This window comes from Pelodiscus sinensis, chromosome 13 (assembly GCF_052426305.1).
Source record: "Pelodiscus sinensis isolate ZL-2025 chromosome 13, ASM5242630v1, whole genome shotgun sequence".
Taxonomy (NCBI): Eukaryota; Metazoa; Chordata; order Testudines; family Trionychidae; genus Pelodiscus; species Pelodiscus sinensis.
Window position 1 is genome coordinate 5,085,630 of NC_143064.1, and position 121,896 is coordinate 5,207,525.

The window sequence follows — 121,896 nt, forward strand, 5'->3', positions numbered from 1 at the left end:
TATACCTAGACTTCAGTAAGGCGTTTGATACGGTCTTGCATGACCTTCTTATCAATAAACTGGGGAAATACAACCTAGATGGAGCTATTATAAAGTGGGTGCATAACTGGATGGATAACTGTTCTCAGAGAGTTGTTATTAATGGTTCACAGTCATGCTGGAAGGGCATAACAAGTGAGGTTGTGAAGGGCCGCAGAGACAGGCCTATTGTGGAGCTGTGGGATCAGATCAGGATACACACTGCCCCAAAGTCTGGGAATGGCTGTAGCAATGGTTCTCATGCCTGCCCATCACTAAGTTTCACAGCTCCATGTATTGGGATGCCAAATAGATAAATACACAACTTAAAAAGGAGAAGCTCCCATTAGCTAAGGTACCGACAAATCCCTACAGATATTTTTGCTATTTATCCAAGTCCATCATTCTAACCTCAAAGTAATTAATCTCTAATAATGAACTGTATGAAACCTTCAATAGGAAAACATTTAAGGCGTATGCAATATTTTTAATTGGTGAAGCTGCTAATTAAAGCTGAAGACCTGATATAAATCTAATCTAATCTAATCTATCTAGTATTTTGAGATCTTCATACTAATTTTACATCTTCATCCTCTTTATGGAGTGAAATGTGACAGTTATTTACAGGATAGGTTCTGGCTTGGACCTTTTGTGCTGTGGGAGTCGGGACTTCTGGCACACGGAAACCAGTTGGGAGGCAGGACTTCCTTTATTCCTGCAAAGCTTTTGTCTTCTGGGGTCAATTGCATGGGTCAGTAACAGCAGGAGGGTCAAATTGCTGATAGTAGCTGAATCACTTAATAACGCCTGTCACCACTTATCTAACACCGGTCATAAAACGCTATACAACTGTTCCTGGTCTTTCCATGTGTCTTTGGAGGTATAAGCCTGGCCTAGCCCAGCTGGGATGGGGTAATTTATTCTTCCTTCAAGGGTACATCTAGACTACAGGCTTCAAAGACTACAAAGCCTCTGTCGAAAAAGAGTGTCTAGCCTACAACCCGTTCTGTCAAAAAAGGAAGCCGCTTTTTTTGACAGAGAGTGTAGCCGCTGTCTTTTGAAAAAGCACAGTGGGGATACAATAACGCCTTTTTTCAACAGAACTCTGTCAAAAAAAGGCGTTATTCCTCCTAAAACGAGGTTTTCCGCCATCAACAAAACTTCCGTGTTCTGTCACCTTACTGTCGACAGAACGTGGCGGTAGTGTAGACACAGGTATAGTTTTGTGGACAAAAATGCACTTTTGTCGACAAAACCCTGTAGTCTAGACACACCCCAAGAGCCCTTGTGGCACCACGGAAGGCATGGTGTGGACAGAAAACTCTTGCCCTGTTTGTAGGTGGTACACGTGCTTCCCTGGCTGAATGCTGCCCAAGTGAATTCCTTGAGATGAAGGAGGACTGGCCTCGCTTGGTTCCCCAGCACTGAATCACTCCAGCGGTGACCTCCCCCCCTTACATCCTTCCACAAATCTTCTCTACTGACTCTAGGACTCATGAAACCACACAGGCTATTAGAAGACGTGGTCCAGGAATTCAGTTCTGCGCTGGTAGTGAGGGTTCACATTCAATGGCATTATTTAAATGTCACTGCCATAAGGCTTTGAGTGGGGGGCTACGGGAGGAATCCGAGGCATGTTTGTCTTTTAAGGAGCGAGGGAAGATGCTGGATGCTGGCACTGACACTGAGGCTAGGTCTACACTACAGAATTTTTGCAGCAAAATGGCCGTTTTTCCACAAAAACTTGAGAAGCATCCACACCGCAAGCGCGTTTTTGCACAAGAAAAATCGAAAGAGCAGAGGGATTTTTGCGCAATAGGTCTTCCTCTTTCTATGAGGAATAACTCCTTTTTGCGCAAGAGCTCTTGCACAAGAAGGTGTGTGTGGACAGGGAATAGGGGTTTTTTTGCGCAAAAAGAGGCCATCGGAAAAAGCCCAGGTGCCCTGGTGGCTATTCTGTGACTAGCAATCAGTTTTCTTTCGAGAGAGCATCCGTGCAGTCTGTACGCTCTCTTTTGCAAAAACGCGTCGCTTTTTCGATGTGCTTTTGCAGTGTGGATGCGCTCTTGCACAAGACATTTTTGCAGAAGATCTCTTCTGCAAAAAGCTTCTTGCACAAGAAGCCAGCAGTGTAGACATAGCCTGAGATGTGTCATGTAGGGCACTTGCATGAAGGGAATGCTTTGATTCGATACTCGGAAAATACATTTTGAATGAAACTAACCAAAGAGGAGCTTAAAAGACTGGAAAACGGGTGCCACGTGTTTTACTCTCAGAATTGGACTTGGAATTTTGTGCTGCAAGTCAGGTTATATTCGTAAATATTGCCAAACCTCAGTTTCACTGTGTACTCAGAGTCTCAAAAATGTTTCCATTGACAGTAACAGAAATTTACAGCTAGGCTGTGTAAGAAAAATGCTGCTTGAGAACTTATTAGAATTTGATTTAATTTGCTTAGCATTTGATTTAAGATTCTTTACTTTGTACATTTTGACGTGTGATGTCAACAACTGTTATAATGGTTGCAAGCCTTTAACGTTTTAAATCTCAGCAGCTACTGTAATGAAATAAGTATTGTATGAACATCCTTCCCTAATTTCCCACAACTGCAAAAATATAACTAGATAACAATGGGTATCACTTAAACCCCATCTGTTCACACGACCATGAAAATGGATTTAAATAAAAAAGCTTGAAAATCATCATCAATATTATCCATCAAAATTATGAAAAATAAATAAATGAATGCGTTCTGCCAAGCCTCATTATAAGCTCTAAAAACTTGCTTATATAACTCAGTTATAAAACCTCTATTTCTATTCCTAAAGGCTTATGTGGTCTATACAGTATTGAATTACGCATTTAAATTTAATCCACTGAGGCAGACCACTGAGATGCCACTTCTTATTTAGTAACTGCGCTGAGGGCTTTGTGCTTCATTTAGGGACAGCGAGGAGCAGGCGTTGAGCTTGACACAGACGCAGGACTGTCCTGACTATTGCAGGGGATTTAAAATAGCCATTCCTCTGCTTTTCTCCCTCTTAAGTCTCCAGTAAGCGTCTACTCCTGGCTCTTGTGACATTCACGAGGCTTGGCTGAAATTAACAAAATCTAACCAAGTCTTGTCAAATACTTGTAGGGGAGATTACTGGATTTTCTGACGAGATCAGGAGCATCTGCTTTTGACGACTGCTGTGGCGGGACCGTGGGAACATGAATTTATGAACAGAGACACTTACAGGAATCAAGATTTTTATATCCAAAGCAATAGAACAAGTTTTCAAAGCCCTTTGTCTCTGCCGTGATCAGCTTCTTGTTTCTCCATCCCCTTCATTGGGGTTCATTACCAGGGGTACATCTACACAGCAGGGCTGAAGTTGAATTAAGCTACGCGACATCAGCTATGTCAATTGTGTAGCTGAAGTCAAAATAGCTTAATTTGGCTTTTGGCGCTGTCTGCACAGCAGGAGGTCGAAGAAAGAACACTCTTCCTTCGACTTCCCTTACTCCTCGGCTACGTCTACACTGGCATGATTTTCCGGAAATGCTTTTAACGGAAAAGTTTTCTGTTAAAAGCATTTTCGGAAAAGCGTGGCTAGATTGGCACAGACGCTTTTCCGCAAAAGCACTTTTTGTGGAAAAGCGTCCGTGGCCAATCTAGACATGCTTTTCCGCAAAAAAGCCCTGATTGCCATTTTCGTGATCGGGGCTTTTTTGCGGAAAACAAATCTCTGCTGTCAACACTGGCCCTTTTGCGCAAAAGTTTTTCAGAAAAAGACTTTTGCCCGAACGGGAGAGCATAGTATTTCTGCAAAAGCACTGACAATCTTACATGAGATCGTCAGTGCTTTTGCAGAAATTCAAGCGGCCAGTGTAGACAGCTGGCAAGCTTTTCCGCAAAAGCAGATGATTTTGCGGAAAAACTTGCCAGTCTAGACACAGCCCTCATGAAATGAGAGTTACCAGGAGTTGGAGTAAGAAGTCCTCCAGCTCGACATTACTTTGAAATAAAGGCTTGTAATGTAAACGCGCGTTATTTCAGAATAATGCTGCTATGTAGATATATCCTTAGGTGTTTACCCAAGACAAAGCTTTGGGTAATCTCGGTTCCTTTCCTCTGAATTCTTCCAAGTGCAAAAGTGTCTGTAAAGTGGCATTGTGGGACTCCATGCTGATTGTCTTCAGTGGAGTTAAAACACCTTTCTATCAAGGAACTCTGGTACTGAGACGATGGGAATATGATTTCATTCCCCCATGGTGCTCTTTCACTTTCTGTTTCCCTTTCTCTGTATTTACATGCCCCACCACCCCTCCATTGCATGGGTGCATCTCCTGAATAATTAAGAACATCAGAGCGGCCAGACTGCGTCAGACCAAAGGTCCATCTAGCCCAGTGTCCTGTCTCCCGACAGTGGCCAATATCAGGTGCCCCAGAGGGAGTGAACAGAAACATTGAATCATCACGTGATCCCTCCTCTGTCATCCATTCCCAGCCTCTGACAAACAGAGACTAGAGACACCATTCCTACCCATCCTGGCTAATAGCCATTGATGGACTTAACCTCCATGAATTTATCTAAATTTTTTTTGAACGCTGTTAAAGTTCGGGCCTTCACAACATCCTCTGATTTCTAATTAAAAATAGAAATGACATAATCTCTCTCTCTTGCTGTCCTCCACCCCAACCTATAGGGGAACCTGTTTGATTGGGCATGTTCATTTTCTCGTGTGTACGTGTAGAAATGACGGGAGCAAAGCTAAGTTCTGAAAGTGGTATATTCTCGGGTAGTGTTTATCTCCTGTGAGACACAGTGCTATCCTCTCCATCCAGCGAGTGGGACAGTTCAGTCTCCTCTGCTTGTGAGCCTCGTAGCTCCAATGCAACGTAGTTATGGGAAGTGATGCTTGTGTAGGGAGATATAATCTCTTTCCAGTCACAGGGACCTTCCTTACTGAGGGCTTTTAATACAGAATAGAGATTCTAAATCTGTGTCCTATTTTCCATGAGAAGCCAGTGCACAGACATCAGCACCTCTGTAGGTAATTTAAATTGTTTGTATGCCTGGGTATATCACTTCCTCCATTTAAAATTGTCTCAATGTAATCAGATCCACTACATACTGAAATTACTAAACTGCAATGAGCCTTTCTAGAAAAAAAAAGTGATTAAACTCCAAGGGAATGTAAACAACAACACTGCTTTACGGATACCAGTCTGGTTTCATTTGTGCTTTGATTTTTGTTCTTTTATTTCCCTATAAATGTACATTTTAATTTGTGAAAATCTACTCGTTGCATAACTCATGAGTTATGAAACCTATATTTTTGTCCTCTGCATTCTGAACATCTGTGGCTATATCCAATTACAGTTTTCATCTTCAATTTGAAGAAATGATGTTTAGCCTGAAGTCTAAAGCGATCTGTATAGTGAAATCAGCTTAGTAATGTGGTTAAGTGTCAATTGCTTCGAGAATTCACACGTGTGCTAGGTTATGAAATTCCATTTGTTTTAATAAATAGGTTAAATACAGTTCAGAATAGTCCCGTAGTTTTAACGCATTGTGGGAAAAGAAATAACACAGACTGATTTATAGTGGACAAGGAATTGGAGCATAGGAGTAGGGTTACATTGTGTGATGGGTTTTTAAGCAGAAAGCCTCACCCATTTTAGTGGGAAGTAGTACCGCTTAATTATTGATGGCATGATAAATGGGCAGGAAATAGCAAAATAAGCTTTGACCTGGAAAAAAAAATGCAACCTAATTCTGCTGGGGAAAATAGTCCTAGGAGGAGAGATATTTGTGAAGTAATAATGCTTAAAAAAGCCCATCGAATGATGGCAGATAGCAAGTGTCACATGAGCCTGCAATGCAATATAAAGCCAAAAAAGGAGGTGGAAGGGGAGAAGAAACGGAGAGTTTCTATGAATGAGGAGTACCAATGAGATGATACTGGAAACGTCACACAGTTCCAGGATCAATGGTGAGACAAGATCAGCACACTGGCGGGACTTCACAAGATAGAGACAAAAATAATGGAGGGTCTGGAGAAAAAAGAATTGTTTATAGAGAAAAAAGAATGAAATGCAGAAAACTGGCTAACTGATGCCTATGCTGTGACAGGGGATAATAACAGTTTACAGAAATGCTCCATTATGGCTTTTCATACCTACAAGCTCATCTGAAGAAGTGGGTTGTGCCCATGAAAGCTCACAGTGCTATATATACAGACCTCACGGGGCTAGTCTCTAAGGTGCTGCAGAGTTGCTCATTCTCATACCTACACTTCGGCTGTGTCTAGCCTGGCCAGTTTTTCCGGAAAATCAGCAGCTTTTCCGGAAACACTTGCCAGCTGTCTACACTGGCCGCTTGAATTTCCGCAATAGCACTGACTTCCTACTGCAAGAAATCAGTGCTTTTTGCGGAAATACTATGCTGCTCCCGTTCGGGCAAAAGTCCCTTTTGCGCAAAACTTTTGCACAAAAGGGCCAGTGTAGACAGCTGAGATTTGTTTTCCGCAAAAAAGCCCCGATCGCGAAAATGGCCATCGGGGCTTTTTTGTGCAAAAGCGCGGATTGGCACAGACGCTTTTCCACAAAAAGTGCTTTTGCGGAAAAGCATCCATGTCAATCTAGACGCGCTTTTCTGAAAATGCTTTTAACGGAAAACTTTTCCGTTAAAAGCATTTCCGGAAAATCATGCCAGTCTAGACGTATCCTTCTTGTTTCCAGGAAACAATGAGAGACCTGAAAGGGCTTAATGGAAAGCAAAACTCAAATAGAGAAAAAGAAAACGCTCACGCTTTCCCAAATTCCACCTGCAAACCAATCACCGGCCTGAGACACCAAAAAGAGTTTCCACATACAGAAAGGCTGTGTCTAGACTGGCAAGTTTTTCCGCAAAAGCAGCTGCTTTTGCAGAAAAACTTGCCAGCTGTCTACACTGGCCACTTGAATTTCCGCAAGAACACTGACGATCTCATGTAAGAAATCAGTGCCTCTTGCGGAAATACTATGCTGCTCCCATTCGCAAAAGCTTTTGCGCAAAAGGGCCAGTGTAGACAGCTCAGATTTGTTTTGCGCAAAAAAGCCCCAATCGTGAAAATGGCGATCGGGGCTTTTTTGCGAAAAAGCGTCCGTGCCAATCTAGACGCGTTTTTGCACAAATGCTTTTAACGGAAAACTTTTCCGTTAAAAGCATTTGCGGAAAATCATGCCAGTCTAGATGTAGCCAAAATGTATATATAATTCTAACCTGATTTATTCAATTGTTCAAGAGCTTCCAATGCTGGACACTGAAATTACCGTTAATACACTTCAACCGTGTTGCCTAGTCGCTGAATCGACCATTGGCTTGCAGCAGAATCACCTGATTGGCCAGACCAGCCAATTGGCTGGAGGAACCAACAGTAGCATAAGACTGACACCTCGCTGCCCAATATTCAAACCTGCAGCATCAGTCACTCCTGGTCCTACCTTGTTCCCAGCCATGCTCAGTTCCTGACCCTTGGCTCTGTCGCCTGCTCCTTGCCTGCAACCACTACCAATCAGTGGGTGAGTGCATTTCCTCACCACCGTTGCTTATCGTTGAGAGAGAAACTTCCTGCCATGCATCACCACACCTCCTTTCTGGGTCTGGCATCCCTGAGGCTGCTGCAACCTGCTCGCCCTCCACTTTTGGAGAGGAAGAAGGCTCCAAATTAGAACTGGTGTCTAACAGTAGCACTTGCCCCTCTGTCTATAATGGTCTGAACCAAAACCACAACGCTCCCGAATGCTGAAGGCTTGAAATTCAACTCTGCCTTTCGTGACTCAGAAACATCTCACCTAGCACAGTAATCAAGGAGATTAATGGGCGTGTGGGAGAGTGGTATATTGGTCAGAAGGACTTTGCTTCTTCTTCAACTTTTAGGGAGCAAATACACGATCTCAGTGCCCTTCCACGCCAATCTACATCCGGCCTCTCATTGACCATGTCTATATTAACACATTAGCACACACCCTTTTTCTACTCTCCTGGACTACGTCTACGCTGGCGTGATCTTGCACAAAAGCTCTTTAGCACAAGAGAGCATCGACACGGGCATGTGCTTTTGCGCAAGAGCATCCTTGTCAGTGTAGACATTCTCCTGTGCAAGAAAGCTCTGATGGCCATTTTAACCAGAGGGCTTTCTTGCGCAAGAAATTCATCTTGCCTGTCTACACTGACCTCTTGTGCAAGAACAGTTGCGCAAAAGGGCTTATTCCTAAGCGGGAGTGTCAGAGTTCTGGCGCAAGAAGCCCTGATTTTGTACATTAGGACGTTAGTTTACTCGCGCAAGAACACGTGGCCAGTGTAGACAGACAGCAAGTTTTTGCGCAAGAGCGGCCGCTTTTGTGCGAGATCGCACCAGTGTAGACACAGCCCCCCCGGGTGAAAACATGGCAAGTTGTAGTTTTAACATGTTAGCCTCGCGATTACCTTAGCCAGTTGTGTGCTGAAACTTGCTTTGGCTACACTAAGGTGTTAACGCATTAGCTAACGCAGATAAAATACATCTTTGTGCCGAGTGAAGACAAGACTTTTCTCCCATCCTCCAATTCATGCCTTCATGCCACCACAATCGAAGAGACTAGATGGCCTTTCCTCTTCACGGGATGTGGGGGAACTGAGTGGGCTTGTCTTACTCAGGATGTTACACGTCTTTCAGCCTACAGCGACACTATAGCCCAGATCGATGTGCTGAGATAACTCCATCGGTAGTTGATTTAGCAGATCTAGTGAAGACCTGACACAGCAACTGCAGATCGCTCTCTTGGTGACCCTGTTACTCTACCCCAGACAAGTAAGGAAGGGCTGTCACTAGAAGAGTTTCTCCTGTCGATCCCTGCCCCGCAGTGCATACTGTACAGTAACTTGATTTAAGGTCTGTCGATTCCAGGAATGTTATTAAGGCTGCTGGCGTAACATAGCTTACGACAACTTTTTGATGTAGTGTAGATGTAACCGCATTCAGCTGAACGAGTATCACAGTGAACGGCATTGAAAGTGGAACGAGTTTTGCTTAGCACGGATGGGTGACTCCTACGGCAGAGTGGTGCCTCTGTGGCCCATCAGTCAAAATGAGACCTATGCTGGCTGGAAGGCCCACTGATGTGGGTGGGGGCCAAGAGGGCAGATGCCCTGGGGCCTGGCCATTCAAAAGAGCCCCGAGTTCCTGGCTGTCATTGGAGCAGCGGCGGCAGCCAGAGCCCCAGGGCCCTTGAAATTGCTGCCCGAGGGCCTTGCCGCACGCTCTGGGTGGCTCTCAGGCTGCCTGGGGGGTGGGGAGGAGCCAGCATAGCACATTCTGCCATGGCAGCCTGGTCCCGTTCCGTCTTCCTAAGGCCCCGCCCTGTCTTCCTAAAGCTCCGCCTCATCTTCCTAAGGCCCCACCCCTTCTAGGAGGGAGGAGTCAGCTCTCTCCCCTCCCCCTTGCCCAAGGGTGAGGCACACCTGTTGCCCCCCTGTGGCCGGAGGATCTCTCCAGTCGGAATCCATTTGCCCCCTGCCTGCGGGGCAGTAGTGAGGCGGATAGGGGAATTCTCAGCACTGTTCCCAGTGCCATCAGGGATGGAAGGGGTGAGGGGGTCAGTTAAACTGCATCACTCAAGGGGCTGGCGTTTTCACACCCCGGAGCCATGTAGTTATAGCGACCTAAGATCGGAGCAGAGACCAGGCCGAAGTTTCGTCCTTGGGGTAGAGAATGTAAGGCCTGGGGGCTGAATGCGGCCCCTGGCTTACTTGGATCTGGCCCCCAAGGCTTGAGGCTCCCCCTCAGCATTGGGGAACCCGTGCTGACACGCCAGCCCCCCTTCAGTCTCCCTGGGGGGGCTGGAGCACACAAAATCCACTAGCCTGGGCCCCTCTAGGCTCTGGTGTGTGAGGGGAATGTGGGGCGTGTCTGTTCTCCTCAGTCGGGGGCCACTCAGTCAGCGAGGGTTTGGGTTTGGTTGGTTGGTTTTTGCTTCTCACTTGTGTGACACCCCCGACTGATTTTTCTGTGGGTCAGTAGGCCCCAACCCAAAAAAGGTTCCTCGCCTCTGCTCTGCCCTCCGTTTGGCTCTGTGGATTAACCAAGGAAGGGATAGGAAGGATTTTCCAGACTACAGATGCAATTGAACTTGTCTGCGTGTGGTTGCCAGTGCTCCCCCCCCCCCCCGCCGTTTCTTCCCCCTCCAAAAGAACACGTGAAGACCTCAGTCGTGTACGTTCCAAAATAGAAAGGCTATTTAAAAGAGAATGTACTAGTTGTGCCGAAGACATTAGACTACTCCCCTACATTGCAACACGTTGTTCCCCAGCGTTTTAGATGACTATCAGAGACGGCAAGGCAAAGGCAGCCCCGCACTATCGGGTGAACCTGTTTCAGAACATTGGCGCGGCCACAAAGCAAGCAATTAGCCAGCTGAATGCAGCCTTTAAGCCTACGCCTTATCATTTATGTAACTAACCTTTGGGTTTTGGACATCCCGGCGTGCTGCTGCGAAGCCCACACACTGTTCCTTTTATGGCTGTGCCCTGAGCAAATAGGGACCGTGGCCCCTGCCACGTGCTTTTCTCATGCGCAGCGCTTTTCCGGGGTCTCATGGAGAGAGCGTGTACGGCAAAAAAAGTTCCTCTTTCAACCCCTTAGCGGTAAGGGGCGGTGAAGCCAAACGCGCATGCACCTTGCTATGGGAGACGCTGCCCCGAAAGGTGCCTTCCAGCCTGCCCTGAGGTGCCCGCCATGCCTGGCCTCTCTGGAGAAGAGAGAAACACGGGGCTGGAGAGGGCTCCCTGCATGCTCCTTGCTGGCCGCAGACGCAGCTTGGCAAACATAAAACCAGCATCATCTGGTTGTAAGGGCTGACGAGACGTCCCACCCCCTGACGTCCCCTCTGCCGGTTGCCTCCTTGGCCATCCCACCAAGCACTGGGCGGCAGGAATGCTTGGCGCTCTGGTGACAACATGACGGCTTTGTGGTGCCATCGGGCGTCACTCACCAGAGCCAGGCCTGCGCCACTCCAGTCACCTCAGCCGTGGGGGAATGAGTCATTGGGATCACTAGTTTCCCCCCCCTCTTCTTTTCCCCCCATCGCTTTATAACCACACTCATTTGGAAGCCTTTTAAGACAAACACAATTCCGTCTCAGCAGGAGGGAAATAAAATAGCACACATAACAGGGTTACATAACACGCTGCTACTCATGCCTAGAATGAGGTCATTTTGATTAATGTATTTATCCAGTGTGCGGCTCTAGCAGGAGATGTAATTGTGATAAAAGTGCACCATTTTAGGCTCCTTTCAGCAGAGCCCTCAGCTTTCCCACAATTTTCCGAAACCTGTAGGTTTATTTTGAACACTCTAGGCCTCTCTAAGCTTTCGGAAGCTCTTGGATCTCAAAAAAAAAAAATCCTTTTTCTTTCTTTCTTTCTTTCTTTCTTTCTTTCTTTCTTTCTTTCTTTCTTTCTTTCAGAGGTGCACTCTGTAGCTGCCCATTTTCTAGTATTATATTTTCTTTGTGTTACTGCAGTGACCAATGCCCTCCATCGCATCAGGGCCTCATTTTGCTAGGGACTACGTAAACAAGCGGTCCTGAAAAATGTTAAGACCTACATTAAGCCCAACGAGGCTACAGTAACGTGGGACATCAATGAAGAGCGATTGTTCAGTTTAATAACTTTGTTTTTACTTACGCTATAAATCAGGGGTGGGGAACCTCAGGGGCTGGCCCCTGAGGCTAGGGGCTCCCCGACAGTATTGGGGAGCCCATGATGGTGCCCCCCCAAACATGGAGCTGTAGCACACAAAAATGACTAGCTTCCCCCCCCCAAGACTCTGCTGTATGAGGCTAATGTGTGTATGTGGGGGGGCCATGTCATTGTGTGTATGTGGGGGGGGGTTCTCCTGCTCAGTGGGGGGGCCCACGTCATTGAGAGTTTGTTTGGCGTTGTTTTGCTGCTCACTAGTGTGTGGCCCCTGACTGTGGGTCAGCGGCCCCGGCCCAACTAAGGTTCTCTGGCCCCCGCTATAAATGAAAACAAAATGGCGCGAGCCTTCACCAGTGCGTGCTGCCTGCTGAGGTATTGCTGGTGGGTGGCATGGCAGTAGCACAGGGCAGTTGCAGGGCTGTTGCGTCGCAAAGTGTAACCAGGGGAACGGAGGCATGACAGAAAGCGTGACGCTTCCGGTCGGGAGGGGAGGAAGCAGAAAAATGGGCGCATCAAGCTGGCAGGAGTGGTAGCATGCAGGGGTTTGGATTGAAGTGCATGAGCAAGGAGCCATGTTGTGACAAGCCTTAAAATTAAGGCCAGGCAACGGGGATGGCGAAGGGAGAGCTAGTGGAGCGACTCAAGAGGGCCGGTGACAAAGCTATATCAAGGGGCAGCCCACAGTGTTTTGCGGGACGCCATGCCTGCACCCGTGTAAGAGGCTGCTAGTGCTGGTTGGACTCTCTGGTCCGGCAGGACCACGGATGCTCCTGGACCACAGAGCCTAAGTATAGGGAGATCTCCAGATCGCAGAGCTCCAGCCTGGGAGGGGGGCACGGCCGTGCAGACAGCATGGATCACGTTGGGAAGGACCTCCCCTTGTCTGGAAAATCCCCTTGTCCAGGACCAGCAGGTCCTCAGGGGCTGGATGAGGGCTGTCCAACCTGTGCGCGCTTGAGAAGTGAGCGAGAGAGAGGGATGTCGGCATCTGTGTCTGTTCGTTCCAGGGCCTGGAGTTCCCATTCTTCAAAGTTTTGACACGCCCCCTAGGATCTTTCTCAGGTTTGTCGCTCCTCATGGCCCCTACACTCCATTGCTGCTGTGCAGTAGCTGGCCTTTGGAAACACTGAGGCTACGTCTAGACTGGCATGATTTTCGGGAAATGTTTTTAGCGGAAAAGTTTTCCGTTAAAAGCATTTTTGGAACAGCGCGTCTAGATTGGCACGGACGCTTTTCTGCAAAAGCACTTTTTGAGGAAAAGTGTCCAAGGCCAATCTAGACGCGCTTTTTTGCGCAAAAAAGACCCGATCGCCATTTTCGCCATCGGGGCTTTTTTGTGCAAAACAAATCTGAGCCGTCTACACTGGCCCTTTTGCGCAAAAGTTTTGCGCAAAAGGGACTTTTGCCCGAACGGGAGCAGCATAGTATTTCCACAAAAAGCACTGATTTCTTACAGTAGGAAGTCAGTGCTTTTGCGGAAATTCAACTGGCCAGTGTAGACAGCCGGCAAGTTTTTCCGGAAAAGCGGCTGATTTTTCCAGAAAAACTGGCCAGTCTAGACACAGCCTGAGTGTTTGTTTGTTCTCCTGTTCCTGGCAAAAACCTCATTATTCATTTAGTCTCTCTGACCCTTAGTTACCCTTGTTACATAACTGGCCAGCAGCTTCCCACCATGCACTTCTCTGACCCAGTTGTGCCTCTCTCAAGTGATTTTATGGGTTACGAAAGGTGTGTCTGCTAAGTTGCTACAGAAACATTTACTCTACTGACCCTGATTTTTTTCTGCAGTCAAAATTGACTAGCAAATGAGAGAGAGACGGAGGACAGGAAGTCTGGGGGAAATGTCAGTGACAGGGTCCCTTGAATATAAAAGGAAATACCAATTCAACTGCCTCCAGAACCCGCTCTGAATTCTCTTCCTGCAAACAGTCTAGCGCTTATGCTTCTTATTGGTGCAAATACTCACGCAAACGACACTGATGCATCAGTCGTCCTGCAGCACAAATGTCACATGCACGCTGATTGTTAGTTGTGCGTTTCATGGTGATGGGCCCAGTTAATGGTGTGTAAGTTAATTATACAAGTGACTCTCACACTGGAGAGAAAGACTTGCACGGGACTTGCTGAACTAACCAACAGTGTAAACTGTGTCTATTCACAATTTGTTTGTTTGCAGAGCTAAAAAAATCCCTTGGCAATGATGTCATCATTTTGTGAGCGCTCCACTCATCCCAAAAGCCTTTTAGGGTTAGACAAGAACTGAATTTCTGCTATAGATCCCTCCCTTCTCCCCGCCTCAGAGAAGCATTAGTTATTGCTATCATTGCAGTTTGCTTTTACCAAATGTTCCCAGCTTTCTTTATGCTGCACTGAACAAAATAAGCCTCAGTACCACAAAAAAAGGCAAAAGCTCATTTTTATTTTTATTTTTCAGGTTGCCCTTAAAACACACACACACACACACACACACACACACACACACACACACACACACACACACAGGGCCTGAGGGTCTCCTTTCATTTACAATTATGTAAATCAAGAGTGGTTCCATGGATGCTTAATTATATTATTATTATATTGCACCCTTCGTACCTATATTAACCCTGATTAGCATCAGGTGAGGAATAATCAGACCCCGATGAAAGAGTCCAAATAACCTAGCTAGTGGAGAAAAGCAACATGTCGGGCAGGTACTCCAAATTTCACACCCAAGGGCTGTGTCTAGACTGGCCACTTTTTCCGGAAAAGCAGCTGCTTTTCCAGAAAAACTTGCCAGCTGTCTACACTGGCCGCTTGAATTTCCACAAAAGCACTGATGATCTCATGTAAGATCGTCAGTGCTTTTGCGGAAATATTATGCTGCTCCCATTCGGGCAAAAGTCTTTTTCCGAAAAACTTTTGCGCAAAAGGGCCAGTGTAGACAGCAGAGATTTGTTTTCCGCAAAAAAGCCCCGATCGCAAAAATGGCGATCGGGGCTTTTTTGCGTAAAAGCGCATCTAGATTGGCCACGGATGCTTTTCCACAAAAAGTGCTTTTGCGGAAAAGCGTCCTGCCAATTTAGACGCGCTTTTCCGAAAATGCTTTTAACGGAAAACTTTTCCGTTAAAAGCATTTCCGGAAAATCATGCCAGTGTAGACGTAGCCAAGGTGTAAATGTTGTCATTCCAGAATTCCTGTAATGCAGCAATACAAACGACTGCAGCATTTTGACTCCACAGTTCATGGCATATCACTTACGGTAATGAAAGACACATCACAGCTGAAAGCCAGGGGCACTCAAAGCAGCGGCAGATAGCTGCCAGGAGCAATCATAGGAGGTGGCAGTCAGTGCGCTGAGAAGCCCTGCAGATGGTCCTCATCCAAACTCATTGAAATCACTTGCAACTTGGAGCTCGGGCGCTAGAGCAGGCGATGCTGCAGTATGATTAAGTAGCTGCACTCAGGTTGGCTTGCACATATGGTGTTCATAGAGAAACGTGAACATATTAAAGTATTAGGCTAGATTGCTCATGTACAGTGTCATAAGTCAAGGAGACCACAATCATGATAAACTGAGATGTACTACAGGTTGGACCTCCTTGGTCTGGCACCCTCGGAACATGACCAGTCCTGAAGGAGGGAGTTTTCTGGACCAAGGGAAGTCAGATCCTCTGCTGACAGACTCTGGGCTCTCCTAGGATTGGTCAGCAGATCACCGCTATGGCTCTATGGCCAGCTGCTCCCTGCCAGGGCTCTCTGGTCTAGCAACATCTGTGATCCTGCCAGACCACAGCTGTGGCCAGACCAGAGAGGTTCAATCTACAGCATAATATAAGAGCAACTCATACCTAATGGATTTAGAATCCAGGGCTGAAAGCTGTTGAACAAAGCCGTAAACCCTGTCTGTTATGGAAACCGTTTCACGCCAGGGAGGGCTGGTCCTCCTTTAGCTCCACCCTCTTTCCCCCCCGTTTCACACAGAAAACGATAGAGGTGAAATCGTACTTGCCTCACCGCTTGCAGGCTCTCCTGCATACTCTAAAATGCATAGAGCTCTACGCAGACCAAGCTGGTTCAGGAGCCCGACAAGCCAAGCTTAGGCGGTGCCGTTGGAAATGGGGTCGATTGGGTGGACCTTTCGGCTCAGACAGCACGGAGCCTAGTTCTGGGGTCGGTTGCTAGGACAGAGCCGAAGGCTTTAACTTTTCCTTAGACTTAGCAATGCTTGTGGAGCTGGTCATGCCACTAACGTCTCACTGAGTTGAAAATGGAGGCATGGCCACCGTCCAAGCCTAGCGGTAGAGGTTGCCATGGAAATGGAAGTGCGGTTTTTCAGCTCACATTGAAAAACCAAAACCAAGGTCTTTACTCCAAGCCCTTCAACATCCCCCAGAACTCTTTCTAAGAGGAAAAACAAGGAGTCCTGTGGCACCTTAAAGACTAACAAATTTATTTTAGTATAAGCTTCCAGGGGTTGATGGGGGCCACTTCCTCAGGTGCATGATGTGGAAACTTCAACTTAGCAGGGATATATACAGCTGCAAAGATGGGAGTGTTATTACTATGGAGAGGACCAGTGTGTTCTAGTCAGGAGGAGAGGATGGAAGTATGGGTCAGATCAGAGGAGAAACAATCAAATGAAAAAGAGTCTAACACATCAGGAAATGGCAAACAGATAAATAGACGCTAGAAGTCTAAATAATAAGATGGGTGAACTAGAGTGCCTTGTATTAAAGGAGGATATTGATATACCGACCGCTATGCTTACCTGCATGCCTCCAGTTTCCATCCCAGACACAACACATGATCCATTGTCTACAGCTAAGCACTGAGGTACAACCGCATATGCTCCAACCCCTCAGACAGAGACCTACACCTACAAGATCTTCAACAAGCATTCTGTAAACTACGATACCCACACGAGGAAGTGAGGAGACAGATTGACAGAGCCAGACGTGTACCCAGAAGTCTCCTGCTACGGGACAAGCCCAAGAAAGAAACCAACAGAACACCACTGGCCATCACCTACAGTCCTCAGCTAAAACCTCTCCAACGCATCATTAGTGATCTACAACCCATCCTGGACAATGATCCCTCACTTTCACAGGCCTTGGGAGGCAGTCCAGTCCTTGCCCACAGACAATCCACCAACCTGAAGCATAGTCTCACCAGCAACTACACGCCGCACCATAATAACTCGAACTGAGGAACCAATCCATGCAACAAACCTCGGTGCCAACTCTGCCCACATATATACACCAGCAACACCATCACAGGACCTAACCAGATCAGCCATACTGTCACTGGTTCATTCTTCTGCACATCTACTAACGTAATATTGCCATCATGTACCAACGATGCCCCACTGCTATATACATCGGACAAACAGGACAGTCCCTATGTAAAAGAATCAATGGACACAAATCAGATATTAGGAATGGCAACATACAAAAACCTGTAGGGGAACACTTCAATCTCCCTGGACAGATCTAAAGGTAGCCATCCTGCAGCAAAAAAACTCAGGACCAGACTTCAAAGAGAAACTGCTGAGCTACAGTTCATCTTCAAGTTTGACACAATCAACTCTGGATTAAACAAAGACTGTGAATGGCTTGCTAACTACAAAAGCAGCTTCTCCTCTCTTTCTATTCACACCTCCAGATCAGCTACTAGAAGTGGGCCTCATCCTCCTTGATTGGATCCACCTCGTCATCTCTAGCCTGATTCTGGCCTGCATATTTATACCTGCCTCTGGAAATTTCCACTACATGCATCTGACAAAGTGGGTCTTTGCCCACGAAAGCTTATGCTCTAACACTTCAGTCAGTCTATAAGGTGCCACAGGACTCCTCGCTGCTTTTGATATAATAGGCATCATAAAAACATGGTGGATTGAGGACAATCAATGAGACACAGTCATAATATAGAGTATAAAATATAGCAAAAGGACAGAACAGGTGGTGCTGGTGGGGGAGTGGCACTATACATGAAAGAAAATGTAGAATCAAATGAAGTAAAAATCTTAAATGAACCAAAATGTTCCACAGAAACTCTATGGGTAGTAATTCCATGCTCCAATAATAAGACTATAGCAGTAGGCATATATTAGGGTATGTCTAGACTACATCCCTCTGTTGGCAGAGGGATGTAAATTAGACTTACTGAAATTATTAATGAAGTGGGGATTTAAGTATTCCACGCTTCATTAGAATAAAAATGGCTACCTCTTTTTGCCGACGTGGCAATTTGCTGGCAAAAAGCAGAAGTCTAGACGGGACTCGGTCGGCAAGGAAAGCCTTTTCTGACCGATCCCTTATGCCTCGTGAAACGAGGTTTACAGGATTGGTCGGAAAAGGCTTTCTTTGTCGACGGATCCCCGTCAACAACTGCCGCTTTTTGCCGGCAAATTGCAGCGTTGGCAAAAAGCGGCGGCCATTTTTATTCTAATGAAGCGTGGGATATTTAAACCCCCGCTTCATTAGCAATTTTGGTATGTCTAATTTACATCCCTCTGTTGCCAGAGGGATGTAGCTTAGACATACCTTTACTGACCACCTGACCAGGATAGTGATAATGACCATGAAATGCTACTAGAGATTAGATAGGCTATCAAAATAAAAAACTCAATAGTAGCGGGGGATTTCAACTATCCCCATACTTACTGGGTACACATCACCTCAAGACGGGATGCAGAGATAACATTTCTAGATACCTTAAATTACTGTTTCTTGGAGCAGCTGGTTCTGGAACCCACAAGGGGAGAGACAATTCTTGATTTAGTCCTAACTGGAACGCAGGATCTGGTCCAAGAGGTAAATATAACTGAACTTCTTGGAAATAGTGACCATAATGTAATAACATTTAACATCCCTGTGGTGGGAAAAACACCTCAGTAGCCCAACACTGTGGTATTTAATTTCAGAAAAGGGAATGACACAAAATGAGGAGGTTAGTTAAAACAGAAATTACAAGGTACAGTGCCAAAAATAAAATTCCTTCAAGTTTCATGGAGACTTTTCAAAGACATTATAATAGAGGCCTAACTTAAATGTATACCCCAAATTAAAAAACACAGTAAGAGAACCAAAAAAGTGCCACCGTGGCTTAACAACCAAGTCAAAGAAGCAGTTATGAGATAAAAAGGCATCATTTAAAAAATGGATGTTAAATCTTAGTAAGGAAAATAGGAAGGAGCACAAACTCTGTCAAATTAAGTGTAAAAATATAGTAAGAAAAGCCAAAAAGGGGTTTGAAGAACAGCTAGCCAAAAACTCAAAAAGTAAAAAAAACCCTGGTTTTAAGTACATCAGAAGCAGGAAGCCTGCTAAACAACACGTGGGGTCACTGGACGATCGAGATGCTAAAGGAACACTCAAAGATGTTAAGATCTTTGCGGAGAAACTAAATGAATTCTTTGTTTTGGTCTTCATGGTTGAGGATGTTAGGGAGATTCCTAAACTTGAGCCATTCCTTTTAGGTGACAAATATGAGGAATTGTCCCAGATTGAGGTTTCATTAGAGGAGGTTTTGGAACAAATTGATAAACGTCACAGTAACAAGTCACCGGGACCAGATGGCATTCCCCAAGAGTCCTGAAAACTCAATGTGAAATTTTGAAACTATTTGCTGTAGTTCGTAACCTACCCTTTAACTCAGCTTGGTTATGTCTACATTGGCAAGATTTTGCACAAATACTCTTTAACGCAAGAGTTTTTGCATTAGAGTATTCGCGCAAGAGAGCGTCTACACTGGCATGTGCTTTTGCGCAAGAGAGGTGCTTTTGCGCAAAAGCATCCGTGCCGGTGTAGATGCTCTTTTGCGCAAGAAAGCTCCAATGCTCATTTTAACCATCAGGCTTTCTTGAGCAAGAAATTCATGTTGCCTGTCTACACTGGCCTCTTGCGCAAGAACACTTGCGTAAGAGGGCTTATTCCTGAGCGGGAGTGTCATAGTTCTTGCGCAAGAAGCACTGATTTCTTACATTAGAACATCATTGTTCTTGTGCAAGAACTCGCGGCCAGTGTAGACAGGCAGCAAGTTTTTGCGCAAAATCTTGCCAATGTAGACACAGCCCCGTTCTGTACCTAATGACTGGAAGATAGCGAATGTGACACCAATATTTAAAAAGAGTTTTAGCGGTGATCCTGGCAATTATAGACCAGTAACGTCAGTACTGGGCAAATTAGTTGAAACTATAGTAAAGAATGAAATTGTCAGGCACAGAGATGAACATAATTTGTTGGGGAAAAGTTAACATGGTTTCTGTAAAGGGAATTCATACCTTACTAATCTACTAAAGTTCTTTGAGGGGGTAAACAAACATGTGGACAAGAGAGATCCAGTGGCTATAGTGTACTTAGATTTCCAGAAAGCCTTTGAAAAGGTCCCTCACCAAAGGCTCTTCAGTAAAGTAAGTTGCCATGGGATAAGAGCAAAGGCCCCTTCATGGACTGATAACTGGTTAAAAGACAGGAAACAAAGGGTAGGAAAATGGTCAGTTTTCAGATTAGGGAGTGGTAACTAGTGGTGTCCCCCGAGGGTTTGTCCTGGGACTAATCCTATTCAATTTATTTATAAATGATCTAGAGAAAGGGGTAAACAGCGAGGTGGTAAAATTTGCAGATGATACTAAACTGCTCAAGATAGTGAAGACCAAAGCAAACTGTGAAGATCTTCAAAAAGATCTCACCAAACCAAGTGATTGGTTAACTAAATGGAGAATGAAATTTAATGTTCTAACTTCAGTACCGGGCAAATTAGTCGAAACAATAGTAAAGAATAAAAATGTGAATCATGTAGAAGAACATAATTTGTTGGACAAAAGTCAGCATGGTTTCTGTAAAGGGAAATCCTGTCTTACTAATCTATTAGAGTTCTTTGAAGGGATTAACAAACATGCGGACAAGGGGGATCCAGTAGATATAGTATACTTGGATTTTCAGAAAGCCTTTGACAAGGTCCCTCACCAAAGGCTCTTGTGTAAATTACATGGCCATGGGATAAGAGGGAAGGTCCTTTCTTGGATTGAGAACTGGCTAAAAGACAGGAAACAAAGGGTAGGAATAAATGGTAAATTTTCAGATTGGAGAGGGGTAACTAGTGGTGTACCCCAAGGGTCAGTCCTGGGACCAACCCTTTTCAACTTATTCATAAATGATCTGGAGAAAGGGGTAAGCAGTGACATAGTAAAGTTTGCAGATGATACCAAACTGTTTAGGATAGTCAAGACAGAAGCAGACTGTGAGGGACTCCAAGAAGATCTCACCAAACTGAGTGATTGGGCAACAAAATGGCAAATGAAATTTAATGTGGATAAGTGTAAAGTAATGCACATCGGGAATAATAACCCCAACTATACGTACAGTATGATAGGGGCTAATTTGGCTACGACAAATCAGGAAAGAGATCTTGGAGTTATCATGGACAGTTCTCTGAAAACTTCCACGCAGTGTGCAGCGGCGGTCAAAAAGGCAAATAGGATGCTAGGAATTATTAGGAAAGGGATAGAAAATAAGACCCAGAACATCTTACTGCCCCTGTATAAAACTATGGTACGCCCACATCTTGAATACTGTGTACAGATGTGGTCTCCTCACCTCAAAAAAGATATTTTGGCCTTGGAAAGGGTTCAGAAAAGGGCAACTAAAATGATTAGGGGTTTGGAACGGGTCCCATATGAGGAGAGGCTAAAGAGACTGGTACTTTTCAGTTTAGAAAAGAGGAGACTGAGGGGGGATATGATAGAGGTCTATAAAATCATGAGTGGTGTGGAGAGGGCTGATAAAGAAAAGTTATTTATTAGTTCCCATAATAGAAGAACTAGAGGACACCAAATGAAATTAATGGGTAGCAGGTTTAAAACTAATAAAAGGAAGTTCTTCTTCACACAGCGTGTTGTCAACCTGTGGAACTCCTTGCCAGAGGAGGCGGTGAAGGCTAGGACTATAATAGAGTTTAAAGAGAAGCTGGATAAATTCATGGAGGTTAGGTCCATAAAAGGCAATTAGCCAGGGGATAACATGGTGTCCTTGGCCTCTGTTTGTCAGAGGCTGGAGAGGGATGGCAGGAGACAAATTGCTTGATCATTGTCTTTGGTCCACCCTCTCTGGGGTACCTGGTGCTGGCCACTGTCGGTAGACAGGATACTGGGCTAGATGGACCTTTGGTCTGACCCAGTACGGCCGTTCTTATGTTCTTATGTTGATAAATGTAAAGTAATGCACATTGGAAAAAATAATCCTAACTATACATACAATCTGACAGGGACTAATTTAGCTACAACTACTCGAGAGAGATCTTGGAGTCATTGTGGATAGTTCTCTGAAAACATCCACTAAATGTGCATCAGCTGTCAAAAATGCAAGCAGAATGTTAGGAGTCATTAAAAAAGGGATAGAGAATAAGAGAGAATATCTTATTGCCTCTATCTAAATCCATGGTATGGCCACATCTTGAATTCTGCATACAGATATGGTTACCTCATCTCAAAAAAGCTATACTGGCATTGGAAAAGGTTCAGAAAAGAGCAACGGAAATTATTATGGGTTTGGAACAGGTCCGACATGAAGAGAGATTAAAAAGACTGGGAACTTTTCAGTTTAGAAAAGAGGAGACTAAGGGGGGTTATGATAGAGGTCTATAAAATCATGACTGGTGTGGAAAAAATGAATACGAAAAAGTTATTTACTTGTCCCCATAACATAAGGCCTAGAGGTCACCAAGTGAAATGACTAGGTAGCAGATTTAAAACAAACAAAAGGAAGCTTTTCTTCACGCAGAGCACAGTCAACCTGTGGAACTCCTTGCCAGAGGATGTGGTGAAGACCAGGACTTTAACAGGGTTCAAAAAAAGAACTAGATGAATTCATGGAGGTTAGGTCCATCGATGGCTATTAACCAGGATCGGTTGGAATTGTGTCCCTGGCCTCTGATTGTTAGAGGCTGGAAATGGATGACAGGAGAGGGATCATTGTATTCCCTGTTCCGTTCACTCCCTCTGGGGCATCTGGCATTGGCCACTGTTGTAAGACAGGACACTGGAGTAGATGGACTTTTGGTCTGACCCTGTCTGGCTATTCTGATGTTCTTAAACTTTAACACCCTGCTCGGGAAGTGAAGATTGACAGAGCCAGGCAGGTACCCAGAAGTCCCCTACTATAGAGCAGACCAAAGAAAGAAAGCCACACAACACCACTAGCCATGAGCGATAGAGCCCAGCTAAAACCCGTTCAGCACATCGAGGATCCACAACCTATGCTAAATGAAAATCCCTCACTGACAGACATTAGGAGGCAGGTCAGTCTTCCCTTACAGACAGCCCCCGCAGCCTGAAGCAAATACTCACCCAGTACACACTACCCCAGAGAAACTCTAACTCGAGAGACACAGGTTACCGTGGGCAAGGAAAGGGCTGTGTTTGCCTGAATGGGCGGCAGGTGCAGCTGGGGTTCAGGGAGGCAGGCCCCCGACCCCACCTACAGCCTCGGCCACTCCGCTGAGGCCTGCCCCACCACGGGGAGGGGAGGAGCATGCATGACTTAGCGTTCCTGGTGCAGCAGGGAGGGAAGAGGCCATGTGGCCCCCAGAGCGGCGGGAAGGGAGGCAGCTGTGTGGCCCGAGCCACCCTAGAGCACGGGGAGGGTGGAGGCTGGAGGCAGCAACACTCCGCCCCCCGGTAGGTGTTCTGTGGGCAGGGCCGGGCTGGCGGTTTGGGAAGGCAAAGCCTCCCCCCACCTAGGCTACCAGGCACCCTGATGGCCCACCCTTTAAAAATGGTGAATTAAAAATTCCTCATGGAGCAGATGGTACCGGAGGCTGGGCCCAATGCGTCTGTGGCGGGAGCAGAATATTGGAAGTTCGGTGCATCTGAGTTCCAATTAGTCTTGTTTTACAGCTTCAAAATGAAGTCAGAGAAATGATGGGACTTGCCCGCAGTCCTAGCTTAGAGTGCAAGGGCCACCAGGTCACCTGCTGTATCACAGGCCATAAACCAGCACTCGCACAACTATACCAAAGTATTGGCACACGACAGCACAGGGGAACTGAGGCGCACCAGCACGCACGCCTCCTGGCATGTGCCGGCATCTTTAAACAAGTGATGTTCCATCGGTGTCCCCCCTTTGGGGTCCTATGTTTTACTTTACATATCCATATGTATTGGCTGTGTCTACACTGGCATGAATTTCCGGAAATGCTTAAAACGGAATACTATTCCGTTTTCAGTTTTTCCAGAAAAGGAGCATCTACATTGGCAGGCTGCTTTTCTGGAAAAGCGTCTGTGGCCAATGTAGACGTGCTTTTCCAGAAAAGAGCCCCAATCGCCATTTTCGCGATCGGGGCTTTTTTCCAGAAAAGGCTACTGGGCTGTCTACACTGGCCCTTTTCCAGAACAGTGTTCCAGAATAAGGACTTATGCCTGAGCGGGAGCAGAATAGTTTTTCCGGAATAGCGGCTGATTTTGTACAGTAGAGCATCGTTGCTTTTCTGGAAATTCAAGGGCCAGTGTAGACAGCTCGCAGCTTATTCCAGAAAAGCGGCTGATTTTCCAGAATAAGTGGCCCAGTGTAGACACAGCCATTGTGTTTTTTAAAAAATGTGTAAGCCGCCTTGAATATTTTAAATAGAGAGGTGTGGTAAAAATATTTTTAATACATTAAACTTGCCTACATCCCTGGGCTTCTGTGATCTCAGACAAAGCACTGTGCTCCTTTGCTTTGCCTTTTATTTATAAACGTGGACTGGTAACTACTAAGCATGCCTATCACAGGCCGTCATGTCTAGGCAGTTTGACCATCGTGTGGACTACTATGCATTATTTTTATCAGTTAATGAGTGAGCAATTAAAATTGCTGCTGTCTTATGACAGGGTTTGAGGGTTCTGATTAAAACTTCATTGAACAAATAGCAACCTCAGGGAGCACATGACTTACGCTGAGGGAGTTGGGTTTGTTTACAGAAGAGAAGAGGGACGCGGGATTTGACAGCCTTTAACTACCTGAAGGGAGGTTCCAAAGAGGATGGAGAGAGGCTGTTCTCAGTAGTGACGGATGGCAGAACAAGGAGCAATGGGCTCAAGTTGCAACGGGGGAGGTCTACGTTGGCTATTAGGAAAAATTATTTGCCTAAAAGGGTGAGGAAGCCCTGGGATGGATTCCCTAGAGGTTTGAAGTCCTAGCTTGATAAAACCCTGGCTGGGATGATTTCACTGGGGTTGGTCCTGCTTGGGGCAGGGGGCTGGACTCTGACTCCTGAGGGCTTTTCCAACCCCATGCTTCTAAGTTAAACTGCTTTGAGGCAATAGAATTTACTGAATACATACATAGACTAGGCCAAGTTGTCAGTGGGCTGCTCTTACCGGACCTGCATGAAGAAAAGCTAGTGCCCGTGTATGAAAACCTGGAGCTTGTGCACACAAGCTCGCCTTACTCTCCCCTCCTCTGGAAATGTACAGATGCCACAAATCAACAGCGGTTGCACTCGCATATCTTATGCTAGAACTTGGATATAGTCCTTTGGGGGATGAAGGAGGGAGAACATAATCTGTGTTAAGAAGGTGGTTCTACTACCCTGAATTGGAATGGATTGCAGCACATCAGTGTTCTCCTGAACTGAGGCTGTTGTGTTTGTGTGTCCACTGCCGTCATTGAAAATCTTTCCATTGACTGCGTGGGGAGGGGAGGGGAAGGGAGAAGAAAGGGGAGAGAAGAAGAGACCTAAAATTCAGAAGCACCATGTCCAACAGACTCTATCTGTACAATCAGTACTGCTAGACACACAACAGGCTGACAGGACTATGCAATTATCTTGAACAGGAGAGTGTGAATTGGGGGAAGCCTTATCAAACTTAGAGGTAACGGAATAGCATTGCAGTTCAATGGTAAGTTTAATTTAATTTCGCTTCCCGTTCATTACAGTGCAAGAAAAAAAGGGATGTTTTACAAATGGAACACAGAAGTCCCACCCAAAGAAATGTGTTGCTATTAAAAATGACTTCATATATTTTCTCTTTAGTACAGTACAAGCCAATAGCATCACATTAAGGTGTCTTAAACAGCCTCCTCCCAGCCGCTGTGAGAATGTTTTCTTGCCGGTAGATACATGCAAAACATTGACATAATGTGTCTGCAACAGTGCTGCACTATGAACCCGCATCCTCAATTGTGACAAAGACATTTTAAAAACAGTGTGTGTTGGGGGGACAGAGGATTAGATCAAGAATGGCAACCAGCCACAAAGAATACAGGCACTTCTGTTGAAGGTTAACGTAGACCTTCTGAAAACTCACATATCAGCAAGCACATCACGTGATGCTTGGATGTGTAACTCTGGACTTGTCTACACAGCTGGCAGCGCTGACCACAGGGGTATGCTAACGTATGCTCTGACCTCCGTAGGCTCTGCCCATGTGAACCAAGTAGGTCTTAGCCCTGTTCCAAGCAGAACTACAGCAGTGCTAACTAGCTACCTTTTTAGTTCACACCAAGAGGGTCTACAAAAGGACAGTTAGAACACAAGTTAATATACTCTACAGTTCAGTGTTGTATTGTCACTGCACTGCCATGTCAACAAGACTCTGGTGTAACACAGAAGCTGAATCACCGGCGCTCTGAAATAATTTCATCTTGTATTAAAATAACCCGGTTTCTTAAATATTGTCAGTATGTATTTTGCAAATCTGAAGAGTATTTCATTTACAAAGGAACCTCTGGTCCAATACCACCCATGGTCCAGCCTGATTTTAGTGCGCTGGATGTACACTTATGAGGGTGGCCAAGTTTCCCAGGGTCCCATAAAGTTTGTTTATAGCCACCAATCCTAGCTCTGTGTCCTGCACTGTTTATTAGCTCTAATTTAGCCCAAAAGTCTAAGACGCCCGTGAGCAGTGGAAGGGTTGGTAATGCTGCTAGAAAACGTTGACCTCCTGTGGCTTGGCCAATTCTCTGGTTTAGCACCGGTCAGGTCCCAAAGGTGCCAGACTAGCAAGGCTGAAGCTGTGCTTTTCTGCATTTTTCCTAATTCTGCTGCCTGTGGCTGGATCCAGTGTCTCATGCAATCCATGTAAGTCTATTAACACACTATTGCGTCAGACTCAAAGCATGCAATTCCAACTGAGGCTTCTGCACACACTGCAGAATCATTGGTATGGATATGCAAGACATTTTTCCACAAGTCACTCTCCCCATAACCCCCCAAAACACAAGGCATTGAAAGCGTGTCGTTTGCTCTCATTAACTGCTAACATTTCCATATCAGAGAAACCAGTGAGTGACCATGCTTAAAATAGGTCTATTTGTAATGCTCTGTAACCTGCATTTTTCACTATCACTAATGGATTGATTCACACCCTCAATACAAATCTGTCATTTTTACCAAGATGAAAATATTTTTGGATTAATGAATTATGGCTCACGTGCTGTAAAGGCTAGTAATACTTTTACAGAATAGGGGGAGAGGATAGACCAGTGTCTCAACTTTTTTTAATAAAGCACCCCTTAAAAAAAAAATTAAGTATCCCAGTACCATCAGTTTTCAGACAATTTTTTTTCTACCATTGCAACATGTTTAAACAACTTACTTGTAGCCATGTGGGCAATTACATTTTTGGGTGTAAAAAGTACAAAAATCATAACACCAGTACTCTTACTATTGATTGAGAAACACTGGGATAGGTCCAGCTACTACAGTGAAAAAGCCCAGTTGTCAGCTTAACAGCTAATTAAAAAAAAAAAATAGCACTCAAGGCGAATCCAGTACGACCATGCTGCTAGCTTGGTCTGAGTTCCAGAAGAGGCTGCTGAACCTTTTGCTGGATTCTGTTCTCCCATCAGTTTTACACCTGCGAGACTCCTGATTTACATTTGTCAATAAGCTCCACAGCTCCATTCTTGACCAAAAAAACAACTAAAAATGCATAAGGTGAGCTGGCCAAGAGAAATAGCATATTTTTGTCCTTCATATATTTTCCTCATTGTCTTTGATATGGTTAGATAAGGGGGAAGGTTGCAAGTGAACAACAATGGTATCAAAAAATGTAAAGAAATGAAACTGAAGTGTTGATATGAGGAATCAAAGTATGGTTGATCTTTTTCTCCTCATCTGATTATTTTCTCATTAGGGCTCAAAAAAACCCCTAAACTGAAACTTGTGCTAGTGACTACATAGCTGTTGAATTGAGCTCCACACAAAAAAAAAAGCACACTTTCTGCAACTCCCAAGACAGGGTTAAATGAGAGTAAAATGGTTTTATTCCACAGCATTAAATTTTACCCTATGCTGTTAAAGAACTATATACCCAAGCCTGTATTTGGTGTGCAGACAACTCCCATCAACCAAGATTTCTGGATGCACAGAACTTGTTACTATGTCAGTATGCTTATGGGATCAATGTAGTATATGAAATTGAAGTAAAGGCATGGTTAAAGCTATCCTCAGGTTTCAGAAAAGATGCCACATTTACTGTATCTGAAAAAACACACTACACTGTGGCATAATTAGAAACTAGGAGATATTAGCATCACAGCTAAGTTAGAATCTTGGTGGTCTTAACTGACCTGAGGCTGATGGAAAGGACAATGCCTCATTGTAAAATCCATCAAGCCCCGTGTAAAGAACCCTTCAGTAATGTGAACACAGAAGAGTAGTTCTGACACACAAAAGAAAATTAAAAAGCAGTGAGCCTTCAAATACATTTAAAGGCCAAATCCTGCACACAAGGACCAAAACACTCAGATTTCTGTAGGAACAGGGCTGAGCTTTTAAGCCATTTCTGGGTTAGTAATGTGCAACTTAAGTCAGAACTGCATTTTAAGTGTGACTTCACCTGCAAGAACTCACTCTGCCAAGTGATGCATCTGTTTTCTTCTGTAAGACAGCTGCAACAGACATAAAATGCATGTTGGCTGATGGTTTAAACCAGTGGTACATAATATATCCGTAAGGCTTCTGATTTTCGGATTTAACAGACTAACCATCCCAATAAAAGAGGAATCTGTGTTTCCAGTAAACACTGGAAAATAAAACTACGGAAGTGGTTACTCAAGTCACGTTGACTTCACCCTTTCACAGTACAATTTGTTTATCGCAGGGATATCACTGACTTCTAAGAGCTTGCCACCAAAAAGCAGTAATGAAAATGAGGGGCATGTAATTTCTGAAGTTCACTGGCATTTTACACATTAATTGGTCTGTACAGGGCTGGCTAATTCACAGGAAGCATCCCCTCGTGTCCTTTCATGTAACGGTTTGAAACTGTACTAAGGGCATGTTTTCATGCTGCAAAAGATCACTGCTGCCATGATCAATCTTCTGGAGTTTGATTTAATGGGTCTAGTTAAGACTCACTAAATTGAACTCCGAGGGCTCCCGTGCCATCTGTCCAGTACTCCTGCAAGGTCAAGCCCAAAACATTACGAAGCAACAAAACATGAAGAAAAAGTGAAAGCCAGTTTACACTTAGCCCTTAGCAATGAAGCTGTCCTCAGTCTGACAAGAGAAATGCAGAAATCAGGGAGAGATTTGCGGCTAATGGAAAAGCCTGGAGGTGAAGATGGAATAAATAAGAAATTTATTAAAATACCATTCTTTGTATGCCCTCCGGGAGCCCTACATAGCAAAAAAACCAAATCATATTAATTACAAACACAACAAGAGCTTAACATTGAAAAGGGCTGATAAAGAATTGCTAATAATCAACGTGAAATACCACCCTCAACTGCAGCTCCTTCGTGAAAGGTTGTGTCTCACATCAGTTCCTGCTTTGTGACAGTTGCTAGCTGCAAGCCTCTCATAACACTCCAGAAAAATACATTTCACTGCGAGCTGAGATGGAGTGCTCCTCTTTATAGCTGTGCAAAAAATGAACAGCGAGATCCTAAATTGTCTCTGGGCAAACCCCACTGAGGTTTGCTATCCAAAGCCCCAAGTCAAGAAGACACTTCAACATATGCTTAAGTGCTTTGCTTAACTGGGAGCCAAGTTAAGATCTGAAATTACTATCATTTGCAGGTAGAGCTTGAACCTACAAAGTCGGCATATTCACGGCAGGCTGTATTGGGGAAATCCTTGGAATATAGAAAGAACACTGGAGAGAAGTAGAAAAAACATTCAAAGTACTCAAACACAAATGTGTAGAAAAATGATCGAAGTAGTAGCTTGTGTATTCCTAGTATCTTTTCCCCAATCATTCATACATGGTAAGACACCATAAATAAATAGAGCAGCTTACTTCCTGTGTAGAGAATGTACACATAAATAATTACAATATACATTTGGAAATCAAAAAAGACATTGTAGTGCAAAAATAAGTGATCAAACAGAAGTTGTGGTCATAATACACAATGCTATATAAACCTGAACCATTTGGAATAAAAGTTCATTGAAATAATGCTTTAACACTATTCGTATTTCTGTTTCACATTAAACTGCACAGATTTCATTCATCTATTACTACAAAAAAAAACCAGCTCAAACTTTCAAAAGGTTTATGGCAAACAAGATCACTTTAAGTTTTGTTCTGTTACATAACACCAATCCTAGTCTAGCAGTGCACCGCTGTAGTCTCCTTAAAGTTCAGAGTTCCAATGGATACTACTGAATGCTCTGCTAATAGCCTTGGCTCTTTGTATTTTCTTGGGAAGTTAGACTTCCAACATGTCCTGTTTTGACACGCACGTCCGTAAGACATTATTGCAGTTAGATATAGTCGCAAGAGGAGCTCCACAGTCAAGTATTGCGAGAGGCTTCCCAACTCGTGCTCAGCATCATCGTGACCTTGCACGGGACATGAAGGTAAGGACACGTCTGATGCCATTCAAGCGGTCTTTCAGGGATTTCATGGCAAGAAACGGGAGCTGAGCTCTACTCTCAAGTGGAAGGACAGCAAGGACCCACCAGCACCATGCAGGGCCGTTGGGGTTAGCCTGCAAGAGAGAACACCGCGTACATTAGGATGCAAATGCCCAGATTCTGTTGGCGACTTAAAATCCCGGCAGAATACTAAGACTGCCAATAAAAATGCAACCAACGCCTTCAAATAGTCCCTCCAAATGCCATTTTAGTAACTTCTAGACATTAGCCTGAAGTACAAAGTTTATATCCAGACCCTGAACTTTTCTCCATCATGTGCAGTGTTTGAATTAGACCCATTTTGGCTTCTAATCATCTGTCGTGTGTGTCTTCTGCATTACCTTAATGTTATGTCATAGACCCAAGCCTAAGATGCTGGCCCTACTAAATGTATGGCACCATTTTGGTCAATGTCATGATCAGACTTTAAACATTAATTTCAGTTTTGAAATAGCTGAAGTTTCATGGTGTTGTAACTGTAGAGATCCCAACTCAAAGGAGCTGCCACCCCTCCACCCAAGAAAGGGTTGCAGTACTGCTCCCTTGCTTCCGGGCTACTGCTGGTGGCAGCGTTGCTATCAGACCTGGGCAACTGGAGCCCAGCTCCGAAAGCAGCACTGCTACCAGCAGCAGCACACAAAGGATGGCCTGGTCCTTCTGTGATGGTGGCTGGCCAAGTAGCAGCCCAGCTCTCAAGGATCACAATCCCACAACCCCTCTAAAATAACTTGAGCCCCTTCAACTCCCATTTGGGTCAGGACCCCTGATTTGAGAAACGCTGGTCTTCTAGTATAGCGTAAAAGCACACAAGACCCGATTTTCCTAGGCTGCAATGTGTTTCATAGCCATAATTTTGGTAGGGCCCTGCCTATTGAGTATTTAGCACCCCAAGATCTGTTCTATTCTGTAGTTGGGATTTAGGGTCTCCCACATCTGGAAGAATTGAGCTCTGTAGCACTAGCATCAAGTTTGCCCTGCCATTGGATTGTACAATCTCTATTCCCTGCCTAATTTTGGGAAGTCACCAGGAATTAGTTTGGTCACCAGTTCTCAGGAAGTCAAATGAAATAATCGAACACTAACATCGACTTGCTCAGAATTATTGAAGCAACAGCTTGAGGCAACATACTTGAGCTACTAAACAGTTCCTACAGAATCAGAGAGGATTCATATTTTCTTCAATGAATTGGAACACTTTGGTTTATCCATTTGTAATGGCTAAGCTTTGTAAAACAACGACATCCTCTATCCCTGGATGAATCTAAAGGCAAGTACCTGTGGATCAGGATCCTTAGTTGGCATTGGACCAAAGTGACTGAGAATTCGACTCTTGAGTGCTTGTTTGAGTGAGTTAAACCACGTATAAGCCTGATCATACACAGAGTCATGCAGAACAAGTAATTCAGCAGAGTCCTCTCCTTGCACCTGGAGTTGACACAAGGAGGGAATGAAGCTAGAGTTAGCTGCATTTTCAGTTTCAAAAGACACGACACATTCTGATTTCTTTGGAGAACTCTTGGGCAGATCCTGAATGTTTGTTCTTTAATTATTTTGTCTGAAAAGCATCTCAATCAAGGCTCCTCTTGGGCTCTCTTCACCCACTATGCTCTAAAAAAAGTCCATTTTCAGAACAATCACTTAGACATGGGCCCCCAAGTGATGTTACAATCTTTTAATGTAACTCTTTGGGGCAAGCCCAGTCTTCCTTTAGCTAACTATGGGTTTGCACATACCTACCACATTTTGGATATGTTCTATATTCTCTCCATAATAGTGGACTTCATCTAAATTTAACATCGCTAGTGGGAGCGGGAGCGGGCCCTTTGCGCCCAATAGTTTAACTGGCTAATTGAATAGTCAGTGCAATTTGCATCAACTATTCGATTAGTTGATAAGGGCACCTCCACAGCCTGGGGCTGTTGCTACACTTCAAAGGCCAAAGTGCTGCAGGGAACATGGGTCCAGCAGAAGACCCAAGCAGTCGCCCCCCTGCCCTCCGAGCCCCGTGCTCCTGGTGGCTTTTTAAAGTGGCAGTGCTGCATAGAGACCAAGGTTTGCTGGGGAGTCTCAGTCCTCAGCTAACCCCGGGCTTCATGTGACACTGCTACTTGGAACCACCTCCTCCTCCTGCCCCCCCCTTGCTGCCACTTTGATAGAGGCAGCAAGGGGGGGGGCGCACAACTAGTTGACTAGTGTGTTGACTATCCAATAAGCATTTGCTTATCCGATAGTCGACTAGTCATTCACATCCCTAGCTCCCACTAATTTGGATTTGGTCACTGGCTTTGGCCCTACATCCAGTGAGATCTGATTACCTTGATAAAGCAGATCTAAAATACCCTACCGGGCAGCCTGGCATGATCCCAGCCTGATACACACACTGCCTGTATCAAAACACTCTCTTGGAAAATAGTCTTCTCACCTTCTGATCCTCGATGTACTCAATATCGGCTGTGTTGTATCCATCGCGCTGGCTGTGCTCTATCACCTTAAACCTCCTCCTGCCAATGCTGTCTACAACCGAGCGCCCATCAGCAAAGAATTCAACGTTCCTGATCTCCAGAATGCAGCCATAATCAGCAAACCTATTTCATCAAGACACAAGCAACACAACTGGCTGTATTCTTGCCAGGCTTGGCGCTGTAGCTTGATTGGACAGCTTTAGGACACAGATGTTTGATCAGTGCCGGCTGAGTGCTCCACGGTTCTCTTCAGTGCTCCTGAGCGTTACACACCCCTTTTCAACACTGGACCACGGTGGGGTGACAGGAGCTGGAAGGCCAATACAGGCTCCCCTATACTTGGGGAAGCCCCGAGCCAAGGTTCCCACGCCTGGACTAGAGCTTCTGGAGAGACAAGCCATTCTGGGCTCCCCTCATTTTCCAAAGCGTTTCTAGGTGGGTATTTCTGCGCACAGAACTACAGTTAAAGTTAATTTAACATAAAGCCGGTCACAGTGGTCTCAAATCAATCTGACTCACAGCAGCGTGAGGCACATCAAATCTCTGGGGAGCCACATTAAGACTAGCAGCTAAGGAAATACCTTTTTCCAATGCACATGTAGCACCACAGCCAAGTGCCTAGAGGGTTTCCACACCTGCCATTCCATGATTTCAAGCTTGACTTTTGCAAGTGCTCTACAAGCCAAACGCTTATTCAGATTGCTTTGAAACTTGGTGTGCCTCATGGGAGCACGAGGTAGCATTAATGACCCATATGTGGGGTCATCTGATCAACGGGATCCAAGTTACAGATCTCCAAAAAGAAAAACAAACACCAGTTTCCTTCTGTGGCATTGTTCTGTGAAACAGACATACTAACGTCTTCCATAACATAAGAACTAGGAGCTTCAGGGGGTAGCCGAGTTGTTTTTTTTCCCTGTAACAAACTAGCAAGCAAATGGTCTGGTAGCACTTTATAGACTAACAAAACATGGGGTCACCAAATGAAATGAATAGGCAGCAGGTTTAAAACAAACAAAAGGAAGTTTTTCTTCATGCAGCACACAGCCAACCTGTGGAACTCCTTGCCAGAGGATGTTGTGAAGACCTGGACTTTAACAGGGTTCAAAAGAGAACCAGATGAATTCATGGAGGTTAGTTCCATCAATACTAATTACCAAGAATGGGCAGGCATGGTGTTTCTGGCCTCTGTCAGGGGTTGGAAATGGGTGACAGAAGAGGGATCACTTTATTCCCTGTTCTGTTCACTCCCTCTGGGGCACCTGGCATTGGCCACTATTGGCAGACAGGACACTGGGCTAGATGGACCTTTGGTCTGGCCCACTCTTTCCATTCTTATTTTAAAGGCTAGATCCATCACAGACCTTGCTGAGACTGATGATGGTGAACCCACCTTCAAATAAAACAAGTAAGGGTCAGTTTATCACAAGTCTGACATTAAAAAAAAAGAGTTTGGGAGCGAGCAGCCAGAGGTTGCTGCAATGTGTGTGCCACGGGTGCCAATTCTGTTTGGTGGGAGAATAATCAGAGAAAGAAAACACATTAAGCGTGTGACTGATTCCTGGGAGAAGATGGCTATTAGGAGCCTGAGGAACTGGGTAATAAGGGGCTAGGGTTTTGGGGCTATTCACAGGGATGGGGGCCCAGTTCAAGGCTTGCCTGAGAAAATCTGGTTTTTACTAGTCCCTCGGGGAGGGAGGAGGTCAAGCAGCTACTGGGGCAGATTTTCGTTTCTTTAGAGAGATGGCATGGAGGTTAGGAACTGACCATGTTGCCTGATGTTCGGCCCACCTCTGCATCGTCTAACCAGGGAAGGACAAGCTGTGTCCGTCAGCGAGAGTCACTTGAGTGGAAATAATCTGAGCCATTCCCTGCTGTTCAGCTTGTACGTTGGATCGTATCAGAGGTGTGTCCAGGAGCTGTAGGTGCCAACTCTGTGGCTGCTGCCGGGCTGGAGCACCCATGGGAAAAATTTGTGGGTACTCGGCAACGCTCAGCAAGTAGCCAGCTCCCCCTTTCCCTCAGCACCTCCTGCCCCCTGCAGTCAGCTGTTTTGAGGCATGGGGTGGTGCTGAAGAGGAAGGGGAAAAGCAGGAACTGGACAGGAAGGGATGGGCAGGGTAGGGGATGTGCACACCACCCTTGGGGCCCAGAGGAAACCAGCACCTGTTCCAGGAACCAGGATCCACTTTCCTGTGCTTTTTGTCCTTTAATAGACAGAATCCTGTGTGTTACACTGAAAGGGCTGTAAAAAGGAGACGTGCTAGCGCTGTGGGGTTGGCAAAGAAGAGGTCCATCGTCACAGGGCTTACTGGAGCTTTGCTACAAGACGGCAGGCGGCCCCTGCAATGTTAAATCTGAACTGGGCATTTTCAGAGCTTTGCTCAAAACATTTTGCAAGGGACCACCCAGCAGCCTTAATCCTCTGTTCTAATGACCAGCGGCAATAGACACCGTTTATTATTTGCCACTCTGTCTTAGAATATTGGGACTTTTCTGTACCGTGGAAGATCTCGGATAACAGTGCAACGGTTTAGAAGGGTAACTCGCTTTCTATGTATCTGCATTGCAAGAGAACTCTATGGCCAGTAGGGTTAGTAAGAACCAGGGAAGGTCTGCAAAATCTACAAAGAAACACTTACCAATGATTATAGTAAGTTTTGCTCTAATCTCTGGCTCATACAGACCAGTATGAAGCTGGTGAGAATTCAAAGTGTAGATGATTGCATCATGCTGTCAGCATATCGATGCCAAATACCCACCCAGTGCATATACGGAGTTGACTCTACTTATCCCAACCACTGCAAGGAAGAGGGATAGCTCAGTGGTTTGAGCATTGGCCTGCTAAACCCAGGGTTGTGAGTTCAATCTTTGAGGGGGCTATTTAGGGATCTGGGGCAAATCTGTCAGGGATGGTACTTGGTCCTGCTGTGAGGGCAGGGGTCTAGACTTGACCTCTCAAGGTCACTTTCAGTTCTAGAAGATGGTATATTTCCATATAAAATACATTTAATACCATGCAGATGTCAATATGGAACACGGTTATTTCTTGATCGTAAAATGTATCAGCATTCCAAGCTAGTTGGCAGTAGCAAAGAAAGAAATGTAAAACCAAGGTGACAAACGCCTTTCCCCAGCCACATACTCCAGGCCAATAGCTGAGTGCAGGGGTGGGGAACCTCAGGCCCTCAGCTGGATGAGGCTCAGGGCTTCCCCCACCCCCAGCATTGGGGGCCTGTACTGCTGCTCCAGGCCCCTTGCAGGCTGGAGCACACAAAATCTACCAGGCTCTCCCCCACCCCGCCCCAGGCTCTGCTGTGCAAGGTGAATGTGGGGTGTGTCTTTCTCCTCCTCAATCGGGGCCATAGTGAGGGTTTGATTGCTCCTTCCCCAATCAAGCCCATTCCACAACTGTGCTTTATTGGGCTTTCAGCAGCTTCCTCTGAGGCAGCCAGTATGGAGACAAGCCACTGGACTGAACCGATCACGGGCTGGATCTAGAAGAGTTACTACCCCCGCTGGCACACACGGCTCACTCACCCTTTGACAGGATCACTGAGACACATTCCGAATTGTTTGGTGCCAGTCTCCATACATCTCCGAATCATCAGTCGGTAACACGGCTCAAAGATGTGCAGCGGGCAAGGGACTGTGGGATAGGCCATTGTGCAGACGAAGATGGGGACGTTCTTATTTAAACTGCAAGGAAAAAATCCATGACGTTTGAGAAAAACGTGCACCATCTTCCACAAAGCATTAGCAGAACAAATCGTAGACATAATGCAACAGTGTAGAGGATGCCTTGCCACAGAGCTTTACAATAAAATGGAAACCAAGATTTCTAGACCATGCAAAGGTTGCTAAGCTATTTTTTGCTATCATTCCGAAGAAGGGCATTTCGATTTCATTATAAGTAATGGAACTTTTTAACGTCACCTTTCTCCAGGTTACTTTAGAACTCAAACAATCCTCGACTTGCCCCTTTCCCATCCAATTTCCAACTTGTGTATACACTGTGGCTATGTCTACACTGGCAGGTTGTTGTGCCAGAAGTATGCAAATGAGGCTAAGCGTGGAATATCGCCGAGCCTCATTTGCATACCTAATGAGCCACCATTTTTGTGGAAGAGGCTCTTGCGCCAGAAGGAGCTGTCTACACTGCCCCTTCTTGCGCAAGAAAAGCCCTCTTGCGCAATGCTGCTACGCTGATTATTTTGAGGAATAATGGCGTTGCGTAAGAGGGGTTTTCTTGCGCAAGAAGGGGCAGTGTAGACAGCTCAGGGCACAAGAGCCTCTTCTGCAAAATGGCGGCTCATTAGGTATGCAAATGAGGCTTGGTGATATTCCACAGAGCCTCATTTGCATACTTCTGGTGCAACAACCCGCCAGTGTAGACATAGCCTGTGGGTTGTGGAATTCCACTTCCAGGCATGGCGACGTACACCAAGGTCTACAGAGGGCAACAGCATTACAATGCACCTCTATTACTGGATTGATTGCCTCCTGTTTTCAAATGAAACTGGAAAGCAATTGCAAGAGTAGACTATCAGATAGTAGGGATGCAAGTGATTAGTTAAGCTTTTCCTTATTGGATAATTATCAGACAGTTGACTAGTTGCTTCTTCCTCCCTTGCTGCCTCTGGGGCAGCAAGGGGTGGGGGGGAGCAGGAACCAGTGCTGGGGAGAGCTTAAAAGCCTCCCCCCCCCCCCGTCTCCACGGTGTGCCGGAGAGTAGCAGGGATTGGGCTTGAGCCACGAAGTCAGCTGATTCCCAGCTCGTGTCCAGTTGTAGATGCTGCACCTCCACTTTTTAAAAGTATTAAGAGCCTGCCAGCTCCTAATACATTTAAAAATCAGAAGCACAGTGGCAGGGGGGATGGACAGCTGATCCCTGGCTCCCGCTGCATCTCACCCCCCCCCCCCCATGCATTAGCCTTTAAATATATGAAGAGCTAACTCTACTAAGGCTCACCTGCTTATTGACAGTCGATTAAATTAAATTTAACCTCCCTATCAGATAGCTGAAAGTTTAGTCTTGTATCTGAGCCCTGCACTTCTTGAATCCCGTAAAACTGAGTTAGCTACTTGCAGTATCTTAGAACATGTTTTACGATGAGGAGAACCATGCAGTTGCTAGTTGATCAACTTTTTAAAGACTAGTTAGAAAGACAGATTACATACTTGGAGAGCTCTGCAATTTCCTCTTCATACACCTTTCTTCTCTCAGTGAGTTCCTCTGGAAGATACGTGGCTATTAACTCCTCCATCACTACTGTCTTGCAGTATCGCCTCATGGCCAAGCACTGCAATAAAGAGGCGTAACTGAGCTGCTATCAAACAATACGCAGCAATGGCTGCCAAGTTCTGTGTTGGGGAAGCCTCCTCCTATGCAGCCTTTTCTTCATTGTATTCGGTCACTTCCACCGTGAACTGAAATAGCCACTAATCCATTTCCCCTGCTTGCTGACCTGCCTGTGACCATCAAAGTCTAAACACTCCAGGAGCTGGACATCACAGCAATTGAATCTATTAGTACAGTATTGTACAGAATCTGTTGTGTCGAGTAGGGACGTTTTACTAGAGCCCAGAAGCCATGGGTAATTAGTGTTCTTGTGACATATATACAGCTACGCAGGAATGCTAGAAGCGTGTTACTAAATGTCTAAAGGAAGCAATTCAAGCACAGGTTTGTTCAGGAGAAAGGAATATTGATAGGCCCTGTCTGCAGAGGTCAAGCTTTAAACACCAGAGAATGGAAGTACATGAGTAATTAAGGTAACCAAAGCAATCCAACCAACAGAGGCAATTAACTTGAGAATGAAAAAGGGTCATGTACTGGCAGCCCAATGACCAAGCAACAGGGGGGGTCACTTAAAATATTCCAGACAATGGTCCCTCTAATCTTTGCCATCCATGTGCAGAATAAGTTTTGTTATGTGCACCACGGCATGTGTAAAGTGTCCCACCAGAAAAAACCATGAACCTAGTAGTGGATACTCTGCCAATCAGCTGGGCAGCATTGGAATTAGCGATGTTAAAATGTGCTTCATTAAGTAACCATGTGTAGGGAGCCTGGACAGCCCCAGCCTTGACAATAAGTGATGTCTGCCTTGTCTACCGTGCGGATTTCTAAAAAGCAAAAGCCAGGCGTGTCAAGTCCGGTGCATGTATGCACGCAGGCGTGGTTTAGGAAGCAGGAATGCTTTGAGCCACAATGCAGTTTAAGCAGGGTATGCAAGACCACGCCAAAAAACACGACAAGCAACCTCGTATGGGTACTTCTGTTTCTGATAAGCAAAAATGACAGATGCAGCCATACAACCGTCAACTATGCACATCGCAGCAACATCCTGAGTAGGATGTACCCCAAATAGGACACTGGGAATTGGGGGTAGGGACACGCACATGCGCCATTGGGGGTAACGTGTGCTAGCGGCAACCAACCAGCCTGGGGGAATCTAGGGTGAAATCACTGTGCTGTGAGCACAGGATCACGCCGGGTTACAGGACAGATGGGACAACCCCCACAGCACCACACTACGGGACATAGGAAGGGCACCGATTTGAGATGTCTGTTCAGCAAGGGGCTTAGATCAGCCTTACTGCCCTAGGTCCTAGATGACCTTCATGCCCTGCACTGGTGTCCTAGGGAATTCCAGGTCCAGAGCTTGCAGGCCTGGGCTGTATAGTACTCCTCTAATGGGCATAGATAACCTACACACAGTAGGGAAAACACCCTCAAAAGCCACTGTGTCCTTTTTCACAGGGATGCTTTCCCAAGGCTCTTGCATTTCCTCAGAGCTGGATGTATGTTGCAAGTGTTTCATTACTCCATTCAAAAGGTTAGTGTCCAAGTTAAGCATCATGTATAGTTTTAACAAAATACAGGACTATGTATCACTTTAAAGACTAACAAGATGGTTTATTAGGTGATGAGCTTTCATGGGCCAGACCCACTTCCTCAGATCAAATAGTGGAAGAAAATAGTCACAACCATATATACCAAAGGATACAATTAAAAAAATGACGAGGAGTCCTGTGGCACCTTATAGACTAACTGAAGAGTAGGAGCATAAGCTTTCATGGGCAAAGACCCACTTCGTCAGATGCATGTGGGTCTTTGCCCACGAAAGCTTATGCTCCTACACTTCAGTTAGTCTATAAGGTGCCACAGGACTCCTCGTCGCTTTTGCAGATTCAGACTAACACGGCGACCCCTCTGATATTAAAAAAATGAACACACATGAAAAGGACAAATCAAATTTCAGAACAGAAGGAGGATGGGGGAGGGGGGGGGAAGAGGTAAATGTCTGTGAGCTAATGATATTAGAGGTGATAATTGGAGAAGCTATCTTTGTAATGGGTAAGATAACTAGATCCTTTGTTCAGACTCAGGTGTAAACTGTTGAATTTTAGCATGAACAACAGTTCAGAGGATTCTCTTTCAAGTGCAGTCTTAAAAGGCTTTTGAAGCAGGATGGGTCTGGCCCACGAAAGCTCATCATCTAATAAACCATCTTGTTAGTCTTTAAAGTGCTCCATAGTCCTGTTTTTTGTTTCAGCTACACCAGACTAACACGGCTACATTTCTATTACTATGTATAGTTTTATGTTTTAAAATTTGCTCCTTTTGAAGGGGACATTTATTTCTTTACTGATTTAGTCTGCGTGTCTTTTTAGAGCTTGATACCACGGATGCGTTTCCCAGTGAGCTTAGTTAACTATGCATTGTATTCACTTCTGGCTTGTGCAGCAGCAAGTCGGTATCTAGTACTATTTACTTAGTGTATCAGAACCAGAAGAGAACAAAATCTTGTACAGACTCTTCCCCTTTCCACCACAACTAAAAACCTGTGAGTGCACAGTTCAGCAGCAACACTTTTTTTAAATCCCACCTCTGAAAATGGGGGACAGGTCTCCCCACATTCAAACATTTATTACCCTCAACCCCCCACCTCAAGTTTTTATAAAGCTTTTAAATAAGTATACATCCCTTCAAAAGACTAAGAGTAAAAACTGAACAGCAAGCCAAACAGAAGAACGCCTATCAAATCTTACTAGCGAAGGCCACACAATTTCATAAATTTCAAGCCACAAAAAACATTAGCATGTAAGGGACTTGATTGTACAGCCTGTCTCCGACTTACAAACTGGTTACGGACCAAGCAAATGGTCGTAACTCGGTTTGTTCGTAAGTCGGACCCCATTGAGTTACATGTGACCGCGCTGTTCGTAACTTTTGGTCGTAACTGCGAACGGTCTTAAGTCGACCGTTCGCAACTAGGGGACCGGCTGTATCCTTTTAAGGCATGAATCTAGAACATAATTTGAAGGTCAAGTGAGCAACTGATGACAAGTAACATCTTCGCTTGTTCCAGTGCTATGCCCCACCTAGGCTGACGTGTACCGAGATCAACAGTGCTCTGCCTGAACAGGTCACACTGAGCTCTGTGCTTGAGGACTAAGTCAGGGGTCTCCAACCTTTTTAAGCACAAGATCACTTTTTTAATTTAAGTGCAATCCAGGATCTACCTCAAACCCAATACTCCTACCCCTGCCCCACCTCCACCCCACCCCTTCTCACTCCATCCTCCCTCCCCCATCCTCACTCACTTTGACCAGGCTGGGGCAGGAATTTGGGATGTAGGAGGGGTTCAGGACTGGGGCCGGTGTTCGGAACGCAGGCTCCAGCTGGGCACCGCTTATCACAGGTGGCTTCTAGGGGGTCGTGCAGGGGGCTAAGGCAGGCTCACCCCTACCATGGCCCTGCACCACTCCCAAAAGCAGCCAGCAAACTCTCTATCTCTGCCCCCCTCTGCTCTGTGGAGATGGGGTACAGGAAGAGCATCCCAAGATCGTTGCCCTGCACAGCAAGCAGAGGGCTCCCACAGGCAGCTCAAGGGCAGGAGCAGAACAGCAGTGCTGAGAGGCAGTTGAAGTGCCGGCACTTGACAGCCTCTCAGCCAAACCTGTCAGGATCCCCCGTGAAAGGCTCCAAGATCTAGTAGTAGATGCCGATCGACTGGTTGGTGACCACCGGACTAAGTGTTTCAACAGAAAACAACTGAGCCTTGGAGACATTTAAAATGGTCTCTTTTCCAAATCATATGGGATGTCAAGTATATTGGGAAAGAGCAACCGATTCCTGAAGTCAGTAATTCCCTCTCCCCTCCAGCTTATGCCGACTAAAGTCACGCGTCCTTACCTCAGAAAGCCCTTCTTTGCACAGGGGACATTTTGGGTTGTGATCTAGGCATCTTTCAAGACATTTCAGGCAGAAGGTGTGCCCACAAGGTGTGGTGACTGGTTCATAGAAAAGCCTGGAAGGGAACAAATCGACACAAAAGCGACAATATCGTGTAGCAAGACTAAGATAAGAGGCAACTTCATAACAGCTTCTTTCCATATCTATTCAGTCGGTACAATTCGGTGCGCTTTAGTCAAGTCTGTTTTGCATGGTTTGTGTCTTTAATCCATTAAAGGGCGTCCCGATTACCAGTCTAATGTGGGGTGCATTCTGAAATCCTGGTTCATTGGAAACAGAAGATTTGCCACTGATTTCTGCTTGAGCAGGACTGCGGTGATGAATAGCAGTATAAAATATTAAGATAGGTCTTTTATATTTTTCAAATGAAGCCGATTAGAAATAAGGCCCTAATCTTATAAACCCTAACTCACATGGGTCAGGTCAAGTCAAGCACAACTCTGTCATTTGGGGATCTATACGATTAGTAAAATGGGTGTTTGCTACTACATTACTGCTACTGAGTCTGTTTAAGTCTCCAGAAGCGAAGAGTGAGCGGGGATTTGATAGCAGCCTTCAACTTCCTGAAGGGAGGTTCCAAAGAGGATGGAGAGAGGCTGTTCTCAGTAGTGACAGAACAAGGAGCAATGGTCTCTAGTTGAGGTGGGGGAGGTCCAGGTTGGATATTAGGAAAAACTATTTCACTAGGAGGGTAGCCAAGCACTGGAATGGGTTACCTAGAGAAGTAGCGGAGTCTCCATGCCTAGAGGTGTTTAAGTCTCTGCTTGACAAAGCCCTGGCCGGGTTGATTTAGTTGGGATTGGTCCTGCCTAGAGCAGGGAGCTGGACTTGATGACCTTCTGAGGTCTCTTCCAGCTCTGTGATTCTACCATATCTAATGGCTGGATATTTAATTGTGTGTGAACATATCATGTAGCTTCTAACTTCCAACTGAGCATTCTTCCACAAAAAATGCTATTAAATTGTGATTCTGCTTTTCAAGAAAGTTTTTTTCCTGGCTAAACTCTTTGGAAGACCAAGTGATTCCAAATACATTTTCCCAGCTGACGAGCATTGAAAAAAAGCCCAGGGATGTTACCCAAAATCTCTAATTGGAACTAGAAATGGGACCATTCAAAACCCCATTACTTTGCTCTTAACCAAAAAAAATCCCAAAGCCTCAAGTTATTTAGCCTGATATATACTTAATTTTATTAAAGATAATCATTTTTTTAAGTTTATCAAGATAAATATGGGTGCAACTGTCTGTGCATAAAAACTGTTATTAAACCTACTCTGCATGCTGAGAAAATTAAGAGCATTTGACTTAAACTGACTATTGCTGGTTTTGTTAAGTGTATTATTGACATAAGTACAGACATTTAGGCTGTGTCTAGACTGGCAAGTTTTTCCCCGCAAAATCATTTGATTTTGCGGAAAAACCTTGCCAGCTGTCTACACTGGCCGCTTGAATTTCTGCAAGAACACTGACAATCTTATATGAGATCATGTAAGATCGTCAGTGTTCTTGCGGAAATACTGTGCTGCTCCCGTTCAGGCGAAAGCCCTCTTGCACAAATCATTTGCGCAAGAGGGCCAGTGTAAACAGCCCAGTACTGTTTTTCCACAAAAAAGCCCCGATGGCGAAAATGGCGATCGGGGTTTTTTTGTGGAAAACTGCATCTAGATTGGCCACGGATGCTTTTCCACAAAAAGTGCTTTTGCGGAAAATCATCCTGCCAATCTAGACGCGATTTTTCCAAAAATGCTTTTAACGGAAAAGTTTTCCGTTAAAAGCATTTCCGGAAAATCATTCCAGTGTAGACGTAGCCTTAGTGAAGGAGCATCTGAAGGAATAACTAAATGCCAGAGTTTTATCTTATTGCCCATCAGCTAAAATCCTCTGTAAATGGTTCAATGAGAATAAACCTGGCTGCAAAATATTACTGGTTTTGCTTTGAAATGCTTAATGCCACATTCTAAAGTGAGTGTTTGTACACTTAATAAACTCACTATGATTTACTTGGACAACTAAAACTTTACATGTAAGCATCCGTACAGGAAATGTCTATTAGAGGCAGTCCTGATCCAGCTCTTACTGAAAGTTTTGCTGTTGAATTTAATGGGAGCTGGTTTAAGACCATTTGGAGGTAAATATCATTTAAAAGTAAGATTTCTGGAATGCATGCATCAGGCGCAGTAGGGCAACAGCAATAATATTCATCCCAGCTAGGAAATAACTGCTCACTTTCTAGCAAACACGGAATCAGAAATGCACAGCTGGAAGATCTTGGCAGCTCATCTACTCAGCCCCTGGGCTGAGTCCGGATTTAATATACCTCCTCCTGAATATACCTCATCTTGAATAGCCAGGAATCCTACACAAGTGCAAACGTGCACTTTTAGGATACAGAAGTGCTCCTGATGGAGCTGTACGGGCTTTTTACTATGCTCCTTCTATTTCCTTTGCATTGTGAGTTTGCTGGGCACCCAACATAGCTGGAATGAGTGACTCACCCCAAAACATGTTCTGCCAGTGTCTACCAGCTCCTAAAAAGGATATAGGTCAGTAACCTGGAAAAGGGATATAGGTCAATCGTAGCTTCTCCTATTAGCTGGCGAAAGGTCACTAATTAATTAGTCATTGAATCAGACGATTAGCTCGAAGCAGGACCAACCTCAACTAAATCACCGCCGTGTAAAGTAGTCCAAGGTACGTCAGCCTCCGAGTCACTGATAAGATCTTTCTGAATTACAGAATATGGCTCGTGGCTACGAGGATCACTCTACTATGTGTTCATATCAATGGCAAGAGGAAGCCCCTCCCACAGGATCTCAGTTACACAAGCCTTTACATCCATGTGGTCTCAAAGGCTGACACTCCATGTGGCTGCAAGGGTCTGTGCTGTCCTGAGTCACAGGATCACAGCCAAGATCACCACAGCCGGACTACACCCAACGCTGATCACTTAAAAATATGAATCAATTCTGGTTTAGCAAGGAAGGAGATAGGTCAGAGCTAAGTAATTTTAAAAAATGCACCTGAAAATGGCTTTATAAATGGCCAAGCTGACAGCCTGATTACAAACAGCTCAATTCAAATTATGGGCATGTGTGGAGGGGAGTGTTTTGCTTTTGGTAATACTGAGTCGTTGGAAAGCCGTGTGAACTCTCTCAACACTTGGTTCAGAGGTACAATTTAATCATTTTTTGTAAGTTTTAACAATTTGTTCCAAGCTGAAACGAAGCCAAACCAAATATCCTATTTTTCCAAAATATTTCATTGTTTTATAAATAATTGTAAAATATGTGTGTTATTTGTGGGCTTTTCAGTTCAAAGAATGAAGCAAATACAAACTTCTATAGCCATGCGTGTCCAGAAAAAACAAAACTAAATGCCATTTCATTTTAAAGTTAAAATCCAAATAGGAGATTAATCCAACACAGCTAATTTGTTTCGTGGACTTTTTTCCTGAAGTGCAGGTGTAGCCTTGGTCATAGCCCTGAGAAACTAACTTCTTATTTTCATGGCCACAAATCAAGGTAGCCTGAGAATTCATTAACTAAATTATACAAACTGACAGACCTGCGAAAGGAGCTTAAAACTTTAATCAACATTTTGTGGAGGAAACGTATACTTAGTTTTGCTACATATTTCAATAATTTGAATTTAGGCTGTTCATACACCGCTACAAGGATTAAGCTAGCATCTTGTATCCGAATACTTATTTGCAGTCTCTTCTTGCTGATCTATAGAAACACATGATTTTATGGTCACATGATGGCTTGAAGCTAGAGATTTCATTTGGAATAATTTACTAACACATTTCTAAATGTTAGAGAGGCAAATACATCTGCCCAAGTTTATTGGTGATGCATGCTCTGCTCACAAGACTGATGTGTTAGGCAGCTCCCATTTTCCATGTGGATATTAATGGCACCTCCAAAGACAGATCAGTGACATTCATAGAATCCTAGGGAATGGAAGAGACCTCATCAAGTCCAGCCCCCTGCCCAAAGCAGGACCAACCCCAACTCAATCAGCCCAGCCAGGGCTTTGTCAAGCCAGGACTTAAAAGCCTCTAGGGATGGAGATTCCATCCCCACCCCAGGAAACCCATCCCAGTGCTTCCCCACCCATCTAGGGAAATCGTTTTTCCTAATAGCCAACCAAGACCTCTCCCACATTCAGTGTGAACAGAGCCCGTATTAAGTTCCCTGAGCAGACTTATTTTGACTAAGTACAAGAGAGAAACAAAGGAATTCCATTTGCTTATAAAGGTCTTTGCTATTGCAACACACAGATACAAAATAGCATCACTATAGGACTTGCATTACTGAGACGACACTTTCAAATATGAAAAATGCATACATGGCCCATGTCTTACATTAACTGCAGAAGACAGTCTGATTTCCACTCAGAAGAGTCTTTCAGAGATGTTTACTAGTCTATTTAACCACTGACATATATCTTTTGCCAAAAAAGTCATTTATCTGGGGCATATCTAAAGCTTTCAGTCACGGTCCCATTCATAGCCATCTCAAAATCAAATACCTAGAAAAACCCCAACCCCACCCAACAGCTTCCAAATGCCAGAAAACTAAGACCAAGTAAGCTAGGAATGCCACAGATCATGTCAGTGAAGAACAGCACCCTCATTAGAAAAGAATGGATACCTCATACACAGAGAGCAATCCAGGTCAGAGGGGTCCACAAGTTCAAAGGGAACGCGGTGCCCAGCACTGGATTCTCTGGCATCTACGGCATCTATTTATAATTCAAAGTAGTCATCAGCATACAGAACAGGACAGAGATTAAATTAATGTCACATTTCAGAGCAGCATTTGTGGACATTCATAAACAGCATCTCATTTTTACATCGAGTCTTATTGAATCAGGGATGTACGTGACTAATCGACTATCCGATAAGGAAAAGCTTATTGGATAGTCCACATGCTAGTCGACTAGCCCCTCCCCCCCCTTGCTGCCTCTATTACAGAGGCAGCAAGGGAGAGGGAAGTCGAGGGGGTGCTGGAGGGAGCTAGCTTACAAGCCGGTTTCCCGTACCTCCAGCTCCGTGGGAGGGGGCAGGGGCGCCGTGGGGGCGTTCCAACTTTGAAATCTACAGGAGTCCCACTGGGGCTCTTGTACATTTCAAAGCAGAAGTGTCACATGGAGCCTGGGTCCAGTGGCGGACTCTGAGTTCCCTACTGGCTCCATGTGGCGCTTCCTCTTTGAAATGTACAAGAGCCCCAGGGGAGAATCTTCTACATTTCAAAGTTGGAAACGCCAGGTGGAGCCCGGGGTCAGCGGGAAGCCGCGCTCTAGAGAACCACATCAATTCAATTCGAGTCCGGACTAGAATCCGGAGCAGTGAGGGGGCTACGTGAGTGGCCCTTCATCCCCGTAACCATGCCAGCTTCCCGGGACAGGGCGTTTTTGCTCACTGTGCTTGCATACCTAGAGTATGTGGGAGGTGCCGACTGAACCACAGCAGCACTTGGACTGGACGCAGAGGGAGCACCCAGCTCTCCACGTGTGCCATTAGCACATCTCACATCACGTGCCCTTGCTTTCAGCAGGCATCACTTCGGTAGCGCCCTTAGGAAGGGACAACGAGGACGGAAACAAGCAGGAGCTGGCAATGCTGCACGTGGGCCACAACAAAGTGTCTTGTGGGCCACTGCTGGAACCCTGACAGGCCACACGTGGCCCACAACTGCTCCAGAGTGAATAGGAAAGACGCAAACATCTTAATTTGGAGCCCAGGCCTGTGCTCTCATTTAAGCAAAGCTTCAGCTGGAATTAAACTCAACACAGTTTTCCTTATTCAGGCCACAAACCCACTGCCTTCCTGGTACAGGCCCAGTCCGATTTCATTACACGGGGTTACCTTTCTTTGTGATTTTGCAGGGCACCTCAGCACTCCTCGTCTCCTCAGAGCAGTACTTTCTCTTCAGGAGGCTGCATTGCTCAGCCATGAGAAGGGCAGACTCGGGGGTGGGGGGGTGTTGGTTCTCATCCTCTGAGCAGCCTTTTTTACTCTCTAGCATTTGAACGGATTTTCTCAGACTGCAGTCAGTCGTTATTTGTTCTTCCTGAGCAGGGAAATCCTTTTTCTGTTCCACATTTACCTGTACCAAAAAAAGGTTGAGACCTCAGGACTGCAGTTCTCCAGCATTTTCACTCTGCACATCACTTCGTAAGAGCTCCTCTCTCACCCACCATCTTGACCAGTTGTCAAAAGCCGTCATGTTGTGGACCGTCAGGAAAGGCTCTGCAAGCCAATGGACCACAGCATGAGGACCACTGCATCTGGGACTTTGTCAGTCCAAATACCACCTTCCCACAACACTTTTCTAGGCATCTATAACTTAGCCATGAGACTGATTCAGGCAAATCTCATCCTGTAAGTCATCTCCTGATTGATGGGAACATCTGACTTGTTTTAAGTATTGAACGTCTGGTTAGAAAACTGAACACCATGGCGGTGTCTAGACTGCATCTCTTTTCCGTAAAAGGATGCAAATTAGACCTATCGTAATTGCAAATGAAGTGGGGATTTAAATCTCCTCTCTGCTTCATTAGCATAAAAATGGCTGCTGCTTTTTTCCGGCTCGGAGCTTTGCCAGAAAAAAGCACCAGTCTAGACGCGGATCTTTTGGAAAATAAAGCCTTTTCCGAAAGATCCCTTATCCCTTTATTTTCCGAACGATCCGCGTCTAGACTGGCGCTTTTTTCCGGCAAAGCTCAGAGCCGGAAAAAAGCAGCAGCCATTTTTATGCTAATGAAGCAGGGGAGATTTAAATCCCCACTTCATTTGCAATTACGATATGTCTAATTTGCTCCCTTTTACGGAAAAGGGATGCAGTCTAGACACAGCCCATGTGATCTTTAGTGCAAGGGAGGAGTAATAGTATATGGAAAACAAGTAAAAGTTCATACATCCATATCACTGAAGTAGCCTCTTCTCTTACTCTATAGCTAAAATGGGCTCCTAGTTCCTATGTTTATAGGAGCCTCGGTATCCCAGAAAAATGGTAATAAATTAAGTTCTGCTGCATCATCTTTAATCCTATTGTTTCCATATTAGGCATTGTTTTATGAAATGGTTGCTATCAGATTGTCAAATCAAATGGAGGGACTGATTCCCCTAACCCCACCCCAGGGAATATAAATATTGGTGGCTCTTAATGGCCTACAGCATCGGAGAACATGGTACACAGGCAGAGCATGGTGGGGGTGGGGGGTTAAGGAGAAGAGAGATTAACTGTCTCTCTCTCTGCCCAAGTTATCCATCTCATTCAGAAGTTGCAATTTGAGGGAGGGTGCCTCTTCAGAAAGCACAAAAGGCCTTTCAGAAGACTATGGCATTAATTTAGGGTGCACTAGAACACAGCTGTGCAAAAGTCACCATTCTCGTTCCCAGGAATTAGTGCAAAACTTTCCTACCTCTATATGAAAGAATTTACACCCTCTGAGTTTCAGGTTTGGATGAATTAAAGATAGTCCTCAGCCAAATCCCCGAATCCAAACTCCCACAAACTGGTGAATTCTGACTCTGAAGCCAACCTTGTGGCTGGCCCGTATACTGTAAAATCCCCGATGCTGAACTTTGGATCCAAACTCAGGACACATTTTGTGGATGACCTATCACTAGGTAAGAGCTATATCAAAACTCTTGATCTGAACCCCTCCCAAACTTTGACATCTGCATTTGAACTTCATTACTCAGACCATCTCTGTTGTCATCTATGTGCAAGATTACTAGAATGTTAGCATAACCACAGGTATAGTAAATAAAGGGTTAATTTGACAAAAGAGAGGGTCCAGTCCATAAGAGAATAAGGCATCATTTGAAGTCCAACAGCCTTCCTTCCTTATGTGTCATTAAGCTGAATCCAATAAAAGTCCATTTGTTGCTTCGGGGATTGAAAAGATGCAGACTTTAGCTTGCCTATGGGAATCAGATTGCTGAACATAAAAACCTGAAAAAAAGTATTATTCAAATGTTCTACGTGACACAGTAAAATTAAGAACCACACATCAGAGTCTCTCTTTACCTTGAGCAACCTTTGTAGATTGTGGCTGGTGTCTCCAGATCCCACTGAATTTAGAAGATTCCCCTTTAATCTAGAGTGAGGTGACAACAGCTGCAGGATATCTGGTAAGTGTTCCTGAGCATTTCCCGGGATGGGTGAAAATAAACTAAGTAGAAGCTGTGATACAAAACAGAACACTTCACTACTTAGCTCTTTTGCATTCACTAAAGGGAAAATGGGGATTGCGAGGAAGGGGGGGCTGACAAACATCTCTGATTTGCAAAGCCACAAAAGCATTAGTCCTGGTGACTAATTAGAGCTGGGGTGAACCCCAAGGAACAAAAGCTGGTGCCATGCATGCTCACAATAAGCAAAACAGTCAATTTCAGCATATTGAACTGATGCATTGTCAACTGGTTTTGTTCTTTACACTAACAGCTTACACACATAAAAATTCTGTTCTGCAGATTGTAGAACTAGAATTCTACATGAACAAGCCTGCAGCACAGCTTTGAGAATTTGACATGAGTCTGTGCTATCCACCATAAACTCCCACTAAAGTCATTGGGAACTGAAGGCACTTACCACCCCCAATTACATCTTAGGACACCCATTTTTTGGGACAAGAAAAAAAGCAGACAGTGACAAAGCTGCAGGCATTTAAAAAACAGGCACTGGCTTCGACAACAGACAACAAATGTATCTAAAAAGCTACTCAAATTATTAGCCATCAGCACAAGACAATTTATTTGCATGCACCCAATTTCCTGTTTTAAAAAAGAGCGAATAGTTTCACCAAATTCCAGACCTGGTTCAACAAAGCTCACATGTGAGTTGAGTACTAGGGATATTTAACTGCAGGTAATCAGCTGATTGAGTAGTTGATGGAAATTCCATCCACTACTCGATTAGCCAATAAGAGGGAGGGGAACTGCAGAGCCACAGTGGGGTTAGCATCCGGCCTAGGAGCTAACCCTGCCACGGCTCTGCCTTTCAAGTGTATTAAGAGCCTGCTCTTAATACATTTAAAAAGGAGAGGCACAGTGGGAGGGAGTGGATGAGAGCTGGGAATTAGCCGATTGCCGGCTCATGCCCAGTTCCCTGCTACACCTCTGCTTCTCCCCCCCGACACTGTGCTGGAGCAAACTGGTTTTTAAGCTGCACTGGGTTCCTGTTCTCCCCTCCCCCGTTTGCTGCCTCTGATAGAAGCAGCAAGGGGGAGGAGGCGTGACTAGTTGAGTCACTGCTTGACTAACCAATAAGCATATGCTTATGGGGTAGTCAACCAGTTGCTTACATCCCTATTGAGTACATCCTGTATTAACATATATAACCATCTATAGTCCTTTTAAAGCCAAAAAGGGATTCCTTTTGAGAGAGACTGCAGAATTGAACCTTCCATGTGCAAACTCAATCCAGCGCAGTTTGCCAATTACAACGAGCAGCATGTCAATTTTCACTTGAAGGGTTTTACAAAAAGCAGCTCTCAATGTTCTATTGACCCTTCGCAGAGCAGTATCATTTGGTGCACTATAGCTGACAGTCGAGTTTATCCTCAGGACTCTATTGCTTAGAGATAAATAGCATTAGGTAAGAGTACTTTGAGCCTGGATTTAGAAACATCAGTTCATTACACATCTTGCCCCTGGCGCACAGGAAGGTATCACTACAAAGTGATGCATGGATCAATGACAATGCATGAGACTACATTTTGGGAAAGGCATGTGCTGGTAATTCAAAAAAACACCACAAATATCTACAATCACTCTCAAAAATCTCCCAGTTGGCTACACTGCAGACTGGCGTACATAACTGCTCTGATAGGAGAGGGTTCTAGTTTGTTTTCACTGTAGGGCCCACAACTAAGAATTATATTTTGTATGTTGAGTGTCCCAGCAAGACTCATTTCCAATAACCAAGGCTCAAACTTACACATGCAAACCTAAGTTCAAAGTTCAAACTGGCACAATTATCAAAGGTATGCAAATAAGGATTAGCAACCTTAGCTTGCTCTTTAAAAAGCTACTCCAACAGACATCTGCATACAGTAGCTTAGTTTGCCAGGAGAGATCTATAACAAGCGTCTTCCAACCGGTCACATGACCCAGGTGGCTTTATTAGCAGCAATCTTTGGAAACCGTTTTTTGTATAAGACTTTTCCTTTCTTTACTGTATCCCTTTTGTGCCCCGCCTGCTTGCTGATGCTTGGCAGCAGCGTTAGAGACTATGAAAAGGACGATGCTGCTCTCAAGCGGAATCCTGATCAGGCTGCGTAATGTTTTCCGTCTGAGTCACGGAGCTGACACAACATTACTAGAAACTCCCACTTCTGTCCCAAATGATAGCACCAGCTTACCTAGCAACAGGCTAGGAAACAGACTAAGTGAGACTGCAGGGAGTCTAGTAGAGCAATACTGTACTGGCCTCCCACTGATAAACAACTCTGTTCTCTAAATGACAACAGGCAACTCCCCCTAATAAAGGCACAAAACAGCCTTGCATACACTATGAATTGCATGCTCTCCTAACCCTACCGAAACTGTATTTTCGAAGTACAATCATAGATACAGAACAATGAAAACCACAATGAGCACACCCTGCCCCCCCAGACATCACCATGTAATCATCTTTACTTAAGCCCGATAACCATTCCATTTCATTTTCAGTGCTCTACCAGTGGTGTTGCACAACATCTAAAGAACTTACCTTTTGAGCCTCTGATTTGGCAGTCTTGTTCCCAAAATCCAGTGCAAGGCAAAACAGAAACTCTCTCAAAGATTCTTCTATTTTCCCCACATTAGCTAATGCTTGTCCTTTCCTTAAGTGACCCTGAAAAAAAACAGATTCACACTAGTTTATAGCCTTTTATCACATTTCGAACCTCCTGAATAAAGAATTACGATGGAAAACACAAACTTTCCAATTGACAAAAATAGGCACCAAGCAGCAATTGTGTAGTCATATTAAAACAATGTAGACTGAGCAATTAGAAGTCTCAGAGCTTCAACGACAACCAGTCTGAAGGTTTTTCCTATTTAGTTCTTAGATAAGTATCAAATTTACTCCTCCCTCCACAAGCACATACTCAAGTTTACGCTCACAACATCTGGATGCAGTGAAACTGGTGTCGTTGAAAACCTCAGGCTCCTTTATCTCTTTATTGGAGAGAAACGTTACCCCGTCCCACTTTGATCTCCCAACTTTCTCTAATGCATCCTGCTAGCACCATATAAACACTGCACTCAACTACTGGCAGGACACGAGAACCCAACCTCCTCGGAAATCAGAGACAATTGTGCTATCAATCAGCAGCTGAGCTAATCTGCCTTCTCCCCGCCAAAGAATTCAGTTGTATTACCATGGAATGCGCGAGTTGTACTGATCTAAGATGCTGAGAGTTCAGGCACCTCTCAGACTCCGTTCTTCTGTGCGACAGCATTTGGTAAGCCGCTAGGATGGCCAAAGAGGTTTTACCCTGAAATATGTTAGTTAAAATTAGAACTTACCTTGGACCAATATGGTTGGAGCCTGCATGCTGTTTCTGCATCATGCAATGCACCTTCATAAGATTTCAAAGTAGAGTTAATCTGGGACCGGTTGCTATATAATAAGTGGTCATTTGGAGCTGCAAATAATGGAAACATTAACTCATAAGTACTACAAACATTACTGACACTGGCCCTTTTTAAAGACGTCTTAAGCAAAAGCTCTCTCTCAATGGTCTGAGGAAGGCAAACACGCATTGTTTTAAAAAAACAAGCACAAAAATCAGATATGGCTCTTTCCCTGCATACATAAAATTCACAATAGCTCGGAAAAGAAGTCACAAGCCCAGACAGAACATCAGATTGTTCGTAGAAGTTGACCAGAAAGATTCAAAGGTGTGTCATAATGATCATGGTCCAATTAATGCTCCATAGTGTACATTTTAAAATGACTATCTTCTGTTTCCAAAAGGTTTGGAAACAAAACTTGTAAATTGTGCACAAACCACTTTTGCATCTTCAAAGAAAGTTAGAGGACATAACCCAAAGAACTGTGCTTCTTTCACTAGCACAATTTAGTCCCATAACAGATATTACCTCGCCCACACTGTCTCTAATAGCAGTAACCATCAGTTATGTATCACAGCAGCATAGACCAAATGACCTCATCCTTTCATACACTAAGTGCTACAATGGCTAGACACCAGGGGGTTTAAGTTAAACAAGGGTACCTCGGACGAATAACCCGTTAAACTTTTTTTACATTAATTTATGCAACACTACTTATTTTGTAGCTACAACACACTTAAATCTTTTTATCAAATCCAAACCATTTGTAATGTTTATTATTGCCTGGACACAGTTAACTGGAACCGCTTTCACAGATGATGTTCTGTAGAATTATAAACAACCTAATGTCCCTAATGCATGGGAAATACAAGGGTTTTTTTTGGGGGGGGGGGGGGAGGGGCTTGGCTGTATGGGACACAAAACTCATGAATTCCAAAAGTGACCTGCATGTATTGGAAGATCTAGCACTACCTCTCCAATAAAGTCATTTGACAAGCAAATCCCTCACCAAATTAGGCCAGGGTATTTTAAATCTTTTCCCTCATTGCAACAGTGTCACCACGTGCTGCCTAAGTCAGATGTGTCAAGCGAGAGGGAAAGCCTTATTTAGGCAAAAGGCAGCAACCCATCTTCGGAAACGAAGCATCTCCCAAAGAGCTCCACGCAATGGGAAGCCGTGACAGTGACTCAGTGGCGATTTTGATCAATCGGATCAAACCTCTGGGATGCTTTCAGAAACATGACCCAGTTTGTTGTTACTTCACTGGTTATACAACCATGCCATAAGAAGGGGGCAGGGAATCCAGACCAGAGTCGCAGGCTAAACGCTTATGCAACACGCTGCTCTCCTGACCTAGTTTCACTTTAGACTTAAAAACCCCAAACAACACCAGCTCCCCAAGCTACCCGCCTCCCCCCAAAAGAGACCGAGACACAAAGTAAGTAAATAGGATGCCTATCGGTGCAGCCTGTCAAACGACACAGCAGCAGACGCAGAGCCTGTTATATGCCCAGTTTGCGCTGCACGCTGGAAGTCCGCAGTACGCCCAGGGCCAAGTGTCTGGTAAACAGATTGAGACTTTCAAGGGCGCTGGCACACCCCGCATTTCAGACCCCCAGGCTGCTGCTCCGGAGAGGACTCGGCTTTCGAAGAGGCTCTCGGCAGGCCCGCTGCCACACCCATTCCCGAGCTGGACAGACCACCCACAGGGCGCCCCCGGGCTGAAAGTGTGCGGCTTGGCCAGCCGGGTCTGACCGCGCTGCATTTTAAGTCGCAATCCAGAAACGTGGTTGCTAGAAACTCGGGCTCCCAAGAGCCCCCCTCTGCCCGGCTCCGTCAGCCGGAGAAGTTGCAAATGGAAAACCACCCCAGGACGGAAGACTCCCGATTTGCAGCAGGAACCCCCTTAACTCTGCCCCACGTTGGGGGGGAGGGGGGAGGAGGAGTCATTACCTAAGCTGACGGCTTCGTTGTACTTCTGCAGGGCAGCCTGCAGTTTCTTCTCCTTATATAAGAGGTTCCCTTCGTGCCGGAGCTGCGACGCCTTGGCTTGGCCGGAGAGCCACTTGGCCAGCAGGTTGCTGAGAATGACATTGACGCGAAGCGGCTGCCCGGCCGCGCCGCGGTCCTGGCACAGGGCGCAGAGGGGCTCGCCCGCCCGCTCCAGGCACTTCTTGCAAAAGGTGTGTCCGCACGGCAGGGAGACGGGCTCGAAGAGGAAGCCCTGGCAGAGGCGGCAGCGGAAGAGATCCCCGTCGCGGGGCTGCGGCAAGCTGCCCCCGGGCAGGCGCTCCCGCCGCCGGATGCCCTGCGCCAGCCCCTCCACCAGCGCCTCCAGCTGCTCCGCCCGCAGCGGCTGGTGGCGGGAGGCCAGCTGGTAGAGCCGGCAGGCTTCGCGGAGCCGCCCCCCGCCCGCCAGCGCGTCGGCCCGCCGGAGCAGCCCCTGCCACTCGGCCGCCAGCTCCGCGCTCTGCGGCTGGGAGCCCATGGCCCGGCCTCTACCGGCCGCCGGGGCTGCGCTGCGGGGCTGCCCCCGCCGCCGCCCGGCCGCGCCCCCGATGCTCCATGCTGCTCACGCCCGGCAGCGAACCGGCGGCCCGGCGGGGCGGCCGCTTATATAAAGCGCGGGCGCACGTGACTCCGCCCCTCCCCGCGCGCGGCGCCGCTCATTGGCCGGCGCCCGCAGGATGGTTACAAAACCAGCCCGTTTTGTAAGCGCGCGGCGCCGGGCGCGGACGGGGAGTCGCTGCAGCGGGCTCGGCTCTTGCATAAAGCCCGGGGGGAGCTGTAGAGACCGGCCCGGGGGCTGCAGGGGGGGGGGAGCTGTAGAGACCGGCCCGGGGACTGCAGGGGGGGGGAGCTGTAGAGACCGGCCCGGGGGCTGCAGGGGGGGAGCTGTAGAGACCGGCCCGGGGGTTGCAGGGGGGGGAGCTGTAGAGACCGGCCCGGGGGCTGCAGGGGGGGGGAGCTGTAGAGACCGGCCCGGGGGCTGCAGGGGGGAGAGCTGTAGAGACCGGCCCGGGGGTTGCAGGGGGGGGGAGCTGTAGAGACCGGCCCGGGGGCTGCAGGGGGGAGAGCTGTAGAGACCGGCCCGGGGGCTGCAGGGGGGGGAGCTGTAGAGACCGGCCCGGGGGCTGCAGGGGGGGGGGAGCTGTAGAGACCGGCCCGGGGGCTGCAGGGGGGGGGAGCTGTAGAGACCGGCCCGGGGGTTGCAGGGGGGAGAGCTGTAGAGACCGGCCCGGGGGCTGCAGGGGGGGGAGCTGCGGAGACCGGCCCGAGGGGTTGCAGGGGGGGAGCTGTAGAGACCGGCCCGGGGGTTCAGGGGGAGCTGTAGAGACCGGCCCGGGGGCTGCAGGGGGGGGGGAGCTGTAGAGACCGGCCCGGGGGCTGCAGGGGGGGGGAGCTGTAGAGACCGGCCCGGGGGTTGCAGGGGGGAGAGCTGTAGAGACCGGCCCGGGGGCTGCAGGGGGGGGAGCTGCGGAGACCGGCCCGGGGGTTGCAGGGGGGAGAGCTGTAGAGACCGGCCCGGGGGCTGCAGGGGGGGAGCTGTAGAGACCGGCCCGGGGGCTGCAGGGGGGGGAGCTGCGGAGACCGGCCCGGGGGTTGCAGGGGGGAGAGCTGTAGAGACCGGCCCGGGGGCTGCAGGGGGGGGAGCTGCGGAGACCGGCCCGGGGGTTGCGGGGGGGGAGCTGCGGAGACCGGCCCGGGGCCGCCCTAGACGGCGGAGCAGCTGCCCTTGGTGCGCCCGGCTCCGCGCCCGTCGGGCTGGGCGCCCGCCCCCCCTTCTCTGGCTCCCCGCCCCCCGGGAGGCTGATGCCGGGCTCGCTCCCTGCCCCCCGGGAGCTCACACGGGGCCGCCGCACCAGCTGTTCGCTCCCGACCCACGGAGCGGGCTGCGAGGGGCGCACGCCGAGGAGCTGCCAAGCGGAGGCTGAGTGCGTCCCTTCCCCCTGCCGTGCGGTTTCAAGTGCGCAACCCGCAGCGCTCAGGGAGCAGCCTCTCCCTCCGCCGCGGGAACAGGCTGGTCGTGGGGAGGGGAGAGCTCCGATACTGGGTGTATTTTTACCTGGCGAGGGCTAGTTAGGAACATAGTACGAAGTGGGGGGGACCCGCCTCCCCATACCTTTTTAGTGCAAGGTGGTTCCCTGCTCCTCGCACTGAGAAGCTCTTGCATAACTCCTCACCCCTGCCCGGGGGTGGCGAGAATCCTAATTGGTTACTGCGCTCAGAACGCGTAGAGCTGAAAGGCGCTTCACAGCCCTCGAGGTTTTATCACTAGGGCATTAAAACACATCGTCAGTGACAGACACCATGCCAAAGACCGGCCGAACTGACAAACAAAGGACTCCAGGCCCCACCCCCAAGCGAGTTATACAAGGCTTAATTGTACAGTTTATAGTAATCATAAGCAAAGCCACGCCGCTTTTAGGGAACTATAGTATCTGTTTACATTGTGCCAGGATGCCAATCTTAGACTAAACCGAACATTAAATGATAAGCAGCAAAATGTCTACTTTGTCTTGTTTAGTTTCTCAGCTTAGATGCACGCACACACCTGTTTTTAGATATAAAAGATTTGAGTGTTACACAATTAACATTATAACACAGCTTATTTTATATAGGGTTAGCTGTATTGACCTCTTTACTGTAATTTTCAGTAATATCCACTGATTTGACTAGGCCCATGAGGTATCTTGAGGCTAAGTCTACCTCCCAGGATGCTGAAAGACGTTTTCAAAAATCAACTGTGTTCCCACATAATTAAAGTTTACGTGCATTGGCTTTAAAATGAATGTACTTGATGGTAGGGTTTTTGTTTAGTTTGTTTGTAATTGTTCCTGGAGCTAGAGTTGTAATTGTACCTTTTATTTTTTTAGAAATTGATTTCCATATGTGAATTTTTGAAACCATGTAAAAAATTGAGCCCCCGCTGTGCCAGACACTGTACAGATAGGAAAAGACAGTCTCAGTCCTGATGAGTTTACAGTCTAAATAGAGAAGACAAAAGACAGGAGAGGAGATAAATGTAATGTGGTTCATAGAAGGCTGCAAAGCAAGCCAGTAGTAACAACTCTGGGGCAGATACTCAGCTGCTTTTGACATCAGGGGAGCTATGACAATGTATGTCATCTGATGCTTTGACTCTTGGTCTCCCTAAATCCTAACCCAGTGCTATAGATATTAAACTGTACACATAACAGCATCTCCTTAGAAAAGGTTCGGAATCAAAGCCCACAGTCAGGTAGATTCTTCTATTAAAAAAAACTGATTAATTGAGTAACTGGATTCTTCTGTACTTGGAAAGTCAGGTAATAGGTCAAAAGTACAGCACGGCTCTTCAATAAAATAGTTTTAAAATGCATAAGCAAAGTACTTATATATCAATAAGTTTAAATCAGAGTTGTAAAAACAGGTAATTAGCGCACATGCTGTAATCATGTTTTATACTTCGCTTCCCCCCCCAAAGTCCCTAAAACAAGATGGCTGATGAACTAGGCAGATCTTATTTGTATTTCGAGTTCTCTCCAAATAAAATGTATGCTCTTGTTAATAAATTGCTAACAGTAAAAAGAAGGGGGGATATGACTGCTCTCTATAAATACATAGAGGGATAAACATCAGCAAGGGAGCAGGTTTGCTTAAATTAAGGAACCATGTTGATGCCAGCACATATGGATATAAACTGACTAAGATTTAGGCTTGAAATTAGACAAAGATTTCTGACCAAGAGTCTCCCAAAAGGAACAGTGGAGGAAGATGGTATGGGCCTGCCTATTATATGGCAAATGACCCATCTTCGTCTGCTATTACTATCTGTTTCCAATGGCCAGGGATGGGACACTAAATGGGAAAGGTTCTGACTTACTAGTGAGAATTTTTTCCCTGGCTCATGGGTCTTGCTCATACGCTGAGGCTGTGTCTAGACTGGCAAGTTTTTCCGGAAAATCATCTGCTTTTCCAGAAAAACTTGCCAGCTGTCTACACTGGAGACTTGAATTTCCAGAAAAGCACTGACGATCTCATGTAAAATCATCAGTGCTTTTCCGGAAAAACTATGCTGCTCCCGTTCGGGCAAAAGTCTTTTTCCGAAAGACTTTTGCCCAAACGGGCCAGTGTAGACAGCACAGTACTGTTTTCTGCAAAAAAGCCCTGATCGCGAAAATGGCGATTGGGACTTTTTTGCGGAAAACCGCGTCTAGATTGGCCACGGACGCAAAAGTGCTTTTTCGGAAAAGCGTCCTGCCAATCTAGATGCACTTTTCCGAAAATGCTTTTAACGGAAAACTTTTCAGTTAAAAGCATTTTCGGAAATTCATGCCAGTGTAGATGTAGCCTGAGTGTCTAACTCAAAGGCGGGGAACCTACATCCCTTGGGCCACACCCATCCCCCTGCTTCGTTGTATCTGGCCCGTGGCAAGTCTCCACGCTGCAGGTCAGAAGCTCTGAGCCTGTCCCTGTACCGCTACGTGCAGGAGGGATCAGAGCAACTGTGCGCGCTGCCCCTGCTCCCAGCACCGCAGTTCCTATTGGCCAGGAATCACAGCCAATCAGAGCTGCGGGGGGGCGGTGCCTGCAGGCATGGGCAGAGACCACCACACAGAGCCACTTGGCCTCTGTGCGTAGGGGCTGGGCATGCTGGCCACTTCAGGGAGAGGTGTAGGGCTAGGGCAGGCAGGCAGCCTGCCTTACCTCTGCTGACCCACTGACTGGGGGCTGCCTGAAGTAACTGCCGCCTGGGCTTAGCTCACACCCCCTCGTGTACCCTAGCCCTCTGCCATAGGTCAGAACCCCTTCCCATACTCTATCTCCCAGACCCTGCAGCCCAGCCCTAAGCCCCTTCCTGCACCCAAACACCCTCTCAGAGCCCCCCCTGCAAACCTCTTCCTGCAACCGAACTCCCTGCCTCAGCCTTGCGCCTGCTCCCACATCCCAACCCGGCGCCTCCTCCTACATCCTAAACCCCTCATCCCCAACCCAGAGCCCCCACCCCAGCCAAAGCCCTCATCTCCCCTCCCGCACAGAACCCCTCATTTTTGGCCCCATCTAAGAGCTTCTGTGGGTCCCTTCCCCCACAGGGCTGTGTGTGGCCCACGACTGCTTTTTCCAGTGGATCCATGGCCCCAGTCTTCCTGATTCTGGGATCAGGAAGGAATTTTGCCCCAAATCAGATTGGCAGAGATGCTGGATGAGTCTCACCTTCCTCTGCAGCATAGAGCCCAAGTCACTTGCCCGTGTGAATTAGTGTAAACGGTGGAGTCTGTATAACTTTAAATCTTTCACCCAAGATTTGAGGATGTCAGTAACTGTGGGTGATGGGCCTACTGCCGCCGGTGCGGGTGGGTGAGGTTCTATGGCCTGCACCACGCAGGAGATCAGACTAGATGCTCACCATCGTCCCTTCTGACCTTGACGTCTATGAAAGTAGAAGGGGAACCGTGTCTTTCCCTTTTGAACGCAGGCGAGCAGAGTTTTCTTTTCATTGCAGCAGCTGGTATCTCTCTGTGATTTTCCTAACCATCGCCCTGAAAACCACGATGAGTCAGTCTGTCTGGTGAAGGAAAGTGACCTCACCCCCACCTAGCAGTGCTGCAATAATGATGTATGGGCAGCGGGACATGCTAACAATTAACATACAGGCCTGCTGACAGGGAGGGGGCCATCACCCCAGGGCCTAGCGATACAAAAGGGCCCGGAGCTCTCAGCTGCTGCTTCTGCTTCTTTAAATTGCTGCTGGAGTACAGCGCTCGGGGCAGCACAAAGAACTGCCTGGCAGAGGCACGGTGCTAAGGGCTACCTGGTTCCAGCTCCACCTGGTTCCAGCTCCACCCCTTTTGCCTGTGGCCACACCCCTTTGGGGGTTGCTGTGCAAACCCTCTCCCACCTTGCCCAGGGGCCTGGTGTGGCACTCGGCCCTACTGTTAACGTGAAGTAGTAAACACAAGAGAGAGGAGGAAGTGGCAGAAAGAGGGGGACAAACTTGGCCTCTGCGGATGAAGCTAGGGAAGGGAAAATTTGCTAACGGTGAGATCACTTTGGGATGTGGGAATGATTTCCAAGGGAAGTGTTGGAAGTCCAGCCACGTAGGGCGTTCAAATGAGCCTGACAACACACTGCACAATGGCCCTTGGGGAGCAATCCTGCTCCAGCAGAAACGTGGACTGAAAGATCTGAAGAAGGGAGAGCAAGTGTGCAAAAGGACCATGCTGCAATGGCCGGAGCGACATGCGTAGAAACATTCAAAATCACAGACCTTGACTCCAGGAAACAGTTCCACATCATGGAAGCCAGCGGAGCAGAAGCCATGGGCGTAGTGGGGGTAATCCAACCTACCGCCTAAATTCCACCAGGTTTGCTGGGATCTGGCCTGTGCATGTTGCCTGCCAGAATTTGGTACCTGTTCATGTGGTACCTGGGGTGATGAAGCGAGATCTGGAGATAGCCATATACTCTATACGTCCAGATAACGGTGAAACTGTTTACTTCATTACTCACCAAAAATATTAGAGAACCACAAATATTTGGTCCTGAATATCCCTCCAGACAGTCTAGCAAAACCCGCACAAGTAAAGGGCACCACGACAAATCAAGCTACCACGCTAATCTAGACTGCAGTGTTTACTGTGTAACAGACCCTGGAAGCACGATTTTGGAGCTTGGCGCATTCATAGATACAGAACAGCAGGAGGTCATGAGGCGCATTCTGGTTAGGGAGCAGAAGAGAAAGGAACCACTGCCTACTTGCATTGCTCATCAGATTAAGAAACTGATTTATCCTACACTTAGACAGAAAAAGTTGAAGCTAGCAGGTGACTCACTCTGAAAAACACAAATATCCCTTGTATGATTTTTCTAGTGAGACAAAAGTAGAGTTTTTGCTTTTTAAAGACAGGAGGTACAGAACTGATCTCTCTCAAGCAGTTAATGACTGGTATAATAAACACAGTGAAAGTAACGAACACTGTGGATGACTGGTATAATAAACACAATGAAAGCTATGAACACTATGACTTCGTTCTTGATCTTTCTCTTAGGTTTATGCTGTATTACTACAATGGAGAACAGGAATGTAATAGAAACACTCATATTGTGTTTCTCCTATATTCAAGAGGTTGAAGATTAGATAAAACTCTGTCACACTGAAATTAATGGCAAAACTCCCACCAATGTCAAAGGGGTCAGAATTTCACCCACAGCATTACAGAGATGGGTATGAATGCCAGCTAGCAATTATGTAATTGCTATTTTTTTAGTCTATTCACTCTCTCCATAATAACCAATAGGCAGGGATATTTTTGACTGCTGACTCAGAGTTCATCCAATGCATTTTTTGTAAAGGGAGGGGAATAAGAATCATTACTGTAGATCTCACCTCATATGTGAGAAGTAGCATGGACTCCTACTTAGATGGAGGAGAAAGTGTCAGGGAAAGGTGGTTCTGTTACTTTCTCTGCCATTGTGGCTCTTTGTGAGTTTGGGTAATTCCCATTAACTCTCTTTGCCTCACTTTCCCTATCTGTACAATTCTACCTATGCATTGAGATCTGCAGCGCTATTACATGGGCTGAAGATTATTTACAGTGAAAACAATCAGGTCAGATTTCCATTGTGATATGTTCTCATTGAAAGGAAACACTAAATGGAAAATTATTTAAATAGAATGTGTTTCATTTTTAAAAATGTATTACAATTAAAATAAACAAATGAAAGTACAAGCAATTGTGAAAAACAGAGAGTAGATTTCAGGGATGAGCACATAGAAGTCAATGAGAGAACTGGGATTTGTTTGTTCAGGAAAAACTACAAATGAAATCTGTGAAAATCCTTGTTCTTACAGAACCCTGAACACTGTAACAAGTAAAAAGTGGCTCATATCTTCATAATTGATAACTGACTAGTCATCATCTTGACAAGGCCTTGGGACTAGCAAAATAAGCATTGCATTCAATTCCCCTCTGAACTAGGACTAGGTGATACAGAAAGAGAGAAACTGAAAGAATTACAATAATCAAACCCGGAGCTGGACAGAAAACAAGATCTCAGTTCCATAGGATATCCCAACATTTCAAAATGTAATTTCCTTCCAAAATTAAGAAAGGGATAGAAAATAAGATCTTAAGATATTAAGAAAAGGATAGAAAATAAGACCCAGAATATCTTACTGCCCCTGTATAAAACTATTGTACGCCCACATCTTGAATACTGTGTACAGATGTGGTCTCACCTCAAAAAAGGTATTTTGGCCTTGGAAAAGATTCAGAAAAGGGCAACTAAAATGATTAGGGGTTTGGAATGGGTCCCATATGAGGAGAGGTTAAAGAGACTGGAACTTTTCAGTTTAGAAAAGAGGAGACTGAGGGGGGATATGATAGAGGTCTATAAAATCATGAGTGGTGTGGAGAGGGTGGATAAAGAAAAGTTATTTATTAGTTCCCTAAATAGAAGAACTAGAGGACACCGAATGAAATTAATGGGTAGCAGGTTTAAAACTAATAAAAGAAAGTTCTTCTTCACACAGCGCATAGTCAACCTGTGGAACTCCTTGCCAGAGGAGGCTGTGAAGGCTAGGACTATAATAGAGTTTAAAGAGAAGCTAGATAATTTCATGGAGGTTAGGTCCATAAAAGGCTACTAGCCAGGGGATAAAATGGTGTCCTTGGCCTCTGTTTGTCAGAAGCTGGAGAGGGACAAATCGCATGATCATTATCTTCGGTCCACCCTCTCTGCGGCACCTGGTGTTGGCCACTCTTGGCAGACAGGATACTGGGCTAGATGGACCTTTGGTCTGACCCAATACGGCCGTTCTTATGTTATTAATTAAATAAAGTAAAAAATTTTGAAATTTCCCATGAAATGTAATTACCAAAAAAATTCAATTAAGATACAATGTTTTGTTTAGATATCAAAATATTAATTACGTAAATACATTAAAAGTAATATATTAACATGAATAAAAAGTTGAAACAAAACGTGATATTATCAAAATGGAAAGAAAAAAGTTTTGACTTTCTTCCATTAAAAGTGGTAAGCTTCCACCAAATGTTTTGCTCTAAATGAAACTGCATTTTCTAGCAGAAAATTATTCTGTCAGTTTTTTTGACCAGCTTTCCCAAATCCCATTTGTAGTCTGGAAGATGGAAAATTCCTAATTTTTTCAGCACATCTTGAAGTGCAAATATATTCCTGCTGACAACAAACCCTTAATTAAGATGACATTGGTTTATAGGAGGTTAGGTTGGTGGAATGTACGGTCAAGTGTCATTCAGGACACTGGACATGGCGAGCGTGCAGAAAGAAGCCAGTTGCCATTTCCATCTCTGGTGAACATGGGATGGGAATCAGAATCAAGCTTAACATTGCTAAGTATCTACAAGACATTCATAGTTCTTGTTTGCCGATGGGTAAGGCCAACCATCCCATGAAGCCCACAAAAATGGCAAACTACAGTACAAACAGGTGTTTAGATTTCAGAGACTTGGAGAATATTTGTAGTGGACTCATGCAACTCATTGCCTTGGGATTCAGACAGTCTCTCCTCAAAGAAAATTAAAAATGTATCCTCTACTGAGTCATTCTTCTTTACAAGCAGGTGGAGCAGTTTGGACTTGCCTCACTAGCTAGTTGGAAAAGCAGTTCTAGGGGGACTGTGATAGGCTGGTATGATAGAATCAAGCAACGAAAGAAACGGATGGAGTATAAGCAGCATGCCCTGTGATATTACAGGACCAGGATTCAGGACTCGGCTCTTCCCCTAATTTGCTGATGACTTCAGAGAAGTCAATATCTATCTATGACAATTGACTCATCTGATATATAGGCCAATCAACACACACTGCCTTAGGGACATGTTGTGTGGTTCCTTTGCAAACGCAAAGCAATTTGAGATCCTCTGATGAAAGGTACATATAATTAAGGTTAATCATGGCGGAAATGCTTGAGACAGACGGCTTCTTATCACTGTTCATTCACTCAGTCATAACCCAGTTCCTATACCTTTCACAAGTGAAGGGAAATCTTATGTTGCACTCACCTCAGATTTCTGGGGGTTCAAGAGACAGAAGGCTGGTTTTCAGCAGCCACTGTACACCTTGTACCACAGAAAATGCTAAAGGCTTCAAATACATGTTTCCAGTGAGGAAGGACGAGAGATGTTACTGACGTGATGATGAGGTCTAATTGTACAAATTATGAATTCTGATTTATATTGTAAAATTCTGATTTATATTGTATTCTGAAAAACGTGGATGTATATGGATCCATCACTGCTGACAGGCAGAGTAGCAGGTACACAGGGAAAACAGGGAACCCCACAAAAGTTAAGCTAAAAAACAGCTGCATTTTCTGAAAAACCAGTCTAGCTGATTTCTCTGAAGGGGGGAGCGGGGGGAGGAGATTGGAGCCATGGAACATTAACTGGAAATAAAACAATTGCCCAGGTGCCCAGAAGTAGAAATCACAAGAACAGGGGGAGCGAGCGAGACAGGAGGAAGTTTGGGGCAAGATCTAACAGACACAGGAACGGAGTCAAGGGCTCCCACCCAAGGGAGAGACCAGTGAGCATGCAACAGCCCGCATGAGGAGGGGGACATCTTATCTGCCTGCCTTCCTAAACCCAGATAATTCAGGCATTCACAAAGGTAGGGTGAACGAGAAAGTGAGGGACAGTGCAGTCAGATGTGTATTGTTTTGACTGAGCTATACTCTCCGGTGTGATATATGAATAAGTACAGAAGACCAAAAGTGAGGGAAGTGCCTCTGTACGGGGAAAGCTGTATAACTCTTGCATGGCTCTCAGTTAAACTGTACATCAGAAACTTCACACCTTTGGGGCAGAGTTCTGGGAGAGGGGTGTGTTTAAAGTAACTGGGGTATGTTGGGAGTCAGTACTGGCCCCTGGGACGTACAGCAGGTGGTGGGAGGAATCCCAGACTGTTTCCTTTAAGTAGTAACAGAGGAGAGTCAGCACCCACAAAGCGTGTCAGACATAGGGAGGAGTCATTCCTGCTGGTGCTGTCGAAGCTTAACCACCCTGAGATCCCGAGCATTGTACAATATGGAGTCTACTCACTGTGGGCCCAGTGGCTGGCTACAAGGGGACATTTGCTAGGATCTGGAATAGTTAACAGCTGGAGACATTAGTTATGTTTGAATCCTTTGTTACCAGGCAACCACAATACAGAATGATAGCCATTTGGTAAAGGACGCTCAAAACTATGGGGTAAATTGACAACATTATAGTTGTCACAAATATGATGTGGAAGCAGTTAGCCATCCTGCGAAAACATGACCATTTGCAAAGGACATATTCCCACTCATCCATCCACAGCATGCTGCTGTTAGATCTTTAGCTTTCTTACTTGCAGCAGGAGGAAAATAGAACATTTGGATACAGTCCCAAGTCTGGCTTTTGGTAACAAGATGTTATTCTGCAATCTACAGATACTTTGATGAGTTTCTGCAGGAAGTCACGCTGTCTAAAATAAAAATAATGCTTCAGTCTGAAGTAAGTCCAACATGTCAGTATATTTTCATGCCTATTGTGGTTCTGAAACACCTCCGCCCTCCCCCCCCAGAACTCACTTCTCTCCTACACAAAAACACGGGGGAGTGAAAAAGGCCTTCTTCAAACTCCAAGCACTCGAGAGAGAGAGAGAGAGAGAGAGAGTGTGCACGAACAAGGGAAAGTTTCAGTTCCACACCAGACACGGGTGCCAGAGGAATAGGTATCACAAACTCCAATATGTGCTATGCAAAATGCCTATTGTTCCAAATGCTATGCACTGTGCTATCATCATTCTATTACGCAGCATCTCCCATGGCAGCAAAACTCAATCAAGCCCGGATTCATGAACACCTGCATCCCTACTCTGCAAAGCACTTGAACTCATGCTTGCTGTCCCATTGAAGCTAGTATTTTTGTTTTTCCTCAAAAGAGATGACTTAAGCACATGCTTAAGTGCTTTCCTGAAGCACCACCCTTCTGCTTCCTACTCCTCTTTCAACAAAGTGCAATAAGAAGCATGGATTTCTGCTTGGAAATCCATCAGGTTACCAGAGTGTCATGCCACATTGGAACAGCTACCCCCCGATGACAACCTGGTGAGAGGCTGTTACAGGCTCAAGTTCCACCCCCATGCTGTTCACTAGCTGGTTGTACTAGATGTCTTCTTTCCTGCTCCACAGGCTCCCAATTTTCTTTAAATTGCCTTTTTAAACTGTCACTGCACCTCACTCACAGAGAATGCTGTCTGCGTTCTCAAAGTATGTGCAATCTGATTTGTATGAAATTTGGTCAATTTCATATACTGGTTGTGTTGTTTACAGTGATTTTTTTTATTATTTCAAGCATTACAAAGCTTTTCTTGGTACACAGTGATGGGGCTTTCCGGTAGCAAGCTTTCTAAAATAATTAAAAGGATGAATCATTATCATGAAGCAATGGTTCTTATATCTATTAGGACAGTTATTTTAAAAATGTTTTGATGAATCATATGGAACCACTCACAAATAGTGTATTATACCATGTTCATAAATATATTTCTTAGGAGAAAATAATTTTAAGAAAACAGCAGAGGCTTTTAACATTTTAATTGAAAAATATTTACAGCAGATGTTAGAAATGTGATGTTACAATACTGACGCATGCAAAACGGTGCTGGTTCTTTATTTGGCCTTCTACAAGTCTCTTTCAGATTTTCCAGCCAGTTCCATTAATTCAGTTTGGAAGTTTCAGTCTTGGATTTTCAGAATGCTTCTTTTCTCCAGATCATTCATTTCTTTCAATATCAGGGCAACGTTGTACCTTAATTCTTGAAACTTTGCAACTGGCACCTGAAACATAAGGTTCATTAGAACTGTGACTCATCTGGCTAATTCACCCATATGGATGGAAAACATTCTAGAACATCAGACAACATTTGCATAGACTTTAAACAAGATCAGAGGTTAAACTGCTAGATAATAACATAAGAATGACCACTGTGAAACAGACCAGTTTGCCGTCTAGCTTCAAGGGTGGGGCCAGATGCTTCAGAGGGACTAAACAAAAAAAGGTAATTTATTGAGTGAACCATCATCTCCCCTGTGGTCCAGTCCCAGCTTGTAGCAGTCAGAGGTTTAGAGACAAGAGCATGGGGACTGTGTCGCTGACCATCTTGGTTAATAACCATTGATGGACCTATCCTCCCTGAACTGGTCTAATTTTTTTTGAATCCAGTTATTCTTTTAGACTTCACAACATTCCTTGGCAACCGGTTTCAGGTTTTTATGTTGTGTAAACAAGTACTGCCTTATATTTGTGTTAAACCTGCTGCCCATTGATTTCATTGGGTGATGCCCAGTTCCTGTGCTACGTGAAGGGATAAACAACACCTCCCTAATCACTTTCTCCCTGCCATTCATAATTTTATAGACCTCTCTCAACCCTCACCTCCAGTCATCTCTTTCCCAGGTAGAACAGTCCCAGTCTTTTAAAACTCTCCTTATGTGGAAGTTGTTCCACACTTGTTGCCCTTCTCTGTACCTTTTCAAATTCTAATACATCTTTTTTGAAAAGGGGCAACCAGAACTGCACAGTGTTCAAGGCGTGGACACATCTTGGACTTATATATATAGTGGCACTATTATACTTTATGTGGTACAGGTTGGACCTCCTTGGTCCAGCACCACGGGACCCGACCACTCCTGAATGAGAGAATTTGCCGGACTAGGGGAGGTCTCCTGCCACTGGCTCCCAAGCTTATCACCTGCTGCTGGCAAGCTGCCTTCTCCCCCACCTCTAAACTGTCTGGGCTCCTTGGGCAGCACAGTTTCTGGCTCCTGCTGTAGAGCTCCGGCTCTAGCCTCGTGCTCCCAGGGGGCTGTCATGGTGCCCTGGCCCTATGCGCCGAGGGGGCTGCCACAGTGCTAGAAACTGTTGCAGGACTCCAGTCCCGGTCTCACACTGCCCCCAGCTGGATGCTGACCCTCCTGCCCGTGCGCTCCTGGGATCTTTAGCCCAAGAGCATTGATGGTCCCACTGGATGTTGCCGGACCAGAATGTGCCGGTTTTTGGAGGTATAGCCTGTATTCTCTCTCTCTTTCCTAATGGTTCCTAACATTGTTAAGCTTTTTGACTGCTGCTGCACACTGAACAGATCTTTTTAGAGAGCTCCTCATTATGACTTCATGGCCTCTTCCTTGAGTGGTAACAAGCTAATTTAGACACCATCATTCTGTATGCAGAGGTGGAATTACATTTTCCAATGTGCATTAGTTTGCATTTATTAACATTGAATTCCACCTGCCATTTTCTTGCCCCATCACCTAGTTTTCTGAGATCCTTCTGTAACTTTGCAGTCCACTTTATACTTAACAGCTGAATGCCTGTTGGCCAAATCCACTGTGGGACTTAAAAGAAAAAGCTGCATTGCTTCTATGCAGGGAATCAGCCTGGGAATACAGGAGTGAATGCAACTATTCCCAATTAGGCACTTCCACTGGAGAAGCTGAAGCATCTGATTTCCCCGAGGAGGCCACATATCAGAAGAACAAAAAAAACAGGGCTTAAAAAGAAAGGCTATAGGAAAGGAATAAGGCAGTGCAGGAGAGGCATTGGAAAGAAGTCCACGAACTGATGTATTTGAGGTGCGTCAGTGATGGTTTCTCATGGCCACCCTGTTAAGAGCAGCATCACTTAATTTTAACATCAGTGAACAGAGGAAAAATAGCAAGTGAATTACATTTTTTCCCAAGCAAATAATGGGAGTTTTGCTGCAGGAAGTGGTTCTGTGTCTGGTGAGGGTGTTTTTGGCAAAATCTGAGGAATAGATAACAACAAGGAATGCATGGTCAGAGTAATGACTAACCGGAGAGCAAGCTTCCAGAAAACACCTGCCAAGCAAAAGGAAGAACTAAAATGTGATAAGATCCATTTGCCAAAGCACAGTAGGTGCTGCAGGTTTTAAGACTGGCAGCAGCGTTTTGTGGATGACAGTATAATTTCAAAGAACATGTGAATGGGTGGCTAGCTAACACACCGGGGATCAAAATGCACCTCTGGAACATCCCAGGGCTGGCAGGTGAGGACTCCAGGAAATAGGAGAGGTGTGACTTTTGACAAGAAATAGGGAGGAGCGGCTCCAGGGGGGGAGCCGGAGCAACGTAGGTCTTTTGAAGAAGTGGGAAGAGAGTAAAGATGGGGAAGCCAAGTAGGTCACACCACATCTAGCAATGATGATTTAGGTGCAGCGCTTTGCACTGTATCCAGGAAAGAAGTAGGCAAGCAGAATTGGTTGCACCTCTGCAGATTATAAGATATCTTTGTGGGTTTGCTAGATGAGGACGCTTTGGTGGGTCCTAGCTGCACTGCACTGACTCTCTTCTGTAACTTTACAACAGCACAGAAAGTTGGAAAACCCCACAAACTCAAAGCAGGCTGAAAGTTTGACAACTGCTGCCAAGAAAACACAATTCAGGCTTGGTAAACCAATCCCCCGAAGTCCCAAAATCAGGATATAGATGGTATCAGTGCAAGCGAGCATTTCTTGGGTATAAAGGGTGCCGCTTGTTCAAAATGACTGGTTTAGGACTGGAACTTTCATGCTACATTTATTTAAAACAAGTGGTAAAGGCAGCTCCTGTGCTTGTCAATATAAATGAAGCAGTAGCTTAGAAAAAATCAGCATGTCAGCCCAGAATTCTTCTCATGACTCCCCCTCTCCACTAACAGGACGGAAGTGTGGGGCTAATGGAGGAGGCATAGGACTGAAAGTTGGGGAGATATGTTCCAGTCTCAGCTCTGCTACTGACTTGGTGTGTGACTCCAGGTTCTGTCTCCTTTCATCTTCTAAATGGGTATTATTTGTACTATTACCGCAGTGCCTAGGACCCCGAGCCTTGGGACAGAACCCCACCTTCAGGGCCCTATCTGAGAACGGACTATCCCAGGGCTAAGTGTTACAGCTCCGGTCTGAAGAAGGTACCGAGAAAGCAGGTGTGGAGACATACTTCTAAACTGTGAGAAGAGCAAACGGAGGCCATGTGAACTTCACAGCACATCGCAGGAACATGAGGTCAGCTGTGAGTAGCCAAGGCAAGTGTAAAACAAGAGGAACACTTCAGCACAGGTCAGCATGCAAGATGATAACCACAGGAAGCACTATACTATACTATACTCTCTGCAAGGCAGTAAACCCAGCTCTACCTATACAGAATTGCCCATTCAATCAACCTACTCCCATCTACATGCCGTCAGCATATGACAAACGTGATGGGAATAGCCAGATGACTATGGTAAGGACAATGTAACCAATAGAAAAGCGTGAGAACCAGATGCAGAAGAAACATTTTGCTGCAGTGAATGAGGGGTTTAAGGCATAATGAAATCTTAGGAAGCAGTGACGGTACTCCATGGAAGGTGAACGATGCTGGCCAGTGCTCCAAGAGAATTTTACTCAAACACTTCGAAGACCATACACTTCCAAACATTAAAACATTGGGCTGTACAGAGATAGCACCCAGGAACTACAGGAACACCATCCAACACAAGCCTACAGAATGGAGAATCTCTAGCGAAAGAAGATCCTCCAGAAGATCCTCAGTTGACCAATAAAACATTCCAAGTGTGACCCTAGTTGCCAACAACAGACGTTATGCTTGTTTTAGACCCTGAGGGTACATCTAAACTACATCCCTTTTCGATAAAGGGATATAAATCAGATGTATCAAAATTGTAAATGAAGCCAGGATTTGAATTTCCCGTGCTTCATTTACATAATAGAGTCCATGGCTTTTTTTCGAAAAGCCGCTTTTTGAAAAAAAGCCACGGTTAAGATGGGACATTTTTACAGGATCTTTCGAAATGGGGCATTTCTGTCGAAAATGCCCCGTCTTAACCACGGCTTTTTTTTTAGAAAAGCAGCTTTTTTAAAAGCAGCCACGGACGCCATTATGTAAATGAAGCGTGGGAAATTCAAATCCTGGCTTCATTTACAATTTTGATACATCTAATTTACATCCCTTTATTGTAAAAGGGATGTAGTTTAGATGTACCCAAAGAATCCAATGTTGAAAGAAGAAATACAACAAAAAAAAGTCACTTTTGCAGTGATGGCAGAGACTTCAAAGTAGCCCATCCAATCCCAAAGTATTAAACGAATATACCCCCAGGATTCCCCAAAAGACCACAAAGAAAAAAACAACATTACAGTAAATCTTGCCTGATCTCAATTAAAGACTTTTTTGGAAATTAATGTTAAGCCATTACATTATTTGTCGCATCTATGCATATTTGACACAAGTTAACAAACATACAGACTACTAGCTCTTAGTGTGTCATCAGCAATGCGGAAACTTTGCAAGAGATTTTTGGAAACCAGTTTTCACTTTTTTATGCTGGTATGACAAGTAGAAAATAATCTCAAATTTCCCTTTTGAAAATTAATTTTAAAAAAAATTTCCACAAGTTCAAACTCTTTGGGATTTTTAAGGAATCCACATCCTGTTTTGAACAACCATAAAAACCTGACAATGTGCATGCAGGCATTCCGGAGGCCAAATGAGGATTTTTTTTTTCATTTTTATTTTTAGAAGCAAGACGGTGACTTAAGAACAGCAAATATATTTGAAACCACGATTATGGGTAGTTTAAATAATTTATATTTTATAGTTCAGTCACAGTTGGAACTTTTTGAACTTCCAGACTGTTTGGATAAGTACCAGAATTAAAAAACCTCTGACTCTATTCATATTCTGTAAATTGGAAAGCAGTTATGACAGATAATACCTTAGGTATAATAATGCAATTACAATGGTGTACTATTAAGGCAGTTATGAAAAATGTGGCCACGTGACTTTATGCAAAACGCACATTCAGATAACATTAAAAACTGCACGCTGGCTGTCTTCTGAGTCCCCCTCCCCCTTCCTGCAGAGGTGAATACGAAGGTTAAACAACATTTTACCATCCGAGTCACTTAACAGGATGTGTGTGTTGATTGACAAAAATACATCAGAATATATGAGAACCAGTTTCCCCTTCAAACTGTCTTCTAAGCTGTGGTTTCTTTGTTCCCTGTTAGTTAGCATCCAATCTGCTCATCAGATCCATGGGTTGGATTAGAGATAAGCTGCAGAAGTGACTACTTATCCTGGCTGAAACGTACTAGCATGGCTTATCCAAATGCTTCCATGCTCCAAATAAGGATCCTTGCAGCCTACACACATTTCTACAGGCCCCAAAGGATCTTCAAAAGGGGATGTGGTCTGTCCAAAATAAAGCGGCCTTGGGTCCATGATTAACTGAATTACGGGGTATAGAGAGTATAGTCTTTGCACTTTGTTTTCACTACAAAATGTCATTATGTTAGAACACTGCTTCAAAGAGACCCATTAGCTAATAATACAGAGACCATGATTTTGCAATTGGTGTCCATAAGGACAATTTAAGTTCAGCATCATGTCAGCCCCATCATACTTAAACCTTGATCCTGGTGCAGTTTAGCCCTGATTAGCTGACACGATGGTGATGACTTATCTTTGTATCTAAGGCCAGGTCTGTTCCATGGTTGAAGGTCAGCTTAAGGTACGCAATTTCAGCTAAGTAAATAATGTAGCTGGAGTCATCACACCTTATGCTGAACTTTGGCGCTGTCCCCAGAGCAGGAAGTTGAGGGGAGACACTTTCCCATCGACTTCCCTTACTCCTTCCGAGGAGTAGGAGTACTGGTGCTAATGGGGGTACCCTCAGCGTTTGATGTAATGGGTCTTTACTAGACATGCTAAATCAATTGTCAAAAGATCAACCACTGCAGCGTCATTTTTTCCACAAGCCTAGATGTGTTCAAAGACATGGTTAGTGATATTAGCTAACCTGATTATTTACAGTCATAGTTTAACATGACATTAATTAGAGAAATGATGCTCTTAGACAAAATAAATGGGTTTCAATTTTTCTTCATCTGCAGATATCTAAAAAATTTCCAGGGGAGGTGCAGGCTCCTTTGGAAATCCTAGACATAGTCTTTCGACCCCCACAGGTCCATGGCCTACATGTGAAAACCATAGGAATAACTGGGGCACAGTGTGAAAGGATGTGGTCACAGAAGACCTATTGGGGTTGCTTCTCAATCACATACAGTAACAACCTCACATATGATTACACTCAGAAAATAGATGAGCAAATGCATAATATAGATCTGCTAATGTCAGGGTCTTAAAGAAAAGGTTAGACACGCAGATAATTAATGAGGCTGAGACTATAGTTACATATAGAGCTTACACAGTTACAGAAATGGAATGCCTCTTGTGCATGGGTCATGTAAAATTTGCATCCATATTCCTCACCACTTCGGAAGACATTCATTTTTCAGCATGAACAAACAAATCTAATGGATTTCTCTTTACCACTGCAAACATCAAAAAGCCAATGAATTCTTTGCTTTGGTCTTTATGGCTGAGGATGTTAGGGAGATTCCTAAACTTGAGCCATTCTTTTTAGGTGACAAATCTGAGGAACTGTCTCGGATTGAGGTGTCATTAGAGGAGGGTTTGGAACAAATTGATAAATTTAACAGTAACAAGTTCTGAAAGAACTCAAATGTGAAATTGCGGGACTATTCACTGTGGTTTGTAATCTATTCTTTAAATCAGTTTCTGTATGTAATGACTGGAAGATAGCAAATGCGACACCAATATTTAAAAGGGGCTCTACAGGTGATCCTGGCAATTACAGCCCTGTAAGTCTAACATCAGTATTGGGCACATCAGTAGAAACTATAGTAAAGAATAAAATTGTCAGATAGATTAACATAATTTGCTGGGGAAAGTCAACATGGTTTCTGTAAAGGGAAATCATGCCTTACTAGTCTACTAGAGCTCTTTGGGGGGGGGGGGGGTCAACAAACATGGGGACAAGGGGGATAAAGTAGATATAGTGTGCTTAGATTTCCAGAAAGCCTTTGAACAGGTCCCTCACCAAAGGCTCTTAAGCAAAGTAAGCTGTCATGGGATAGGAGGGAAAGTCCTCTCAGGGACTGATAACTGGTTAAAAGACAGGAAACAAGGGGGTAGGAATAAATGATCAGTTTTCAGATTGGAGAGAGGTAACTAGTGGTGCCCCCCCAAGGGTCTGTGCTGGGATCAATCCTATTCAATGTATTTATAAATGATCTAGAGAAAGAGGTAAACAGTAAGATGGCAAAATTTGCAGATGATACCAAATTGCTCAAGATAGTGAAGACCAAAGCAGACTGCAAAAAGCTTCAAAAAGATTTTACCAAACTAAGTGATTGGTTAACAAAATGGGGAATGAAATTTAATGTTGATAAATGTAAAGTCATTGTGGATAATTCTTTGAAAACATACATTTAGTGTGCAGCAGCCACCAAAAAAAATTAAACAATGTTAGGGATCATTAAAAAAGGGAGAAAGAATAAGACAGAGAATGTCTTATTACCTCCATATAAAACCATGGTACGCCCACATCTTGAATACTGCATACAGATGTGGTTACCTCATCTCAAAAAAGATATACTGGCATTGGAAAAGGTTCAGAAAAGGGCAACAAAAATGATTAGGGGTTTGGAATGGGTTTCCTATGAAGAGATTAAAAAGACTGGGACTTTTCATCTTAGAAAAGAGGAAACTAAGGGGGGTTATGACAGAAGTCTATACAATCATGACTGGTGTGAAAAAGTGAATAGGGAAAAGTTATTTACTTGTCCCCATAACACAAGAACTAGGGGTCACCCAATGAAAAGAATAGGTAGCAAGTTTAAAGCAAGCAAAAGGAAGTTTTTCTTTACACACTGCACAGTCATCCTATGGAACGCCTTGCCAGAGGAGGTTGTGAAGACCAGGATTCAAGAAAGAACTAGATAAATTCATGGAGGTTAGGACCATCAATGGCTATTAGCCAGGATGGGTTGGAATGGTGTTGTCCCTAGCCTTTGTCAGAGGCTGGAAATGGATGACAGAAGAGGGATCATTTGAAGATTCCATGTTCTGTTCAGTCAGTCTGCGGCATCTGGCATTGGCCACTGTCGGAAGACAAGATACTGGGCTAGGTGGACCTTTGGTCTGACCCAGTACTATTCACTGAAGAACTATTTATTTGGATTAATTATCTTGGTCTCCCAGTCCAAACATCAACATGTCTGAGCTAGCAGGACACTCATCTGCCTGAATAAGGCACTTTGAACTAGCAGATGGATTTACCCCCAAGACCTCATACCAACTCTTGGGGTGTGAACATGTGCAAAAATCCTGCTCACAACCAGTTCTGCAGCACCCAGATCTATGTGGCAGGTGGATTAGGATTTAAAATGAGACACGCTGCTTGTGAATGCTGATCTGCAAGTACTAAGGGAGACCCAGCAGCAGATCTCCTTGAGAGGATAGCTCCACTTTGAAAAAGGTACAGAGAGTTGCATTGCCAACTGCCTTTTTGGGGTCTGATGTCCCCTCTGGACTGAAAACCATGTACCCCCAAGACCAATCCTAGCAATTAAGGGAAGGAGGAACTGATTTTCCAATAGATTTTTGAAAATATTTGTAACTTTCAGCTGTGCTCATTTTTTCTAGGTAAGGTGAAATTCATTCTAGCGCAGAGGTTTAACGCAAAGCCTATTTCAGTCTTGAGTAACCTCTCAAAGTCATATTTAAACGGAGTGCTGCCCTTGAAGCCGGCCTCTCAACATAGGGGTGAATTTCATCCTTTGTTACATAGCACCTTAAAGACTTGACAAGGTAGCAAATCACAATTCAGCCTTTCCAAGCAGCTGTTATGTTAAGTCTTTCTGTTAAAGAGTTTTCTATGTTAAACATAGTAAAGGTTAAAAACAATGAGCAGTCCTGTGGCATCTTAGAAACTAATATATTATATTCTGAGCTTTCGTGGGTAAAACCCACTCCATCATATGAGCTGGAGTGGAAATTACAGAATCCAGTCAATTGTAGGACCATGAGCTGTGAAGTGAAAAATTCATTCTAATACCTGGTGCATAATCACTAGATAACTAGTGTATGAATTGAAGCCAAAAGTATTAAAAGGTGAACTACTCATGCAACACAACGTTATTTATAGAGGGCAACATTCTATTACAAAGGTTAAAATACAGACGAGTTCATGCCATTTTCTGGGAAGGCATTATGTACAATGTCATGCCCTTGCATAATTTGAAGTAAAGGTGACACCACAGATTTCTGTTTTCTTACCAGAAGCAGAAAGTGTACTAAAGAGAAAATGAATAGAGGAGCCCTGCAAATCCGTGGATACCTGCCAATATTCTCTTTGGGATATTCACTTTATATCCGGGGATGTAGAAGTGGATCTCTGTGGCTCATTTTTGTGGATACAAATATTGTATCTGCACAGGGCTTTAAAAATGAGTAAAGACACCTGATAACATTCTTTGGTGGCACAATTATCAGGCATAATGGTGCATCATGCATTTCATAAATTGCTTCAGTAACTTTCTAGCCATCAAAAACCATTGTCAGGTTTTAAGATCACAGTCGGTAATAAAACTATGAAGTGTTACTCATGAGAAATTATGCAGTACTACTTCGGAGTGATGACTATTACTTGGGGAAAGAAAGTTGTAACACCACATGCCCAAGAACAAGGTAAGAAATCATTTTGGCTGAAGTTTTGTAACATGTTGCATGTGGCTGCACATAACTCAGAAAATTCTAAAAGAAAAAAAATCAATAAAAATGAATCGCCCATGAAGGCTTTAACATTTTTAATAGCCATTTAACTTTCTAAAAAGAATACTAAGTGGGTCGGTCTCTATCTATAAGAACAACAAGAGACTTACTTCAAAGCGATGAGCTGTTCCATCTGAAAGCTTCAGCAACATTAAAATGGATGGTTGCAATGCACGGGCCAATGAACTGAAATTATTTACATAATTAGCATTAAAATAGCGCACATTTTCAGTGCTAATATATAGCATTATAAGTTAACCCTTTCAGATGTCCGAGAGAGAGGCCTTATACAGCGATGTTAGAGTTTAACCGATTTAACCGGATAACTGATAAGCTAATGCTTATTGGTTAATGTTATCCGTTTAACTCTATCCTACAGTGAAGTCACCTTCCTAGGAGCAGGGCCCTACTTCCAGGGAGGCTTCATGGCAGGTTCTGCAGTATGAAGCTTAATAAAGCTTTATACTGCAGAGCCCACAGCGCATGCAACCACTAAATCAGCGGTTACATGGTTACCTTATTAAATGCCTTTTAACATCCCCTGTCTCATATAGCTCACATGAATAATTTCTGAACATTTCAATCCAGCATTTACCTTGGGCTGAGTAAGACATTCAGAGGAACACATTCACAGAACCTTACCAAATTCACTTGCGTACTGAGGTAGCAGCATAAAAAAAAAAGGAGCCTTTATATTTCAAAGGGAATGTATTCAAACTTGCAATCATTACAAGTCAATCCTGGTGTAATGTCACTGATAGCTGTGAGGAATTATAGCCCAAACACGGTTAGCAAAAAAGAATCTTCCTAGATATCTAAGGTCATCCAAGATCATCTTCCTAGATATCTTAGGTCAAGCAGCACTAAGCAACAGTGCCTAAGTTGACTAAATCCTTCCATTCTTCCTATATTCTAAACTGCCGCTCCGGCTGGGGGAATCAAACTCTCCTGAAGACTGTGCTAAGTTTGTAGCTTGCTATTTTATTCCAGAGTCTATTCGGTGACCTGAAGAGTAGGAAATGAGTCATCTCTGTGCTACTTTCCATCATCAGATCTTGCCAAAGCCAGGTCAGGTACTGACAAGCGTCAGGGCCGGAAGCCTTGGGATCACTCTGCTTCCTCATCTCTTAAATAGAGAGGTGGCCTGATGATAAACAAGCATTGCTGACTGGGAGGGGAGTGGTAGGGTGACTGGAAAGGCAAATGAAAGGGAAGAATACAGAAAGCAGAAGATACAGCATTCCTGAGTTGTTTGGAAGGAATGGCAACAGCTGTGCCAAAGCGCATTTCTTCCCATCTGTTTGCCTTTGTCACTGAGATAGAGAATGCTGTTGTGCACTCTACTCAGGGCTACGCTCTGACACCATTCAGAAAGTGCAACTAGTTCCAAAGGTGGCAGGCTTACTAATAGTATATGCTGGAGCCCAGAGCACCAACGCTCTAAGAGCTGCACAGGTAGCCGATGGGATTCCAGGTGAAAGTCAAGGTGGTAGTCTCGGGATATAAGGGCAATCTTATCTAAGGGACTGCCTCTCCCCTTGGACCACACACACAATTGCAGTCAGTGGAGGGGCTAGAAATGGCACCTCTCTAAAAAGGGAAGTTTCTTTTTACTTCCACGCTTGGCCTGCCAGAATTCAAATTTATTAGCCTTCTCCCCAGGTTGCAAAGTTCATTTTTCTTTGTGGCATTTGGGGAGGGGAACAGGATGTGATTTGCTATTATATGATGTAATTACATAGAGGGACTGGAATGGATTAAAATTATGGGCAGGTCACTAAACAAGTTTGTTATATGAATTTTAAAATACCGAAAGGGTCTCTCAGTTTTGGAGGGAGCTTCTAGCCTGCGTGTTTTAGAAATCTAAACAAACAACGGAGGGCATTAAAATGCATGACTGTATTAACAAATGATGCAAGCATTTCCAACAGACTGATTTTATGTAACAGTAGCCTTGTATGTAATCTGATTTGGGTGTTACTCAAGGTTATTTCCATAATGTACCATTTAAGAGTGCATACAAAGCTATCAGAATGAGAAACATTTTACCACTGAAAAATGGCACTGCAATTAAGTCTCAGAATTGGAAAAACCTTTTCGCTGGTCCCACAGGCTTTTATTCCTTACCTTGTGGATATAGCCACATCCACTCTCCATTTCATGTCATTAACACTTGGCAACCTGTTTCCGTGTTTCATAGAACTGGCATCAACAACAGGACGCCTAGAAGATAAACCAGGGAAGGGAAATTATGATGCATATGTCTAAGGAAAAAAATGGAAAGGGCAAAAATCTCTCTCATTGCAAGCAAGTTTCCCCTCTGCGTCTAGCATCATTCAGAGCAGTCTGAAAAACTGTGGTTTTGTAAAGGGACTGCATCTTGTGGTCAGTGCTTCTCACTTTTTGTTGCGCTTTCCAAAAGGTAATTTATCAAACTACTGTGGTTAATTTCAGTAAACTGAGGTCACAGTAATGATCTGTAAGAGTTATGGTAGAGACCTGAGTGCTGAAATTAGAAACATAACATATAAGTCAGTGATGCACTATTTACAATTAGGGTCTTCTGCCAATATATCTTTATCTCCATGTGAGGCCAGCGCTGACAAATAAGAAAGGAAAGAGGGTTTAAACAAGGAAATTAAGACATGCAAACATGCTCCTCCCCAACTGCCCTCCCCTGAGCAAACATACAGACCTGCTGCAGCAGAGCTCGCCTAGTGTCAATTAACATCAAGTTAAAAAATGTTAACATCAGGGAGCAGTCTGAAGCATGCAGTAAAATGTCATCTCCTGGGTCCTTGTTAGAGTATGTAAAGTGGGTTGGATTAGAGTTCCTTATGTAATGCTCACAGCAAGCCCCAGCATGGCTTTTATGATTTTGTCTAGTCTAATAAATTAAAGTTCTGGCTTTTTACACAGTATTTTGTAGCAAGAGTCAGACATGCTGGGTTTAAGTGAATTTCTATGAGAAAATGCAGTTGTCAGTGATTAAACTTTAGAAGACCGACAGTCCTTACAATTTTAATAGCATCTTAAACTCAGGGTAAGTAAACAAGCCAAATCAGATACAAAAACACAACCACCATCCATTTTTAGATATACTCTCACAACTATCTCTAGAATGAGGTCACTCAGTGGTCTGCTGGGGAGACAGTCTGAACTTGGTGTTACTTTTTTTTTTTTTGTGCTAAGCTTCTTGTGCTAGTGCAAGTTATTTATGGTACATTTGAAGCTACTCCAACCCAGGGCTGGATGATGCGTCACATAATCTCATTACACACTTTATTTCAGAAGGGTTTCCTTTTTTCACAAACGATGATACATTTGTTTGATAATCTAATGTGTCTGCTTATAATTTATCCAGAGAAATTAGCAGTTAGACAAAGGTGCGTAACACCGACAGCCTAAGGTAGTATAATGCTCTCGAGTAGAGCAAAGGCAACCCTCACCCCCCAAAACAACACATCACAGGTTATTTTCAGAACCAAGAGGCATCCCTGATAGTGTGGACGAAACAAGTGCATAGAAAATAGATCTGGCTCTTGCCGATAGTCGGTCTGTGGATAAGAAGTAGGTCAACACAGCTGGGTGCAAATATGAGGAGTCAGAGCCTAGAAATGGGCATTAGCAGAAGCCTGATAGGCTTAAACAATATAAACATACCTTCCCCTCAATGGTGAGCTGCTACAGAGTATCATGTACAGGGAATCTTCGCAAAAATATCTATGGCTATTCCCTGCCTTTTTACATGTTAATGTCAGTCAGTGGAAGACACTTCAGCAGGGTCTCCGGGGCAGGAATGGAATAAGAAGCCTTTTCGGTTTTCTATGTTGCTGACGGTTGGTGTTGAAAGTCCACAGTGCAAACAAGTAGGTGACGACGAGACTTGGTGTCTGACTCACTTAGAGGTCACAAAAACTGTCTCAAAGCTTCGATCTTCAGTTTGGGGCTGGACTGAGCATTAAATACCAACCTCTTAAAAGGGCTTAGAAGGGGGATATTGATAGCTATAAACTTTTCTTTACAAGCAAGTGTCATTTTCACTGAACACCTTCTTAACCGTTTCCATCTAAAATACAAATGCAGCTGGATCCGGAAAAAAAATCAATGTATAAGAACATGGCAAAGAAACCCAGCAACCAAAGTGAAAAGAAATGGGGTGATGGTGACAGAAAAAGAAGAGTTTATTTAGACTGCAAAACATAAGACACTTTTATTTCACAGATTCTTCACTGCACCTGCTAAGATTCTAGTCCTCCAAAGCACATTTTTTTTGGGGGGAGGGGTGATGGATAAAGAGTTTCCATTAGTGACCCATGTAATGTTAGCACACACTTTGTGGTAATGCTAATTATCTCACCCATTACAAAGATAGCTTCCTCAATTATCACCCCTAATATCATTACCTCACAGACACTAATCTTTCCCCCCTCTCCTCCCCAGTTCTAAAATCTGATTTGTCAATTTTATGTGTGTTCACTTTTTTTTTTAATTGTATCACTTTGGTATATATGGTCGTGCCAATTTTCTTCCACAAATTGATCTGAGGAAGTGGGTCTGGCCCTTGAAAGCTCATCACCTAATAAACCATCTTGTTAGTCTTTAAAGTGCTGCATAGTCCTGTCTTTTGGTTCAGCTAGACCAGACTAACACGGTTGTATCTCTATCACTATTCTGTGGTAATATGAGAGTGACTGAACATTGGACAAACTGGGAAATGCCACATAAGGATGTTCCTGGGGATCTACACGAGAGTGTCAGAGCACTCCAAGCAAAATGCATTGCAGCAGGAGAGCATCTGGAATGAACTCCAGGATGAGATGCAGTAACTCAACCAACAATGTCAAAATTAATGGAAAATTCTGGATTGCTTACTCTGGACATAGTAACATTCATTGTGTAATGAGCACACGACTCAGAGAGACGCACAGAACCATGGGACCCACTCTAAGCAACGATCTCACATTATAGTAATTTGGGAAAACCTGTACGGTATTAAAAATTGTAGGTATTAAAAATCTGAGAATGTACAGAAATTCCTTTAAAAAAGCAGCTTTAATTTCTTGCAGTTTATCTGATGGCGTCTATCAGATGTGCTGCTCGTCTTCCTTTATCTACACAGCTTGTTTTAATTTTGCAGAATTTTGGAACAGTCATTTAAGGTGCAAAACTATGTGGACAGGCCAAAAAATTATAAAAATAAGAAGTCAAATGGTTATCTCAAAGGAATCCATTTGAGATATGTAAGTTCATATGTGCTCTGAATCAAAAAATTCAATACTTTTCACTCCATCCTGGTCATGTGTTTTGAATAAGCATGCATACATTTATAATTCATTAAGAAAATGTAGGATTAAATGTTAGCTCATGTGCCTTAAGAAAGAATTCTTCAATCAGCTTCTTCAATATAAGACCAACAAAGAAAAAAACAAACACCACTTATCACCGACAGCCCCCAACTTAAACCCCTCCAGTGCATTAACAACTATCTACAGCCTATCCTGGAAAATAACCCCTCACTCACACAGTTCTTGGGGGACAGGCTAATCCTCACCTACAGACAACCCCCTAACCCAAAACAAATTCTTTCTAGCAACCATGCAACACACCATCATACTCATCCAGGAATCCACTCCTGCAATCATCTCTGGTGCCAACTCTGTCCACACATCTATACAAGTGACATCATCACAGGACCTAACCACATAAGCTACCACATCAGAGGCTCATATAACTGCACATCCTCCAATGTGATCTGTGCCAGCAATGCCCCTCTGCCATGTGTACTGGCCAAACTGGACAGTCTTTACAACAAAGGATTAATGGAAACAACTCAGGTTTTTGAAATGGTGACACAGAAATCCATTGGGGAACATTTCAACTTGCCCACGCACTCACAAATGGATCTAAAAGTGACTATTATTATTACAAAGTAAGGATGTTAAATATCAATTAATTTACTAGTTGAATAGCCGATGGAATTTCCATCGACTACTCAACTTGTCAATAGGTACTTCCGCATTCCTCCTTTGAAACATACAAGAGCCCCAGGGAGGGCTCTTGTGCATTTCAAAGCAGAATCGGGGCTCTTGTGCATTTCAAAGGGGGAAGTGCCCTCGTGGAGCCCGGAGTCAGCAGGAGTTCCCGCTGGCCCCAGGCTGCATGCGGCGTGCCAGCCTTGAAATGTGTAAGAGTCCTCAGCAGGCGCTCTTATGCATTTCAGAGCAGAAGCACCCGCATGAAGCCTGGGGTCAGTGGGGGACTGTAAGTCCCCCAATGACCCTGGGCTTCACAGGGCACTGTCACTTTGAAATGCCACACGGAGCTTGGGATCAGTTAGGGAGTCCCCAGCTGACCCCGGTCTCCATGCGGCGCTGCCGCTTTGAAGTACTCCCTTTTCCTCTCCCTCACCCCCTTTGTTGCCTCTGATAGGGGCAGCAAGGACGGGGGGGAGGGAAGCGACTAGTCGACTCAACTATCCAATAAGCACTTGCTCATCACTTTGAAGTAGGAGATCTCCGGAAAAGGGCTTTTTGAAGTAAGAGATCTCTGGAAAAGGGCTTTTTTCCGGAGGATCGGGGCCAGTGTAGACGCTCTTTTCCGGCTTTTAGAAAAGCCGGAAAAAAGCAGCGGACATTTTTATTTAAATGCCGCAGGGGATATTTAAATCCCCCGCGGATTTCCCTATTACGACCTGTCAAATTAGCATGCCCCTTTCGGAAAAGGGGCCAGTGTAGACGTAGCCACTATGTCTGAAGTGCACACAAAAGATTGTTGTTACCATAGAATAGTGGTTTTTCATCACATCTAAGAGTTCCAAAGGAATCAGTGCCTCAATGAAATTTTGTAGGGGTCTACAAGTGAAAATATGTTGAAAACCACTGCTCGACTTCTGAGGAGAGAATGGAAATTGATTTATAAAATTACTAACCTGTTACCAAAGACTACACTGACGAAGTCCATGATGAACTCTTCTGGTATCCTTGAAGAAAAGACCAACAATATAAGATAAAAATGTAAATGTAACTACCATTTTCTTTCAAGTTATGTACCCTTTTCTTTCAAGTTATGTAAACCACTATATATTTAAAAACACAAATAGGTTCAAACTCTCTAGTCTGGCACTGTCTGTGGTCCAGCATGATTTTGGTTAGCCGGATGTCCACTTATCATGGGTGTGGCCACGTCTCCCACAGTCCCTTAAAGTTTGTTTACAGCTACCAGGCCTGGCTGTTAGTGTTATGTGCTGTTATTTAGCTCTAAATTACCCCTAAATGTCTTCTAAGAGCCCAGTAAGCACTGGAAGCATTGGTAATGCTGGTAGACAACACTGACCTCCTATGGTCCAGCAAATCCTCTGGTTTGGCACTGGTCAGTTCCTGAAGGTGCCGGACTAGAGAGGTTCAATCTGTAGTTTTATCAATATTTTATATTTTTCCTCATTTAGAATGGCTATCAGATTTTAAACAATCACTTAAGTTCAGTCAAATTTAGAGGAACATAGCCTACAAGGATTCCACTACATTTTATATTCAACATCTTGGGAACTCCATTTCACCTTTCCTTCCTTTGTTTATTCCCTAAAGTAAATGGTTAGTTACATCAAGTAGGAATTGCAAAGGTACTCAGCACTGGCCTAATTCTGCTTCCACTGAAGTCAATCAGTGTTTTATTAGCGACTTCATTGGGAGCAGAATTAGGCCAAAGCTGGGTGCCTTGGAAAATCCCAACCAACATATCTTTTTTGAGGTTACTTCCATCTTAAGTATCAGAGGGGTAGCCGTGTTAGTCTGAATCTGCAAAAGCGGCGAGGAGTCCTGTGGCACCTTATAGACTAACTGAAGTGTTGGAGCATAAGCTTTCGTGGGCAAAGACAAAGTGGGTCTTTGGAACATAAGCTTTCGTGGGCAAAGACCCACTTTGTCTTTGCCCACGAAAGCTTATGCTCCAACACTTCAGTTAGTCTATAAGGTGCCACAGGACTCCTCGCCACTTCTATCTTAAAGTTCAAGGATAGAGAAGAAAAAGATTTGCAAAGAAAAGCATCTCAGAATGATGTAGAAATCTCTGGAATAGCTCAGTGTTTATGAAAAAATGTTACATAGAATGTGTTTAATAATATTGCATTCACATAACGTCTTAATGCACACAACAATGTACTGAAGATCAAAAAACCCAGGAAAGATTCCTGGCTGGAATGGCTTATTGGTTATAGGTGGGATAGAAACACACAAGAACAACGTAAGAATTTACATAGATTGGGTGTGGCCATTGTATCTTGAATGCTCAATGGAAAGGAGGATTTTAAATAGCTTCTTTTAGGGGAAGTTTGGTTTACATTAGGGATGTTAAAATGCATGAAATTAGCTAACCATGTACAAATTTCAGTGGTTACAGAGTTACACATAGGGCAGCAGTCAGCTCCTGGTGCACACCCGCTGCGAACCAACTTCTGCCTGCCTCACCACTCCCAGGGAGCTGGCTGCTGCCCCGTACAACATAGGCAGCAGCATGGGGCGGCAGGCAGCTTCCCAGAAGACAGACCAGGAGCCGTATGTAGTCATTTAAATGGCTACTCTCTTGCATCCCTAGTTTACATTGGTGGGAAGGGTATTCCAGACACAAGGAAGAAAGCAGAGGAGTGCTTTTCTGGCTCTGTATGCATCCTCTCTGATATTAAAAGCAAAAGCCCCACGATATCAACACTGCCTGTATTCTCTGGGCAAGCATTTCTACTGAAACGCCCCCACAGAAACAAGGTTCTTTATGGCAAACAACTCTTCCTGGCTGCTCCTCTGTAATGGCTGAACAAAGGGGACTAAAGGGCACTATCAATGCACTGTGTTGATTGTTCCAATGTAGATTACTCAAACACACATGACATTCTAATACAGCCTTTGCAGCCCCATTATTTTCACAATTCAACTTATGCTTTCAAGAAACCCACAATGTGCAGACATTGTCCCTGGATTAAGTAGCTTATATTTTAGTCCAGGCAGTCACAGAAGGAAGAGATCAGACAAACAGTGTGGAACTGGAAATGATGCAAGTATCCAGCAATGATAATTTTTAAAGGATTTGTTGAAAAGAGTGTTTCCAAGAGAGGTCTGTGGCACAAAGAGGAGGCTGTGAAGGCACCCTTATCCAATGTTATGGACCGTACGTTGGCCCGAGCTTCCAAAATACTAAGTATGCAGAGAAAAAGGATTCTTACCAGTGTTTGCAGCCTCACTCCCACTATCTCAGCAGCTTTTGTATTGCTAAATGAAAGGTGAATTTGAGAGGCTGCTATTTTCTCTGCTGATGAAAGTGTGTATCTAGAGAAAACCTGCATGTTGTGATCCTGCATGACAACTAGAGAGACAACGACAGTGAGGCAATCCATCCTAAGCGGGCTTGTCTTCTCCGCCTCCTTTTCCACTAGACCTATTGAGGCTAAGAGCCAGGGTAAGGAACTAAAGATCATAAAAGCAGTTGCCAAGATGGTGAGAGCTATAGTACCTTTGTATGTCTGATACCAGCCAAAACAGTTTTCAGCCTCACTGAAGGGAATGGTATGGACTAAGGGGAAGGCAAAAGCAAGCAATATGACTCAATCCCATAAGTTCAGGAGGAGAAACATCAGACAACTTGCTGTCTCTGCTTTGCCTGCCCAAATTCTGGCAGCTAATCAATATAAGAGAGCTGTTGTTCAGAAAGGTACATGTATTCTTCATATATGTGGTCATGGTGCCAATTAGAAATCTTGTCCCAACACCACATGCCAGTTGATGCAAATGGAGATATTTCTTTGGTTAATTAATACATCCCAGGGGAGCGAGTGTGTGCTTTGCATACAGTTCAGATATGCTATGCAACAAGATTAAAGCTATTTCCTATAAGAATCACTGAAGTTGTGAAAGAGCCAACCCATCTAAAACATAACAGCTTTCAAAATCCCTGTCTGCCCTCCTGAGCAGAAAGATGCTATTTACTCATTTAAAAACCTAGCCTCCAGATGAGCAGAAATCGTGATTAAAAGAAAAAAAATCATATGAAAACGTTAGAAGACACCTCCCCTTAACTTAATTAGCTTATTAGCATCTCACCAGGGTACGAGAAAACTACCAGTGTAAACTTCTAGGATTGAGAGCAGTATGAACACACAGGCAAGTGAACTTTTATGACTATGCCAACCACATTAACGGCAGCAATGAAGCATGTGTATTGTCACTCTCGTGTAATTTCCTGTTAGCAAGAAAGGCCAATCCTGTAACAAGAGTCACCTAGGCTGAGTAATGAAGTCTCTTACCTGGGAAGAAAGTGTTGGTAATAACATGATTAATCTATTAGTGGGAGGCAAAAACAACAAACAAGTGTCACACAATGGCACAGTGGTCAAGAGCAGGGGACTGGATGTCAGGAATCTGGATTCCATTTCCAACTAACGCTGTCTTGTGCTTTGAAAAGTTTTATTTTTCCATCTCAATTTCTTCTGTACAACAGGGATAATATTTACTTACTCACAAGTGGCATGACTGTTATTTTCTCTTGACCATATTAATGAACTTCTTAATATTCCACACAGAGAAGATAAAGCTCCTGCCTTATTCTAGGGCAAATAGGCAAACAAATTCAGATCCAGTACACCAGATGTTCAAGGACCAGTGTTCCCTGTAAGCTCTGCCACTCAGGAGAGATCTGAATGCCACCCAGCTGATTAGCAGTGTCCTCAGCAAAGTTTTTGTTTTTACCAGTGGTACACATTAGCACATGCTCTGCAGCATATTAAACATGTATTCTGCACATGGATGGAAAAGATAAAAGGAAACATCGTGAAGGACTGGAAAGTCATATCAGAGTGGTGCAGATTTATTAAAAAAGTAGTGTTGGAAAGGGCTTCTCAGAAAAATGCAAAGGAGACAAGGCAATACATTGACCTAAATGAAAAGGGAGGCCGTCCCAAGCAGTGGGGTAGCATGAAAGGTGATACAAAGATGAAATGGGGACAGTGTACAAAGAAGAATGGGGTTATGCAGGAAGATTGGATAGCTTAAAAAGTTAACTGAGAGGTCAGCAGCCCCAACTGCCAACAATCTTATTGAAAGCAGCTTTGGGAGACTGAAAGAGGCAGAAACCTGAATGAATGCCAAAGAACTAGGAGACAGAATGTTAGTAAGACAATTTGAGAGCCCAGTAAAAAGATGCTACACAGAAGCATAAAATATTAAAAGAAACACACAGGGAATGGGTTGCATTTTCTCTTATTTCTCCCCATTTCAATGTTCAGCAACAAGCTATGAAGATCCCTACTGTGCAGTTAGGACGAACTTACTGGTCCTGAACTTCTATACAAAGATATTATTTCCAAGCAGACTGAAATGGATTTTGACACAGTTGTTGTAACAAACATTGTGCTTTGCTGGCTAATTAGCACAAGCGATCACAGCTGAACAATGCAGTAGGATTTCATGAGTGTTATATCATTGTCCTTTCAAAGCAAAAAGTAGGACAGTTCCTCAACTTCTGAAATGTTGTCACTGTCTTAGCAAACATACGTACAAAGTATTGCATGGCGGGTGTGTGCACGCGCATGTCACATTTGTATAACCTACATAAAGGACTAAATTGTGCCGTCTCCCCTATGTATGAAATTTACTGCATGAATTCAATGCCAAATCATATCTTACACAATGCCTGAATATTTCTCCTGGCTTCACATGACCTCATTATCAAAGTATTATATGCAAATTACCTCTGAATGGGACCGCGTTACATTACACTATTTCACACAATAGCTCAGTTGATATCATGGTAAAATAATCAAAGTGGTAATCAAGTTCTTTTGGGGAGGAGGGTGAGATGGAGAGTGATGGATGGAAAGGGTGAGGCAAGGACAAAAAGGCTCAGTTCTTTGTTATGTTGCATTTGAAGGATGAAGCCAATCTCATACAGTTCTCTCAGCAGACTCATTGGTATGTTGTTATACTGATCACTCTGACATTTTAGAACAAACCTAACTTTGAAGAGCTGTATTTTTTTTTAAAAACAGGGAGTGTTTGGAGAAAACTAGTCTGACAGCCTGGGAGCCTCAAATCCTCTATCTACAGAGCAGGTACAGCTCAGAAAGTAATAAGCACAAGCTCCTTTATACCACACTTTCAGTGTGCCTTGAACTGGAGAATGCTGGCGAGGGTTGTTGCTGGGATTGAAAGTTTTATTCTATTATATTTGTATTTTAGGATTAATAATGTAGCAATGCAAGGTAACGTATTAACACATATCATCATTTTATTAAATTAAGCCCTTTAGTAAGCCCTTTTGTTTTAAAGTTTAGTCAATTTAGTAACTAAGGAAATAGAGTTTTGGTATTGTGTCTATGTTAATGAGACTAGAGGGCTGTTGAAGGCTGAAGTTTTAATTGTTTGATTTACAATGCCTCTTGCTTTGCCCAATATGAGATATTAATCTTATGCTTTTCTTCGAAAGGCCTTGTAAAAGATTGTGTGTGTGTGGAAGTGGTATGTGTGTGTCGAGATAAAGGTGCGAAGGTTATTGCTCAGAACCAGATGGCCAAAGGAGGGGTGAGCGTGGGTGAAAACAGACTGATCGGCGTCAGAAGATCCATCAGTAACCACCAGTGCGTACCCACGGCCAAGGAATGATTGGGTTGGCAGATTGACGGCTTTAAAGTGGAGCAAGCACCCCTAAAAGACGACTGATTACAGGATGAGCTTTGGAGGTGTTTTGGGAATGACTGACATCAACAAGATAACATGTCAGTCACGGGCTGACACAACGGAATCCATTAACTTCAACAGAGAAAAGGATTATAAAAGCAGGGTGCTTTGCTATGGAACTTTGGATTCGTCTTGCCACCAACTCCAGAGGAGCATCAGATCCCACAACCGACAAAGGTCCTGCTCTCCCTCTGTGATTGATCTAACTGGCCACTAGATTGATACAGACTCTGGACTGGTAATTATAACATCGTCTGGAGGGACTGTGTGTCTCTGTGTGTGTGTGTCTGAAAAGCATATGCAACTGTTGTATTCTCAATAAATGCGGTGTACTGCCTTTTCCCCTATAAAAAAATCTTGTGCACTTCGTTTAAGCATAACATTGTGACTGGCTAGATTCAATCCTTGAAATCTCAAAGTGACTCTCAATCATAGTTGTGCTTTTGTGATGCTCTTACTTGTTCATGGGGAACTGGCTGGGAGCACATACTCATTTCACAAAGGCTGTCACTAGATAGCATCAACTTTTGGATGATACTGACCGGGGCTGGCTTTCAATTGGCAACCTAAATGGGAGGCTGGTTTGAGAAATTCATAATGACACAGAGCCTCTCCCCCCCCACAAGGAACAATGATTTTGAAAAAGTTGATTACAACAGCTTGTTCCCTCTTCAGGGAAGCAGTTGTACAAAAACAGTTACAGTGAACAATTGACGTGAAATAAACGGGCATACCTAAGATTCTGCAGATCTTCCTTAAAAACCTACAAAGACAAGGAATGTGCAATTTACATACTGTAGACTTGAAAACTGGTTCCTCGTTACAAATAATATACATTTACAAAAACTAAAATAGAGATAGCTTACTTGTTAGCCCTCCCAGAAAATTATTCTGTACTAATACTCCTGAGATGGCAAAATGGGTGTTTCAGATGTGTTTATGTGACTTAAGGAGCAGAAGTCAATTGTCAGAGGGGATGTGTGCTCCTAAATCACTTAGACATATTTATACTGCCCACTACTGGCAGCAGCATGTAAGGCATGATTAGCTACCTGCCACATTGAAAGGCAAGTTGTGCCCTCAGTGTGGTGTGTAGCTGTATGAATCAGTGCAAGGGCATAGAGGCAGCAGGGAAAGGCTCTGGCAGCAGGAGACTATGCTCCTAAAAAATAGCAATGTAGATGGGAAAGGCACTGCTCGGTCATGCAGAGAGTTATGCATTTATTCACAAGGTTCAAGCAAGTCTTGACTCTACTCGCCAAAGCAGTGCCTCACCATTATTTATACACTAGATAGGGATGTGTTGTATATGTGCTGCACACACTGCTGTAAGGAGTGAGCTTTGTAGACACATTTGAAAACTCCACCCAGTCGTTTTAAGAACAACCTCTGTTATTCCATCTTAATTATATATACACGTTTTTCCTTTTGGAATCATTTTTTGCTTTCCTGGAAATATTTCAGGATGCTAGTTTAAACTAAGAGAACAAAACAGAAGTTGCAAAAGATAAATTCTGAGCACTAAAGAAATGCAAATACATCATTATAACAGTACAGTGGGCGATCCCTCCTTACACCACCTTATGACAGAGAAAAAACATCTTGACACAAAAGATGCCAGGAAACTAAAAACTGGCATATTTAAAAAAGAAAATAAAATCAGACAAAGAAATAAACATAAATTAAAATAAAGCAAAAGATAAGGGAAACAAAATAATGAAATCATAATGAACAGGAGAGGAGAAACAAGGCAGAGAGATTTCGTGACTTTTTTCAAATTCACAGGGAACATGTAGCAGAGCCAGGAACAGAACTCAGGTTTTCTGATGCTCAGTGCCTTACTCTGTAATAGAGTAATGCTGTGCCCACGAAAGTTCATGATCTCATCTACATGTTTTGTTAGTCTTTAAAGTACTACCAGACTATTCGTTGTTTTTTAAAGTCTAACAATAAAATTATCCTTCCTTAAAGTTATAGATACAAAGCAAGGAAAAACAGGTGAACCGCACAATTTCACAGCACAGCATACATAGCAAAAATGTAGTGCAAAAAAGTTAATGGCAAAACAAAAGGCAAATTTTCAAAAAAAAAAAAAGAAAGACTGATACAAAATGAAGACAAACAAAACAGACATGCACAACCAGAATGCAAACGACCAAGGTAGAAAATGGATACAAGTAAACCTTTTCCATAAATTAAGCTTTCCCATAAACGTTTGGGGGTAAATGCAAAAACATCTTGCAAATCTGTATTTTAGGCCTTTTTAAAAATAGACTGACAAGATAAAAGATTAGTAACAACAAATGCATTCTCCGCAGAGAACCTTCTACCAGTTTTACCCAACCTTTTTGAGCTGAGCTACATACTCCTTGCAGTAATTTGCAAGCAGCACAACCGTAATTTATCAAAGCACCCTGCATTCCTTCTACTTACTTCTTGCTTGAAAGTTGATACAGGAAGCCGCAGGGCCTCTCTGAGAAGAGTATACATGCCAGAGATGAGCGAAGTGAGCTTCTCTTCTGATAGATCAGTGCTCTCTGCAATCGCCCTGACAGATTCTTTACAATCTTTTCCTTCCAATGCACTGACAACAACTGCAACAAAGAAACCAACAGCATGCTTCTGTACAATGGGGAAAGTGCAATGTGTGTGTAGACACGCACACAGGTATTTCCCTAATTTTGCTTGGATGAGGAGGCTGGCCTTCTCCTCTGGCAATGATATACCACCCCATGTCTTTGTAAATACAACTCACTGTTCACCAGATCTATTGTGCAACACCATTTTGCACACAAAGCTTGAGTTGATGGAATAAGTGCTACATTTTAAAGTAGAACTGTTAGCAGCAGTGGCTGAGCTTGATTTGACTAATTTGCTTTCCATCATGAAACTGAAAATGGAACACAAATTCTTTCATCATCAGGTCACTGGTTTAAATCACATGGATGCATAGTGACCCAAATTCATTCACATCACAAGTCTGTTTTGGTGGTTTACCTACTTTAGAATTACCTGTACTGCTGGCACTTGTTAGCAGGAGCAGGACTGAGAACTAACTTTCTTTAGATACCAGAATTACAAATGACACCTGGTTACAAGCTCTGCAAAGAGGTTAAAGAGCAAATGGACAAGAAGGTAAAGCAACATACTTACTCTCTTGAGCTGGCCTCTCTCAATCAATATCAAGACACATTTTTGGAGCAGTTTGCACTGTAGTTAACGTGCAATACCAGCACCAAAAGTCAGCCAGGCTGCATCATCATAAAGAGACACCTTTGGTTGGACTCCCCAAGACCTTCAATATCTGCTTACTGAAATATTTACCCGGTATTGCCTGGGTCCTTAACGCTATTAATATTTGTTTTTTTAGAAAATAAAAGAGTGGGTCTGAGATGAGTTCAGTATACAGGCTGCCCCGGGAAAGGAGCAGCAGCTTGGAGCCAGGTGAGAGGCTGCTGCAGTTCTGGCTGGCACAGCTGGGAGAGGGGTGCTTGTCCCCCCAGCTGGGGCAAGTACAAGTTCATCTGCCTCCTGCACTCCCCAGCCAGAGTGAAGCCAGGTCTACATTAGACCTGGAAGGTCAGGTTAAGGTACGCAACTCCAACTACATAATACATAGCTGGAGTCTGCCTACCTTAAGCCGAGGTTGGTGCCATCTTCACAGAGGGAGGCCAACGGGAGCAAATGCTCTCATTGGCTTCCTTTACTCCTTGCAACAGCGAGAAATACCAATGCCGACTGGAGCTACCCTCAGCCTTCAATTTCACTAGACTCGCTAAATTGAATGCCAGAAGATCGATCTCTGGTGTTGTTTTCTCTGAAGGGGTGTCTGGGAGGCAGGAGGCTCTGGGATGGGGCAGTCCCAAGTGGGGATGTAAGCAACTAGTCAGGTAGTTAATAAGTAGTATGCTTATTATTATCCAATAAGCATAGGCTACTCATCTATTTGCTGAGTGACTACTCGCTTCATCCCCCCCCCCACTGCTTCTGTATCAGAGGCAGCAAGCGGTGGGGGTGGAGGGAGGGGAACAGGAGATGGTGCTGGGGGGGGCCAGCTTAAAAGCCAGTTCCCCACAGCACTGTCTCCATGGTGGGGAGTGGAGAAGGGGAGGGGAGGCAGAGCTGCAGCAGTCCCAGAGCGGGTGCGAGCCAGGAATATTTAGTCCTGGCTCATGCCACCCCCGAGAGCTAACCCTGTTGTGGCTCTTACTACATTTAAAATACAAAGTAGCAACAGTGGCGGCGAGCACCACCCCAATCGACTAATAATCAATGGAAATGCCATTGACTACTAGATTAGCTAAACAGCCGCTAATTAACTTCCCTAGTCCAGGGTGTGTGTGTCCATCCCAGCCAGCCTGTTTCACCTACCTGGTGATTCTCTCTTTTCTGTATGGTTTTACGAAGAGAAATCTCATTCCAGGCAAACCCCGTTTTCCTGGCACAACCAAACCTTCCCTTGGTTTAAGTTATGATAAGAGGAAACTGCATACCCAATTTGGTGGTTCTAGCTCTTTCCAATTAGGAGGAGTTCTTGAATAGACAGACAAACTCTACTGTAGGTTTTTTCACATTCCATATACACAAAGGATTATCAAATGAATTTGGCTTATATACAATGTTGCATCTACAATCAGATCTTATGGGCAGACCTCACAAACTCAGGATGCTCTATTGGAAAAGATTAACATCTACCTAAGTGGATGGGTTTGCAGGACCAGACCTTTAAACTGAAAACGTATTATGCTTGATTTTCACGTTTTAATCCAGGAGGAAAACCAGTTAAAAATGGCCAGGCTGGAACAGCAGCTTAACATTAAGGTTTAAAAAATAAAAAAAGTTCTAACTGAACTGCCAGATTTCCTTGTGGTATTCAACTAATTCCACTCACTACCAGCTTCTATTTTTGGTCAATTTTATTTACTTTTGTACATTTTTAGATGCAGTGAAAGATTCTATTAAAAAAAATCAGAGCAGTAGACTGAAATCTTCTGTATGTATCCACAGAACAGATGTACACATTTTTCCATAATACTGGAAAATGAGTCAACCTTAAAGCTGAAGAATTGTCTTTAAAGAAGAAGGGGAAGATTCCTTCTTTACTGAAACTGCCTAAAAGAGTGTCAATTAGTACCAACTAGTGAGGATGTTTTTTCTGTTATACATCTAATCCACATCCAGACTAGAAAAGCAGGTTGTGTTTTACAACACATTAGCTAGCTGTGATCAACCTAACAGAGATCAGAGAATGGGGGGCAGGTGGTGAGGTTAACCAACACAATCAACCCAGTTTACAGTAAGTGCAACATCTTTAAAAATCACATAAGTTACAACATACTAGCTATTATGTTTTAAAACAATCTGTTTTCTTCATTTGGACATTACACAGAAATTGAACTGGGATCAATAATTACCAAGCAGCCACATGACCATAAATGACCAAAGAAGTGAAAATTTCCTTTTCTCATTAGCGAAGCTTATGAGTATTTCTCTTCAAACCAATATGATCTATTTTACAATGTATATTACACTACCCTAGAATGCACAAACTGTTTATTGCAGCACATTGTAAACAACTACCTAGATTTATTGGACTGCTGATATTCACATTCTAGTAACATTCCCAGTTGATACTTTTTCAAGATTGATTACTGGTAGGCAGCATGTCCAGTAGATAGAGCAGAGGAGACCTAGGTTTTCCTCCAGGCTCTGGAAGTGGCTCAGATGACTTCACTGCACCTTAGTTTCTCCATCTGTCAAAAAGGGATAACACTGATTCCCCAAAACCCTTGTGAATAAGGTAAACTAAATGCTGAGATCAATGTATGGCTGGATTGTGAGAGTGCAAAGGTTGCTTGCAACATGAAACTTCATCACACATCCAGTGAGTCAGAGCTAACATGCCATTAATGTACACTTTCAGACTTACATTCAGGAGAGCTTCCAATACTTTTGGCAGGAAAACCTTGACACTCTGGTTTTACATATTTTCAACTCTGCGGTTGTATGACATTCCATGTCATTTTGACATTAGCTATAATATAGTATGATACATAAACAAATTCACCACAACTTCCAAGGCTGCCAAACCTTCAAGCTACAATATAGTATGACACACTCAAATTCACACCTTTCAAGGCTGCCAGTCCTTTAATGGAGTAATAGTTTGTAGATACAGCTTGTAGTTCACCATGTGCTAGAATGTCAGCAAGAGGAAAAGACAGGTAGATGGAGACTTGTTCTAGCTCTGCTTATTCTGGAAAAGTAGGTTTCCTTTGGTCATAAGTGAAAATTTGATCAGGGTGCTGCAACAATTTCTACAGTGGGATGCTGAGAGCCAAAGGTAAACCCTGTGATGGAAACCACTTCAAGTCCTGGGGTATGACAGCAGGACCCCTAGCTCCACACCTGTGGTTTGGGGAGCGAATTGAAGATTGAGAAACACTGACTTAGAACATGGAAACAAAGTGGTCCATGAAACCACTTTGAAAAGCCTATTAACTGGCTGCACCAGATTGATTACTTACCGGCGCCACAGAACCTTGTGGCTCCTATTGGCTCCCTTTTGCCATTTGCAGCCAAGGGGAGCTGTGGGAAGCAATGGCCTAGGCCATGACCCTTCCTGTAGCTGCAAACAGCAAAACAGAGCCAATAGGAGCTGCAAGGCTCCATGGCTGTGGCGCCGGTAAGTAAACAAACTGGCATGGTCAGTTAACAGGTTTCTCAAGGAGGTTTTGTGGACCACTTTGAGAAACACTGTTCTAAGTTAAAATAATAAGCATGTCTGAGAGACTGGTTGCTCCTCCTATGTGAGGAAGGATGCACTGCACAATGAACTTACCATGACATCATTACCAGTGAAGTTAAATCAATATAGGATTTAGGGAGAAGAGGCACTCATTCCTGGTGCCACTGTGGTTTCCTACCTCCAGTCCTCCTTAGTAATACTGGCCTGGACAAAAATGGATCTGCATCCAATTTTGCTTGACCATCCAGTGAATCTGCCTATTTTTTATTCCATTACCTACAATTATTATGTAGCTGGAGATCTAGCTTCAGTTATGAGCTAGATGCTCTATTATCACTCCGATATACTAGCACTAGGATGCTAATGCCAACTAGAGTCAGACCTTAAGACACCTGCGTGCAGATACAAACTTTATACCAACATTCAATCTGTAAATATAGTTTACAGATGTCCTCATCCCTGGATGCATATATCCGTGGACTTGCAAGGCTCTACAGACCATCTTAATCTAACAGCTGTTTACTGTCTCCTTCTTAGAGTTTTTAGCTCTCTCTCTGTATTATTCAGATCCAGTACTCTCTCTGGGGAAGAGAGTTGCAGGATCCTAAAAAGAGGAGGAATCCAGGCCCACTGGTGGGGAGTACCTGCAGGAGGAAAAGCAGGAGGCCTCTGCCTGTTGCAGGGGATGCAGGATCCTGGGGAGACACAGGATGGCAGGGAAGGCCACAGGATTCCTGTTGGAGGAGCAGAAAGTCCCTGCCTATGGGGGGGGGGGGGAGGGGGGAGAATGTGCAGGACCCCTGAAGAGCAGGAAGCCCCTCCTTACTCATTGTCGGGGCACTGGGCCCCAGGGAAGCAGACGATTCGGGAGGAAGGAATGCAGGACCCCAGGGAGCACATACTGCAGGGGAAGGGGCCACAGGAGCCCAAGGGGGCACATACTGGGAGAGGGGGTACAGGACCTTAGGGAGCACATGCTGCGGGGAGGGGGGGCAACCAGAAGCCAGAGTGAGCACATTCTGCAGGAGTGTGTGTACAGGATCCTGGGGGAGCACATGCTGCGGGGGGGGGGGGGAGAAATGCTGCAGGGGGGGCGGGACCCCGTGGGGGCACAAGCTGCGGGGGACCCCAGGGGAGCACATGCTGCAGGGGGGGCGAGGCTCCGTGGGGGCACATGCCGGGGGGGGGGGCAGGCTCCCGAGCGAGGGCGGGGCCGGGGGGCTCGGCGGGCCGTACCTGTCAGCAGGCGGCGGAAGGGGTCCCGGCCCAGCCCCCGCAGGGCCCGGGCCATCGCCTCCACCTCGGCGGGCAGGCGGGCCCCCAGGAAGCTGGCCCGGCCCAGGCTGCTCTCGCCGGGCAGCGGGTGCGGGTAGGGCGGCGACCCCGCCTTGCCGGCTGCAGCCATGGCGGCCCGAGCGCGCCTCAGCCCCGCGCGCCCCCTGCCGCGCCCAGGCCGAAGCGCCGCGCCGCCGCCAGGCACGCTGGGAAATTGCGGGGGGAGCCCGCCCACGGCCCCGCGTTTGACAATGGGCCGCCCCGCCCCCCCCCCCCCCCCCCCCGCGCGCGGGAGCCATGGGCTGTGCCGGGTCTGACGGGCAAGAGAAAGACGCAGGCGGCCGCTACCAAGGGGCAGCCTCAGAGGGGCCGCCCTGCGGGCCTGTAGCTGTAGGAGCAAGGCGCAGGCCTGCGGCACCGTAGGGCGCGTCTACACTGGGGACAAAGTCAGGGCTGCCAGAGAGTTTCACAAAAAAACACCAAACATGGGGGGGGGGGAATTGGTTGAGCCAAAAAAAAAAAAAAAAAAATAGTCCCGGCCCTTTTAAATCCCCAGGCACCCTACAATCTCCCGCTGGGAGACTGTCCCACGTGGCCTTCCAGCCGAGAACGAGAAAAACAAAACAATACCGAACATTTTAAACGTCTGGTATTTTCTGTTTTTTTTTAACTGGACACGTGCCGTAAAGACCGGGCTGTCCGGACTCATACCGGACACCTGGCAACCCTAGACAAAGTGGAATTAAGCGACGCAACTTCAGCTTCTTCAATTGCATCGCTGAAGTCGAAGTAGCGTAACTTAGCTTTTGGTGCTGTCCCCACAGCAGGAAGTCAAAGGCAGAGCATTCTTCCTCTGGCTTCCCTTACTCCTCATAAAAGCAGGGTTACCGATCATGGCCCTGCCTTCCAGCCGCCCCCCCCCCCCTCCCCTGCTATGCCAGGCTTCTGTCTGTTGCTCAGCCGGAAAAATCAGAAAATACCAGACATTGCATGTGTCCGGTATTCCCTGATTTTTTTTACTGGACAAAGAGCGCAAATACTGGACTGTCCCATAGAATACCAGACACCTGGCAACTCTACCCAACCCTACGTGTGGCTGGCTAGTGTGTCTGTATGTGGAGGTGTTGTTGGGTACTTGTGGGGGGGTGTTGGTGGCTACTTCTCTGTGTGTGGGGGGGCAGGAGGTGTTGGGTACTTGTGTGTGTAAGGGGTGTTGCCGGGCCCGTGTGTGTGTGTGTGTGTGTGTGTGTGTGTGTGTGTGTAAGGGGTGTTGCTGGGCCCGTGTGTGTGTGTGTGTGTGTAAGGGGTGTTGCTGGGCCCGTGTGTGTGTGTGTGTGTGTAAGGGGTGTTGCTGGGCCCGTGTGTGTGTGTGTGTGTGTAAGGGGTGTTGCTGGGCCCTTGTGTGTGTGTAAGGGGTGTTGCTGGGCCCTTGTGTGTGTGTGTGTGTGTGTGTGTAAAGGGTGTTGCTGGGCCCGCGTGTGTGTGTGTAAGGGGTGTTGCTGGGCCCTTGTGTGTGTGTGTAAGGGGTGTTGCTGGGCCCGTGTGTGTGTGTGTGTGCGCGCGCGGGGAAGGGGTGTTGCTCCGCACTGCGCGTGTCTCTCCCTAAGGGTGTGGAAGGGCGGGGCCCGGGCGGCCTGGAGGCTGCAGTTCCCCTCCGCCGCAGCAGGGGGCGCAGCAGCCCTGGCCCTGGAGCCGGAAGCGGCGGCGCTTGCTCCCGCCCCCAGCAGGTGATTGACGCCTGGCACCGGCCGGCCTGTAATGGCGGCACCCGCGGCCCGGCGGCGCTGCCCGTGAGCCCCTCCCCGCCCCCGCAGTCGGTGGCGGCGGCGCCATGAGCGAGGCGCGGTGCGAGAAGTTCCTGGCCCCGGACGAGCCCTGCCCCCAGCCCGCGCCGCGCGCCGCCAGCCTGAGCGAGGAGGGCTGCCTGGACGTCAGCGACTTCGGCTGCCAGCTCTCGTCCTGCCACCGCACCGACCCGCTGCGCCGCTTCCACTCCAGCAGGTGCGCGGCCCTGCCCGTGTCCGGCCCGCGGGCCGCGCCGAGCCCGCTGCGCTGCGAGCGAACGCGGCCCCTCCCCCCAGAGAGCAGTTTCTGAGGGGGGGGGGCCTGGGTGGGATGCTTTGGAGTGGGAGGGGCTGAGGCAGGGGGGCGGGGCCAAAGGGGCCCCGTCCACGGGGGGCGGTGAGCCCAGCAGTAGAGGAGCCGGTGTGACTACGGAAAAACGGCTTTTGTAGCCAGGTGGGATGGTCACGTGGAGTCGCCGGTTCCGTGAACCGATCCACCCGGGTTCATGGGTTAATCTTGTCGGCTCCATGCATGCTGGCTGGCTCTGTGTCAGGCAGCAAGCGGGGGGGGGGGGGGAGCCGGTGCCTGTGCCTGTGCCTGTGCCTGTGCCTGTGAGGAGCTGGCTTAACAGCTAGCTCCCCACAAGCACCAGATCCACCAGCCTCCTCTGATAGGCAGCAGTGCAGAGGGTAAGGAGGGAGCTCCCTGCATGTATCCACTCTGAAGACCCCTGCTTGCCCCTTGCTGCTTCCTACAGAGAAGGTGGGGGGCAGGGAGGCAAGAGCTGGTGCTGGGGAGAGCTGGCTTAAAACCTGGTTCACCCCACAGCACCAGTTCCCTGGTGCCGCCTGCCCTCCCTCAGCCTCATTAGTTAACGGTGAAAACGTGCACTATTACATCCCTTGTGTAGAGAAGGCGAGTATTTTGCAAAGTTTGGATTTAGACTGAGAAGTAACCTAGCAATTTCCAGCTAAATTGAGTAACTGAGTTTCAGATGTTTCCCTAGCAAGCACTAACTTCATGAGGGCTATTCATGTGAGGAAAGTTATGCTTGTTAACTCCCAGTTCTGTCTCTAAAACACAAGACCGTCCTCATTCTCTCATCTAGTATTGCTACCTTTAATTCTGTCATACTTTTAATGGAGATTTTAAAAAAAATTGGAACTTTAAAAAAAGTACATTTCTTTAAAAATCTGAGACTCAAATGTGTGGAAATCAGAAATTTGTATTACTTAGATTCTTTGAATATTAATCCTTAACTTTGAATTTTTCTTGGTTTGTATATGTAAATTAGACCCTTTATGTCCATTTAAATGTGGTTTATTGGACTAATTAACTTATTTCCAGCAAAATCTACATGTAACAACTGATAGGTTTGGGTATTTTAATATATGTTTTCAAGTGACAACACACATTTCAGGACTGTCTGTAAGCATGTGTCACTGTTGATTTGTTGGTATGCTTTGCAGGTGGAACTTGACTTCTTGTGGAACAAGTGTAGCCAGCTCAGAATGCAGTGAGGAGCTATTCTCATCAGTTTCAGTCGGTGATCAGGATGACTGCTACTCTCTGTTGGATGACCAGGAGTTCACATCTTTTGATCTGTTCCCAGAGGGTAGTGTCTGCAGTGATGTCTCCTCCTCTATTAGCACTTACTGGGATTGGTCAGACAGTGAGTTTGAATGGCAGGTAAGCTATTTTTGTAGTCAACCCATCAGATGAAGTGGGATCTACTGGTTGCTCTTTGCAGTTTAGACTCAGAAGTGACTGTTTGAGGCTCTTTGATGGCATGATAGTCTCACTGCCTATTTAGATTCTGCAGTGAAGGAAAAGGTCATTTTATTACGAAGTTCCTATCTTGAATTTTTATGACAAGACGTGGTCGGCTTCTGAAATAGGGATTTCATATTAGTCACATTCAGCTTTAGTTATCAGCATATCTTGCATCTGAATCCCAGTCCTTCCGTGTGGTGCACCTTCATCTGTATTGGAATCTGGCGGTGTATACCTGGCATTGACATTCCAGTGTGGCTTGCTTGCTGCTGAGTTATTAAATCCTATTAGTGACTTTGGCCTTGTGGGACAGTTAGTAATCACTGTGGACCAGCCCTCTATTCTGTGGTCCGGTGGATGGGAAGAGTGCCAAGATGAGCATTGTGTTACCTTGGCTCTTTCCTCCCAATCCGTTGTGCACAATTTAATCTGACCTCAGATTCTAATCTGGTTTCTTTAATTTTTGTTTGTATATAGTAGCCTTACCTGTGGAACGTGCACACACTCTTTCTGTTACCGGTTGAGATTTGATTATTTTAATTGTAGTTAAATATCTGGAGCGTGCTGTTTTAGGATAAGTGTAATCATCCAATAAAAACATAGTGTTCCCTTGATCATTCATGAATTTTAATCATGTTATACAGGTTGTACTTCACTGGTACAACCTGTATTACCACCCTTGGGACCTAATTGGTTACAAACAGAAGTATTTGCTGGATCAGGAGAGGTCCATGCCAGCAGAAGGGCCGACATTGACCGAGCAGGGAAGGGGTGACTCCGAGGAAGAGGCAAGATGGCTGGGGAGCCCTGTAGAAGTGCATCAAGGCCCACTGCAGCTGCCCTGCCTCTTCCTTCCCCCACTGTCCTTGCTCCTCCACCCTTCCTCCCTGAGCTTGAACACTGCAAATGAGCTATTGGGCTGTGGGAGGGTGGGAGCTGAGAGAAAGGGTTGCTGAGCACAGGGCCCTGGCTTTTCCCCATGAGTGCTCCAGCCAGAGAGAACCCACAGGGAATGTCGACCATAGATGTTGCCAGATGAGGAGAGGTTCCGCCTGTACTCTATTACCATGGAAATATACTGTCTGTTCCAAATGCGATTTAACACCCCCTCCACTTCAGTGGAAACATTTCATGATGAATTAGGGATGTTACAGATATCCTGCAGTAGAGACACTGTAAATGACATTATGTAGGATAGCATTCACTCAGAGCAGCTCCATGTTTCTTCCTGTATCTTTAAAATCCCAATTTCCGACTATATCCCTTGTACAAAAAGATTATAATGCAAATTGTAGCAATACTGCGGAAAATTACCCAGTTACTTAGTTCCTCAGGGCTTGTCAATGCTACAGAGATCGAAGCTGCTGCAGTTGATCTTCCGGGGTTCGAATTAGCGGGTCTAGTGAAGACATGCTAATTTGAACTGAGAGGGTGCTCCTGTCCGTGCCAGTAGTCCTGCTCCTATGAGGAGAAAGGGAAGTTGAAGGGGGAGTGTGCTCTAATCAACCTCCTGCTGTGAGGATGGTGCCAAAATGTGATTTAAGATACTTCAACTCCAGCTAACATAGCTGGAGTTGCATATCTTAATTCAAACTTATCCTCTAGTGTAGACCAAGCTTCAGTGAGTTGTGACATGTTCATTACAAGGTGAAAACTGTGAGATGATTTATAGTGAAAGCTTCCTGGTTATTTGATTAGCTGGCAGCTTTCCTTTTGAGTAGTTGCTGGATATTTTTATAAGCGTTTGTTACGAGACTTACTTGACTGGACATGTAGAGCTTTGGAAAAGATTTTTCATTGCTTTACAACCTTACACAGCAACTTCTGTAAGTGAGTTGTTCCATTTAAACTTGAAACATGATCACAAGTGGCATGTCAGTTGTACAAATGAAACCAGTTAAAATTCTGTTGTTGTTTACAGGAAAACAATGTGATGCAGTTGTTTTATGTAGTTATGTAGTTACTGTGTATACTACAAATAAATAGGTTTCCAGTCTTTTCAAACCATACTTTTAGAATAGGCAGTTTATTTTACAATGGAAAATATTCCCAATTATTTAACTTTTGTTAAACTCCTGTAATTGTGACAGATTCATTATGGGTTCCCAGGGTATATGTTATACTTGCAGGTAATTAGAACTGTATGGTTCAGAACAGTGCTTTTTTTGGTTTAAAAAAAAAAAAAGTGCCGGTACTATGGTTGGCAGATGGTTTTAAAAAAATTGTTGACCAAAAAAAAAAAAACCAAACAAACAAAAAACCCTGCCGGGGCCAAAATGTGGTTGTGGCCACTTTAATTGCCCCCAAAAGGTGGTAGAACGCTGTACCCGTGTGTACTGTCACAAAAAAACACTGGTTCAGAATGTCTTTTTTAAATTACATAATCTTGTCATAATAAAAATGTGGCTTGTTAAAAGATGATAAACTGAATAATTTTAATGCAAACATTAATAATTACCTTTATTCTGAGGCATCCTTTTGCAATTTGAAGTTACCATTTTTATATGTGCATTCATTCATCTTTGTAGGATCTAATTACAATACTTAAGTGACGGTAATGGTATTTCTGCACGTTAGAGCCACGTGGTTTTAAATAATAATGTACTGCCATTTAAGGTTTCTTTCTAAACTTTAGAATAGTGTCTCTTTTATAAATGAGTATTTGTTTATGGGAATGAACAGAAAAGTCCCATCTTAAAAAAAAAAAAAAAAAAAAAAAAGTAGTTGTGTATTAATACTTTTCACATTGAAAAACACAAAATCCATTTGTTCCAGAGTTTGTACATATATAACATTCAATTTTGAAAGCAAAGATCTAATTAGAATAAACTTAAATCCATACAATTAATTTAAACTAGTTGCCGTTACCATTTTAAAATTAATTTATAAACCTTCTGCTTCCCTTTTCTAAGCATCTGAGCACCTTATTTTATGAAAGTAACTAATTATAAAAAATACTAGCTTTTCTTGTAAACATCACCAATTAAGCCATGTTTTTCCACTTTGTACTGTTAAACAAAACATTCTCAGAAATTTAACCCAACAGATAAGTGTTATATTGTCCTGAAGCATGTTAAATGCTGGCTGTGGTGGACTTCAAGAAACACTGTTCGCTCTGCTGTGGGAAGTTTAAGATGCATAAATTGACAGTTACTCCTCTCTCCCCTGTCTCATGAGTAATTCCAGATTATAAATACCATCTTGAAAGGCACTCAGCAGAGAAGTGAGTAAGTAGCCATTGTGGTCAGCAGATTTGTGCTGCATCCTGCACTAATGGAAGCTTTTAGGCACTTTTCACGGCTAGACCCAAGTAGTGTATGTTGCCATAATGCAATCTGGAGGTAATACGCATGGATCATTGTGTTGGAGATGGATTAGAAAAGAATGATCAGGGCTCGACTATTAGTGTAATCTACTTGCCCATGGCGAACAGGCCGGCATAGCTGTGCAGCGTGGTCAGCGCATGCGCAGCGCGCCGAACCTTGCGGCTGGTGAGCAGGGCTCGCTGCCCCTTGGTGAGCCCTGAGAATGATGATAACCTCCAGAACAGTTATACAAGAAAAAAGATAGTACAGCCTCTCCCTGATTTACGAACCGGTTACGGACCTAGCAATTGGTCCGTAACTTGGTTTGTTCATAAGTCGGACCCCATAGAGTTACACGCGATCACACTGTTCGTAAGCGCGGATCGCGTTTGTAACTCGGGGTCCACCATTTATGACGGCTTCGGCCGTAAATGCGAATGGTCGTAAGTCGACTGTTCGCAACTCGGGGACTGGCTGTATGTGCTATATTGAGACCTCAGGTGCAGTCATAAAATCAAACTGTTGGCCAAGGTTAGACCTACATGTAGACAAATGGAAGGTGTTCTTTTCACCTTTGCTAGTTCTGCCCAAATGCTTCTCCTTAGTTCTGCCATTAACATTGCTTCCATGGTAGTTGGATTTGGCCTGAACCTGTTCACTTTGTGCTTACTGCATCTAGTGGAGGTGAGAGGGATGTAAAATCTCATTTAATTGGTTAAACATTGTTAACCCATTCACCAATTTAAAGGGGGTGTGGGCAAGGAGGCTGGGCTGGAGTGACCTTCACACTGTAGGCAGGGGATGCTCCCTGGCTCTGTCTTCCGTGGGCTCACCATGTATAAAGGCTGCTTCGCATTGCCAGAGGGTGATGTTTACCAGTGAACCGGCTAACAAGTTAACCATTCACACCCCATCTAGACTCAAACAAAATCACAGATAAGTGTCAACTGGAAACTGAGTTTGCAATCTGGAATGTTTCACTGTCTGCCTTAAGGGGCCATATACTGTATGCACACTGAACAAGAAGAGTGACAGAAGAAATTGTGCACAACCCCAAGGAGGAAAAACTAGTAATTCCTAATTAGGGATTTTCAAGAGAGACATAAACTTGCTGAAGAACTTTCCCATCTAGTTCTGAAGGGCTCCATGGACACATTGTCAAAACGACAGATAATGGCATTGCCTCTCCACATCTCTGACACATGGCATTAGTTGAAGGGACCTTCATTCTCAATATTTGTCTGAAGTTTCTTTAGTACCAGTCTGTCACCAAGTTTCCTTAAAACTTCTTTAGTAAGAGACTGTTTAATAATTGACTAGTGGAATCTTCTGAGCAGACACCTAATCATCTGCTATTTAAATATACTTGGCACCCTGGCTTCACAACAGGAAGCATTAACAATCCTCAATGAAGGACTAAAACCCTTCTCATTAGAATTCATTAGCCACATGGTAGGGCTCCAAATTGATGGATTTGGCTGCAACCCTTGCAAAATCTCACGGAGTGAAATTGGATAGAACACCATCAGAGAAGGCAACGTGTTCATAGCCAGCTGCTCTAGCACTTGATCCAGTATTGCAGGCTTAGATAACTTGTACTTGGCTGATTTAAAAAAAAACTCCAAAAAACAAATTTCTCCTGGTGTAAAAAGTTTGACATTAATAGAGCGAAGACAGATTAGGTTCACTTGATTTTTTTTTTTCCTTCACAATGACCATTCCTTCACAATGGCCAGTTGAATGAAGATGATTGATGGAGAATGATCCTTTAATAGAGAACATATTGGCATATAATGTTAATGGAAAGAGAAGAATGAAATGCTGCATAATTCTGCTATTTCCTTGCATGCAAACTGAGAAGGGAAATCATGAAACAGAAAAGCTGCGTGGTTTGGGTTTGCTATACTTCACTACTGCACATCCGTCACAAAATTAAATTTTGTGCTTTGCATTTTGTTAGTTTGTTTGGGTTTAGACCTGACACATTGCTAATTTGATGACACATTTTGCATGGTTAATAGAATTATACTCCTAACTAGCATATTTTGAGATTTTTTTTTCTTCTGTTTTTTTTTTCCTTGCACACTTACAAGTTGCCTGGCAGTGACATTGCAAGTGGGAGTGATGTACTTTCTGATGTCATACCTAGTATTCCAAGTTCTCCATGCTTGCTTCCAAAAAAGAAAAACAAGCATAGGAATCTTGATGAACTCCCATGGAGTGCAATGACAAATGATGAACAGGTAAGATTTGTTTATTTTGGAGAGAATCAGTACAGACGTACAGAGGAATTAAGATTCAATGAAATGGTTAGTTTTAAAAATTTTGTATTGATTATATTGGTGCAAGTATGATTATGAACAATTGCACGACTGTTGAACTGAGAGATCAAATTCCTTGTCAAGAACATATAGAGCTAGCTAACTTTTCCCTTTTTATTTCAAATTTTTATCTTGGATGATACTCAATTAGGTTGAGTCAAGAATTGTATGAAGTGCATCATTTGAGAGTATTTATTTGATTCCCAATGGTACTGGATCCTTTTTATTTCTGTTTGACTCATATTAAGAGAGCAATTTTTAATAACTTTGTGCATTTTGTTTTTATTAGGTTGAATATATTGAATACCTGAGTCGGAAAGTCAGTACTGAGATGGGTCTTCGAGAGCAACTTGATATTATTAAAATTATTGATCCCACTGCTCAGATCTCGCCTACAGATAGCGAGTTTATTATTGAATTAAACTGTCTCACAGATGAAAAATTGAAACAGGTACATTAACATTTTTGTATGTGTATCTAGAACTGGAGTTACCATTGGCCTCTAACATGTTATGTTTTCATACATATCTTGGAAAATTGATTGGGTTGTGACTTTTTCCTCTATGTTCATGGAGTATCATTTGACAGGATGGAGCACAAAGCATGTTGTTGAACTTTGGCTCATTTCTTCAACAGTTCCACGTTAGTCACGTAAATGTGACTGACGTGGATTTAGACCTTAATCCTGCAAATACTTTCACTGCTGGCGTAACTAGACTTGCATGAGTAGTCCCAAAGTGGAAGTGCTGCCTGTGTGACTCTACATACACACCTACACAAACATTTACAGCAGTGATGGGCAACCTAGCCTGGCGAGTAGGCTGCAGGTGTGGCTCTCCTTCATTTCAGTGGGCCACAAGAGTGTTTTAACCAGGATGGTCTTCCAGGATAGGGTAGTCTTGCTAACTGCGCTTGCATATCTAGAATTTGTGGGGTGTGTTGATTGAACTGTACCAGCACTTTGATTGGATGCAGCGAGAGTGCACGGCTCTCACAGTCAATTTTGTGTGCAATCAGCATGCACTTCACTTCACGTGCCCTGGCTTTGCACGTGTGACCTTTTAATAATACTGATAGATTCTGCAGGTTTCCATCCATGTTTTCTCCTATCAACCCTGTACTTAAGCAGTGATAAACAAAATGTCTTGTGGGGTCTCCCATAGAACCCCGATGGGACACATTTGCCTTCCACTTGTTTACAGGATTGAGTCCTTAATTTACTTTCAAAAACTATTTTTTGGAAAGAGACACTTGCTGATATGAGAGGATTATTTGCCTTATAGAAAATAGGAAAAAAAACCTCTTCGCTGCATGTGCAGAGTAGCTACTTAGTCAACATTTTGTGTCATAACATGAGATGGATGGTACCTCCATAGATTCATTTTTGTCATAGGGTTTGTTTCCCCTCCACTTTTGTTATTGCTGAACCTATTTTGGGACTCAGTTTTGGCATGATACCAAGCATCCTCACCATTTGCTGAATTCAATTAAGATTGAGTGTGAACAGGTCCTCACTGATTCTTGTTCATTTCATATTTTAGAGCACTTGAAAAAACTACCCCTCACCTAAAATGGTTCAGAATCTACTCTTCTGAGGAATACTACGAGTTATGACTATGAAGCAAAATGTGTTTATAAAACACAATACTTGCTTAAATGTCAGCATAATACTTGCTTACGCAAATGTTAGCATAGTCTTTTTACACTATGGCTGACCTTTCTACATTAAATCTTTTGTTTTCGACTATTATATAATACATTAACTAAAAGGCAGAAGAATATATTCAAGTAAGAAGGATATCAGACAAGTAATTCACTGGTTAATTAAACCTATTTTAAGAAAGTTGAAGCAAAGATGTTGTTAGTGTCCATTAGTCAATTAAAATACTTTTTGTAACTGAGTCATTGTTTTAGACCTACGGTTCTCAATTTTTTTTCTCCCACACATCACTTAATGATCTTTCCAAATGTTTGTACTGTCAACTAACGATTTTGTAAAGAGCTTAGGATAAAAGCACTATATATTAAAAACCTTAATTAAGGGGGTTTTTTTTAGTGCTACAAATAAAAGCACGTAACTCGTATTTTAGTATCAGTAGAGGTCTCTCCCCAGCCACAGTGACGGGGGCTACGAAGGAGGCTGGTCTCTCCATGGCAGCTGCTGCTCTGGATCTGGGGAAAATTGCTGATTTCTCTGACTGCCACAGCCCTGCATGTCCCAAATTCCCTCACTCCCTCTTCTCATCTCACTGCCTCCCCACCTAACTTCTGTTTCCCCCACCTCCTCTTACATGTGAAGGTCCAGGCTAGGGATGTGAACGACTAGTCGACTAGTTGACTATCTGATAAGCAAATGCTTATTGTATAGTCGACATGCTAGTTGACTAGTATTCCCCCACCCCCTTGCTGCCTCTATCGGAAAGAGGCAGCCGGGGGGGAGGGGAGAGGAGAGGGTGATTCAGAGCGGCAGCGCTACGTAAAGCCTCAGGCCAGACCTCAGGCATCATGTGGCGCTGCTGATTTGAAGCCCCACATGCAGCCTGGGTCAACTTGGAACCGCTTGAATCCCCTGCTGACCCCATGCTTCTTGCAGCGCTTTTACCTTTAAAGTGTAGCAACAGCCCTGGGACTGTTGCTACACTTCAAAGGCGGAGGCATCCTTATCGACTACTTGACTAGCCAATCGAAATTTTACACCCCTAGTCCAGGCATCTGATGAGTGGAACCATGCCTATGAGCCACTAATTAGATGGACAGCCCTTCATTCTCTTGTGTGTAGCTACCCAGATGTGAATCTTAGATGGAACTCTCTGTGGACCACTTGAATGGCGTTCATAAACCACTGGTGACCGCATTTTGAAAGCTTTGGTTTCAGACTCTAGTTTAGTTTTCCCAGAACTCAGTTGTAATAAACACCTATAGCTTTTCCACGTAAACATGCTGTCACAAAACCATGCGGTACTAATCAAGCGTTTATCATTTCTAATGCTTTTTCTTCTGAAGGTGAGAAGTTATATCAAGGAGCATGGTCCTCGACAACGGTCTGCAAGGGAGAGCTGGAAGAGAAGCAGCTATAGTTGTGCAAGCACCAGTGGCGTGAGTGGCGCAAGTGCCAGCAGTAGCAGTGCCAGTATGGTCAGCTCAGCAAGCAGCAGCAGTTCCAGTGTGGGCAACTCTGCTTCAAATTCCAGTGCCAACATGAGTCGAGCGCACAGTGACAGTAATTTATCCACGAGTGCCGCAGAGAGAATCCGGGATTCAAAAGTAAAACTGCTATTCATGTATGCACGCGTGTATAGGCGAGTCTGTGGATCAATTGCTTGTGGAAAGTCATTTGTGTACTGATTGTTGTATTTTAGAGGAAAGAAAAGGTGTCATTGGTAGTCACAGAGTATCCAAGGGACATGATAGTAAAGCAGGTGTGGGCAAAAGGGCCTCTGTGGGATGTAGTGGAGCTTAGTTTGATTTGTTTGTTTGAATAGGCTAAATATTAAAAGAGCTGATAAATCAGCTTGGCATTTTTAATGGTAGAAACGTGTTCTTCCTTTGAATTTATTAAAGATCAATTTATACTTTCAGAGCACAATACGTGAATTTTGAAGAGCACAGCGTGTGAATTTTAAATACATGAATTTTAAAGAATATCTTGATCTTTGTGATAGAACTTTGTCTGGTTTCTTAATTTTTTATTTTTCCAATATATTTCTCATAGATAAATTGTTTATGCAGTGATGTGTACCTTCAAGCATAGTGGTACTAGGAATGTTAAAGTGCGTTTACTCAGGTAAATGTGTAACCGCTGAAAAATGTCATGGTTACACATTTACACTCGGGAGGATATTAAGTACGACTTAATTACATGAATAATTAGTATGAATAATTACATGGAGTAACGGTGTCGTCTTTTTCACTTCTCAGAGCAGAACCTAACTTTGTTCACTAAAATCCACATTTAAAAGGCAATATTGCTAATAAAAAAAAATGTATTCTGGTAATCTAGAAATACAAGAGCTCATTTTGCCATTTTGTCTTTATTTTGACAGAAACGTTCTAAGCAACGGAAACTACAGCAAAAGGCTTTACGCAAGAGACAGCTGAAGGAGCAGAGACAGGCTCGCAAGGAAAGACTGAGTGGATTGTTTCTTAATGAAGAAGTGCTCTCTTTAAAAGTGACTGAGGAGGACCATGAAGGAGATGTGGATGTTTTAATGTGACAGGGATGAATTTATCAGTGTTCTTTCTAAGCCTTAAGTGTATTATCTTTGTTTACATACATTTCTTGACCAAAATTTTGATTGGGACAGAGCTAACAATATATCAAATAGAACCCTCTAAATGTAATTTAATGTTTTAAACATTTATAATTTGAGTGAGCTGACTTTTTAAGACTAACAGTTATGACTAAGAATAATTGAGACTTTAACAAGCTGCTGACAAAATACTGGTTAGATAAGCCATTGAATTAGGTTTATATGGTATTTGCTTTGGCAAAGCTACTTGCAATGGATTGTTCTGTTTAATGGGTTGGTACTCCTTGATACTGATAGCAAACTGTGTGGGAGGGAAAAAACCCGATTTCTGTATAGGAAATCTCAACTTTAATCTTACTCTGCATGTTCCCTTATTTCTTATGGGGAGGTTTGTTTTCATGAAGACGGGATCTTAGTTCTATAAGTTACTCTGTTCTTGCCCCCACCCATATCAAATTCTAATACTTCATGAAGTTAAATTTGATTTTTGGAAATGATTATTTTGATTTAACTCAAAGAATTATGAAGTCGTTGGGGAGTAATAAGCAGAAGCAGGCTTCTAGCAATAAAAAGTTGTAATATAAATATCAGCTAGTAACAAAATGCAGAAGAAAACAGTCATTTTCAAATGTAGATTTTTTTTTTTCTAGGAGGAATTGGCTGTTCTTTAAGATGTAAAACTTAACTTTTTAGAGACTTTCTCCTCAATATTTGAATGATTGGTTTTTGGTTCCTTTTATAGTTTTATTTATGTTAATGATTAAACAGTGCATCCTCATTCTTGATAAGATAAAAACCCTAAAAATAAAATCTTCTCATGCATTACAATAATATCTACAGTTGAGTCATATGATACCATTAATGGTCTTAAAAGTGTTACTAGAAAGAAAAGTAAACATATGGTGCCTAAACTTGGTAGATATTTCTTTATGGCCAAAACCATATATAGGAATAGATTCATGATGTTGGCAAGAGAACCTAATTGATTCAGATGTACATTTTAACTATATACTGCCAATTTGTTTACTGCTTGCAGCATAGTTTAAGGTGATGGGACTTTTTTGCTAGGTGTGAAACTATCTCACAGAGTACTGGTTTTGTTGGGTAGCCTTTTGAATAAGTATTGCTGAGGAAGACAAGGACACACCTTTAGTTTTTACTTCTGTACCTGAAAACTCAAATTGAGAAGGTTTTATTCTTGACAAATTGTAAACCAATGTCTGACTTCATTATACATACATTTTATCTTGGGTTCATATTTTGTTTTGGATAAAATTGCTGTGTTCATTCAGATGGAACTGTTAGAGGTGAAAGAGGTGACTAGAATTACCTAGTTCTGAATTCAGAAAGGTGACTTCTCTGATTTATATTGATACTTCATGAATATCATTTAGATTCGTTCACTCTGCAAGCAATGAGTTTGTCTTACTGTCAATGTAATGAGGCCTCTGAAAATAGAATCCCTGAAAGTGTACATTTTCAGGATCGAGACCCAACTCTACTCATGAATAACTTTACACAAGTCTGAGTAGTCCTACCAACTCAGTATGACTATTCACGCATGTATGTGTTTTGACAGACTTGGCCCTAAATTAGTCCTGACAGTGGAATTTTATTGCTTCTGTTTAACTTTTTAATTTAAATCCTGGTGGGTTGTGGAAGTTAGGTTAAGGAGAGGAAAAAGAAAATGGGGATAAAGAAAATGCTAGCAATACTGTAGTTGAGATCACACTTTCAGTGGAAGATCAAAAGTAAAAGTATGTGACGACATATGTTTAGACTGTAGCATCTTTAGAAATGTTTGATTGTAAATGACATAGGCATATTGCTGTTCTGGAGTTTGTAGTCAGAACACGGGCCACTTGTGGGTTGTTGCAAAATATATTAGACATCTGAATTGTCTAATATGTATTTATTCCTTTCAAGTATTTATAATGTCATATGACACATTGAAAGAGCTTCAGTCAGAGAGGTCCACGGTCAGTCAAAGTAGTAAATGTAAACTCTTCTCCTCAGTTGATTCTTCAAAACTCACAATTTTGATTGCCTTCTCATCTGCAGTGGCAATGAGAAATATCTGGTCAGTTTTAAAATTCAAATACCTGCTATGTCATTTTTTCTCTGGTCATTTGAATATACTGGTAACTTTTCATAGGCAGTTGAATGCTTTATACACTGTTGCGATACTAAAAATACAAAAACAATCCACAAACTCTAATAGTAAATCTTGTTTATAGTTTTTAAGTTGTAACTCAAACCAAATAATCCTTATACTTTCTGTTCACAAGTCTCTGAGATGGAGGGTAGACAAAATTGTATTGATGTTAATACTGCTAATTTCAAAGTTAATTATTGAACCATTGTGGTAGAAATTAATAAATTCATTATGAAACATTTCAGGTAATCCATATAGGCATCTATTAGTCCAGTACAACCTTTATTTTCTACAGTGGCTTTGAAATATGCATCTTTAGATGAAGAATATTGTACATTGGTTGCCACATAGAGCATTGAAATTATGAAATGAATTGTAAAAAAAGGTGCAATACTTCAATTTAGTGGGGTGTGAAAGTGCAACTTAATTATTCTGCTTCAGCAAGTCTATTCAAAGTGTAAATTTCTTAGTTTTTATTACAAGAGGTGCTCTTCTCAGTTTGGTGAGATGCAGCTCTTTTCACTTACTTGTCACCAGCTTCAGAGTAAATATCGATGTTGACCACAAAGCAGTTTGTCTCCCTGACGTACCAGAATGACAAGTTAATGTTTCTAAATAACAAATTCCTAAATCTAAACCTTAAGTTGTAGAACAACATTGGAGGAAGACTTTGCTATAGCAATTATGTGCAGTAGCAGAATCCCTATCCAGTGGGAAAATTCAAACAAAAGGAAAGCCTGAACATTTCATATTTTAATCTTTCTCTTGGTAAATTTTATGAAATGCTTTACTTTTGTAATCGTGTTAAACTGGCTATCATTCAAAATATTAGTTTTTGTTTAAAAATAGTAAAAAATTAAAACAAGACATGCTATCCTAGCCTCCAAACTTAAATTTAAGTTCTCACCTCTGTATATAAATATGTGCATATTCCTACTTGTTATAAGGATAAATCACCTAAAATGTGCCTTACAGTGAATCTGACACTTGTTTAAAATTCTGTATTGGAAAAAGGAAAATGCAAAATGAAAATTACTACACAATGAAATGTTAATTAAAATTGGTCCCTCCTATAAAAATCAGTTTTTTTTTAAAATAGCAGAATTAATCATCAATTTAAATATTAGCCAATATAATTTTTCTTTAATATTTTATAATACAAAATGAGAGGAAAATAAATAGCATTTCTATCCTGGTATGTTAGTAATCCTATATAAAACAAAGTGTAAATCTAAATTTAAGCTTAATAGTTGAATAGTTCCAGTTTTCATCAGCTTGGATGAATCATTTCCAAAACTATTTTGGTCCGTTGGTGGTGATGCTTCACCACTATCTAGAGAGTTCACTTCCTCATTGTATAATTTGATGATGATAGTAAAGAAGAGCGGAGGAAAAAGTGGCTTCCAAAAAGAATGGTGCTGATTTTAATAATGTGCTGTTTTTAGCATCCTGAAACTTAAGTAAAATATTATTGGTTATTCAGTTATAACTGTGTGGTTCTTTGGTCACCAAACTGAACAGCCTTCATTTCTTTATCTCATGCACCTAAATGTTTTGCCTTTCTTATCTCCATCTTGTAAAACCAGTCCATGGGAAGCTGTGTGTTCAGCACCTCCTAAAATAAGGCCAAGTAATTTATTTGCTCTGATATGCTTATTTACACGTTGAGATTGCATATCTGAGCAGGAGGCAAAATAGCTTCAAGACAAAGGATATTACAGAATGCAAGAAGTTAAATGTTTCCATCTCTTCATAGATTTCAATTCTCACATTTGAACAAAAACAGCCTTTTTTTTCCCCCAGCCCCAGCATTTTTTGTCAATGATTTTGGTCTTCACTTATAAAATGTAGAGTCATTCTCATCAGCTATTTGCCCACGGTGTCAATCTAATGTATGGGTTTGTAGGTGAAAAGAATATTTAAGTTTTGCTGCCTGACTGCTAGTTACTACTTCAATTTGTCATTCCCTCTGGTCTTTGCAGGACTGACATTGTAGGTCCAGAAAGAGGCCAAACTGTTAAAATTTTAGATCTTTGAACTGCCTTTTAAAATGTCCAATCCAGCTTTTTTCCCTTGATGAGAATTTTAATTTTCCAAAGCAATGAACAAGTGGAGAAGTAAATGCTGATAGTTATTTGGTTCTTTAGTATTGGCACTGTGCATATCTTGAGCTTTGTAACAACTTTGATATAAATGTAATCCATTTAAACTCCAAGAACATTAACAGTTTGCTGCTTGGTAACTATTTCTTTGCAAAGGCTTAGAAGGAGCACTGAAAACCTAACTGGAAGAGGACTCTTTTTTTTTTTTTTTTAAGTAAAAATATTGAGCATGGTTAATTATGAGTGAGAAAAAGCTGCCTGACAGACCTGTTCACTTTTTATATATGTATAGCTAATTTAGTCTTCTGCTCTGTTTGAAATTATTTCAGTATATTCTTCCTTTAACAGCCTGACACACTTAATTAGATTAAAACATGATAAAATTTTAGTTGAGTACAAAATGCTTACTGAGAACAGTAAGCAAAAATCAGATGTGATCTTCTCTTGTTTCAATATTAGTTTTTTAATGTTTTTTTTATATTGTGGTCAATAAAACCTGTGGAGATCTTTCTCTAGAAAATATTGCTTAAATTTATACATATGCATTTAAACTATTAAAGAATACATATTAGATGTGGAAGAATGTGCATAAATTTGACAATATGTTGATCTGAGTGGTTGAAATTAGATGCCTTGAAACTTTTTCCTTTACAGCTGCTTGAACTTCAGAAGTAAGTTGGCATGTTGATCTTTAAATATTGGTGATTTCTAAAAACTAGTTTCAGGTGTCTGAAGTGTTACTAGGCCACCGTTTCCCATGGTCAGTATTTAGCTTGTCAATTGGTCACTGCAATTCTTACACATGGGAAAACTTAGATGAAATGTGTTGCGTGCATAAAGGACCCATTCTTGCAGCCCTTTTAGCCAAATTCAAACCTTGCATGTTTGACACTTTAGTCTGAAGGAATCCTAGCCAGAGAAGAGAAATGCAGAGAACTTTAATACATTTCATAATATGGTTAAAAATTTCAACTTAATTCATGTTACAACTGTCTGTGATATTGGAACCCTGAGACTAAAGGTCATAACTAAAGCAAGGAGAAAGTTTTCATTTGAAAAATCTGCTTCAGATATTCTTAAGAGTTATAATGTGTGGAACTGTTAAATTTGGAGCTATTTTTTCCAGGGTTTCTGCTAAATGTTATTGCTACAATGCACTTTTGTACATAAAACTGTCCTCTGTAAATTCTGTATTTACTTGCCACAATGTTTATAGAAAGCTTTTTTCTTCAAATTGTGAAGGACTTAGCAATAGCTGCAATACTGGTGACTGACTTTATTTTCAGCTCTTCATTGTATTTAAAATAGTCATGTGAACATCAAAGTAAGGGTTGGAATTAAAAATAACATGGCAAAGATGTGCTGATGAAACTGAAAATGTGGTATTTTGTTTTGAACAATAAAGTTTGACATGGGATTTATGTGCCTGTTTCCCAACATCTGGGCAGATGGCACAAGTAAATGCCTCTGGTAGTATAAAGCATGTATGGAAGTAGTAGACCACAACAAATAACCCAGCAAAGGTTCATAGTCAAACATACACTTGATAAAAGCAGATGTGTTTTCAGTTGAATTCTGATGGATCAGAAGAAATGAGTTACATAACTTGAGATCCACTACCAATAATGCTCTGGCTTTCATCTTTGACTTTCCCCCTCATGCTGTCATTAAAAGTTCTCATTTGTTCTCTAAGATCCTGGTGGTGTCTCTGAGAGTGTATCTTCACTGCCGAATTACCTCTGACTTGAGTTTAATTGCTCTTTCAATCCAGACTAGCTGACCAATCCTGGGCTATGTCTAGACTGGCATGATTTTCCGCAAATGCTTTTAACGGAAAAGTTTTCTGTTAAAAGCATTTGCGGAAAAGAGTGTCTAGATTGGCACGGACGCTTTTCCGCAAAAGTACTTTTTGCAGAAAAGCGTCCGTGCCAATCTAGACACACTTTTGCGCAAAAAAGCCCCGATCGCCATTTTCACGATCGGGGCTTTTTTGCGCAAAACAAATCTGAGCTGTCTACACTGACCCTTTTGCGCACAAGGACTTTTGCCCGAACGGGAGCAGCATAGTATTTCCACAAGAAGCACTGATTTCTTACACGAGATCGTCAGTGTTCTTGTGGAAATTCAAGCGGCCAGTGTAGACAGCTGGCAAGTTTTTCCGCAAAAGCAGGTGCTTTTGCGGAAAAACTTGCCAGTCTAGACACAGCCCTGGGGTATAGCATAAAAACCAAGTGAGGTTTTCAGGCAGGCAGGTAACATGCTTAGGTTACAGTGAGGACACAGGAAAAATCACTTGAGTCCTCCATAGCTTTCCCACAGTTCACTGGGAAAGAATCAGTGGCACTCACACCTGGGCAAGGTGAACCTGAGGTGACCAGCAGTCTGGCAGGAACACTCAAGTTAACTAGTGAAGACGTAGCCTAAATAGATAAGTACAGAACCATATAGGAAAGGCCTTGTGTATTCTGCTATGCTGCAGAATTTGTCATAGAATTGACTCCACAGTTTACTAATTAAAATGCAGCAATTTAATGTCAAAAGTGCAACTGCAAACTTAGAAAAAGTAAACTTTTAAAATTGTTTTTTTTTAAAGCCTCATCTGTTTGCCACTAGAGGGAGTTCTGTGGTTGTGTTATCTGCCTCTGACAGCACAATTGAACAGACTTCAGTGTTCTTCATTCAATGCCCCTTCTTTATTCACCAAAGAGCAGTTTTGTTCTGATTAGATTCATGCTCTAGAATGCTGTCACAGGAGAGAGACACCTATAAAGAATGTGGTGTCTATCCTTTGCCTATTAAAACTACATTTTACTCATTTCAAATGGCTTTTTGTAAAAAGTTTAATTTTGCTTTTTTATTAGGAGACATTGCCATAATTTTTCTGTTGATCTTGGATTTGGGAGTTGGAGGGGAATCCTACTTGTAGCTGAGAGGAATATATTCTGTAGATATGCATATATTTTAAAAATCTCTAGTTTTTTTTTGGTTCAGTATTATAAAGCTGAGATCAGGGCAGTTGGCACCCTCAGACAAAGGACAGCAGTGCTGACTCCTATTCTCTCACCCAAGAATGACCATCCTAAGTAAATTTTGGAGTGAATTGGAAAAACTTGGATTGCTGCCTCTGTTGAACCTGTTCTGTTGAACAAAATGCTTTACTTTCTGCTTAAGTCCATGTTGTGCCTTTTTACACACACGTTTTCATAGACACAGTAACTGCTGCAGGTGTGTTCATTTTCCCGGGAGTTGCAGGTACATGCTAGGAGATCATGGCCCCACTGCTCTTATGCAATATCAGTGAGGCTCTGTGTACTAGAATGTGATTATACAGCCACACCACTGGCTTGTATCATTCTCATGATGCTTCATAAATAACCAGCTTACTACACTGAAGAAAATTCAGGAAGTGGGGGAGAATGTCTAGGGGAGATATTTGCGCAGAACTCCTACATGAGCAGCTCTTAGAACTTCTCCAGTGCACGCGCTGTCTTCAACTACACAGGTCCAGATCACTTTAGGTGCCTAACTCCCATTGATTTCAGCATCCCTAAAGTACATTGACTCCCAGCTGATCACCATCTATACTGCAGTCGGGGCAGTGTTTTGCTGTTTTAAAGCTTAGATTCTTTGCCAAGGAAGGACCTCACCTGCTTGAAAGCCTTGCCCGCTGGCTAGGTTTGACTTGAACCGCTGCTTGGCAGCAGGCCCCATCTTAAACCTCTCTCCATGCGGACTTACTTCTCAAGAGACCCCCATCATTTAAAAACAAATCACCCCCATCTCCTGGTTTCTACAAGGAGGGAGGAGATAAGATCCTAGTAGTAGCAGCAGTCTGGGCCTTGTTGTGCAACTAGAGTTGGACATGCTGCATGTATAAGAAGTCTTGGAAGCAAAATCCTGCTTAGCTGAAGTGTTCTTTGCTGCTTCCCATATAGTGGAGTCAGTTTCCTGTTCATAAACGTTTCCCTCTGAGAATGGGAGAAAACTCTTGAAAGACTGATAGTTCAGCTCCTTGAACAGCAGGGTGCATTTTTGCTCCTCCTTGCCTACGGTAATCTGAAATATTCCCAGCAGCACTTCATTTGGGTGCGATTGGGTACTATTGACATCACTAGTAAGCAGCAGGAGTTGGGCGAAGAGTGGAAGAATGAAGGGGCACAGTTTTAAAACACATCTCATGGTAGTGAGTCTGTATTTTCAGCCACACAAAATTTGCTCTGTCTTGTAAATCCTGTACAATCTCTCTGGACAGACAGATTTTTAGGTAGTTGGCCCTAGCAAAAGTGTGTACACTGATAGCCCTGGAGTGAGGGAATATGCATGGAAAAGGAATGAAATACACCATACAGCTATGAACTGCACCATTGGGTCAAGTGTTTCCCTTCTTTCTAATCTTGTAGTTCCTGTCTTTTCCCACTAGTAAGTAGAAATGCCCCACCCAATGCGTTGCTGCTGCTACAGAGCGAGAGTAACGTGTGCTTACCATCTGTTGGCTAGTATTTAGTGCTGACAAGCATACGCACTGACAAGACTTATCATTTGTTCTGAACATCATAGCTCCCTTGGACATGTTAGTGTGGCACCTCTGCTTTGCAGTTCAGTGCTGGCTAGGGATGTGTTGCTGCCCATGTTCTTTTCTCCTCCCTGTAACACCACAGACATCCCCAGCCATCCATTTTCCACATAACTAAATATAATTCTTAGTACTAAACAATACAGATAAGGGAAAAAAGCATTAAAATAAGCAGCAATTGTACATCAGAGAAATCTGTGCACATGGGACTCTTATCTGATATGTTCCTTCTTCCTCAAGCCTTTTGTATTCTGGATTTCCCTCCCCCCCCCCCTTTAATTTCTGTTGTCCTTTTGGACCATCGTATGGAATACCCTTGAATGTTAAGAACTGATCCATAAATT

At 43.9% G+C, this 121,896-nt stretch overlaps 3 protein-coding genes across 5 annotated transcripts; 1 reads left to right on the forward strand and 2 right to left on the reverse strand.

Moving 5' to 3' along the window:
* Nucleotides 1-29,258: 29,258 nt before the first annotated feature.
* LONRF3 (LON peptidase N-terminal domain and ring finger 3) lies at nt 29,259-56,455 on the reverse strand. Of its 2 annotated transcripts, XM_006135328.5 has the most exons (12): nt 55,813-56,455; nt 53,811-53,929; nt 53,011-53,133; nt 50,326-50,481; nt 48,156-48,396; nt 46,939-47,029; nt 42,223-42,337; nt 38,199-38,320; nt 36,558-36,716; nt 32,978-33,140; nt 31,831-31,980; nt 29,259-30,629 (listed from the first exon to the last, which is right to left on the reverse strand). In XM_006135328.5, exons 1-12 carry the CDS (start codon nt 56,345-56,347, stop codon nt 30,471-30,473), a joined length of 2,133 nt encoding a protein of 710 aa, XP_006135390.3. In that variant the 5' UTR covers nt 56,348-56,455; the 3' UTR covers nt 29,259-30,470. The 2 variants fall into 2 exon arrangements, with proteins under 2 accessions (XP_006135390.3, XP_075797238.2); XM_075941123.2 differs by lacking the exon at nt 50,326-50,481 and having other exon boundaries at nt 55,813-56,454.
* Nucleotides 56,456-68,430: 11,975 nt separating this feature from the next.
* Nucleotides 68,431-99,503, reverse strand: COMMD5 (COMM domain containing 5). Its single transcript, XM_075941122.1, has 7 exons — nt 99,250-99,503; nt 93,699-93,859; nt 92,000-92,028; nt 85,478-85,528; nt 80,674-80,769; nt 78,657-78,732; nt 68,431-68,688 (listed from the first exon to the last, which is right to left on the reverse strand). The coding sequence occupies exons 1-7, from the start codon at nt 99,416-99,418 to the stop codon at nt 68,587-68,589; spliced, it is 684 nt and encodes a 227-aa protein (XP_075797237.1). The 5' UTR covers nt 99,419-99,503; the 3' UTR covers nt 68,431-68,586.
* Nucleotides 99,504-100,912: 1,409 nt separating this feature from the next.
* Nucleotides 100,913-118,396, forward strand: FAM199X (family with sequence similarity 199, X-linked). Of its 2 annotated transcripts, none has more exons than XM_075941120.2 (6): nt 100,913-101,289; nt 102,543-102,762; nt 108,245-108,394; nt 108,762-108,923; nt 111,476-111,753; nt 112,516-118,396. In XM_075941120.2, exons 1-6 carry the CDS (start codon nt 101,120-101,122, stop codon nt 112,568-112,570), a joined length of 1,035 nt encoding a protein of 344 aa, XP_075797235.1. In that variant the 5' UTR covers nt 100,913-101,119; the 3' UTR covers nt 112,571-118,396. The 2 variants fall into 2 exon arrangements, with proteins under 2 accessions (XP_075797235.1, XP_075797234.1); XM_075941119.2 differs by having other exon boundaries at nt 111,476-111,736.
* Nucleotides 118,397-121,896: the final 3,500 nt, after the last annotated feature.

What these genes read in the sequence shown, in the direction of transcription:
- LONRF3 (XM_006135328.5), bottom strand. Translation starts at nt 56,347, where the DNA reads ATGGGCTCCCAGCCGCAGAGCGCGGAGCTGGCGGCCGAGTGGCAGGGG. An exon ending in CAACGAAGCCGTCAGCTTAG is followed by an intron (nt 53,930 to 55,812) that starts GTAATGACTCCT and finishes CATTATTTGCAG; the next exon opens with CTCCAAATGACCACTTATTA. An exon ending in GCAAAGAAGGGCTTTCTGAG is followed by an intron (nt 38,321 to 42,222) that starts GTAAGGACGCGT and finishes TCTTTATTGCAG; the next exon opens with TGCTTGGCCATGAGGCGATA.
- COMMD5 (XM_075941122.1), bottom strand. Translation starts at nt 99,418, where the DNA reads ATGGCTGCAGCCGGCAAGGCGGGGTCGCCGCCCTACCCGCACCCGCTG. An exon ending in CTTCCGCCGCCTGCTGACAG is followed by an intron (nt 93,860 to 99,249) that starts GTACGGCCCGCC and finishes TCTTTGTTGCAG; the next exon opens with TTGTTGTCAGTGCATTGGAA. An exon ending in GAACAGCTCATCGCTTTGAA is followed by an intron (nt 68,689 to 78,656) that starts GTAAGTCTCTTG and finishes CTTATGTTTCAG; the next exon opens with GTGCCAGTTGCAAAGTTTCA.
- FAM199X (XM_075941119.2), top strand. Translation starts at nt 101,120, where the DNA reads ATGAGCGAGGCGCGGTGCGAGAAGTTCCTGGCCCCGGACGAGCCCTGC. An exon ending in CGCCGCTTCCACTCCAGCAG is followed by an intron (nt 101,290 to 102,542) that starts GTGCGCGGCCCT and finishes TATGCTTTGCAG; the next exon opens with GTGGAACTTGACTTCTTGTG. An exon ending in CAGATGAAAAATTGAAACAG is followed by an intron (nt 108,924 to 111,475) that starts GTACATTAACAT and finishes TTTCTTCTGAAG; the next exon opens with GTGAGAAGTTATATCAAGGA.